Here is a 125108-nt window from a genome sequence, read left to right on the forward strand (position 1 = left end):
ATCTATTCTAGCAATAATTATTCTAACAGCCACTCACAATGCAAGTTTGGGCCCATACAACATAGATAAACTCCTCCGTTTCCTGGATCTACTGTATCTTCATTTGGTCCCAGAAAATGAGAGGGGTCTCGAAGGGCCTAACCTACCCCAGTTTTTAATATATATAATAATATGTATATAGGACAACTTTAATTTCCACCGGGGTCCACACATCCGGGGATGGTTCAACATGCATCCAAGAATGCAGAATGTGTTCTTGCCACCAATTTTTCCAGAACTATTCTGAGTCTTATTGTTAGTAGTACTATCAAGATTTTGATGGCTGGGGCTCAGTATGTATTTTGAGTAATTAAAACCTCGTCACAATTTTCGTAATGTAGGAATTCGATCTTTGACGGCTACTACGCATGTATTAATATTAATATTCCGCGTAGGTACTATTGTGGCGGACACTAGGACCATGTCTCTCACCCAGTAGGCATGTTGCTATGATCCTTTGATGCTTTGAACCTGTTGGCTTTGTCTTTGCTGTTTTGGACTTTGTTGTATCAGTTTTGTGATGGCATGCAAAGAGTAAAGATCTCCACTAGCACAGCAACGTGTGGTTGCTTCGCCTCGCCACATTGGTGACCCCGACGTGATGATGGGTGACCCCGGATGGGTCATCTTGCCATATTATTATCCCAGACGTTAGAAAGTTTCGTCAGGCTGTTGGAGATGTCGCCTCGCCACATTGGTGACCCCGGACGTCAGAATGTGTCAGCGAGGAATCACCGCAGGCGTCCCACTTCGTGGCATCCCTCCACCAGCCTACTATACGTCAGGTAATGCAGCAAGCTGGTACCACGTCAGCCAGCCAGCACCCCGACAAGGGTCCTCTCACCCGTCGCCCAGTCCCTTGGCGCACCAGGGATCGAGCCAGCCAGCAACAAGCTGGTACGGGCGCTGGTGAGAACGGCTGTGCAGTCCAATTTCGGAGTCCCTGGCCGTCGACAGGGATCTTCCGGCCGGGCGGCCTCATCTACTACCGATGTCCGTCCGGCCTCAGCAGTAGGCCTCCAGCCACCATCATTCAGCCGCCCCTCCGATTCACCATGCCCGCAGGTATGGTCCGAGTATACATCGGAGCGGGTCAGCTGGGGTTGGTGCCGCAGCAGGTTCATGCCCAGGCACAGACTGGGACGCAGCCGCGACCGGCCGTCCCTCGGAAGCCACTGTGCCTGCCAGCATGCGGGTCAGCACTGCCACTCCGGCTCCTGCGGAACTTCAGAACATCTCTTTGCCAACACTACCTCATGGTTTTCACGCTGAGCATCTCACCCTTACTCCTGTCGCACCTGGGGCCCTGGTGTCACATACACCGCCCAGGACCGGAATGTGACTCAGGGTGCCAGACTGGTGAATACCCTGTGGGGTTTTCCGTTATGCCTTTCTGGGTGTTCGGGGGGGAGCTGTGTGGCGGACACTAGGACCATGTCTCTCACCCAGTAGGCATGTTGCTATGATCCTTTGATGCTTTGAACCTGTTGGCTTTGCCTTTGCTGTTTTGGACTTTGTTGTGTCAGTTTTGTGATGGCATGCGAAGAGTAAAGATCTCCACTAGCACAGCAACGTGTGGTTTCTTCGCCTCGCCACACTATGTCACTAATCCAAGCACTAAGGAAGCATGGCTACTTTCCTTAACACCACCTCTGCAGAAATCTTATCACTGGGGGATTCAGCATTAGGTATTGAAACAGTGTGTGGATTGCACTGACCTAGACTAAGTCTGCTATGTGTGAAGTACTGTAGCAGTCCAGCCTAGTGCCAGTTAACTCTAGCCTTAACGACTCCTAACCCGTTCTAGCAGGCTCGCTACTCATCTGCGACCGGACATGCCCTAATGTGAGAAGTCATGGAAGGCTCAAACAGTAATCTATGTTTCTAGAAAGAGTGATGGCCATTTCCCAGTTAAGGTGAAGGCCATCCAACTTTAGGTCAGGCCAGAAATCTTATCACTAGGGGATTCAGCATTATTACACTGTCATGTCTAAAACACTTATTGCTCAAGATTTAAAAACAATAATAATAATAATAACAATAACAAACCTGTTGAAAACGGAACAAAAATAGTTGTGATTTGTTTGGCAACATTGTGCGAGTTGAGGTTTCTGGCCGCCTGGTTTAATCGTATGCTTGTCCAGGTTCAAATACAATTTATAAAATAAAACATTCCACAGGTCTATCTTTGATTCAATAAAACAATAAATTTATTGCCATAGTAATTCCAAGGCTTTTCAAATATAAATACTTCAAATAAAAGGCAAACATTACTGTAAAGAAACCGTGTTCTCTAATCTGCAATCAATCTCAACACCTGTCACGCAACCCCCAGGCACTTAAAGGACCAGTATTATAAGGGCAGTAACATAAATGTCCATTGGGCAGTGAGCCAAAACAACCACCAAACAAATAACTTTCTAGCTCTAGGCCATTACAACAAATGAAATTTAAATTAACTCTCTTTTCAGGATCATAACCAATAGTAATTCCAAATGCTGTGAATTGGCTCCTACAAACATGCCAATCATAGATGCATCGATCTCCTGTATTAGTCCTGGACGACGCGTTTCACCTCAGCCATCCCTTCATAAATGACAGGATAAGTACCCAAAAGCACATTACTGGTCCACACATATGCTTAAAAGTTGTTGGACATCGTCATGTTGTGCTGTTCATATGAAATCTTGGGAGTTCCGAGCTGCCTTGCGTCATGAAAGCACAAGGCACGAATGAGCTCACTGGCTTAGTCCAGGGCCGCAGCAAGACCCCTGAATTTAGTCAGAGCCCCATTAATTAAATAAAAGTTTCATTAATTAATTAAAAGTATTATTCGTAAATAAATGTTTAAATAAAACATCTGATTATTTAATCAATGAAACATTTAATTAACTAATGAAACATTTATTTAATGAATGCCATTTTAAAATAATTAATGAAACCCCTTTTAAATGGCATAAGTAAATATGAACATATTTAACTGATTTTAGCTTCACTCCAATGGCTGCCTGTCCATTTTAGGGTTCGTTTTAAAATACTCATTTGCTTTTACAGCCTTGACTGGCCTTGCCCCACCTTATTTAGCTGAGCTGCTGCACCCGTATTCCCCTAGCCGTTCTCTCCTGAGAGTGCCTAAAACTAGGTTAAGCAAGTTCAGAGGCGATTAAGCATTCGCCGTCGCAGTTCCAAAACTTTGGAATGATATTTTTTACGTTTAATGTTGATTAGCGTATTTAAAAAAAAGTCATTCAGAAGAAGAAGAAGAAGAAGTAGAAGAAGAAGCAGAAGAAGAAGAAGAAGTAGCAGAAGTAGAAGAAGAAGCAGAAGAAGAAGCAGCGGCAGCAGCGCAACCCTCAAGCAAAATCAGTAGCATCAGCGCCATCATCAATATCATAAAAGTGAAATAAAGTAGGAGAATGTCCTTATTTCGTGTCAACAGGTAAGAACAACGTTTTGTTCTTTGATTAATACAGTATTAGATGCTCACTCCCATTTAACTCATTCACACCTAGTCATTTTAACTGGAGCAACTCTCTTCGTCGCGGTGTTACAGTTCAACTGGGTCCCAAATTAACCAGCTCCTGATATTAGATATGGGCCGATCGCTGAGATTTGTGTTTGGATGTTTTAGTGGGTTGATTGTTGACATGTTTTTTGTTTTTTTTTTGCCTGAGTTCAGATTCGTCACAAGCCACGTTGAAATTGTTAAACTTCTTATCTATCTTGTTCATCAACAAATTCTCGAAACAAAGCGTCTCCCTTTCATCTCCCGATCGTCTGCAAGAAAGTTTAAGCATCGAAAAAATAAGTGTCACTAGAGAGACTTGAACCCGTCACGCGGAAGAATTAAAAAATCACGCACGTGTAGACGCTGCGGTCAAGCCGTGTTACTCGCGAAGTCAAATGAGCTAGTCGCAATTCACATGTTACATACTAGACATTACGGCAAAGGGCAGTCAACGAGAGGCGCTCGTCACTTTCAAAGTAAAAGATGTCCGCTTTGCCTACATGGGCGTGAAAAGGTCGCGTTAAAAATGACATCCACGAATGTGTCTGTTGTAACGCAATATATCGATTTAGGAAAAAAAAGTCAACATTAAGTTAAATATTAGTACAAAATAAATTAAGTAGTTTCAAATGAGCATATTGCAAATAAATTCAAGTAGACGTTTATTTATATTTTTTTTATTATTATTGCAAAGTATCCCAGTGGTATCACATTAGACGAATCCTGGAGAAGCCTGACTAACTACAGGTCTCCCGGAAATGCTGTCTCCTCACATCTGGTCTTAAAATTAAAGAAAAAAAGAAGTCCCCTGAAACATCAATACTTGACTGTCTTTGGACCTGATTTTATTTTCTTTTGCCATCATAATATCAAACTTGTCCTGGAAGACTCTACACAACCCCAGGGTCCCCCAAACTGGATCCCATCAAAATCTGATTTGGCATTTCAAAATTAGTGACTCCTGAAAATGCCACATTTCATTGTCATTTTGTCACATATTTACATCATCATTAAAAAAATAAATAAAATCTTTAGCTAACACCACACCTATCCTGGGGGAACCACATTCAGCTGTCAATATATCATTTAAATAATATATTTTTAAAATTTAAAATAAAAAAAATCATTTAAATAAATTATTTTGCTATCGTAATGCTAGATGACACGTCCAAAGTGCACCTAAGTTATATAATCTTCTTGTCTAGATTTCTGACAAACTGAAAGTAATGAGCGTATATCCATCTTGTGTACGTATTGCCCAAATTCAACCTGTTGTCTGCTGCCTACTCCATCCACTCTGCTATAGTACATACTGACAAAAGCAAGTTAACATTTTGCCTGTGAATCTCTTCTCCGATCTCAAGGTGTTTTTTGGCAAATTTGGGAAAAGAAAAAAAACCCACCTCCTTCAGACTAAAAATGCACTGCATTACTCTCGTTCGTAACGAGTACAATATTACTATTTTTTGTGTGTAATATATTACACTACCATCATACACACCAGCATGACTCCCAATACTGAGTAATATGGTATTCTCCTTTTCAGAATTCTCCTTTTCAGATAAAGGAAGGAAGGAAGGTTAAAGGGAACCAATTGCAATATTGCTCGGAACGAGCGTATGTCTTTTTAATGTAAAGATCAAAGCTTGGTTAAAATACTGTACATGAGACTGTCCATCAGACACTGTTGAAATAATACTAAAGTACTTAATACTGTACTATGTAGCGCTTGTTAGAATCAAGATTGACTTGACTTTTCTACTGTATAAGCCACTGTTATCGGAGTGGGTCGCGAGTTGCAACACTCAATTCAAACAACACACCATGTGTGTCATTAGTTTGTACAAAAATGGTATAAACACGAAATAAGATAAACATCTCATGATACCTTGTTAGATGGCTCTGTGGAAGATGTCTTGTGTTCCAAAAAGAAATGGTTAACGATCACCATGTTCCAGCTGCAGGGTTTTGCAATGTACCTGTCCTGGAAGAAAGTGTTTGTTTTTTCCCGGTTTATTTATTTATTTTTTTTAGCTTATCTATTTGGGATATAAAGACGCAAGAAAACCAATCAGAAATGTCATTTTATCTTGCCTTGTTTATTTGTAAGCTCCTATACCTTTTTTTTTTTACATTTAATTAAAAAGTGAAATATTTTGTGAGCTACTTGGATTTTTCCAAGCATCCAATGTATTGACAATGGTTTTGTACAACTCTTGTAGGTATCTTGGAACTAATGATAAAAGTTTTTCAAATGAGTCCCAGTCCTTGGGGTTACTTGTTAAACTGCATCAGAAGGCAAAAGAGAAACACAAGCAAGATATGACAAAGGACAGAATAATGTTTTCTGAAACACATGCAGGTAATCTTGCCGTTAAAAAAAAAAGAAAGGCTGAAAATGACTGCATCCAAAAAAGCCAAGGATGTGAAAAGAAATCAAAAAAGGCTCTCCTCATGAATGTTTTTGACAATGTTCATCCAGAGCCTGTTGAGGATGAACAGAACAGATGGAAAGTTGATAATGAGAAGCAAAAGAATGACCATTCAGGTGGGTGCTTGCTTTTCTTAAGTCCACTGTATTTTTAATAGGAAGTGACTAACATACTTCATGTGATGCTTTATTCAGATTCAGGGTGTGTTGTTAGACATTCAGAGACTAATATCACTGGTGGAGATCGAGTGGTTGAAACAACAGAAGATATCAACCCGAAGGAAATATCAAGCATGTCATTCTTTCCATCTGGTTTCACAGTCCTGGGAGGATTTGGAAACAAGACAGTACATAAGGTAGAGTGGATCATTCATGCTCCCCCCAAACTCTTGTAGTAAAAACTGAAGTATGGTCACTTCACTGTCTTTGCTGTCCATGAGTGTATATTCACAATAACTTTTTTGAATGTAAGATAAGCAAGATCTTACATTTCTGTAATGCTAATGAAATAATACCATTTGAAGAATCCATTGTCATACACCAGCTGTGAAGGGGTTTCCATCATGCATGCATGCATAGCCTGCAAAATGTCTTTCTCAAAAATCAAGTAATATTTAATAATTGTGAAGTGGAACAGTCATATCACAGCAGCACTTTGTGTGGGGAGGGGCACATATGTGAAGACTGTATTGACATACTCCATTTCTTGTTGAACCATCTAATGGCTGAATGACTGATGCTATTTGTTCACTTAAAAACACTAGAACTGTGTTGTCTGATAATATAACCTACTACTGTAAACAATCTATAGGGGCTCGTTTCCAGGTATACACATTTTAATTCAATCAAATTCAATCAATCAAATTTTATTTATATTGCCCTAAATCACCGAAGTCTCAAAGGGCTTCACAGAATGAAAAGAGGTCGTACAGAGACATCTTTTCAGTATAAGGTACACAACTGCATCCCCTGTCAAAGCTCCCAGAAGGGGAAGGAAAAACTCAAAAACCCCAATTTGGGGAAAATCAGAAACCTCCAGAAGGGACCACAGGTGGGAGGAGCCCCCTTCCAGGCCCACAGGTTGAAGTGGATGCTGCATGTACCAGACACAGAAACAATATAAATTACAGAAAACATATTGTGCTATATAGTGCAGTGATGTCTTGACAGCAGGCAAAGCCATTGGGCAGGAACCATCCCACATTCCAGCCAGGTCGACCGCAGACTGCCAAACTCCTAACCCGTGATGGTCGACCAGCGCAGGACCCAATGGAGGCGGTCAAGTCAACCCTCACCATCTAGCTAGCCCCCTCTCCCAGCCGGAAGAGGGGGGCAGGAAAAAAGAAAAAAGAGAAGAAGGCTGCAGACAGGCTAAATTAACTAAATGCTTTTGAGTATAGATGTGTTTTTAGTCGGGACTTAAAGATTTCTACTGAGGTGGCTGCGCGAACTTCCATAGGTAGGGCATTCCATAGTACTGGCGCGCGAATAGAAAATGCCCTTGATCCCGCAGACTTTTTTTTAGCCCGTGGGGTCGATAGCAAACCGGCATTTTGTGATCGAAGTTGTCGGGACGGAACATAAGGTGATACTAAGTCGACGAGATAGGAAGGAGCTAAACCGTGTAAAATTTTATAAGTAATTAACAGCACCTTAAAATCACATCTCACATGTATTGGAAGCCAATGCAGGTCAGCTAGAATCGGAGTAATATGATCAAACTTTCTCGTCCTTGTCAATAGTCTCGCTGCTGCATTCTGTACACACTGCAGGCTTTTAATGTAGGACATGGGAAGTCCAGAAAACAAAATGTTGCAATAGTCTAGGCGCGACATAACAAATGCATGAATTAATGTTTCTGCATCGCTAAGAGAAAGAATAGGGTGAATTTTAGCTATATTGTGGAGGTGGAAAAACGCCGTTCTTGTCATGTTATTAATGTGTTCGAAAGGAGAGAGTTGAGTCAAATATCACGCCGAGATTTTTTGCAGAACTACTTTGGGAAATAATACAGTTTTCTAGGTTCAGCGTGGTATTCAGTGCTGATCCCGAGATACCAACACATGATCTAAGACGTTCTATAAGAATATGATGATCAATTGTGTCAAATGCGGCACTAAGATCAAGCAGTAATGATATTGATGAGATGTTGGAATCCAAGGCTAAGAGAAGATCATTCGTCACTTTTACTAGGGCTGTCTCAGTTGAGTGGTTGGCCCTAAAACCTGACTGAAGGAGTTCAAATCTATTGTTGTCTATCATAAAATTGCTAAGCTGTTGTGTTACAACTTTCTCAAGAATTTTGGCGATAAACGGAAGGTGTGACACTGGCCTATAGTTAGCGAGATCTTCAGGATCTAGGTGAGGTTTCTTAAGTAATGGTTGAATGACGGCCGTCTTAAAAGCTTCAGGTACAATGCCAGAGGAGAGTGACAGGTTGTTAATATTCAAGACAGATTACCCTAAGACCGGGAATAAATCTTTTGACTAATTTGCCTGGAAGCGGGTCGAGCATGCAGGACGTCAGCTTTGCTGCATTAACCAGTTGTGTAAGACACTCCAGGGATACTAAATCAAACTGGGACAGGGTAGCCAGACTTTCATGAACCTGATTGTCCGAACTAGCATCAACAATCACAGTCGAGGTGGTGAGCGGCGCTGCCTTTTTTATTTCTTCCCTTATTAGCTGAATCCGCTGAGTAAAGAACTGCATGAAATCGTGTGCTGAATGGAGGGAATTATGATTAACCTGCTGCTGCTGTGTTAGCTGCACTACCGTCTCAAATAAATACTTTGGGTTGTTTTTATTAAGTCTAATCATTTTGGAAAAGTAATTGGTTTTTGCTAACCTAAGAGCCTCTTTATATTTCAGCAAGCTATCGCACCAGGCCTGACGGAAAACCTCGAGTTTAGTTGTTCGCCATTTACGCTCAAGTTGTCTACTTAACAATTTACACGTACGCGTTTCCTCCGTAAACCACGGAGTGTGCCGCTTTGGGCGAGTTTTAAGTTTCAGCGGCGCAATAGAGTTTAGGGAATTTAAAAGAACCGAATTAAAATCATTCGCGAGCTTATCGACTGAGCCAGTGAAAGACGGAAAGGCAGCTGTTGCGGAAGGCAGTAATTCAGAAAGTGCAGCAGTGGTTGAAAAATTAATATCACGGCTCTTAAAGCCTTGGTTGTGGACAACAAGACCACACTGAGCTAGGACTTCAAATGTTATAAGATAATGATCAGACATAACGTTAGTATGCGGCAGAATTATGACGTTTGAGGCAGTTCGGCCATGGGTTAGCACTAAGTCTAAGATATTACCATTCCGGTGTGTTGCTGCTTTTATTATTTGTGTAAAACCAAATGCATCGATTATTGCTTGAAAAGCTACAGTAAGTGGCTCTAATGGGGAGTTCATATGAATATTGAAGTCACCCATAATTAATATATTATCTGTGTGAGTTATTAAGTCAGCCATAAGTTCAGGGAATTCATCTAAGAATTCAGAGTATGGGCCAGGAGGACAGTAAATAACTACCACATAGAATGGTGGTGAGGAGCTCGATCGCATAACGAGAGCCCCAAATGTCTTGAAAGTGTGACTCGTGCTCGTGCTAAGCCTAAAATCAGATTCTGAAATTAGGGCGACACGCCCCTCCTTTTTTTTACAAGGACAGGCAACATGTGAGCCCACAAGGTTTGCGGGTGAGGCCTCATTTAATGGTAAGAATTCATTTGGTTTTAGCCAGGTTTCGCAGAGACCAAGCACGTTAAGATTTTGATCTGTAATAAGATCATTTACAAGAAGGGCTTTTGAAGCGAGTGACCTAATATTTTTGAAGCCGAATTTAAACTGGGACATTTTTCCCGGACTATTCTGAGTCCTCGTGCCCCTCGTGCACTGAATGGTATTTAGTGCTTGTTGACCCTTAATGGTAATCACTAGCACGCAAATGCTATTCTCGATTGCTCACAGTTAACTGACGAATCTATAGGTATAGAAATTAATAGTTGTTATATCCATTCAACTTAAGTTGGTTATTAAAAGCAAAGGTCTTTAAAAACAAAAACAGCAAAACAAATGACAGAGGAATTACTTGATTATTTGATGGGATAATCTGTTATTATCATACATGTTGTGTGTTGTCACGAGGACTTACGAGACTGTGGAGTCTGATGAGTGGGAGTCGAGTAATGGCGGAATAAACGAATCATTAAGAAGACTACGTGTGCAATTTAAAATCCTTTCAATGGTAGCAGAGGATGGTTTCCAGTTATAAAGTACCACCCAAATTCGACGAAAAACAAGCAAGCGCTCTCGGACTCGAAGGAAGAGCCAGAGAAATTTCGTTAGAAATATCCGCAGAAGACCTGAATAAAGATGACGGTATGGAGACATTGCTGACTACATTGGACACAGTGTTCTTACGAGAAGAGAAAGACTGCACGTATGAAGCATACTCTTATTTTGATTCGATATCTAAAGACAGTGCAGTTTCCAAGTCTGACTATATAATCGACTTCGAGCAAAGATACAACCGCATGAAAAAGTACAATATGACTTTGCCTGATGCTGTGTTAGCATTTAAACTCCTCGATACGTCGTGTCTGGAAGAGAAGAGTAGACAGCTTGCACTTACAGCGTGCACGGAATTGACTTTTGTGTCGATGAAATCAGAGTTGAAGTGGATTTTTGGAGGAAAAATCCCCGGAGCGGGCAACGACAGTGAAGTTAAAGATGCATTTTTTTTCACCGATAAAAAGCCTGGAAACGACTGATAAATTTAGAAGAAGCCATATTCCAATGCAGAGCGGACAGCGACTGCTGCAGAGCGGACAGTGACAGCCACAACAAGGCACAAATCCACTAGACCAGTATGTCAAAGCACGTACCACTGGGTAAAAGATTGTCCTCATCGTAGAAATGAAGTCAAGTTAACAGAAGACAACAGTGTGGATGAGTGTAACATCACACTGTTCACTAAAGTTATGAAGGACTCTGAAGTATTCCTAACTGAATCATTGGGTTCAGCCATTATTGACACTGCTTGCACACGTACTGTGTGTGGTGAGAAGTGGCTGGACAGCTACATCACTGAACTGAACCAAAGTCAAATCAGCAAGCTGTTGCAAACAGAATCTCCAAGTTGCAGGCGTTTTAGATTTGGAAATGGACACGTGGTGTGCTCTAATAAAAAAGTAAAAATACCTGCCAAAATTGGCCAAACAAAATGCCACATTGAAACCGAAGTTGTTCCAGCTGATATTCCTTTACTGTTGAGCAAAATGTCTTCAAAGAAAGCAGGAACAGTCCTAGATATGGAGAAAGACAAAGTTGTCACGTTTAATCAGCAGGTGCCTCTTGAATTCACTAGCTCAGGACACTATTATGTGGATATCAGCGATAAAAATACGAATGAAAGCTGCAATAAAGGTGAAGTCCTTGTAGTTACAACAGAGATGTCTTCTGAAGCTTCATAAGCAATTTGGTCACGCCTCTGTAGACCAGCTACAGAGACTTATTCAAAGTTCTGGAAATACAGACAAAGATTGTCTAGCCATTCTGAAGGAGCTCATTCACGATATTGTGAAATTTGTCAGAAACATCGCAGGACAAAGCCCAAGCCTGCTGTTGGATTATCCTTGGCGTCAGAATACAATGAGACAGTGACAATGGATCTACACGAGCTGGAGCCTGGTGTTTGGTACCTCCGTATCATCGACCACTTTACACGATTCAGCGCTGGAAGGACCAAGAAACCTTCGGAGATCGTCAACTCTTTCATTCACTCATGGATAAGTAAACATGGTGCTCCCAAACTGATTTTTATGGACAGTGGTGGCGAGTTCAACAATGAGGAGATTTGAGGCAGAAAAATTCAACATTGAGACAAAGACCACAGCGGGATACTCTGACCCTAACCCTAACCCATGTCCCTGGAACAATGGACTACTAGAAAGACATAACATGTCTTTGACTGAGATCCTTTTAAAGGTAAAAGAAGAAAATGTGTGTGGTTGGGAAACTTCTTTAGCCTGGGCACTTATGGCAAAAAACTCTGATCAATGTGCATGGATATAGTCCACATCAGCTTGTGTTTGGACAAAATCCAAGCCTTCCCTCTGTTCTGGTTGATAAACTACCTGGTCTAGGGAGCATCAATATGGGTACTCGAGTAGGAGAATATCTAGTAGCATTAGATGCTGCTAGAAAAGCTTTTGCAGAGGTGGAATGCTCAGAAAGAATAAAAAGAGCACTTCACAAGCAGCTCAGATGTACAGATAAAAATTATGAAACAGGAGACAGAGTGTATTACAAACGAGCTGATAGTTCAGATTGGAAAGGTCCTGCTGTAGTCATTGGTCAAGACGGAGCAGTAATGTTCATCAGACATGGTGGAATGCTTGTCAGAGAATACCAATCGAGGCTGAATAAAATAAATGCACAAAATGAAAGTCAGCCTCCTCTGCCCTGTCTTCCCGAAAAGTGCAAAGAAAATGAAAGCAAAGTTCAAGATCAGGTGTCAGAGAGTTTAGATGATGAACATAGTGTTAATGGAGAAGAAGAACAAGAAACTGACAAACAAACTGATGAGACAGTCACCAAAAGTGATGTAACTGGTGCTGTTGCTACTACTGATGTCAAATTGAGAGCAGGGCAGGTAGTCACATTTACCAACAAAAATTATGATACCCAACATACTGCTTGAATATTAGGCAGAGCAGGAAAAGCCAAGGGGCCGTACAAAAACTGGTACAATTTACAATATCTTGAACCGAATGGAAGTGAGGGACAAAAAGGAGCGGTGAATATGGCACTAGTTGAAAATCTTCAAAAAGAGTGTGAAAATGCAGATGCTGATGTACTCATTGCAAGAGACATCTCTTTTGATGGATGTTGCTAAACAGCAAGAGACTGAAAACTGGAGAAAAACTGTTTTTGAAGAAATAGGTGACAAAGGACAAAGATGTGTTTCTACTAGATGGGTTGGTACACTGAAAGAAACTTCCAAGGGAATTGTTCCCAAAGCTCGCCTTGTGGCAAGAGGTTTTGAGGAAGTCAATATTCATGAATTGCAAAAAAGATTCTTCCACATGTGCGTCAGTCACTCAGGCTGCTCTTAGCTGTGATATGTCAAAACAAATGGACAATTCATTCTATGGATATTAAATCTGCCTTTTTGCAGGGAATGGAACTCTTGAGAGACATCTATATCCGTCCACCACCAGAAGCTGGTGTGTATGGTGTTGTATGGAAGCTAAAGAAATGTGTGTATGGACTTGCGGACGCCCCTCTCTATTGGTACAACAAAGTAAACTAAGTAAAACACCTCATGCCAAAGACTGGGGGTAAAATGTAAAAAAGTTGACCCTGCAGTGTTCTATTGGCAGAATGAGCAGTCTAAGGTGACAGGACTACTGGCGTGTCATGTGGATGATTGTTTTTGGGCAGGGTCAGAGCACTTCATTTCCACTGTCATCCCTGTACTAAAATCTGTATTTCATGTGGGTCGAGAAGAACATGAGAGTTTTTCATATGTGGGCATGGACATTTTAACGGTTGACGGTGTAGTGCAGTTGCATCAACACACCTACATTGACAACCTACAACCACTTCCTATACTGAATGCACAAGCTATACAAAATGATGCTTCACTGAACGAATTGGAGAGAGACCAGCTGAGGTCAAAAATAGGACAAATTTTGTGGGTAGCAAAACAAACAAGACCTGATGTTATGTTTGATGTATGCAGCCTGGCATCAAAAATTAAAAATGCTGCTGTTCAGTCCATCATTAAAATCAACAAAATAATCCGCAAATTTAAATCAGAGAAGGTCACACTTAAGTTTCAGTATTTAGGCATCAATGATGAGTTGACTTTGGCTGTATTCAGTGATGCCTCGCTGGGTAATCTTCCAGACGGAGGCACGCAGGGAGGTACATTAAATTCTCTCATTGGAAAAAATGGTAGATTCTCCCCACTGTTTTGGCAGTCTAAAAAAAGTCAGGCGTGGGGTAAGGAGCACACTGGCAGGAGAAACACTTGCCATGTCAGATGGGATTGACAATGCACTGTTCTTGGCTACACTCTATTCTGAGATTACTACTTGAAACCCTGACCTCAAACCTCTTCCTCTCATCTGTGTCACAGACAATCATTCCCTGTTTGATGCTCTTAAATCCATAAAACAAGTCACAGAAAAGAGACTCAGGTTAGAAATCAGCAGTATTAAAGAGCTTCTACAAACTAATAAAATCAAAGAGCTACGTTGGTCAAATGCAAAGCTACAACTAGCTGATTGTTTAACTAAAGGCCCTTCAACCCTCATGCTTTTGAAAGCCTTAGAGGAGGGTGTATGCGCACATTGAAGCGAATTGTTTGTGGGTGTTATTAATGATGTTCAAACTTGTTGCCCTGTTATTTGTGATGTTCAATGTTGTTGCTCAGTTATTTTATTCTTTTGTTTTAAAGAAAGGGGAGATTGTTATTATCATACATGTTGTGTGTTGTCGCGAGGACTTACGAGACTGGAGTCTGATGAGTGGGAGTTGAATAATGGCGGAATAAACGAATCGTTAAGAAGACTACGTGTGCAATTTCAAATCCTTTCATAATCAAAAGGGTAATCCGTTTTTAAAAGATTCAGCGTGAAAGACCTAATGTGCACTTTTCACTATGTTACAGCCATGTGTTATCGATTCACAGGTTCACAGAGTCCTGCCTCAATGGTTAGCACAACCTTGTGTCATCCCCCGAGACATTAAAAATTCACTGGTTCCATGCTCTGACATCAGAGGACTTAGTGTGTTGCTGCTGAAGAAGCTACACAATCATGGAATTCACCACTTCTTTCCAGGTAATGGAATTCAAGCTTTATTTTGATTGTCCAGGTGCATCATTTTTTTTCGTTACGCTATTGCTCATTTTATCTTTATGGAAACTGTTGGATCCTCGGGACTCACAAGCTAACAAGCTTTGGGTCCCAACAAATATTTGGAGTCCTCAAAATTGCGCACTATAAAAGACAAAGTAAGTCCAAAGTTCAAAATGCATTTACAAAACCAAAACCAAATGTCATAGTGAAATAATAGAATAAACTATTGCAACCATGGATATAACTTAGATATAAATTGATATAACTAGAAAAGTCTGTTTTTTTTAGTTTGAGTATTAGTTGTTTAGTGTCACCGTATTTGTTTTGATCCTTTTTTCGATCTTCTGAAGTATTTTGTTTTGGGCTTTTTACTTTCTGGCCCGTTGTTACAGAATTGCATATTATTTGACTTGTCGCTGATACTAAAATATTTGCAGAGTTGATGTTGTTTCGGTCTAAAAATAGCACTTTGAGGATTTTTTTTTTTTTTTTTTTATCCCCCCATAACGAGAATCTTCAATCTCACGACCACGAGATCTTGGGTAAATACGAGATTTGACCTGTGAGATCAAAAGAAACATGGCAGACGAAGTTGTAAAAAAATGTTCGTAAGTCATCGAGTTTGCTCGATAAAATAGGAAATGGATGATGATTAATATTTTGATGTCAAAAAAGTAGAGGTGACTGTCACTATTAGATTCTGATTTAGGTGCCTCCGATTCAATTTATAATCGATTTATGATTCAATTCAATCAAAAACGATTTTTGCTTCTATCAATTGATGTGTGAAAACTCACACAGCTTCAGTCTGCTTTGCAAGACAGACAGACACTTTGTCCGGGGTCAGGTCACGGGGGCAGCAGCTTGAGCAGGGAAGCCCAGACTTGCCTCTCCCCGGCCACTTCATCTAGCTCCTCTGGGAGGACACCCTGGTGCTTCTAGGCCAGTCGAGAGACATGGTCTCTTCAGCGTGTCCTAGGTCGACCCCTGGGCCTCCTCCCAGTGGGACATGTCTGGAACACCTTCCGAGGGAGGCATCTAGGGGGCATCCTAACCAGATGTCCGAGCCACCACAACTGAATCCTCTCAACGCGGAGGAGCAGCGGCTCAACACTGAGTCTCTCCCGCATATGTCAGAGCACACAGGTCCTAGGTGAGAGACCAGACTAAGCATGTCTCACATAGCCCTTATGATGAGGAAAACAATTGGAAAAGTAGGAGTATGAACTTGTTTGGCACGTTATAAGCACATTGGGGTGAGTGAACAATAGAAGTCAATGTCATAGAAAATGGCCATTTTTTTACTACATTTGATCAACAGTCTCTGTGAAGTACATAGGAAATGCAAAAATTATGTTATATTATTTTGTGCGACATTATTTTGTGGTGTTAGCACTACGATGAAACATGCGTTTGTAGATGACTTCAGTACAGGACTCCTAACAGATTTGAAATTTAGAGAAGGTGGGATTATGTGGGTTGAGTTACATCAGCTTTTATTGTTACAGTTGTGTGACTTTGCGCTGCCATATAGGCCATGCCCATTTTCGAAACATCATACGAGTTGGTTGAGGGCAATAGGTGTGTCTAATGGCTTGTCAGACAACATTTAAGTGATATCATTTCAGTGGGCTCAGACAAGTACATAAAAACGTTAAGGAATTGCTATAATTTTTGTTGTCACTAGGTGGCGCTCACACGACAGCAGCAAATAGGCTTGTAGGTGTGTTTTGCATTGGACTTCCATGAAAAAAAATGCTATATTTTTGGCTGCCACTAAGTGGCGCTCACACTACAATGGAAATTACGTTAGTCGGTGTGTTCTGCATTGGACACCCATCAAATATATACAATTTTGAAAAGATACGTCCATCTGGGTCCAAATACAGCAACTTTGTTTGTTTTGCGAGACATCTGACTGACATTTTGGTTTTGTCAGTAGGTGGCCCTATAAGCAATGCAAAAAATTATTAAACACATGTTTTAAGGGCAGGAGCCTTCACGTGTCTTTAAAGTTTCAGATTTTTTGATGCCTGAGTTAGCTGAGTTAGCAAGGGTTTTGTCAGATGTAGTGAAGTAAACATTTAACACATTTGGAAGCCCCGCCCCCATCACATTTGTCGGCAGATCTTCACCAAATTTTGATCAATTGTGCCTCTTAGTCTGATAATACACCATAGCAAATTTGTTGATTGGGGCAAGCGTTTAGATCTGCGTGTACATCTGAGTATACGGCTCGCGCTGACTTTTTTGTAGGGCTTGAGGTCCTACATATGCTTAAAAATTGTCGTTGCTCTAGGTTAAACGTGCTGGGACTGAGAGGATTTTTTCCACTCATAAAGCCATTTTGGAGCCAATTACAGCCACTTTTTTCGATTTGGCGAGACGTCTGACTGAGGTGGTGTGCAGGCCCTTTTTACAAAAATCTTGAAATATGAGAACCTTAATGTTCCATGTCTTAATTAATGATATTATAAACAATTTTCAGTTAGGTTATTCAAACATATATAGCACAGTACATGAAAGTGTAAAATTAATTACATTTTTATTAACCTTTAGGTAGCGCTTAGCGATTTCAAAAAAATTTTATTCATAGGTATTAAAGGCATGAGTCATATATCTGCGAAGTTTTAGATTTTTTGAAAATTTTACAATTGAGTTATTATTGTTTTTGTCACTCTTGGCAAAGAAAAAAATTGAACACATTTTAAAGGCCCGCCCCATCATATATGTCAGCGGTTCTTCAAAATTTGCCCAGTTGTGTCGCTAAGTCTGATAATGCACCACAGCAAATTTGAAGTCGATCGGGTCAAGCGTTGAGGAGAAAGAAGGAGCAGTTCGGGACCTGCAAACGTCCAAAAAACGGGCCTAAATTGCACATTTAAAAATTCATATCTCTTTTTCTGTACATCTGAGCATATGGCTGACTTTTTTGTAGGTTTCGACGTCCTACATATGCCAAATCACCAAAACAAACGGCGGTCACAATCTAAATAGCTCCCGATTTTTTATTTTTTATTTTTTTTTCCTTGATCTCTTAATGCTCTCTACTTCTCTTGGCACTGAGATGTACAGTGTAACTACTCGGGTGTTGCTAAAAGTTTTTTAAAAAGCACCCTAGCGCTTTGGGGAACTCTCTTTACCTTTGAACTGAGATGTACAATACTGTATATCCATGCAGTTTCCCCATAAGTTTTTAAAAGTACTGTAGTGCGTGAGTCTAGCCGTGCTTTGGTGTCTTCTTGCTGCCTTGGTTAAACAATTGAAGTTTGCAAATCCAGTGTAGCTCTAAACACCAAATTGATTCTTTGCAGACAAAAGACATTCCCAGCAGAAGTCGGGACAGGTTAGGCAATAGCTACGCTACGCCTCTCATGCAATCAATCAAAGCCAACACCACGTAGCTTGGTTGTTGAGCATTGCACTGCCTTCCTGCAGTGAGCATCCACTCACGTCACGTTCAACGTGAGGCAATCGTATGGCTCGATTGGCTATTGCAGCGGTCTTCTAAGCATTCGAGCCGCTCACATATCCATCTGTGCTTGCACAGAAGCCTGCAACTGTTGAAGCGAATGCCCTAGTGCTTCTGGAAGCAGACAGATTACATACAGCCTGGCAACACAAGTTAACTGAATTCGAAATGGGGTAAAAACTCCCAACTTTAAACTACAACACTAGAAGGAGCATAACCAAATGCATATAATATGACACGAAAAGAACAGAATATGGTGAATAATTTTACTATAAAAAAATATTTAGTAAAATGAATTTAAAAGGAAATTGACTCATAATATTTATTATTATAGTTTATTATCCTAATGATAATGATGTCAGGTTATGTTAGGACAGCAGAAATGGCCTTGCTGGTCCTAACGGTCCACCACTGGTGTGAGCAGTTCGGTGAGGCTATGGAAAACGACTTTCGGAAGGCTTCAAAGACGTTTTGGTCCACCATCCGGCGTCTCAGGAGATCCGCCCGGGGTTTCTAAAGGGTTTGGATGTTGTAGGGCTGTCCTGGCCGACATGCCTCTGCAACATCGCATGGACATTGAGGACAGCACCTTTGGATTGGCAGACTGGGGTGGTGGTGCCCCTCTTTAGGAATTGTGGCCGAAGAGTGTGTTCCAACTACAGAGGGATCACACTCCTCAGCCTCAACGGTAAGGTTTATTTCGAGGTGCTGGAGAGGAGGGTCCAAGTCGAATCTCAGGAGGAGCAGGGTGGTTTTCGTCCTGGCCGTGGAACAGTGGACCAGCTCTACACCCTCAGCAGGATCCTCGAGGGTGCATGGGAGTTCGCCCAACCAGTCTACATGTGCTTTGTGGACTTGGAGAAGGTGTTCGACCGTGTCCCTCGTGAAGCTCTGTGTGGGTTGCTTCGGGAGTATGGTGTACCGCACGCCCTGATACGGGATGTTTGTTCCCTGTATGACTGATGTCAGAGTTTGGTACGCATATCCGGCAGTACGTCGAATTAATGTCCAGCGAGGGTTGGACTCCGCTAACGCTGCCCTTTGTCACCAATTCTGTTCATGAGTTTTATGGACAATATTTCTAGGTGCACTCCACTTCCACTTGCACTCCACGTCCACTGTGATGCGGACGCTGTACCGGTCTGTCGTGAAGAGTTCGAAGTATTTATTTATTTTTTTTCAACTTTTACTGAGTTTTGATTTGCAAGTAACATGCCTTTTTTCCCTCACTACGTGGAGATCTGCTACTCTTTGAAGTCTGCTATAAATTGTATAGCTTTTATTGTTTAAAATAAGATGAAATTAAAATTTTAAAAGGTAGAACAACATACATTGGCATGTCAAAGGAAATTGAAGTACCAAAATACTGTGAAAAGCTGTTGCACAAAAATATGAATATTTCTCAGTAGATATACCTGGACCCCTCCCTGGTGAGGGGAGGGGCGTGTCCCACAGGGAGGAGGCCCCGGGGATGACCCAGGACACGCTGGAGCGACTATGTCTCTTGGCTGGCCTGGAAAAACCTGGGGATCCGCCTGGAGCTGGACGGAGTGGTTGGGGAGAGGGAAGTCAGGGCTCCCTTGCTCAAGCTGCAAGTTGGATGAACGAAAAAGATATATGACAAACGAGATGTGAAAATGAACTTTTTCAAGTGAGCAGTTAAATTGAATATGCATAGCATTAAACTTGTGCCAGTTTGTTAATCTCTGAGCATATTGGGAGCATTATCAGTAACATATGTAACATTACAGTGGGCCCCCGTGTTACGAATTTAATCCGTTCAGCGGCTAGGCTCGTAACTCGAATTTGCCTTATGACGGGCAGTCCAGACCTATGTTAATTAGTGAATGCGTGCAACGCGTGCAAAAATCTTAGGTAAAAACATCATGACTTTATACACATATTAGAAATTAGTAACATAATCTACTGTACAGTTAAATTTAATAACATAAATATACAAAGGAAAAATGACATTTACCTTTGGGGCGACGTAACTTGAGCTGGTGGTGGGTGGAGGCGGAGGGGAGCAGAGACAAACCCGCAGAATTTGATTTTTTTCTTAAACGAGAATTTTTCTTAAACGAGAACATATCACTGGTGATTTCCTTCTCTTTAATCCATAATAGAAGAAGCCTCTCCTTTTTGTTGTTGACCGAGGTCCGTCCCCTGACAAGGAAAGTCTTGCCCTTAGAAGAATTGCTTGCTTTCATAGCTTCCTTGTTCTTGAGCGGTTATGGCCATACTCACTAGCAAGGTTAACAATGCGTGTGCCTCCCTTCGTATTTTTTTATTATCTCCTGCTTCGTTTCTATTGTCATCAACCTCTTACTTCTTCCTTTACCACCACTGGCAATTTTAGAAGCCATGTCTAACAGATAGTTTGCAAAGTCTTCACAGCACACGATGATGAAGGTGTTCGGCCAATAGCATATCGGCATTTCTGTGATTGACGTGAAGCCGGCCAATAGCATATCCGCATCTCCGTGACTGAGACCGTGACTGTGACCTTAATCGACCAATAGCATAACGGCATTTCCGTGACATGCGAGAAAAGTTGTTTTTGTTGATGCAGCAAAGCGAAAAAAATAGTGCAGACACACTGACCCGCATGTTGGATGGTTCGTAAGACGAAAGGTTTGTGCCCGAGCAGCTACCGCTGCGAGAGCCCTCTTGTTTTTCTCCGGATTATTAGGGCCCGAGCAGCTACCGCTGCGAGAGCCCTCTTGTTTTTCTCCGGATTATTATTATTAGGGCCCGAGCAGCTACCGCTGCGAGAGCCCTATTGTTTTTCTCCGGATTATTATTATTATTATTAGGGCCCAAGCAGCTACTGCTGCGAGAGCCCTCTTGTTTTTCTCCGGATTATTAGGGCCCGAGCAGCTACCGCTGCAAGAGCCCTCTTGTTTTTCTCCGGATTATTATTATTATTATGATTATTATTATTATTATGCCCTAATGCCCTTCACCAAATAGTAAGATGTTTCGATAATGGGCGTGGCCTATACCACAGTGTAAAGTCACACAAATGTAACAATAAAGGCTGCAGTAACTCAACCCACATTATCCCACCTCTAAATTTTACAAATTTGATAAGAGACCTGCTCTGAAGTCATCTATAACTAATTTTTCATCGTTCATAGTCCTTGTTCATCCCCCGACCTGTTCATACCCCAACGTGCACAGGTCTGCGAGGGCCCTTTATAGCTGCTTGCAGCTCTAGTTAGGGCCTGAGCAGCTACCGCTGCGAGAGCCCTCTTGTTTTTCTCCGGATTATTAGGGCCCTAGTTATTATTATTTACTGTGCAGCGCTTTTCCATTTTTGAGGGCCTAAACATGCACGAAAAGTCACCAAAATTTGCACATTTGTCGGGCCTGGTGAAAAATTGGATATTTTTGTGTTTGCCAAAACAATGCAAAAAAAATGGCTCTGCACACATTCACACATTGGATAAAAATATTCTCCTGAACATATCGACAAAAATATATTCCAGTTTAAAGCTAGCGCCACCTAGTGGCTGCAAAAAATGTCATTAGTCGAAAGATTACAGTAAATCCTGTTTGGTTTGACCTACAGCTATGAAACTTTGTAGGCAAATGAAGGACTGTAAGACCTACAAAAAAGTCAATAGAAGTGATGTGCTAGGATGTACAGAAAAATTGTTATTAGGGCCCGAGCAGCTACCGCTGCGAGAGCCCTCTTGTTTTTCTCCGGATTATTATTATTATTATTAGGGCCCGAGCAGCTACCGCTGCGAGAGCCCTCTTGTTTTTCTCCACATTATTATTATTATTAGGGCCCGAGCAGCTACCGCTGCGAGAGCCCTCTTGTTTTTCTCCGGATTATTATTATTATTATTATTAGGGCCCGAGCAGCTACCGCTGCGAGAGCCCTCTTGTTTTTCTCCGGATTATTATTATTAGGGCCCGAGCAGCTACCGCTGCGAGAGCCCTCTTGTTTTTCTCCGGATTATTATTATTAGGGCCCGAGCAGCTACCGCTGCGAGAGCCCTCTTGTTTTTCTCCAGATTATTATTCTTATTATTATTAGGGCCCGAGCAGCTACCGCTGCGAGAGCCCTCTTGTTTTTCTCCGGATTATTATTATTATTAGGGCCCGAGCAGCTACCGCTGCGAGAGCCCTCTTGTTTTTCACCGGATTATTAGGGCCCGAGCAGCTACCGCTGCGAGAGCCCTCTTGTTTTTCTCCAGATTATTATTATTATTATTAGGGCCCGAGCAGCTACCGCTGCGAGAGCCCTCTTGTTTTTCTCCGGATTATTATTATTATTATTATTATTTACTGTGCAGCGCTTTTCCATTTTTGAGGGCCTAAACATGCACGAAAACTCACCAAAATTTGCACATTTGTCGGGCCCGGTGAAAAATTGGATAATTTTGTGTTTCCCAAAACAATGCAAAAAAAATGGCTCTGCAGCGCCACCTAAGGTTGAAAAAGTGCACCTGGTCCCGGCCCGTTTGACCTAGAGCTACGAAAATTTTTAGACATATGTAGGACCTAGAGACCTACAAAAAAGTCAGCGCGAGCCATGTGCTCAGATGTACAGAAAAAGAGTTATGAATTTTTGAATGTGCATTTTTGGCCCATTTTTGCACGTTTGCAGGTCCCAAACTGCTCCTTGTTTCTCCTAAACGCTTTACTCAATCACCTTCAAATTTGCTGTGGTCCATATTCACACATAGGGGCACAAGTGGGCAAAATTTGGTGCAGATCCGCTGACATATATGATAGGGGCGTGGCTTCAAATTATGTGTTCAATTTTTCCTTCGCCAAGAGTGACATAAACCTTAATAACTTTGTTGTACTAGCTTAAAAAAATCTAAAACTTCATAGACACATGGAAACTTATGTCTTTAACACCTTTAAAAAAAGTTTTTTAAAATACCTACTAGCGCCGTCTAGTGGTTGATTAAAATGTCATTTTTTACACTTTCATGTATTGTGCTCAGTCTGTTTGAGTAAAACAAATGAAAATTGGTCAGAATATCATTAAGACATGGAATATTAAGGTTTTAAAATTTTACGACATTTCGATAATGGGCGTAGTCTGCACGCCACCTCAAAGTCAGATGACTCGCCAAAATGAAAAAAGTGGCTGTAATTGGCCCCAAAATGGCCTTATGAGTGGAAAATAGCCTCTCACTCCCGGCCCGTTTGACCTAGAGCTCCAAAAATTTGTAGCCTTATGTAGGACCTCGACCTCTACAAAAAAGTCAGCGCGAGCCATGTGCTCAGATGTACAGAAAGAGAGTTATGAATTTTTGAAGGTGCACCTTTAGCCCGTTTTTGCTCATTTGCAGGTCCCGAACTGCTCCTTTTTTCTCCCAAACGCTTGACCCGATCGACTTCAAATTTGCTGTGATGTTTGATCTGACTGTGAGGCACAATTGTTCAAATTTTCGGGATGATCTGCCAACAAATATGTTGGGGGCGGGGCTTCATATTATGCCTTTGATGATTACTTTGCCACATGTGAAACAAACCTTTATAACTCAGCTTTACAAGCTTAGAAAAATCTGAAACTTCACATACACATGAAGACTTAAGCCCTTAACACAAGTGTTTAAAAAAATCTTCAATTGCTTATAAGGCCATCTAGTGGGAAACAAAAATGTCAGTCTGATGTCTCGCCAAAACGAACAAAGTTGCTGTGTTTGGTCCCAGATGGTCTTATCTTTTCTAAACTTCATATATTTGATGGGTTTTCAATGCGGAATACACCTATCAACGTATTTTTTGTTATAGTGCGAGCGCCACCTAGTGGCAGCCAAAAATAGAGCATTTTTTAAACGTTTTTATGTGTTTAGCTGAGCCCTTTGATGTAATATCGCTGAAATTAGGTCTGAAAAGCCTCTAGACAGCCCTGCTGACCTCCACCAAATTTTACGAAGTTTCGATAATGGGCGTGGCCTCTACGACCATTTTCATTCCGAAGCTTTATCTGTCCAGTAAAAGTTGCTCTAATTTGACCCAGATGATCTGATCTTCTCACAATTTCACACATTGGATGAAAATATTCTCCTGAACATATCGACAAAAATATATTCCAGTTTAAAGCTAGCGCCACCTAGTGGCTGCAAAAAATGTCATTAGTCGAAAGATTACAGTCAATCCTGTTTGGTTTGACCTACAGCTATGAAACTTTGTAGGCAAATGAAGAACTGCAAGACCTACAAAAAAGTCAATAGAAGTGATGTGCTAGGATGTACAGAAAAATTGTTAAGAATTTTTTTAATGTGCAGTTTTGTCCCATTCTTAGACATTAGCTGGTCTCAAACGAGTGCCTTTTTCTCTTAAACGATTCACCCCATTACCTTCAACTTTGGCATGAATCATTATCCAACTGAGGGGCACACATAGTCCAAATATCGTGAAGATCTCTTGACAGAAAAGATGGGGGCGGAGCTTCAAATTATGTTTAATACTTCCTTCGCCAAGAGTGACAAAAATCTTAATAACTCAGCTATGACAGCTTCAAACCATCTGAAACTTTCCTGGGACTTTAAAAGTCATGCAATAATACAGCTATGTGATAAACTTTCAAATCATTTACAGCGCCACCCAGTGGCGGACAAAAATCTCATTTTTTATACTTTTATGTACTGTGAAATGCCTGTTTGACTAAATGAACTAAAAAATGGTCAGAAAAGCTATGACACATTGGAACATTAAGGTTCTCAACTTTTATGACTTTTCATTAAAGGGCGTGGCCTCTATGCAAACTCAAAGTCTGATGTCTCCCCAAAACGGTGAAAGTTGCTGTAATTGGACCTAGATGATCTGATGTTTGCAAAACTTCATATATGGGATGGGAGTCCAATGTGAAACACACCTACAAGCCTATTTTTTATCATAGTACGAGCGCCACCTAGTGGCAGCAAAAAATATAGCAAATCCTTAATGTTTTTATGTACTCTGCTGAGCCCCTTGAAGTGATATCCCTTAAATGTTTTCTGAAAAGCCAGTGGCCATGCCTTATGCCCTCCACAAATCAGTGCGATGTTTCGACAGTGGGTGTGGCCTATATGGCATTGAAAGTCACAAAATTGGAACAATAAAAGCTGCAGTAACTCCACCCACATTGTCCCACCTTGTCTAAATTTTACATATTTGGTAAGAGTCCTGCACTGAAGTCATCTACAACTACTATTTCATTGTTCATAGTCCTTGTTCATACCCCGACCTGTTCATACCCCAACGTGCACAGGTCTGCGAGGGCCCTTTATAGCTGCTTGCAGCTCTAGTTATTATTATTATTTACTGTGCAGCGCTTTTCCATTTTTGAGGGTCTAAACATGCACGAAAAGTCACCAAAATTTGCACATTTGTCGGGGCTGGTGAAAAATTGGATATTTTTGTGTTTCCCAAACTAATGCAAAAAAAATGGCTCTGCAGCGCCACCTAAGGTTGAAAAAGTGCACCTGGTCCCGGCCCGTTTGACCTAGAGCTACGAAAATTTTTAGGCATATGAAGGGCCTAGAGACCTACAAAAAAGTCAGCGCGAGCCATGTGCTCAGATGTACAGAAAAAGAGTTATGAATTTTTGAATGTGCAATTTTGGCCCATTTTTGCACGTTTGCAGGTCCCAAACTGCTCCTTGTTTCTCCTAAACGCTTTACTCAATCGCCTTCAAATTTGCTGTGGTCCATATTCACACATAGGGGCACAACTGGGCAAAATTTAGTGCAGATCCGCTGACATATATGATAGGGGCGTGGCTTCAAATTATGTGTTCAATTTTTCCTTCGCCAAGAGGGACAAAAACCTTAATAACTTTGATGTACTAGCTTGAAAAAATCTAAAACTTCATAGACACATGGAAACTTATGTCTTTAACACCTTTAAAGCAAGTTTTTTTAAATACCTACTAGCGCCGCCTAGTGGTTGATTAAAATGTCATTTTTTACACTTTCATGTATTGTGCTCAGTCTGTTTGAGTAAAACAAATGAAAATTGGTCAAAATATCAATAAGACATGGAATATTAAGGTTTTAAAATTTTATGACTTTTCGATAATGGGCAAAGTCTGCACGCCACCTCAAAGTCAGATGACTCGCCAAAACGAAAAAAGTGGCTGTAATTGGCCCCAAAATGGCCTTATGAGTGGAAAATAGCCTCTCACTCCCGGCCCGTTTGACCTAGAGCTACAAAAATTTGTAGCCTTATGTAGGACCTCCAGCCCTACAAAAAAGTCAGCGCGAGCCATGTGCTCAGATGTACAGAAAGAGAGTTATGAATTTTTGAATGTGCACTTTTGGCCCGTTTTTGCTCATTTGCAGGTCCCGAACTGCTCCTTTTTTCTCCCAAACGCTTGACCCGATCGACTTCAAATTTGCTGTGATGTTTTATCTGACTGTGAGGCACAATTGTTCAAATTTTTTTGATGATCCGCCATCAAATATGTTGGGGGCGGGGCTTCATATTATGCCTTTGATGATTACTTTGCCACATGTGAAACAAACCTTTATAACTCAGCTTTACAAGCTTAGAAAAATCTGAAACTTCACATACACATGAAGACTTAAGCCCTTAACACAAGTGTTTAAAAAATTCTTCAATTGCTTATAAGGCCATCTAGTGGCAAACAAAAATGTCAGTCTGATGTCTGGCCAAAACGAACAAAGTTGCTGTGTTTGGTCCCAGATGGTCTTATCTTTTCTAAACTTTATATATTTGATGGGTTTCCAATGCGGAATACACCTATCAACGTATTTTTTGTTATAGTGCGAGCGCCACCTAGTGGCAGCCAAAAATAGAGCATTTTTTAAACGTTTTTATGTGTTTAGCTGAGCCCTTTGATGTAATATCGCTGAAATTAGGTCTGAAAAGCCTCTAGACAGCCCTGCTGACCTCCACCAAATTTTACGAAGTTTCGATAATGGGCGTGGCCTCTACGACCATTTTCATTCCGAAGCTTTATCTGTCCAGTAAAAGTTGCTCTAATTTGACCCAGATGATCTGATCTTCTCACAATTTCACACATTGGATGAAAATATTCTCCTGAACATATCGACAAAAATATATTCCAGTTTAAAGCTAGCGCCACCTAGTGGCTGCAAAAAATGTCATTAGTCGAAAGATTACAGTCAATCCTGTTTGGTTTGACCTACAGCTATGAAACTTTGTAGGCAAATGAAGAACTGCAAGACCTACAAAAAAGTCAATAGAAGTGATGTGCTAGGATGTACAGAAAAATTGTTAAGAATTTTTTTAATGTGCAGTTTTGTCCCATTCTTAGACATTAGCTGGTCTCAAACGAGTGCCTTTTTCTCTTAAACGATTCACCCCATTACCTTCAACTTTGGCATGAATCATTATCCAACTGAGGGGCACACATAGTCCAAATATCGTGAAGATCTCTTGACAGAAAAGATGGGGGCGGAGCTTCAAATTATGTTTAATACTTCCTTCGCCAAGAGTGACAAAAATCTTAATAACTCAGCTATGACAGCTTCAAACCATCTGAAACTTTCCTGGGACTTTAAAAGTCATGCAATAATACAGCTATGTGATAAACTTTCAAATCATTTACAGCGCCACCCAGTGGCGGACAAAAATCTCATTTTTTATACTTTTATGTACTGTGAAATGCCTGTTTGACTAAATGAACTAAAAAATGGTCAGAAAAGCTATGACACATTGGAACATTAAGGTTCTCAACTTTTATGACTTTTCATTAAAGGGCGTGGCCTCTATGCAAACTCAAAGTCTGATGTCTCCCCAAAACGGTGAAAGTTGCTGTAATTGGACCTAGATGATCTGATGTTTGCAAAACTTCATATATGGGATGGGAGTCCAATGTGAAACACACCTACAAGCCTATTTTTTATCATAGTACGAGCGCCACCTAGTGGCAGCAAAAAATATAGCAAATCCTTAATGTTTTTATGTACTCTGCTGAGCCCCTTGAAGTGATATCCCTTAAATGTTTTCTGAAAAGCCAGTGGCCATGCCTTATGCCCTCCACAAATCAGTGCGATGTTTCGACAGTGGGTGTGGCCTATATGGCATTGAAAGTCACAAAATTGGAACAATAAAAGCTGCAGTAACTCCACCCACATTGTCCCACCTTGTCTAAATTTTACATATTTGGTAAGAGTCCTGCACTGAAGTCATCTACAACTACTATTTCATTGTTCATAGTCCTTGTTCATACCCCGACCTGTTCATACCCCAACGTGCACAGGTCTGCGAGGGCCCTTTATAGCTGCTTGCAGCTCTAGTTAGGGCCCGAGCAGCTACCGCTGCGAGAGCCCTCTTGTTTTTCTCCAGATTATTATTATTATTATTATTATTATTATTATTATTATTATTATTATTATTATTTACTGTGCAGCGCTTTTCCAATTTTGAGGGCCTAAACATGCACGAAAAGTCACCAAAATTTGCACATTTGTCGGGCCCGGTGAAAAATTGGATAATTTTGTGTTTCCCAAAACAATGCAAAAAAAATGGCTCTGCAGCGCCACCTAAGGTTGAAAAAGTGCACCTGGTCCCGGCCCGTTTGACCTAGAGCTACGAAAATTTTTAGGCATATGTAGGACCTAGAGACCTACAAAAAAGTCAGCGCGAGCCATGTGCTCAGATGTACAGAAAAAGAGTTATGATTTTTTGAATGTGCATTTTTGGCCCATTTTTGCACGTTTGCAGGTCCCAAACTGCTCTTTGTTTCTCCTAAACGCTTTACTCAATCACCTTCAAATTTGCTGTGGTCAATATTCACACATAGGGGCACAAGTGGGCAAAATTTGGTGCAGATCCGCTGACATATATGATAGGGGCGTGGCTTCAAATTATGTGTTCAATTTTTCCTTCGCCAAGAGTGACATAAACCTTAATAACTTTGATGTACTAGCTTAAAAAAATCTAAAACTTCATAGACACATGGAAACTTATGTCTTTAACACCTTTGAAAAAAGTTTTTTTAAATACCTACTAGCGCCACTTAGTGGTTGATTAAAATGTCATTTTTTACACTTTCATGTATTGTGCTCAGTCTGTTTGAGTAAAACAAATGAAAATTGGTCAGAATATCATTAAGACATGGAATATTAAGGTTTTAAAATTTTACGACTTTTCGATAATGGGCATAGTCTGCACGCCACCTCAAAGTCAGATGACTCGCCAAAACGAAAAAAGTGGCTGAAATTGGCCCCAAAATGGCCTTATGAGTGGAAAATAGCCTCTCACTCCCGGCCCGTTTGACCTAAAGCTACAAAAATTTGTAGCCTTATGTAGGACCTCGAGCCCTACAAAAAAGTCAGCGCGAGCCATATGCTCAGATGTACAGAAAGAGAGTTATGAATTTTTGAATGTGCACTTTTGGCCTGTTTTTGCTCATTTGCAGGTCCCGAACTGCTCCTTTTTTCTCCCAAACGCTTGACCCGATCGACTTTAAATTTGCTGTGATGTTTTATCTGACTGTGAGGCACAATTGTTCAAATTTTTGTGACGATCCGCCAACAAATATGTTGGGGGCGGGCCTTTATATTATGCCTTTGATGATTACTTTGCCACATGTGAAACAAACCTTTATAACTCAGCTTTACAAGCTTAGAAAAATCTGAAACTTCACAGACACATGGAGACTCAAGCCCTTAACACAAGTGGTTAAACAAATCTTCAATTGCTTGTGAGGCCATCTAGTGGCAAACAAAAATGTCAGTCTGATGTCTCGCCAAAACGAACAAAGTTGCTGTGTTTGGTCCCAGATAGTCTTATCTTTTCTAAACATTACATATTTGATGGATTTCCAATGCAGATTACACCTATCAACGTATTTTTTGCTATAGTGCGAGCGCCACCTAGTGGCAGACAAAAAAATAGCATTTTTGAAACATTTTTACGTGTTTAGCTAAGCCCTTTGAAGTAATATCGCTGAAATTAAGTGTGACAAGCCTCTAGACAGCCCTGCTGACCTCCACCAAATTTTACGAATTTTCGATGATGGGCGTGGCCTTTACGTCCATTTTCATTCCGAAAATTTAACGGACCAGTAAAAGCTGCTGTAATTTGACCCAGATGATCTGATCTTCTCACAATTTCACACATTGGATGAAAATCTGTTCCTGAAGATATCGACAAACATATATTCCAGTTTAAAGCTAGCGCCACCTAGTGGCTGCAAAAAATGTCATTAGTCGAAAGATTGGAGTTATTCCTGTTTGGTTTGACCTAACACTATAAAAGTTTTTAGGCATATGTAGGATTGTAAGACCTACAAAAAAGTCAATAGAAGTGATGTGCTAAGATGTACAGAATAATTTTTATGATTTTTTTTTATGTGCAATTTTGCCCCATTCTTAGACATTAGCCGGTCTAAATCTAGTGCCTTTTTCTCTTAAACGGTTTACCCGATTAACTTCTACGTTGGCATGGACTATTAACAGATATAGCGGCACAAATCTCCCAAAAATTGTGAAGATCCCATGACTTGTAAGATGTGGGCGGAGCTTCAAATTGTTTTGAATATTTTCTTCGCCAAGAGTGACAAAAACCTTAATAACTCAGCTGTTTCTGCTTCAAATCATGTGAAACACTTGCAGGGAGTTTAAAAGTCATGCCCTAATACAGCTATGTGATAAACATCCAAATCATTTACAGCGCCACCTAGTGGCGGACAAAAATCTAATTTTTTACACTCTCATGTACTGTGCAATGTCTGTTTGACTACATGAACTCAAAAATGGTCAGAAAAGCTATGACACATTGGAACATTAAGGTTCTCAACTTTTATGACTTTTCATTAAAGTGCGTGGCCTCTATGCCAACTCAAAATCTGATGTCTCGCGAAAACGGTAAAAGTTGCTGTAATTGGACCTAGATGATCTGATGTTTGCAAAACTTCATATATGGGATGGGAGTCCAATGTGAAACACACCTACAAGCCTATTTTTTATCATAGTACGAGCGCCACCTAGTGGCAGCAAAATATATAGCAAATCCTTAATGTTTTTATGTACTCTGCTGAGCCCCTTGAAGTGATATCCCTTAAATGTTTTCTGAAAAGCCAGTGGCCATGCCTTATGCCCCCCACAAATCAGTACAATGTTTCGACAGTGGGTGTGGCCTATATGGCATTGAAAGTCACAAAATTGGAACAATAAAAGCTGCAGTAACTCCACACACATTGTCCCACCTTGTCTAAATTTTACATATTTGGTAATAGTCCTGCACTGAAGTCATCTACAACTACTTTTTCATCGTTCATAGTCCTTGTTCATACCCCGACCTGTTCATACCTCAACGTGCACAGGTCTGCGAGGGCCCTTTATAGCTGCTTGCAGCTCTAGTTATTATTATTATTATTATTATTTACTGTGCAGCGCTTTTCCATTTTTGAGGGCCTAAACATGCACGAAAAGTCACCAAAATTTGCACATTTGTCGGGCCCGGTGAAAAATTTGATATTTTTGTGTTTCCCAAAACAATGCAAAAAAAATGGCTCTGCAGCGCCACCTAAGGTTGAAAAAGTGCACCTGGTCCCGGCCCGTTTGACCTAGAGCTACGAAAATTTTTAGGCATATGTAGGACCTAGAGACCTACAAAAAAGTCAGCGCGAGCCATGTGCTCAGATGTACAGAAAAAGAGTTATGAATTTTTGAATGTGCATTTTTGGCCCATTTTTGCACGTTTGTAGGTCCCAAACTGCTCCTTGTTTCTCCTAAACGCTTTACTCAATCACCTTCAAATTTGCTGTGGTCCATATTCACACATAGGGGCACAAGTGGGCAAAATTTGGTGCAGATCCGCTGGCATATATGATAGGGGCGTGGCTTCAAATTATGTGTTGTATTTTTCCTTCGCCAAGAGGGACATAAACCTTAATAACTTTGATGTACTAGCTTAAAAAAATCTAAAACTTCATAGACACATGGAAACTTATGTCTTTAACACCTTTGAAAAAAGTTTTTTCAAATACCTACTAGCGCCGCCTAGTGGTTGATTAAAATGTCATTTTTTACACTTTCATGTATTGTGCTCAGTCTGTTTGAGTAAAACAAATGAAAATTGGTCAGAATATCATTAAGACATGGAATATTAAGGCTTTAAAATTTTACGACTTTTCGATAATGGGCGTAGTCTGCACGCCACCTCAAAGTCAGATGACTCGCCAAAACGAAAAAAGTGGCTGTAATTGGCCCCAAAATGGCCTTATGATTGGAAAATAGCCTCTCACTCCCGGCCCGTTTGACCTAGAGCTCCAAAAATTTGTAGACTTATGTAGGACCTCGAGCCCTACAAAAAAGTCAGCGCGAGCCATATGCTCAGATGTACAGAAAGAGAGTTATGAATTTTTGAATGTGCACCTTTGGCCCGTTTTTGCTCATTTGCAGGTCCCGAACTGCTCCTTTTTTCTCCCAAACCCTTGACCTGATCGACTTCAAATTTGCTGTGATGTTTTATCTGACTGTGAGGCACAATTGTTCACATTTTTGTGATGATCCGCCATCAAATATGTTGGGGGCGGGGCTTTATATTATGCCTTTGATGATTACTTTGCCACATGTGAAACAAACCTTTATAACTCAGCTTTACAAGCTTGGAAAAATCTGAAAATTCACAGACACATGAAGACTCAAGCCCTTAACACAAGTGTTTAAAAAAATCTTCAATTGCTTATAAAGCCATCTAGTGGCAAACAAAAATGTCAGTCTGATGTCTCGCCAAAACGAACAAAGTTGCTGTGTTTGGTCCCAGATGGGCTTATCTTTTCTAAACTTCATATATTTGATGGGTTTCCAATGCGGAATACACCTATTAACGTATTTTTTGTTATAGTGCGAGCGCCACCTAGTGGCAGCCAAAAATATAGCATTTTTTAAACATTTTTATGTGTTTAGCTGAGCCCTTTGAAGTAATATCGCTGAAATTAAGTCTGAAAAGCCTCTAGACAGCCCTGCTGACCTCCACCAAATTTTACGAAGTTTCGATAATGGGTGTGGCCTCTACGGCCATTTTCATTCCGAATTTTTATCTGTCCAGTAAAAGTTGCTGTAATTTTACCCAGATGATCTGATCTTCTCACAATTTCACACATTGGATGAAAATATTCTCCTGAACATATCGACAAAAATATATTCCAGTTTAAAGCTAGCGCCACTTAGTGGCTGCAAAAAATGTCATTAGTCGAACGATTACAGTCAATCCTGTTTGGTTTGACCTACAGCTATGAAACTTTGTAGGCAAATGAAGGACTGCATGCCCTACAAAAAAGTCAATACAAGTGATGTGCTAGGATGTACAGAAAAATTGTTATGAATTTTTTTAATGTGCAGTTTTGTCCCATTCTTAGACATTAGCTGGTCTCAAACTAGTGCCTTTTTCTCTTAAATGATTCACCCCATTACCTTCAACTTTGGCATGAATCATTATCCAACTGAGGGGCACACATAGTCCAAATATCGTGAAGATCTCTTGACATAAAAGATGGGGGCGGAGCTTCAAATTATGTTTAATACTTCCTTTGCCAAGAGTAACAAAAATCTTAATAACTCAGCTATGACAGCTTCAAACCATCTGAAACTTTCCTGGGCCTTTAAAAGTAATGCAATAATACAGCTATGTGATAAACTTTCAAATCATTTACAGCGCCACCCAGTGGCGGACAAAAATATCATTTTTTATACTTTTATGTACTGTGAAATGCCTGTTTGACTAAATGAACTAAAAAATGGTCAGAAAAGCTATGACACATTGGAACATTAAGGTTCTCAACTTTTATGACTTTTCATTAAAGGGTGTGGCCTCTATGCAAACTCAAAGTCTGATGTCTCCCCAAAACGGTAAAAGTTGCTGTAATTGGACCTAGATGATCTGATGTTTGCAAAACTTCATATATGGGATGGGAGTCCAATGTGAAACACACCTACAAGCCTATTTTTTATCATAGTACGAGCGCCACCTAGTGGCAGCAAAAAATATAGCAAATCCTTAATGTTTTTATGTACTCTGCTGAGCCCCTTGAAGTGATATATCCCTTAAATGTTTTCTGAAAAGCCAGTGGCCATGCCTTATGCCCCCCACAAATCAGTACAATGTTTCGACAGTGGGTGTGGCCTATATGGCATTGAAAGTCACAAAATTTGAACAATAAAAGCTGCAGTAACTCCACACACATTGTCCCACCTTGTCTAAATTTTACATATTTGGTAATAGTCCTGCACTGAAGTGATCTACAACAAATTTTTCATCATTCATAGTCCTTGTTCATACCCCGACCTGTTCATACCCCAACGTGCACAGGTCTGCGAGGGCCCTTTATAGCTGCTTGCAGCTCTAGTTATTATTATTATTTACTGTGCAGCGCTTTTCCATTTTTGAGGGTCTAAACATGCACGAAAAGTCACCAAAATTTGCACATTTGTCGGGGCTGGTGAAAAATTAGATATTTTTGTGTTTCCCAAACTAATGCAAAAAAAATGGCTCTGCAGCGCCACCTAAGGTTGAAAAAGTGCACCTGGTCCCGGCCCGTTTGACCTAGAGCTACGAAAATTTTTAGGCATATGAAGGGCCTAGAGACCTACAAAAAAGTCAGCGCGAGCCATGTGCTCAGATGTACAGAAAAAGAGTTATGAATTTTTGAATGTGCAATTTTGGCCCATTTTTGCACGTTTGCAGGTCCCAAACTGCTCCTTGTTTCTCCTAAACGCTTTACTCAATCGCCTTCAAATTTGCTGTGGTCCATATTCACACATAGGGGCACAACTGGGCAAAATTTAGTGCAGATCCGCTGACATATATGATAGGGGCGTGGCTTCAAATTATGTGTTCAATTTTTCCTTCGCCAAGAGGGACAAAAACCTTAATAACTTTGATGTACTAGCTTGAAAAAATCTAAAACTTCATAGACACATGGAAACTTATGTCTTTAACACCTTTAAAGCAAGTTTTTTTAAATACCTACTAGCGCCGCCTAGTGGTTGATTAAAATGTCATTTTTTACACTTTCATGTATTGTGCTCAGTCTGTTTGAGTAAAACAAATGAAAATTGGTCAAAATATCAATAAGACATGGAATATTAAGGTTTTAAAATTTTATGACTTTTCGATAATGGGCAAAGTCTGCACGCCACCTCAAAGTCAGATGACTCGCCAAAACGAAAAAAGTGGCTGTAATTGGCCCCAAAATGGCCTTATGAGTGGAAAATAGCCTCTCACTCCCGGCCCGTTTGACCTAGAGCTACAAAAATTTGTAGCCTTATGTAGGACCTCCAGCCCTACAAAAAAGTCAGCGCGAGCCATGTGCTCAGATGTACAGAAAGAGAGTTATGAATTTTTGAATGTGCACTTTTGGCCCGTTTTTGCTCATTTGCAGGTCCCGAACTGCTCCTTTTTTCTCCCAAACGCTTGACCCGATCGACTTCAAATTTGCTGTGATGTTTTATCTGACTGTGAGGCACAATTGTTCAAATTTTTTTGATGATCCGCCATCAAATATGTTGGGGGCGGGGCTTCATATTATGCCTTTGATGATTACTTTGCCACATGTGAAACAAACCTTTATAACTCAGCTTTACAAGCTTAGAAAAATCTGAAACTTCACATACACATGAAGACTTAAGCCCTTAACACAAGTGTTTAAAAAATTCTTCAATTGCTTATAAGGCCATCTAGTGGCAAACAAAAATGTCAGTCTGATGTCTGGCCAAAACGAACAAAGTTGCTGTGTTTGGTCCCAGATGGTCTTATCTTTTCTAAACTTTATATATTTGATGGGTTTCCAATGCGGAATACACCTATCAACGTATTTTTTGTTATAGTGCGAGCGCCACCTAGTGGCAGCCAAAAATAGAGCATTTTTTAAACGTTTTTATGTGTTTAGCTGAGCCCTTTGATGTAATATCGCTGAAATTAGGTCTGAAAAGCCTCTAGACAGCCCTGCTGACCTCCACCAAATTTTACGAAGTTTCGATAATGGGCGTGGCCTCTACGACCATTTTCATTCCGAAGCTTTATCTGTCCAGTAAAAGTTGCTCTAATTTGACCCAGATGATCTGATCTTCTCACAATTTCACACATTGGATGAAAATATTCTCCTGAACATATCGACAAAAATATATTCCAGTTTAAAGCTAGCGCCACCTAGTGGCTGCAAAAAATGTCATTAGTCGAAAGATTACAGTCAATCCTGTTTGGTTTGACCTACAGCTATGAAACTTTGTAGGCAAATGAAGAACTGCAAGACCTACAAAAAAGTCAATAGAAGTGATGTGCTAGGATGTACAGAAAAATTGTTAAGAATTTTTTTAATGTGCAGTTTTGTCCCATTCTTAGACATTAGCTGGTCTCAAACGAGTGCCTTTTTCTCTTAAACGATTCACCCCATTACCTTCAACTTTGGCATGAATCATTATCCAACTGAGGGGCACACATAGTCCAAATATCGTGAAGATCTCTTGACAGAAAAGATGGGGGCGGAGCTTCAAATTATGTTTAATACTTCCTTCGCCAAGAGTGACAAAAATCTTAATAACTCAGCTATGACAGCTTCAAACCATCTGAAACTTTCCTGGGACTTTAAAAGTCATGCAATAATACAGCTATGTGATAAACTTTCAAATCATTTACAGCGCCACCCAGTGGCGGACAAAAATCTCATTTTTTATACTTTTATGTACTGTGAAATGCCTGTTTGACTAAATGAACTAAAAAATGGTCAGAAAAGCTATGACACATTGGAACATTAAGGTTCTCAACTTTTATGACTTTTCATTAAAGGGCGTGGCCTCTATGCAAACTCAAAGTCTGATGTCTCCCCAAAACGGTGAAAGTTGCTGTAATTGGACCTAGATGATCTGATGTTTGCAAAACTTCATATATGGGATGGGAGTCCAATGTGAAACACACCTACAAGCCTATTTTTTATCATAGTACGAGCGCCACCTAGTGGCAGCAAAAAATATAGCAAATCCTTAATGTTTTTATGTACTCTGCTGAGCCCCTTGAAGTGATATCCCTTAAATGTTTTCTGAAAAGCCAGTGGCCATGCCTTATGCCCTCCACAAATCAGTGCGATGTTTCGACAGTGGGTGTGGCCTATATGGCATTGAAAGTCACAAAATTGGAACAATAAAAGCTGCAGTAACTCCACCCACATTGTCCCACCTTGTCTAAATTTTACATATTTGGTAAGAGTCCTGCACTGAAGTCATCTACAACTACTATTTCATTGTTCATAGTCCTTGTTCATACCCCGACCTGTTCATACCCCAACGTGCACAGGTCTGCGAGGGCCCTTTATAGCTGCTTGCAGCTCTAGTTATTATTATTATTTACTGTGCAGCGCTTTTCCATTTTTGAGGGTCTAAACATGCACGAAAAGTCACCAAAATTTGCACATTTGTCGGGGCTGGTGAAAAATTGGATATTTTTGTGTTTCCCAAACTAATGCAAAAAAAATGGCTCTGCAGCGCCACCTAAGGTTGAAAAAGTGCACCTGGTCCCGGCCCGTTTGACCTAGAGCTACGAAAATTTTTAGGCATATGAAGGGCCTAGAGACCTACAAAAAAGTCAGCGCGAGCCATGTGCTCAGATGTACAGAAAAAGAGTTATGAATTTTTGAATGTGCAATTTTGGCCCATTTTTGCACGTTTGCAGGTCCCAAACTGCTCCTTGTTTCTCCTAAACGCTTTACTCAATCGCCTTCAAATTTGCTGTGGTCCATATTCACACATAGGGGCACAACTGGGCAAAATTTAGTGCAGATCCGCTGACATATATGATAGGGGCGTGGCTTCAAATTATGTGTTCAATTTTTCCTTCGCCAAGAGGGACAAAAACCTTAATAACTTTGATGTACTAGCTTGAAAAAATCTAAAACTTCATAGACACATGGAAACTTATGTCTTTAACACCTTTAAAGCAAGTTTTTTTAAATACCTACTAGCGCCGCCTAGTGGTTGATTAAAATGTCATTTTTTACACTTTCATGTATTGTGCTCAGTCTGTTTGAGTAAAACAAATGAAAATTGGTCAAAATATCAATAAGACATGGAATATTAAGGTTTTAAAATTTTATGACTTTTCGATAATGGGCAAAGTCTGCACGCCACCTCAAAGTCAGATGACTCGCCAAAACGAAAAAAGTGGCTGTAATTGGCCCCAAAATGGCCTTATGAGTGGAAAATAGCCTCTCACTCCCGGCCCGTTTGACCTAGAGCTACAAAAATTTGTAGCCTTATGTAGGACCTCCAGCCCTACAAAAAAGTCAGCGCGAGCCATGTGCTCAGATGTACAGAAAGAGAGTTATGAATTTTTGAATGTGCACTTTTGGCCCGTTTTTGCTCATTTGCAGGTCCCGAACTGCTCCTTTTTTCTCCCAAACGCTTGACCCGATCGACTTCAAATTTGCTGTGATGTTTTATCTGACTGTGAGGCACAATTGTTCAAATTTTTTTGATGATCCGCCATCAAATATGTTGGGGGCGGGGCTTCATATTATGCCTTTGATGATTACTTTGCCACATGTGAAACAAACCTTTATAACTCAGCTTTACAAGCTTAGAAAAATCTGAAACTTCACATACACATGAAGACTTAAGCCCTTAACACAAGTGTTTAAAAAATTCTTCAATTGCTTATAAGGCCATCTAGTGGCAAACAAAAATGTCAGTCTGATGTCTGGCCAAAACGAACAAAGTTGCTGTGTTTGGTCCCAGATGGTCTTATCTTTTCTAAACTTTATATATTTGATGGGTTTCCAATGCGGAATACACCTATCAACGTATTTTTTGTTATAGTGCGAGCGCCACCTAGTGGCAGCCAAAAATAGAGCATTTTTTAAACGTTTTTATGTGTTTAGCTGAGCCCTTTGATGTAATATCGCTGAAATTAGGTCTGAAAAGCCTCTAGACAGCCCTGCTGACCTCCACCAAATGTTACGAAGTTTCGATAATGGGCGTGGCCTCTACGACCATTTTCATTCCGAAGCTTTATCTGTCCAGTAAAAGTTGCTCTAATTTGACCCAGATGATCTGATCTTCTCACAATTTCACACATTGGATGAAAATATTCTCCTGAACATATCGACAAAAATATATTCCAGTTTAAAGCTAGCGCCACCTAGTGGCTGCAAAAAATGTCATTAGTCGAAAGATTACAGTCAATCCTGTTTGGTTTGACCTACAGCTATGAAACTTTGTAGGCAAATGAAGAACTGCAAGACCTACAAAAAAGTCAATAGAAGTGATGTGCTAGGATGTACAGAAAAATTGTTAAGAATTTTTTTAATGTGCAGTTTTGTCCCATTCTTAGACATTAGCTGGTCTCAAACGAGTGCCTTTTTCTCTTAAACGATTCACCCCATTACCTTCAACTTTGGCATGAATCATTATCCAACTGAGGGGCACACATAGTCCAAATATCGTGAAGATCTCTTGACAGAAAAGATGGGGGCGGAGCTTCAAATTATGTTTAATACTTCCTTCGCCAAGAGTGACAAAAATCTTAATAACTCAGCTATGACAGCTTCAAACCATCTGAAACTTTCCTGGGACTTTAAAAGTCATGCAATAATACAGCTATGTGATAAACTTTCAAATCATTTACAGCGCCACCCAGTGGCGGACAAAAATCTCATTTTTTATACTTTTATGTACTGTGAAATGCCTGTTTGACTAAATGAACTAAAAAATGGTCAGAAAAGCTATGACACATTGGAACATTAAGGTTCTCAACTTTTATGACTTTTCATTAAAGGGCGTGGCCTCTATGCAAACTCAAAGTCTGATGTCTCCCCAAAACGGTGAAAGTTGCTGTAATTGGACCTAGATGATCTGATGTTTGCAAAACTTCATATATGGGATGGGAGTCCAATGTGAAACACACCTACAAGCCTATTTTTTATCATAGTACGAGCGCCACCTAGTGGCAGCAAAAAATATAGCAAATCCTTAATGTTTTTATGTACTCTGCTGAGCCCCTTGAAGTGATATCCCTTAAATGTTTTCTGAAAAGCCAGTGGCCATGCCTTATGCCCTCCACAAATCAGTGCGATGTTTCGACAGTGGGTGTGGCCTATATGGCATTGAAAGTCACAAAATTGGAACAATAAAAGCTGCAGTAACTCCACCCACATTGTCCCACCTTGTCTAAATTTTACATATTTGGTAAGAGTCCTGCACTGAAGTCATCTACAACTACTATTTCATTGTTCATAGTCCTTGTTCATACCCCGACCTGTTCATACCCCAACGTGCACAGGTCTGCGAGGGCCCTTTATAGCTGCTTGCAGCTCTAGTTATTATTATTATTTACTGTGCAGCGCTTTTCCATTTTTGAGGGTCTAAACATGCACGAAAAGTCACCAAAATTTGCACATTTGTCGGGGCTGGTGAAAAATTGGATATTTTTGTGTTTCCCAAACTAATGCAAAAAAAATGGCTCTGCAGCGCCACCTAAGGTTGAAAAAGTGCACCTGGTCCCGGCCCGTTTGACCTAGAGCTACGAAAATTTTTAGGCATATGAAGGGCCTAGAGACCTACAAAAAAGTCAGCGCGAGCCATGTGCTCAGATGTACAGAAAAAGAGTTATGAATTTTTGAATGTGCAATTTTGGCCCATTTTTGCACGTTTGCAGGTCCCAAACTGCTCCTTGTTTCTCCTAAACGCTTTACTCAATCGCCTTCAAATTTGCTGTGGTCCATATTCACACATAGGGGCACAACTGGGCAAAATTTAGTGCAGATCCGCTGACATATATGATAGGGGCGTGGCTTCAAATTATGTGTTCAATTTTTCCTTCGCCAAGAGGGACAAAAACCTTAATAACTTTGATGTACTAGCTTGAAAAAATCTAAAACTTCATAGACACATGGAAACTTATGTCTTTAACACCTTTAAAGCAAGTTTTTTTAAATACCTACTAGCGCCGCCTAGTGGTTGATTAAAATGTCATTTTTTACACTTTCATGTATTGTGCTCAGTCTGTTTGAGTAAAACAAATGAAAATTGGTCAAAATATCAATAAGACATGGAATATTAAGGTTTTAAAATTTTATGACTTTTCGATAATGGGCAAAGTCTGCACGCCACCTCAAAGTCAGATGACTCGCCAAAACGAAAAAAGTGGCTGTAATTGGCCCCAAAATGGCCTTATGAGTGGAAAATAGCCTCTCACTCCCGGCCCGTTTGACCTAGAGCTACAAAAATTTGTAGCCTTATGTAGGACCTCCAGCCCTACAAAAAAGTCAGCGCGAGCCATGTGCTCAGATGTACAGAAAGAGAGTTATGAATTTTTGAATGTGCACTTTTGGCCCGTTTTTGCTCATTTGCAGGTCCCGAACTGCTCCTTTTTTCTCCCAAACGCTTGACCCGATCGACTTCAAATTTGCTGTGATGTTTTATCTGACTGTGAGGCACAATTGTTCAAATTTTTTTGATGATCCGCCATCAAATATGTTGGGGGCGGGGCTTCATATTATGCCTTTGATGATTACTTTGCCACATGTGAAACAAACCTTTATAACTCAGCTTTACAAGCTTAGAAAAATCTGAAACTTCACATACACATGAAGACTTAAGCCCTTAACACAAGTGTTTAAAAAATTCTTCAATTGCTTATAAGGCCATCTAGTGGCAAACAAAAATGTCAGTCTGATGTCTGGCCAAAACGAACAAAGTTGCTGTGTTTGGTCCCAGATGGTCTTATCTTTTCTAAACTTTATATATTTGATGGGTTTCCAATGCGGAATACACCTATCAACGTATTTTTTGTTATAGTGCGAGCGCCACCTAGTGGCAGCCAAAAATAGAGCATTTTTTAAACGTTTTTATGTGTTTAGCTGAGCCCTTTGATGTAATATCGCTGAAATTAGGTCTGAAAAGCCTCTAGACAGCCCTGCTGACCTCCACCAAATTTTACGAAGTTTCGATAATGGGCGTGGCCTCTACGACCATTTTCATTCCGAAGCTTTATCTGTCCAGTAAAAGTTGCTCTAATTTGACCCAGATGATCTGATCTTCTCACAATTTCACACATTGGATGAAAATATTCTCCTGAACATATCGACAAAAATATATTCCAGTTTAAAGCTAGCGCCACCTAGTGGCTGCAAAAAATGTCATTAGTCGAAAGATTACAGTCAATCCTGTTTGGTTTGACCTACAGCTATGAAACTTTGTAGGCAAATGAAGAACTGCAAGACCTACAAAAAAGTCAATAGAAGTGATGTGCTAGGATGTACAGAAAAATTGTTAAGAATTTTTTTAATGTGCAGTTTTGTCCCATTCTTAGACATTAGCTGGTCTCAAACGAGTGCCTTTTTCTCTTAAACGATTCACCCCATTACCTTCAACTTTGGCATGAATCATTATCCAACTGAGGGGCACACATAGTCCAAATATCGTGAAGATCTCTTGACAGAAAAGATGGGGGCGGAGCTTCAAATTATGTTTAATACTTCCTTCGCCAAGAGTGACAAAAATCTTAATAACTCAGCTATGACAGCTTCAAACCATCTGAAACTTTCCTGGGACTTTAAAAGTCATGCAATAATACAGCTATGTGATAAACTTTCAAATCATTTACAGCGCCACCCAGTGGCGGACAAAAATCTCATTTTTTATACTTTTATGTACTGTGAAATGCCTGTTTGACTAAATGAACTAAAAAATGGTCAGAAAAGCTATGACACATTGGAACATTAAGGTTCTCAACTTTTATGACTTTTCATTAAAGGGCGTGGCCTCTATGCAAACTCAAAGTCTGATGTCTCCCCAAAACGGTGAAAGTTGCTGTAATTGGACCTAGATGATCTGATGTTTGCAAAACTTCATATATGGGATGGGAGTCCAATGTGAAACACACCTACAAGCCTATTTTTTATCATAGTACGAGCGCCACCTAGTGGCAGCAAAAAATATAGCAAATCCTTAATGTTTTTATGTACTCTGCTGAGCCCCTTGAAGTGATATCCCTTAAATGTTTTCTGAAAAGCCAGTGGCCATGCCTTATGCCCTCCACAAATCAGTGCGATGTTTCGACAGTGGGTGTGGCCTATATGGCATTGAAAGTCACAAAATTGGAACAATAAAAGCTGCAGTAACTCCACCCACATTGTCCCACCTTGTCTAAATTTTACATATTTGGTAAGAGTCCTGCACTGAAGTCATCTACAACTACTATTTCATTGTTCATAGTCCTTGTTCATACCCCGACCTGTTCATACCCCAACGTGCACAGGTCTGCGAGGGCCCTTTATAGCTGCTTGCAGCTCTAGTTATTATTATTATTTACTGTGCAGCGCTTTTCCATTTTTGAGGGTCTAAACATGCACGAAAAGTCACCAAAATTTGCACATTTGTCGGGGCTGGTGAAAAATTGGATATTTTTGTGTTTCCCAAACTAATGCAAAAAAAATGGCTCTGCAGCGCCACCTAAGGTTGAAAAAGTGCACCTGGTCCCGGCCCGTTTGACCTAGAGCTACGAAAATTTTTAGGCATATGAAGGGCCTAGAGACCTACAAAAAAGTCAGCGCGAGCCATGTGCTCAGATGTACAGAAAAAGAGTTATGAATTTTTGAATGTGCAATTTTGGCCCATTTTTGCACGTTTGCAGGTCCCAAACTGCTCCTTGTTTCTCCTAAACGCTTTACTCAATCGCCTTCAAATTTGCTGTGGTCCATATTCACACATAGGGGCACAACTGGGCAAAATTTAGTGCAGATCCGCTGACATATATGATAGGGGCGTGGCTTCAAATTATGTGTTCAATTTTTCCTTCGCCAAGAGGGACAAAAACCTTAATAACTTTGATGTACTAGCTTAAAAAAATCTAAAACTTCATAGACACATGGAAACTTATGTCTTTAACACCTTTAAAAAAAGTTTTTTTAAATACCTACTAGCGCCGCCTAGTGGTTGATTAAAATGTCATTTTTTACACTTTCATGTATTGTGCTCAGTTTGTTTGAGTAAAACAAATGAAAATTGGTCAGAATATCATTAAGACATGGAATATTAAGGTTTTAAAATTTTACGACATTTCGATAATGGGCGTAGTCTGCACGCCACCTCAAAGTCAGATGACTCGCCAAAACGAAAAAAGTGGCTGTAATTGGCCCCAAAATGGCCTTATGAATGGAAAATAGCCTCTCACTCCCGGCCCGTTTGATCTAGAGCTCCAAAAATTTGTAGCCTTATGTAGGACCTCGAGCCCTACAAAAAAGTCAGCGCGAGCCATATGCTCAGATGTACAGAAAGAGAGTTATGAATATTTGAATGTGCACTTTTGGCCCGTTTTTGCTCATTTGCAGGTCCCGAACTGCTCCTTTTTTCTCCCAAACGCTTTACTCGATTGACTTCAAATTTGCTGTGATGTTTTATCTGACTGTGAGGCACAATTGTTCAAATTTTTGTGATGATCCGCCATCAAATATGTTGGGGGCGGGGCTTTATATTATGCCTTTGATGATTACGTTGCCACATGTGAAACAAACCTTTATAACTCAGCTTTACAAGCTTAGAAAAATCTGAAACTTCACAGACACATGGAGACTCAAGCCCTTAACACAAGTGTTTAAAAAAATCTTCAATTGCTTAGAAGGCCCTCTAGTGGCAAACAAAAATGTCAGTCTGATGTCTGGCCAAAACAAACAAAGTTGCTGTGTTTGGTCCCAGATGGTCTTATCTTGTCTAAACTTAATATATTTGATGGGTTTCCAATGCGGAATACACCTATCAACGTATTTTTTGTTATAGTGCGAGCGCCACCTAGTGGCAGCCAAAAATATAGCATTTTTTAAACGTTTTTATGTGTTTATCTGAGCCCTTTGAAGTAATATCGCTGAAATTAAGTCTGAAAAGCCTCTAGACAGCCTTGCTGACCTCCACCAAATTTTACGAAGTTTCAATAATGGGCGTGGCCTCTACGACCATTTTCATTCCGAAACTTTATCTGTCAAGTAAAAGTTGCTGTAATTTGACCCAGATGATCTGATCTTCTCACAATTTCACACATTGGATGAAAATATTCTCCTGAACATATCGACAACAATATATTCCAGTTTAAAGCTAGCGTCACCTAGTGGCTGCAAAAAATGTCATTAGTCGAAAGATTACAGTCAATCCTGTATGGTTTGACCTACAGCTATGAAACTTTGTAGGCAAATGAAGGACTGTAAGACCTACAAAAAAGTCAATAGAAGTGATGTGCTAGGATGTACAGAAAAATTGTTATGATTTTTTTTAATGTGCAGTTTTGTCCCATTCTTAGACATTAGCTGGTCTCAAACTAGTGCCTTTTTCTCTTAAACGATTCACCCCATTACCTTCAACTTTGGCATGAATCATTATCCAACTGAGGGGCACACATAGTCCAAATATCGTGAAGATCTCTTGACATAACAGATGCGGGCGGAGCTTCAAATTATGTTTAATACTTCCTTTGCCAAGAGTGACAAAAATATTATTAACTCATCTATGACAGCCTCAAACCATCTGAAACTTTCCTGGGCCTTTAAAAGTCATGCAATAATACAGCTATGTGATAAACTTTCAAATCATTTACAGCGCCACCCAGTGGCGGACAAAAATCTCATTTTTTATACTTTTATGTACTGTGAAATGCCTGTTTGACTAAATGAACTAAAAAATGGTCAGAAAAGCTATGACATATTGGAACATTAAGGTTCTCAACTTATATGACTTTTCATTAAAGGGCGTGGCCTCTATGCAAACTCAAAGTCTGATGTCTCGCCAAAACGGTAAAAGTTGCTGTAATTGGACCTAGATGATCTGATGTTTGCAAAACTTCATATATGGGATGGGAGTCCAATGTGAAACACATCTACAAGCCTATTTTTATCATAGTACGAGCGCCACCTAATGGCAGCAAAAAATATAGCAAATCCTTAATGTTTTTATGTACTCTGCTGAGCCCCTTGAAGTGATATCCCTTAAATGTTTTCTGAAAAGCCAGTGGCCATGCCTTATGCCCTCCACAAATCAGTACGATGTTTCGACAGTGGCTGTGGCCTATATGGCATTGAAAGTCACAAAATTGGAACAATAAAAGCTGCAGTAACTCCACCCACATTGTCCCACCTTGTCTAAATTTTACATATTTGGTAAGAGTCCTGCACTGAAGTCATCTACAACTACTTTTTCATCATTCATAGTCCTTGTTCATACCCCGACCTGTTCATACCCCAACGTGCACAGGTCTGCGAGGGCCCTTTATAGCTGCTTGCAGCTCTAGTTATTATTTTTATTATTTACTGTGCAGCGCTTTTCCATTTTTGAGGGTCTAAACATGCACGAAAAGTCACCAAAATTTGCACATTTGTCGGGCCTGGTGAAAAATTGGATATTTTTGTGTTTCTCAAAAGAATGCAAAAAAATTGCTCTGCAGCGCCACCTAAGGTTGAAAAAGTGCACCTGGTCCCGGCCCGTTTGACCTAGAGCTACGAAAAATTTTAGGCATATGTAGGACCTAGAGACCTACAAAAAAGTCAGCGTGAGCCATGTGCTCAGATGTACAGAAAAAGAGTTATGAATTTTTGAATGTGCATTTTTGGCCCATTTTTGCACGTTTGCAGGTCCCAAACTGCTCCTTGTTTCTCCTAAACGCTTTACTCAATCGCCTTCAAATTTGCTGTGGTCCATATTCACACATAGGGGCACAAGTGGGCAAAATTTGGTGCAGATCCGCTGACATATATGATAGGGGCGTGGCTTCAAATTATGTGTTCAATTTTTCCTTCGCCAAGAGTGACATAAACCTTAATAACTTTGTTGTACGAGCTTAAAAAAATCTAAAACTTCATAGAAACATGGAAACTTATGTCTTTAACACCTTTGAAAAAAGTTTTTTTCAATACCTACTAGCGCCGCCTAGTGGTTGATTAAAATGTTATTTTTTACACTTTCATGTATTGTGCTCAGTCTGTTTGAGTAAAACAAATGAAAATTGGTCAGAATATCATTAAGACATGGAATATTAAGGTTTTAAAATTTTACGACATTTCGATAATGGCCGTAGTCTGCACGCCACCTCAAAATCAGATGACTCGCCAAAACGAAAAAAGTGGCTGTAATTGGCCCCAAAATGGCCTTATGAGTGGAAAATAGCCTCTCACTCCCGGCCCGTTTGACCTAGAGCTCTAAAAATTTGTAGCCTTATGTAGGACCTCGAGCCCTACAAAAAAGTCAGCGCGAGCCATATGCTCAGATGTACAGAAAGAGAGTTATGAATTTTTGAATGTGCACCTTTGGCCCGTTTTTGCTCATTTGCAGGTCCCGAACTGCTCCTTTTTTCTCCCAAACGCTTAACCCGATCAACTTCAAATTTGCTGTGATGTTTTATCTGACTGTCAGGCACAATTGTTCAAATTTTCGTTACGATCCGCAATCAAATATGTTGGGGGCGGGGCTTCATATTAAGCCTTTGATGATTACTTTGCCACATGTGAAACAAACCTTTATAACTCAGCTTTCCAAGCTTGGAAAAATCTGAAACTTCACAGACACATGAAGACTCAAGCCCTTAACACATGTGTTTAAAAAAATCTTAAATTGCTTATAAGGCCACCTAGTGGCAAACAAAAATGTCAGTCTGATTTCTCGCAAAAACGAACAAAGTTGCTGTATTTGGACCCAGATGGTCTTATCTTTTCTAAACATTACATATTTAATGGATTTCCAATGCGGAATACACCTATCAACGTATTTTTTGTTATAGTGTCAGCGCCACCTAGTGGCAGCCAAAAATATAGCATTTTTTAAACGTGCACTTTTGGCCCGTTTTTGCTCATTTGCAGGTCCCGAACTGCTCCTTTTTTCTCCCAAACGCTTGACCTGATCGACTTCAAATTTGCTGTGATGTTTTATCTGACTGTGAGGCACAATTGTTCAAATTTTTGTGACGATCCGCCAACAAATATGTTTGGGGCGGGGCTTTATATTATGCCTTTGATGATTACTTTGCCACATGTGAAACAAACCTTTATAACTCAGCTTTACAAGCTTAGAAAAATCTGAAACTTCACAGACACATGGAGACTCAAGCCCTTAACACAAGTGTTTAAACAAATCTTCAATTGCTTGTGAGGCCATCTAGTGGCAAACAAAAATGTCAGTCTGATGTCTCGCCAAAACAAACAAAGTTGCTGTGTTTGGTCCCAGATGGTCTTATCTTGTCTAAACTTCATATATTTGATGGGTTTCCAATGCGGAATACACCTATCAACGTATTTTTTGTTATAGTGCGAGCGCCACCTAGTGGCAGCCAAAAATATAGCATTTTTTAAACGTTTTTATTTGTTTAGCTGAGCCCTTTGAAGTAATATCGCTGAAATTAAGTCTGAAAATTCTCTAGACAGCCCTGCTGACCTCCACCAAATTTTACGAAGTTTCGATAATGGGCGTGGCCTCTACGACCATTTTCATTCGGAAGCTTTATCTGTCCAGTAAAAGTTGCTGTAACTTGACCCAGATGATCTGATCTTCTCACAATTTCACATATTGGATGAAAATATTCTCCTGAACATATCGACAAAAATAAATTCCAGTTTAAAGCTAGCGCCACCTAGTGGCTGCAAAAAATGTCATTAGTCGAATGATTACAGTCAATGCTGTTTGGTTTGACCTACAGCTATGAAACTTTGTAGGCTAATGAAGGACTGTAAGGCCTACAAAAAAGTCAATAGAAGTGATGTGCAAGGATGTACAGAAAAATTGTTATGAATTTTTTTAATGTGCAGTTTTGTCCCATTCTTAGACATTAGCTGGTCTCAAACTAGTGCCTTTTTCTCTTAAATGATTCACCCCATTACCTTCAACTTTGGCATGAATCATTATCCAACTGAGGGGCACACATAGTCCAAATATCGTGAAGATCTTTTGACATAAAAGATGGGGGCGGAGCTTCAAATGATGTTTAATACTTCCTTCGCCAAGAGTGACAAAAATCTTAATAACTCAGCTATGACAGCTTCAAACCATCTGAAACTTTCCTGGGACTTTAAAAGTCATGCAATAATACAGCTATGTGATAAACTTTCAAATTATTTACAGCGCCACCCAGTGGCGGACAAAAATCTCATTTTTTATACTTTTATGTACTGTGAAATGCCTGTTTGACTAAATGAACTCAAAAATGGTCAGAAAAGCTATGACACATTGGAACATTAAGGTTCTCAACTTTTATGACTTTTCATTAAAGGGCGTGGCCTCTATGCAAACTCAAAGTCTGATGTCTCCCCAAAACGGTAAAAGTTGCTGTAATTGGACCTAGATGATCTGATGTTTGCAAAACTTCATATATGGGACCGGAGTCCAATGTGAAACACACCTAGGAGCCTATTTTTTATCATAGTACGAGCGCCACCTAATGGCAGCAAAAAATATAGCAAATCCTTAACGTTTTTATGTACTCTGCTGAGCCCCTTGAAGTGATATCCCTTAAATGTTTTCTGAAAAGCCAGTGGCCATGCCTTATGCCCTCCACAAATTAGTACAATGATTCGACAGTGGGTGTGGCCTATATGGCATTGAAAGTCACAAAATTGGAAAAATAAAAGCTGCAGTAACTCCACTCACATTGTCCCACCTTGTCTAAATTTTACATATTTGATAAGAGTCCTGCACTGAAGTCATCTACAACTAATTTTTCATCGTTCATAGTCCTTGTTCATACCCCGACCTGTTCATACCCCAACGTGCACAGGTCTGCGAGGGCCCTTTATAGCTGCTTGCAGCTCTAGTTATTATTATTATTATTTACTGTGCAGCGCTTTTCCATTTTTGAGGGCCTAAACATGCACGAAAAGTCACCAAAATTTGCACATTTGTCGGGCCCGGTGAAAAATTTGATATTTTTGTGTTTACCAAAACAATGCAAAAAAAATGGCTCTGCAGCGCCACCTAAGGTCGAAAAAGTGCCTCTAGACAGCCTTGCTGACCTCCACCAAATTTTACGAAGTTTCGATAATGGGCGTGGCCTCTACAACCATTTTCATTCCGAAACTTTATCTGTCCAGTAAAAGTTGCTGTAATTTGACCCAGATGATCTGATCTTCTCACAATTTCACACATTGGATGAAAATATTCTCTTGAAGAGACCTACAAAAAAGTCAGCGTGAGCCATGTGCTCAGATGTACAGAAAAAGAGTTATGAATTTTTGAATGTGCATTTTTGGCCCATTTTTGCACGTTTGCAGGTCCCAAACTGCTCCTTCTTTCTCCTAAACGCTTTACTCAATCGCCTTCAAATTTGCTGTGGTCCATATTTACACATAGGGGCACTAGTGGGCAAAATTTGGTGCAGATCCGCTGACATATATGATAGGGGCGTGGCTTCAAATTATGTGTTCAATTTTTTCTTCGCCAAGAGGGACAAAAACCTTAACTTTGATGTACAAGCTTAAAAAAATCTAAAACTTCATAGACACATGGAAACTGATGTCTTTAACACCTTTGAAAAAAATTTTTTTTAATACCTACTAGCGCCGCCTAGTGGTTGATTAAAATGTTATTTTTTACACTTTCATGCATTGTGCTCAGTCTGTTTGAGTAAAACAAATGAAAATTGGTCAGAATATCATTAAGACATGGAATATTAAGGTTTTAAAATTTTACGACATTTCGATAATGGGCGTAGTCTGCACGCCACCTCAAAGTCAGATGACTCGCCAAAACGAAAAAAGTGGCTGTAATTGGCCCCAAAATGGCCTTATGAGTGGAAAATAGCCTCTCACTCCCGGCCCGTTTGACCTAGAGCTCCAAAAATTTGTAGCCTTATGTAGGACCTCGAGCCCTACAAAAAAGTCAGCGCGAGCCATATGCTCAGATGTACAGAAAGAGAGTTATGAATTTTTGAATGTGCACTTTGGGCCCGTTTTTGCTCATTTGCAGGTCCCGAACTGCTCCTTTTTTCTCCCAAACGCTTGACCCGATCGACTTCAAATTTGCTGTGATGTATTTTCTGACTGTGAGGCACAATTGTTCAAATTTTTGTGACGATCCGCCATCAAATATGTTGGGGGCGGGGCTTTATATTATGCCTTTGATGATTACTTTGCCACATGTGAAAAAAACCTTTACAACTCAGCTTTACAAGCTTAGAAAAATCTGAAACTTCACAGACACATGAAGACTTAAGCCCTTAACACAAATAATGAATAATTTCTTCAATTGCTTATAAGGCCACCTTTTGGCAAACAAAAATGTCAGTCTGATGTCTCGCGAAAACGAACAAAGTTGCTGTATTTGGACCCAGATGTTTTTTTCTTTTCTAAACTTCATATATTTGATGGGTTTCCAATGCGGAATACACCTATTAACGTATTTTTTGTCATAGTACGAGCGCCACCTAGTGGCAGCCAAAAATATAGCATTTTTGAAACATTTTTATGTGTTTAGCTGAGCCCTTTGAAGTAATATCGCTGAAATTAAGTCTGAAAAGCCTCTAGACAGCCCTGCTGACCTCCACCAAATTTTACGAAATTTCGATAATGGGCGTGGCCTCTATGTCCATTTTCATTCCGAAGCTTTAACGGACCAGTAAAAGCTGCTGTAATTTGACCCAGATGATCTTATCTTTTCACAATTTCACACATTGGATGAAAATCTATTCCTGAAGACATCGACAAACATATATCCCAGTTTAAAGCTAGTGCCACCTCGTGGCTGCAGAAAATGTCATTAGTCGAAAGATTGGAGTCAATCCTGTTTGGTTTGACCCAGAGTTATAAAAATTTTTTAGGCATATGTAGGAATATAAGACGTACAAAAAAGTCAATAGGAGTGATGTGCTAGGATGTACAGAATAATTGTTATGATTTTTCTTAAAGTGCAATTTTTCCCCATTCTTAGACATTAGCTGGTCTAAAACTAGTTCCTTTTTCTCTTAAACAGTTCACCCCATTAACTTCTACGTTGGCATGGACTATTAGCAGATATAGCGGCACAAATATGCCAAAAACTGTGAAGATTCCATGACTTGTAAGATGTAGGCGGAGCTTCAAATTATTTAGAATATTTCCTTCGCCAGGAGTGACAAAAACCTTAATAGCTCAGCTGTTTCAGCTTCAAACCATGTAAAACTCTTCAGGGACTTTAAAAGTCATGCCCTTATACAGCTATGAGATAAACTTCCAAATCATTCACAGCGCCACCTAGTGGTGGACAAAAATCTCATTTTTTACACTTTCATGTACTGTGCAATGCCTGTTTGACTTAATGAACTCAAAAATGGTCAGAAAAGCTATGACACAGTGGAAAATGAAGGTTCTCAACTTTTATTACTTCAATAAAGGGCGTGGCCTCTATGCCAACTCAAAGTCCAATGTCTTGCCAAAAAGGTAAAAGTTGCTGTAATTGAACCTAGATTATCTGATGTTTGCAAATCTTTGTATATGGGATGGGTGTCCAATGTGAAACACACCTACAAGCCTTATTTTTATTATAGTACGTGCGCCACCTTGTGGCAGCAAAAAATATAGCAATTCCTTAACGTTTTTATGTACTCTGCTGAGCCCCTTGAAGTGATATCCCTTAAATAATGTCTGAAAAGCAATTGGCCACGCCTAATGCCCTCCATCGAATAGTTCAATGTTTCAATAATGGGCTTGGCCTATACGACAGCGTAAAGTCACACAACTGTAACAATAAAAGCTGCAGTAATTCAACCCACATTATCCCACCTTCAAATTTTACAAACTTGATAAGAGTCCTGTACTGAAGTCATCTACAACTAATTTTTCATCGTTCATAGTCCTTGTTCATACCCCGACCTGTTCATACCCCAACGTGCACAGGTCTGCGAGGGCCCTTTATAGCTGCTTGCAGCTCTAGTTTTATTTTAAATCTGAAGTACCCTCTGGAGTTCCTTCAATTACCCACAGTGGTACTCCTACTCCCATTTGAGAACAACTGGTTTAGAAGATAGGTACTGTCGCATTACCACACAGGTTACTATGTGTTAGGTTACTATGTTATTGTTTATCTTATTTGTCACTGTATGCGTAAAATCTAGATTTATTTTTAAGAGTAACTGTTCAACACGGTAGGTATTAAATAGGTCAAATCTAGCTTTGCACTTCACTCGCTGTTTAAATTGTTCAGGATATCTATTTTCAGAATATTATCTATTTTGCCTATTTTTCATATAGGATCATTGTGTTCATGATAGAATCAAACTTCTAATGTTGAGTAAAATATGAATCATCTGTTTGAAACTCTCCTCTTCAACCATTGCTAATGGTCTCATTCGTTTAATGTACACGTTTAGAGCACTGTGTAATTACTGCAGCTATATGCATTTGTTTTGTACTTTCGTCAACAAAAAATAGTCCACTCGTCTTTGCTGCTGCTGTTAAAACAGAGGAAAATAAGATTATGTTCTTTTTTTTTTTTCATTTGGCGCAATGCGTGTTGCAATCATTGATCTGCTCAATGTAATTGAATGGCCACTGATAAAACAAAACTGACCATTGTCTAGTTTTTTTTTTTTTTTTTTAATTGAGGCTTCTGTCGTTTCATGCGGTAAAGTTCTGTCTTTTTCAGTGTCCCCACAATTTGACCGGTCTTTTAATGAGTCTCCAGTGATGCGCTAAAAGCGAGAAGTTCAGTTGTTATTTTTGCTTCTCGCTAGAGTTATTAAACCAGACAAATTGAATACGCTTCTGTGTTCTTTAATTGAAACACATCCATCCACACCTTACCACTTTAAACACTGTCAGCTGTAAACATCGTAACGCTTTTAATCATTGCTAATCCCAACGTTGATTGTATGACTGACAGTGGAAAAAAAATCGAGTATGATAGTATCAAATTAACTGCTCAACAAGTCATATAGCGACAAACGTATGCGTAGCTCAGTAAATCATACAAAATCTATCTACGTATCTTACTTGCTGTAGCATGCGTACAGACAGTAGGGGTTACCTCATAGTTTTGGGAGTGGATATAGTCGAAATGGGTCCGGAGTGCTTTCATTTTAAATGTTCATGCATTGTGGTTGTGATTCCATGGAACACAGGTTTCGTTTTACACAGCCTACATGCCTCTGCAGTCTTGTTGTTGAAATGATTCCATGCTTTAGTGTATTTCTTTCGTGCAGTACATTGCTGCTGTTGCTGCTCCTGCTACTCCTCAGCCATGATTTCAGAACAATGGTTTCATAATCTCAGACAAGCACTGTGGTTTTTCTTCGGGGAGGGGGTTAAGGAAGTGACGCAATGAGGGTTTGAGAGAAAACACTTCCCCATGAAACACTTCCTGTGTAATTTCCTAATGCAGTTAAAAGGCACATTGAAACTGAAGTGATGAGTAAAATAAATTTAAGCCATTAGTCAACGATGGGAAAAAATGGTCAATTAATTTACATCATCGACGTTGTCGACAACGTCAACTATTCGTTACAGCCCAAGTATGCAAATGTGCGAAATGAAGCATGAAACTGTATGCATCTGTGATTGCTGTTACGCATGCGTACCTGCATACTTGTTCTGTGCATCCCTGCTAATGTGTCCTTTTTCTACAGTGCAAGCACAGGTAATCCCAGCCATTCTGGATGGCGCACAAAATGGACTACTGATTGGACAAGATGGCTATAAACCGAGAGATATTTGTGTTTCGGCTCCAACTGGCAGTGGCAAGACTCTGGCTTTTGTCATCCCTGTAATACAGGTGAGCCCACAGGCAAAACTGCATGTTATACACCACAATAGATATAAAAAAAACCTGTAACTTAATTCTTCCTTGTTGCATTGTATTATTAAGAGGGCTCGATCATCAACCACTGCAAGTTAACAATCATTTCCTAAGAAATTATTTTTCTGCGATGTCTCTTGTTTGTTTATGAATTATTAATAGGGCCCAAGAAAGCAACCACTGTGAGGTCCCTAATGTTTCTGTAGAGCTTATTCTTATGAGGGCCCGAGCAGCTATCGCCCTCTTGTTTTTCTCCGGATTATTATTAGGGCCCAAGCAGCTACCGCTGCGAGATGCCTATTGTTTTTCTCCGGATTATTATTATTAGGGCCCGAGCAGCTACGGCTGTGAGAGCCCCCTTGGTTTTCTCCGGATTATTATTAGGACCCGAGCAGCTACCGCTGCGAGAGCCCTCTTGTTTTTCTCCGGGTTATTAGGGCCCAAGCAGCTACCGCTGCGAGAGCCCTCTTGTTTTTCTCCAGATTATTATTATTAGGGCCCGAGCAGGGACCACTGCGAGGTCCCTATTGTTCCTCTCCAGATTATTATTATTGTTATTATTATTATTAGGGCCCGAGCAGCTACCGCTGCGAGAGCCCTCTTGTTTTTCTCCGGATTATTATTATTATTATTATTATTAGGGCCCGAGCAGCTACCGCTGCGAGAGCCCTCTTGTTTTTCTCCGGATTATTATTATTATTATTATTAGGGCCCGAGCAGCTACCGCTGCGAGAGCCCTCTTGTTTTTCTCCGGATTATTATTAGGGCCCGAGCAGCTACCGCTGCGAGAGCCCTCTTGTTTTTCTCCGGATTGAGAGCCCTCTTGTTTTTCTCCGGATTATTATTATTATTAGGGCCCGAGCAGCTACCGCTGCGAGAGCCCTCTTGTTTTTCTCCAGATTATTATTATTAGGGCCCGAGCAGCTACCGCTGCGAGAGCCCTCTTGTTTTTCACCGGATTGTTAGGGCCCGAGCAGCTACCGCTGCGAGAGCCCTCTTGTTTTTCTCCAGATTATTATTCTTATTATTATTATTATTAGGGCCCGAGCAGCTACCGCTGCGAGAGCCCTCTTGTTTTTCTCCAGATTATTATTCTTATTATTATTAGGGCCCGAGCAGCTACCGCTGCGAGAGCCCTCTTGTTTTTCTCCAGATTATTATTATTATTAGGGCCCGAGCAGCTACCGCTGCGAGAGCCCTCTTCTTTTTCTCCAGATTATTAGGGCCCGAGCAGCTACCGCTGCGAGAGCCCTCTTGTTTTTCTCCAGATTATTATTCTTATTATTATTATTATTATTATTATTATTATTTACTGTGCAGCGCTTTTCCATTTTTGAGGGCCTAAACATGCACGAAAAGTCACCAAAATTTGCACATTTGTCGGGCCCGGTGAAAAATTGGATATTTTTGTGTTTCCCAAAACAATGCAAAAAAAATGGCTCTGCAGCGCCACCTAAGGTTGAAAAAGTGCACCTGGTCCCGGCCCGTTTGACCTAGAGCTACGAAAATTTTTAGGCATATGTAGGACCTAGAGACCTACAAAAAAGTCAGCGCGAGCCATGTGCTCAGATGTACAGAAAAAGAGTTATGAATTTTTGAATGTGCATTTTTGGCCCATTTTTGCACGTTTGCAGGTCCCAAACTGCTCCTTGTTTCTCCTAAACGCTATACTCAATCGCCTTCAAATTTGCTGTGGTCCATATTCACACATAGGGGCACAAGTGGGCAAAATTTGGTGTAGATCCGCTGACATATATGATAGGGGCGTGGCTTCAAATTATGTGTTCAATTTTTCCTTCGCCAAGAGTGACATAAACCTTAATAACTTTGTTGTACTAGCTTAAAAAAATCTAAAACTTCATTGACACACGGGAACTTATGTCTTTAACACCTTTGAAAAAAGTTTTTTTCAATACCTACTAGCGCCGCCTAGTGGTTGATTAAAATGTCATTTTTTACAGTTTCATGTATTGTGCTCAGTCTGTTTGAGTAAAACAAACGAAAATTGGTCAGAATATCATTAAGACATGGAATATTAAGATTTTAAAATTTTATGACTTTTCGATAATGGGCGTGGTCTGCACGCCACTTCAAAGTCAGATGACTCGCCAAAACAAAAAAAGTGTCTGTAATTGGCCCCAAAATGGCCTTATGAGTGGAAAATAGCCTCTTACTCCCGGCCCATTTGACCGAGAGCTCCAAAAATTTGTAGCCTTATGTAGGACCTCAAGCCCTACAAAAAAGTCAGCGTGAGCCATATGCTCAGATGTACATAAAGAGAGTTATGAATTTTTGAATGTGCACCTTTGGCCCGTTTTTGCTCATTTGCAGGTCCCGAACTGCTCCTTTTTTCTCCCAAACGCTTGACCCGATCGACTTCAAATTTGCTGTGATGTTTTATCTGACTGTGAGGCCCAATTGTTCAAATTTTCGTGACGATCCGCAATCAAATATGTTGGGGGCGGGGCTTCATATTAAGCCTTTGATGATTACTTTGCCACATGTGAAACAAACCTTTATAACTCAGCTTTCCAAGCTTGGAAAAATCTGAAACTTCACAGACACATGGAGACTCAAGCCCTTAACACATGTGTTTAAAAAAATCTTCAATTGCTTATAAGGCCACCTAGTGGCAAACAAAAATGTCAGTCTGATTTCTCGCGAAAACGAACAAAGTTGCTGTATTTGGACCCAGATGGTCTTATCTTTTCTAAACATTACATATTTGATGGATTTCCAATGCGGAATACACCTATCAACTTATTTTTTGCTATAGTGTGAGCGCCACCTAGTGGCAGGCAAAAATATAACATTTTTTAAACGTTTTTATGTGTTTAGCTGAGCCCTTTGAAGTAATATCGCTGAAATTAAGTCTGAAAAGCCTCTAGACAGCCTTGCTGTCCTCCACCAAATTTTACGAAGTTTCGATAATGGGCGTGGCCTCTATGACCATTTTCATTCCGAAGCTTTATCTGTCCAGTAAAAGTTGCTGTAATTTGACCCAGATGATCTGATCTTCTCACAATTTCACACATTGGATAAAAATATTCTCCTGAATATAGCGACAAAAATTTATTCCAGTTTAAAGCTAGCGCCACCTAGTGGCTGCAAAAAAAGTCATTAGTCGAAAGATTACAGTCAATCCTGTTTGGTTTGACCGACAGCTATGAAACTTTGTAGGCTAATGGAGGACTGTAAGACCTACAAAAAAGTCCATAGAAAAAATGTGCTAGGATGTACAGAAAAATTGTTATGAATTTTTTTAATGTGCAGTTTTGTCCCATTCTTAGACGTTAGCTGGTCTCAAACTAGTGTCTTTTTCTCTTAAAGGATTCACCCCATTACCTTCAACTTTGGCATGAATCATTATCCAACTGAGGGGCACACATAGTCTAAATATCGTGAAGATCTCTCGACATAAAAGATGGGGGCGGAGCTTCAAATTATGTTTAATACTTCCTTTGCCAAGAGTGACAAAAATCTTAATAACTCAGCTATGACAGCTTTAAACCATCTGAAACTCTTCTGGGCCTTTAAAAGTCATGCAATAATACAGCTATGTGATAAACTTTCAAATCATTTACAGCGCCACCCAGTGGCGGACAAAAATCTATTTTTTTTTACTTTTATGTACTGTGAAATGCCTGTTTGACTAAATGAACTCAAAAATGGTCAGAAAAGCTATGACACATTGGAACATTAAGGTTCTCAACTTTTATGACTTTTCATTAAAGGGCGTGGCCTCTATGCCAACTCAAAATCTGATGTCTCGCGCGAAAACGGTAAAAGTTGCTGTAATTGGACCTAGACGATCTGATATTTTTAAAACTTCATATATGGGATGGGAGTCCAATGTGAAACACACCTACAGGCCTATTTTTTTATCATAGTACGAGCGCCACCTAGTGGCAGCAAAAACTATAGCAAATCCTTAACGTTTTATGTGCTGTGCCCCTTGAAGTGATATCCCTTAAATGTTTTCTGAAAAGCCAGTGGCCATGCCTTATGCCCTCCACAAATCAGTATGATGTTTCCACAGTGGGTGTGGCCCATACGGCATTGAAAGTCACAAAACTGTAACAATAAAAGCTGCAGTAACTCAACCCAAATTGTCCCACCTTGTCTAAATTTTACATATTTGGTAAGAGTCCTGCACTGAAGTCATCTACAACTACTTTTTCATCATTCATAGTCCTTGTTCATACCCCTACCTGTTCATACCCCAACGTGCACAGGTCTGCGAGGGCCCTTTATAGCTGCTTGCAGCTCTAGTTAGGGCCCGAGCAGCTACCGCTGCGAGAGCCCTCTTGTTTTTCTCCAGATTATTATTCTTCTTATTATTAGGGCCCGAGCAGCTACCGCTGCGAGAGCCCTCTTGTTTTTCTCCAGATTATTAGGGCCCGAGCAGCTACCGCTGCGAGAGCCCTCTTGTTTTTCACCGGATTATTATTATTATTATTATTATTATTATTATTATTATTATTATTATTATTATTTACTGTGCAGCGCTTTTCCATTTTTGAGGGCCTAAACATGCACGAAAAGTCACCAAAATTTGCACATTTGTCGGGCCCGGTGAAAAATTGGATATTTTTGTGTTTCTCAAAAGAATGCAAAAAAAATTGCTCTGCAGCGCCACCTAAGGTTGAAAAAGTGCACCTGGTCCCGGCCCGTTTGACCTAGAGCTACGAAAATTTTTAGGCATATGAAGGGCCAAGAGACCTACAAAAAAGTCAGCGCGAGCCATGTGCTCAGATGTACAGAAAAAGAGTTATGAATTTTTGAATGTGCATTTTTGGCCCATTTTTGCACGTTTGCAGGTCCCAAACTGCTCCTTCTTTCTCCTAAACGCTCTACTCAATCGCCTTCAAATTTGCTGTGGTTCATATTCACACATAGGGGCACAAGTGGGCAAAATTTGGTGCAGATCCGCTGACATATATGATAGGGGCGCGGCTTCAAATTATGTGTTCAATTTTTCCTTCGCCAAGAGGGACAAAAACCTTAATAACTTTGATGTACTAGCTTAAAAAAATCTAAAACTTCATAGACACATGGAAACTTATGTCTTTAACACCTTTAAAAAAAGTTTTTTTAAATACCTACTAGCGCCGCCTAGTGGTTGATTAAAATGTCATTTTTTACACTTTCATGTATTGTGCTCAGTCTGTTTGAGTAAAATAAGTGAAAATTGGTCAGAATATCATTAAGACATGGAATATTAAGATTTTAAAATTTTATGACTTTTCGATAATGGGCGTGGTCTGCACGCCACTTCAAAGTCAGATGACTCGCCAAAATGAAAAAAGTGGCTGTAATTGGCCCCAAAATGGCCTTATGAGTGGAAAATAGCCTCTCACTCCCGGCTCGTTTGACCTACAGCTACAAAAATTTGTAGCCTTATGTAGGACCTCGAGCCCTACAAAAAAGTCAGCGCGAGCCATATGCTCAGATGTACAGAAAGAGAGTTATGAATTTTTGAATGTGCACTTTTGGCCCGTTTTTGTTCATTTGCAGGTCCCGAGCTGCTCCTTTTTTCTCCCAAACGCTTGACCCGATCGACTTCAAATTTGCTGTGATGTTTTATCTGACTGTGAGGCAAAATTGTTCAAATTTTCGTGACAATCCGCAATCAAATATGTTAAGGGCGGGGCTTCATATTATGCCTTTGACGTTTACTTTGCCACATGTGAAACAAACCTTTATAACTCAGCTTTCTAAGCTTGGAAAAATCTGAAACTTCACAGACACATGAATACTCAAGCCCTTAACACATGTTTTAAAAAAAATCTTCAATTGCTTATAAAGCCACCTAGTGGCAAACAAAAATGTCAGTCTGATGTCTCGCGAAAACGAACAAAGTTGCTGTATTTGGACCCAGATGGTCTTATCTTTTCTAAACTTCATATATTTAATGGGTTTCCAATGCGGAATACACCTATCAACGTATTTTTTGTTATAGTGCGAGCGCCACCTAGTGGCAGCCAAAAATATAGCATTTTTTAAACGTTTTTAAGTGTTTAGCTGAGCCCTTTGAAATAATATCGCTGAAATTAAGTCTGAAATGCCTCTAGACAGCCTTGCTGACCTCCACAAAATTTTACGAAGTTTCGATAATGGCCGTGGCCTCTATGACCATTTTCATTCCGAAGCTTTATCTGTCCAGTAAAAGTTGCTGTAATTTGACCCAGATGCTCTGATCTTCTCACAATTTCACACATTGGATGAAAATATTCTCCTGAACATATCGACAAAAATATATTCCAGTTTAAAGCTAGCGCCACCTAGTGGCTGCAAAAAATGTCATTAGTCGAAATATTACAGTCAATCCTGTTTGGTTTGACCTACAGCTATGAAACTTTGTAGGCAAATGAAGGACTGCAAGGCCTACAAAAATGTCAATAAAAGTGATTTGCTAGGATGTACAGAAAAATTGTTATGAATTTTTTTAATGTGCAGTTTTGTCCCATTCTTAGACATTAGCTGGTCTCAAACTAGTGCCTTTTTCTCTTGAACGATTCACCCCATTACCTTCAACTTTGGCATGAATCATTATCCAACTGAGGGGCACACATAGTCTAAATATCGTGAAGATCTCTCGACATAAAAGATGGGGGCGGAGCTTCAAATTATGTTTAATACTTCCTTTGCCAAGAGTGACAAAAAACTTAATAACTCCGCTATGACAGCTTTAAACCACCTGAAACTTTCCTGGGACTTTAAAAGTCATGCAATAATACAGCTATGTGATACACTTTCAAATCATTTACAGCGCCACCCAGTGGCGGACAAAAATCTATTTTTTTTTACTTTTATGTACTGTGAAATGCCTGTTTGACTAAATGAACTCAAAAATGGTCAGAAAAGCTATGACACATTGGAACATTAAGGTTCTCAACTTTTATGACTTTTCATTAAAGGGCGTGGCCTCTATGCCAACTCAAAATCTGATGTCTCGCGCGAAAACGGTAAAAGTTGCTGTAATTGGACCTAGACGATCTGATATTTTTAAAACTTCATATATGGGATGGGAGTCCAATGTGAAACACACCTACAGGCCTATTTTTTTATCATAGTACGAGCGCCACCTAGTGGCAGCAAAAACTATAGCAAATCCTTAACGTTTTATGTGCTGAGCCCCTTGAAGTGATATCCCTTAAATGTTTTCTGAAAAGCCAGTGGCCATGCCTTATGCCCTCCACAAATCAGTACGATGTTTCCACAGTGGGTGTGGCCTATATGGCATTGAAAGTCACAAAATTGGAACAATAAAAGCTGCAGTAACTCCACACACATTGTCCCACCTTGTCTAAATTTTACATATTTGGTAATAGTCCTGCACTGAAGTCATCTACAACTACTTTTTCATCGTTCATAGTCCTTGTTCATACCCCGACCTGTTCATACCTCAACGTGCACAGGTCTGCGAGGGCCCTTTATAGCTGCTTGCAGCTCTAGTTATTATTATTATTATTATTATTATTATTTACTGTGCAGCGCTTTTCCATTTTTGAGGGCCTAAACATGCACGAAAAGTCACCAAAATTTGCACATTTGTCGGGCCCGGTGAAAAATTGGATATTTTTGTGTTTCCCAAAATAATGCAAAAAAAATGGCTCTGCAGCGCCACCTAAGGTTGAAAAAGTGCACCTGGTCCCGGCCCGTTTGACCTAGAGCTACGAAAATTTTTAGGCATATGTAGGACCTAGAGACCTACAAAAAAGTCAGCGCGAGCCATGTGCTCAGATGTACAGAAAAAGAGTTATGAATTTTTGAATGTGCATTTTTGGCCCATTTTTGCACGTTTGCAGGTCCCAAACTGCTCCTTGTTTCTCCTAAACGCTTTACTCAATCACCTTCAAATTTGCTGTGGTCCATATTCACACATAGGGGCACAAGTGGGCAAAATTTGGTGCAGATCCGCTGACATATATGATAGGGGCGTGGCTTCAAATTATGTGTTCAATTTTTCCTTCGCCAAGAAGGACAAAAACCTTAATAACTTTGATGTACAAGCTTAAAAAAATCTAAAACTTCACAGACACATGAAAACTTATGTCTTTAACACGTTTAAAAAAAGTTTTTTTAAATACCTACTAGCGCCGCCTAGTGGTTGATTAAAATGTCATTTTTTACACTTTCATGTATTGTGCTCAGTCTGTTTGAGTAAAACAAATGAAAATTGGTCAGAATATCATTAAGACATGGAATATTAAGGTTTTAAAATTTTACGACATTTCGATAATGGGCGTAGTCTGCACGCCACCTCAAAGTCAGATGACTCGCCAAAACGAAAAAAGTGGCTGTAATTGGCCCCAAAATGGCCTTATGAGTGGAAAATAGCCTCTCACTCCCGGCCCGTTTGACCTAGAGCTCCAAAAATTTGTAGCCTTATGTAGGACCTCGAGCCCTACAAAAAAGTCAGCGCGAGCCATATGCTCAGATGTACAGAAAGAGAGTTATGAATTTTTGAATGTGCACTTTTGGCCCGTTTTTGCTCATTTGCAGGTCCCGAACTGCTCCTTTTTTCTCCCAAACGCTTGACCCGATCGCCTTCAAATTTGCTGTGATGTTTTTTCTGACTGTGAGGCACAATTGTTCAAATTTTTGTGACGATCCGCCAACAAATATGTTGGGGGCGGGGCTTTATATTATGCCTTTGATGATTACTTTGCCACATGTGAAACAAACCTTTATAACTCAGCTTTACAAGCTTGGAAAAATCAGAAACTTCACAGACACATGGAAACTTAAGCCCTTAACACAAGTGTTTAAACAAATCTTCAATTGCTTATAAGGCCATCTAGTGGCAAACCAAAATGTCAGTCTGATGTCTCGCCAAAACGAACAAAGTTGCTGTGTTTGGTCCCAGATAGTCTTATCTTTTCTAAACTTCATATATTTAATGAGTTTCCAATGCGGAATACACCTATCAACGTATTTTTTGTTATAGTGCGAGTGCCACCTAGTGGCAGCCAAAAATACAGCATTTTTTAAACGTTTTTATGTGTTTACCTGAGCCCTTTGAAGTCATATCGCTGACATTAAGTCTGAAAAGACTCTAGACAGCCCTGCTGACCTCCACCAAATTTTACGAAGTTTCGATAATGGGCGTGGCCTCTACGACCATTTACATTCCAAAGCTTTATCTGTCCAGTAAAATTTGCTGTAATTTGACCCAGATGATCTGATCTTCTCACAATTTCACACATTGCATGAAAATATTCTCCTGAACATATCGACAAAAATATATTCCAGTTTAAAGCTAGCGCCACCTAGTGGCTGCAAAAAATGTCATTAGTCGAAAGATTACAAACAATCCTGTTTGGTTTGACCTACAGCTATGAAACTTTGTAGGCAAATGAAGGACTGTAAGACCTACAAAAAAGTCAATAGAAAACATGTGCTAGGATGTACAGAAAAATTGTTATGAATTTTTTTAATGTGCAGTTTTGTCCCATTCTTAGACATTAGCTGGTCTCAAACTAGTGCCTTTTTCTCTTGAACGATTCACCCCATTACCTTCAACTTTGGCATGAATCATTATCCAACTGAGGGGCACACATAGTCCAAATATCGTGAAGATGTCTTGACATAAAAGATGCGGGCGGAGCTTCAAATTATGTTTAATACTTCCTTTGCCAAGAGTGACAACAATCTTAATAACTCAGCTATGACAGCTTCAAACCATCTGAAACTCTCCTGGGCCTTTAAAAGTAATGCAATAATACAGCTATGTGATAAACTTTCAAATCATTTACAGCGCCACCCAGTGGCGGACAAAAATCTCATTTTTTATACTTTTATGTACTGTGAAATGCCTGTTTGACTAAATGAACTAAAAAATGGTCAGAAAAGCTATGACCCATTGGAACATTAAGGTTCTCAACTTTTATGACTTTTCATTAAAGGGCATGGCCTCTATGCAAACTCAAAGTCTGATGTCTCCCCAAAACGGTAAAAGTTGCTGTAATTGGACCTAGATAATCTGATGTTTGAAAAACTTCATATATGGGACGGGAGTCAATGTGAAACACACCTAGGAGCCTATTTTTTATCATAGTACGAGCGCCACCTAATGGCAGCAAAAAATATAGCAAATCCTTAACATTTTTATGTACTCTGCTGAGCCCCTTGAAGTCATATCCCTTAAATGTTTTCTGAAAAGCCAGTGGCCATGCCTTATGCCCTCCACAAATCAGTACGATGTTTCGACAGTGGCTGTGGCGTATATGGCATTGAAAGTCACAAAATTGGAACAATAAAAGCTGCAGTAACTCCACCCACATTGTCCCACCTTGTCTAAATTTTACATATTTGGTAATAGTCCTGCACTGAAGGGATCTACAACTAATTTTTCATCGTTCGTAGTCCTTGTTCATACCCCGACCTGTTCATACCCCAACGTACACAGGTCTGCGAGGGCCCTTTATAGCTGCTTGCAGCTCTAGTTATTATTATTATTATTATTTACTGTGCAGCGCTTTTCCATTTTTGAGGGCCTAAACATGCACGAAAAGTCACCAAAATTTGCACATTTGTCGGGCCCGGTGAAAAATTGGATATTTTTGTGTTACCCAAAACAATGCTAAAAAAATGGCTCTGCAGCGCCACCTAAGGTTGAAAAAGTGCACCTGGTCCCGGCCCGTTTGACCTAGAGCTACGAAAATTTTTAGGCATATGTAGGACCTAGAGACCTACAAAAAAGTCAGCGCGAGCCATGTGCTCAGATGTACAGAAAAAGAGTTATGAATTTTTGAATGTGCATTTTTGGCCCATTTTTGCATGTTTGCAGGTCCCAAACTGCTCCTTGTTTCTCCTAAACGCTTTACTCAATCGCCTTCAAATTTGCTGTGGTCCATATTCACACATAGGGGCACAAGTGGGCAAAATTTGGTGCAGATCCGCTGACATATATGATAGGGGCGTGGCTTCAAATTATGTGTTCAATTTTTCCTTCGCCAAGAGTGACATAAACCTTAATAACTTTGTTGTACTAGCTTAAAAAAATCTAAAACTTTATAGACACATGGAAACTTATGTCTTTAACACCTTTGAAAAAAATTTTTTTAAATACCTACTAGCACCGCCTAGTGGTTGATTAAATTGTTATTTTTTACACTTTCATGTATTGTGCACAGTCTGTTTGAGTAAAACAAATGAAAATTGGTCAGAATATCATTAAGACATGGAATATTAAGGTTTTAAAATTTTACGACATTTCGATAATGGCCGTAGTCTGCACGCCACCTCAAAGTCAGATGACTCGCCAAAACGAAAACAGTGGCTGTAATTGGCCCCAAAATGGCCTTATGAGTGGAAAATAGCCTCTCACTCCCGGCCCGTTTCACCTAGAGCTCCAAAAATTTGTAGCCTTATGTAGGGCCTCGAGCCCTACAAAAAAGTCAGCGCGAGCCATATGCTCAGATTTACAGAAAGAGAGTTATGAATTTTTGCATGTTCACTATTGGCCCGTTTTTGCTCATTTGCAGGTCCCGAACTGCTCCTTTTTTCTCCCAAACGCTTGACCCGATCGCCTTCAAATTTGCTGTGATGTTTTTTCTGACTGTGAGGCACAATTGTTCAAATTTTTGTGACGATCCGCCAACAAATATGTTGGGGGCGGGGCTTTATATTATGCCTTTGATGATTACTTTGCCACATGTGAAACAAACCTTTATAACTCAGCTTTACAAGCTTGGAAAAATCTGAAACTTCACAGACACATGGAAACTTAAGCCCTTAACACAAGTGTTTAAAAAAATCTTCAATTGCTTATAAGGCCATCTAGTGGCAAACAAATGTCAGTCTGATGTCTCGCCAAAACGAACAAAGTTGCTGTGTTTGGTCCCAGATAGTCTTATCTTTTCTAAACTTCATATATTTAATGAGTTTCCAATGCGGAATACACCTATCAATGTATTTTTTGTTATAGTGCGAGTGCCACCTAGTGGCAGCCAAAAATATAGCATTTTTTAAACTTTTTTATGTGTTTAGCTGAGCCCTTTGAAGTAATATCGCTGAAATTAAGTCTGAAAAGCCTCTAGACAGCCCTGCTGACCTCCACCAAACTTTACGAAGTTTCGATAATGGGCGTGGCCTCTACGACCATTTTCATTCCAAAGCTTTATCTGTCCAGTAAAATTTGCTGTAATTTGACCCAGATGATCTGATCTTCTCACAATTTCACACATTGCATGAAAATATTCTCCTGAACATATCGACAAAAATATATTCCAGTTTAAAGCTAGCGCCACCTAGTGGCTGCAAAAAATGTCATTAGTCGAAAGATTACAAACAATCCTGTTTGGTTTGACCTACAGCTATGAAACTTTGTAGGCAAATGAAGGACTGTAAGACCTACAAAAAAGTCCATAGAAAAAATGTGCTAGGATGTACAGAAAAATTGTTATGAATTTTTTTAATGTGCAGTTTTGTCCCATTCTTAGACGTTAGCTGGTCTCAAACTAGTGTCTTTTTCTCTTAAAGGATTCACCCCATTACCTTCAACTTTGGCATGAATCATTATCCAACTGAGGGGCACACATAGTCCAAATATCGTGAAGATCTCTTGACATAAAAGATGCGGCCGGAGCTTCAAATTATGTTTAATACTTCCTTCGCCAAGAGTGACAAAAATGTTAATAACTCAGCTATGACAGCTTCAAACCATCTGAAACTCTTCTGGGCCTTTAAAAGTAATGCAATAATACAGCTATGTGATAAACTTTCTAATCATTTACAGCGCCACCCAGTGGCGGACAAAAATCTCATTTTTTATACTTTTATGTACTGTGAAATGCCTGTTTGACTAAATGAACTAAAAAATGGTCAGAAAAGCTATGACACATTGGAACATTAAGGTTCTCAACTTTTATGACTTTTCATTAAAGGGCGTGGCCTCTATGCAAACTCAAAGTCTGATGTCTCCCCAAAACGGTAAAAGTTGCTGTAATTGGACCTAGATGATCTGATGTTTGCAAAACTTCATATATGGGACCGGAGTCCAATGTGAAACACACCTAGGAGCCTATTTTTTATCATAGTACGAGCGCCACCTAATGGCAGCAAAAAATATAGCAAATCCTTAACGTTTTTATGTACTCTGCTGAGCCCCTTGAAGTGATATCCCTTAAATGTTTTCTGAAAAGCCAGTGGCCATGCCTTATGCCCCCCACAAATCAGTACAATGTTTCGACAGTGGGTGTGGCCTATATGGCATTGAAAGTCACAAAATTGGAACAATAAAAGCTGCAGTAACTCCACACACATTGTCCCACCTTGTCTAAATTTCACATATTTGGTAATAGTCCTGCACTGAAGTGATTTACAACTACTTTTTCATCATTCATAGTCCTTGTTCATACCCCGACCTGTTCATACCCCAACGTGCACAGGTCTGCGAGGGCCCTTTATAGCTGCTTGCAGCTCTAGTTATTATTATTATTATTAGGGCCCGAGCAGCTACCGCTGCGAGAGCCCTCTTGTTTTTCTCCAGATTATTATTATTAGGGCCCGAGCAGCTACCGCTGCGAGAGCCCTCTTGTTTTTCTCCAGATTATTATTCTTATTATTATTATTATTATTATTATTATTATTATTTATTGTGCAGCGCTTTTCCATTTTTGAGGGCCTAAACATGCACGAAAAGTCACCAAAATTTGCACATTTGTCGGGCCCGGTGAAAAATTGGATATTTTTGTGTTTCCCAAAACAATGCAAAAAAAATGGCTCTGCAGCGCCACCTAAGGTCGAAAAAATTCACCTGGTCCCGGCCCGTTTGACCTAGAGCTACGAAATTTTTTAGGCATATGTAGGTCCTAGAGACCTACAAAAAAGTCAGCGCGAGCCATGTGCTCAGATGTACAGAAAAAGAGTTATGAATTTTTGAATGTGCATTTTTGGCCCATTTTTGCACGTTTGCAGGTCCCAAACTGCTCCTTGTTTCTCCTAAACGCTTGACCCAATCACCTTTAAATTTGCTGTGGTCCATAATCAGACATAGAGGCAAACCTGGGCAAAATTTGGTGCAGATCAGCTGACATATATGAAAGGGGCGTGGCTTTAAATTATGTGTTCAATTTTTCCGTCGCCAAGAGTGACAAAAACCTTAATAACTCTTATGTACAAGCTTAAAAAAATCAGAAACTTCATAAACAGATGGAGACTAAGACTTTGAACACCTTTAAAAAAAAATTTTTGGAATAGCTACTAGCGCCGCCTAGTGGTTGATAAAAATGTCATTTTTTACACTTTCATGTATTGTGCTCGGTCTGTTTGAGTAAAATACCTGAAAATTGGTCAGAAGACCATTTAGACATGGAATATTAAGGTTTTAAAATTTTATGACTTTTCGATAATGGGCGTGATCTGCACGCCACTTCAAAGTCAGATGACTCGCCAAAACGAAAAAAGTGGCTGTAATTGGCCCCAAAATGGCCTTATGAGTGGAAAATAGCCTCTCACTCCCGGCTTGTTTGAGCTAGAGCTCCAAAAATTTGTAGCCTTATGTAGGACCCCGAACCCTCCAAAAAAGTCAGCGTCAGCCATATGCTCAGATGTACAGAAAGAGAGTTATGAATTTTTTAATGTGCACTTTTGGCCCGAATTTGCTCATTTGCAGGTCCCGAACTGCTCCTTTTTTCTCCTAAACGCTTGACCCAATTGACTTCAAATTTGCTGTGGTGTTTTATCTGAATTAGATGCACAATTGTTCAAATTTTTGTGAAGATCCGCCAACAAATATGTTGGGGGCGGGGCTTCATATTATGCCTTTGATGTGTACTTTGCCACATGTGAAACAAACCTTTATAACTCAGCTTTACAAGCTTGGAAAAATCTGAAACTTCACAGACACATTAAGACTTAAGCCCTTAACACATGTGTTTAAAAAGATCTTCAATTGCTTATAAGGCCACCTAGTGGCAAACAAAGATGTCAGTCTGATGTCTCGCGAAAACGAACAAAGTTGCTGTATTTGGACCCAGATGGTCTTATCATTTTTAAACTTTACATATTTGATGGGATCCTAATGCGGAATACACCTATCAACGTATTTTTTTGTCGTAGTGCGAGCGCCACCTAGTGGCAGGCAAAAATATAGCATTTTTTAAACGTTTTTATGTGTTTAGCTGAGCCCTTTGAAGTAATATCGCTGAAATTAAGTCTGACAAGCCTCTGGACAGCCTTGCTGACCTCCACCAAATTTTGATAATGGGCGTGGCCTATACGTCCATTTTCATTCTGAAGTTTTATTGGACCAGTAAAAGCTGCTGTAGTTTGACCCAGATGATCTGATCTTCTCACAATTTCACACATTGGATAAAAGTTTTTTCCTTCAGACATCGACAAACATATATTCCAGTTTAAAGCTAGCGCCACCTAGTGGCTGCAAAAAATGTCATTATTTGAAAGATTACAGTCAATCCTGTTTGGTTTGACCTACAGCTATGAAACTTTTTAGGCAAATGAAGGACTGTAAGACCTACAAAAAAGTCAATAGAAGTTATATGCTAGAATGTACAGAAAAATTGTTCTGAATTTTTTTTATGTGCAATTTTACCACATTCTTAGACATTAGCTGGTCTAAAACTAGTGCCCTTTTCTTTAAATGGTTCACCCGATTAACTTCTACTTGGGCACAAACTATAAGCAGATATAGCGGCACAAATATGCCAAAAATTGTGAAGATCCCATGACTTGTAAGGTGTGTGCGGAGCTTCAAATTATTTTGAATATTTCCCTCGCCAAGAGTGACAAAAACCTTAATAATGCAGCTGTTTCAGCTTCAAACCATGTGAAACTCTGCAGGGACTTTAAAAGTCATGCAATAATACAGCTATGTGATAAACTTCCAAATCATTTACAGCGCCACCTAGTGGCGGACAAAAATCTCATTTTTTTACACTGTCATGCACTGTGCAATTCCTGTTTGACTAAATGAACTCAAAAGTGGTCAGAAAAGCTATGACACAGTGGACAATGAAGGTTAACTTTTATGACTTTTCCATCGAGGGCGTGCCCTCTATGCCAACTCAAAGTCCGATGTCTTGCCAAAACAGTAAAAGTTGCTGTAATTTACCCTAGATAATCTGATATTTGCAAAACTTCGTATATGGGCATGTGTCCAATGTGAAACACAGCTTCAAGCCTATTATTTATCATAGTACGAGCACCACCTAGTGGCAGCAAAAAATATAGCAAATCCTTAACGTTTTTATGTACTCTGCTGAGCCCCTTGAAGTGATATCCCTTAAATGTTTTCTGAAAAGCCAGTGGCCATGCCTTATGCCCTCCACAAATGAGTACGATGTTTCCACAGTGGGTGTGGCCTATACGGCATTGAAAGTCACAAAACTGTAACAATAAAAGCTGCAGTAACTCAACCCAAATTGTCCCACCTTGTCTAAATTTTACATATTTGGTAAGAGTCCTGCACTGAAGTAATCTACAACTAAGTTTTCATCGTTCATACTCCTTGTTCATACCCCGACCTGTTCATACCCCAACGTGCACAGGTCTGCGAGGGCCCTTTATAGCTGCTTGCAGCTCTAGTTATTATTATTATTTACTGTGCAGCGCTTTTCCATTTTTGAGGGCCTAAACATGCACGAAAAATCACCACAATTTGCACATTTGTCGGGCCCGGTGAAAAATTTGATATTTTTATGTTTGCCAAAACAATGCAAAAAAAATGGCTCTGCAGCGCCACCTAAGATCGAAAAAGTGCACCTGGTCCCGGGACGTTTGACCTAGAGCTACGAAAATTTTTAGGCATATATAGGACCTAGAGACCTACAAAAAAGTCAGCGCGAGCCATGTGCTCAGATGTACAGAAAAAGAGTTATGAATTTTTGAATGTGCATTTTTGGCCCATTTTTGCACGTTTACAGGTCCCAAACTGCTCCTTCTTTCTCCTAAACGCTTTACTCAATCGCCTTCAAATTTGCTGTGGTCTATAAGTAGACATAGGGGCACCACTGGGCAAAATTTGGTGCCGATCCGCTGACATATATGATGGGGGCGTGGCTTCAAATTATGTGTTCAAAAAGTGGCTGTAATTGGCCCCCCCAATTTTTTTTTTTTCTCCAACGCTTTACTTAATCTACTTCAAATTTGCTGTGTTGTTTTATCTGACTGAGAGGCACAATTGTTCAAATTTTTGTGAAGATCCGCCATCAAATATGTTTGGGGTGGGGCTTCATATTATGCCTTTGATGTTAACTTCGCCACGTGTGACACAAACCTTTATAACTCAGCTTTACAAGCTTGGAAAAATCTGAAACTTCACAAGACTCAAGCCCTTAACACGTGTTTAAAAAAAATCTTCAATTGTTTATAAGGCCACCTAGTAGCAAACAAAAATGTCAGTCTGATATCTCGCCAAAATAAACAAAGTTGTCGTATTTGGACCCAGATGGTCTTCCAAATCATTTTAAGCGCCACCTAGTGGCGGACAAAAAAATCTCATTTTTTACACTTTCTTATTCTGTGCAATGCCTGTTTGACTAAATGAACTCAAAAACCGATGGAAAGGTTTTGAGACATTAGAACATGAAGGTTCTGAACTTTTATGACTTTTCATTAGAGGGCGTTGCCTCTATGCCAACTCAAAGTCCGATGTCTTGCCAAAACGGTAAAAGTTGCTGTAATTGGACCTAGATGATCTGAAATTTTCAAAACGTCATACATGGGATGGGAGTCCAATGTGAAACACACCAACAAGCCTATTTTTTATCGTAGTGCGAGAGCCAGCTAGTGGCAGCAAAAAATAGATCACCTCCTTAACGTTTTTATGTACTCTGCTGAGCCACTTCGATCTGATATTTTTAAAACTTCATATATTGGATGGGAGTCCAATGTGAAACACACCTACAAGTCAATTTTTTATCATAATACGAGCGTCACCTAGTGGCAGCAAAAAATACAGCAAATCCTTAATGTTTTTATGTACTCTGCTGAGCCCCTTGAAGTGATATCCCTTAAATGTTGTCTGATGCCTAATGCCCTCCACCAAATCGTACGATGTTTTGACAATGGGCGTGGCCTATACGGCAGCACAAAGTCACACAACTGTAACAATATAAGCTGCAGTAACTCAACCCACATTATCCCACCTTTTCTAAATTTTACATATTTGATAAGAGTCCTGCGCTGAAGTCATCTACAACTAAATGTTCATCGTTCATTCTCCTTGTTCATACCCTGACCTGTTCATACCCCAATGTGCACAGGTCTGCGAGGGCCCGTTGTAGCTGCTTGCAGCTCTACTTTTATTTGAACCTGGGCAAGCATACGAGTAAGCCAGGCGACCAGAAGATTGCACATTGATGCTTAACAAATCACAACTATTTCTGTTCGTTTTCAGCAAGTTTGTTATTTTTTTTTTATCTTGAGCAATAAATGTTTTAGACATGACAGTGTGATTTATATTGCACTTGTCACCATGGCAATAAACGAGCCTCAAGTTGCGAAAAAGAAAAAAAAAAAATCTCACTCACTTTCACCCCTTGTTCTTCTATTTGAATATGCTCCGACAGCCATTCCATCTTATAGGAAGCGCATTTCTTTTTTACTTTGGCGTGTTGAGTGGATGTGTCTCTGCTCGTTCGTTTCGTGAGGAAAAGGGGTTAGCATTTGACTTCTCTTAACTCCGCACTGTTGCTAGGTAGCTAACCAGCACGGTGTGTAGATGCAGGGAACGTTTCTGTCCTTACGTTTGATTGGATGAATAGTATGTGAAACATTCATAGGCTGGAAAATTATCACTCGCTGTCACAATACAAAATGGTACCGAAAACTATTATTCATCTGATTAACCAGATAAGATGAGGACTAATAGGAAATATTATTCAATATGTTTGTATTGCGTTGTGTTTTATGCGCAGCATCGACATTCTAGTGCGCTGAGATCGTGCTTAGAGGGAACACTGGTTGTGCCTGCAAATCAAGTTAATTAATCGCGCTGGTCCGAGTCGGCGTTAACACCCTCAGGTCAGGTCGGTTTGAACTGGAGTTTTTTAGGCATAAACTATAGTTTATGCAGTCAGCACATTATATGATCCATATATAAGGCGCACCAGACTATATGGCGCACCGTCAGCTTTTTAAAAACAATCAGGCTTTTGGGTGCGCCTTATAGTGCGGAAAATACGATGATTAAAATCTGATTTTACACGGGCACCAAAGAGGAGTGGATTTCAACTTCTGAGCGGGAGTGTGTTTCATCTCCTGCCCTCATTGGTCGATTGTCACGCCGAGAACCAATCACATGTCTTGTAGGTTGCCCCCGTCTTCTCTGACTTGATCTTATTGACAGATCGCCTGAGCAGTCAGGTGACAACAACACTAAATAATGTTTTTGGGTCATTGCGGAGGAAGTTTTCTGAGTCGGTCACACATGAGCAGCTGAAGGAGATGAGAGAAGAGGAAAGAAAGCTTTTGCATTTTTTAAATAAATTTAAATTTCAAGTGTAAACTGCTTTTTAATCATGTTTGGTCAGCTACTTGTTTCACACAAGCAGTCAAATTCAATATTCTTCACACATTCTTCATACAATCGCATAAGCTACACACGGCACAGGCTTCTACGGCACGAGTGAACCACAATTTAAATAGTTTTCTGGTTTAGCCGGGAGAACCTTATGTGGCAGTCCCTTCCGTTTGGGTCATGTCACTGCCATCTGTCACCAGACGTGACCGGTTATCTGGCGTCACTTTTGTACATTACATTCAAGAGCTGAAAATGACCAGTCAAAGACACTCAGTTATAAGCAAAAATTAGTCATTTAACTCTAGGGTTATCAAACTACAGGGTTTATTGATTTTTTTTTTTTTTTTTTTTTTTTTTTTTTTTTTTTTTTTACTAATATTGTCAACTACTCAAGCCCAGTAGTGGTGGGCAGACACCTAATTTGGAAAGAAGGTTCACCCGTTTTAAGCACTGCACATGCACAAAATCATATAATCACAAAATTAGATCAACATAAAAAAAATACAACATCAGAACAAAGCAATTTTTCTCAACTGTTTCAACTTAAAAAAAAATCATTGAACCAATGACAGCTGTTTGATTTTTCACTGTGAGCATGGGTAAACAGATGTTCTTTTCCATCAGGTACTGATGAAAAGGGTTGTGTGCGAAGTCCGTGCCTTGGCAGTGTTGCCGACGAAAGAGCTTGCTCAACAGGTCTTCGTTTTGTTTTTTTTTGTTTTTTTCTGTGTGACACTTAATGTGGCTAAAACCTTTCATGCTTTTAGATACTATAATTTATTTTCATCAGTTGCATATATTCAAAACTGAAGTAAATAAAATATATGCCAAGGTTTGCAAGGTTTTTTCATCATACGCTGAGGGAACCACCCTGAGAGTCGTCATGCTAGCAGGCCAGAAGTCATTTGCAGCAGAGCTGGCTTCACTTTCCGAACAGAGGTGGTTGTAAAAGTCATCTAAAGAAAAGAGCTGCTGAACATGTCCCATACTTGATAAATACATTTTATTTTTCTATAGAAGGGGGATGCGATGCTGTTTCGCTGACATTGTTGTGGCCACTCCAGGTCGACTAGTTGATCATATCAACAACAACTCTGGCTTATGTCTGGAGCACCTTCGGTTCCTTGTAAGTTTCCAAAAATCAAAAATGTCTTTTCAAAATGTTTGTTCTGATTTGTTATATCATTTGGCATAGATTATTGATGAGGCAGACAAAATGATGGACAGCATGCGTCAGGCTTGGCTCAGTCAGGTTGTGAAGGCAGTGTATGGAAAGGTAGATCAGAGACCAGAGAGCACATCCATCTTCAAGCGAAAGTCCTCTTTGGATGTGACAGCAGCTTGGTGAGTTCCTCATTAATGCACCCATTGTGCAGTGGACATAACACTTACTTTTTACTCTTTCAAGATTTATATACAGTATGCTGTACATGTGTGTGTGTGTATATAAATATAATATAAACATAAATAAACATAAATATTATATATATATATATATATATATATATATATATAATACACACACACAGTGGGGCAAATAAGTATTTAATCAACCACTAATTGTGCAAGTTCTCCAACTTGGAAATATTAGAGAGGCCTGAAATTTTCAACATGGGTAAACCTCAACCATGAGAGACAGAATGTGGGAAAAAAACCCAGAAAGTCACATTGTTTGTTTTTTGAAGAATTTATTTGCAAATTGTGGTGGAAAATAAGTATTTGGCCAATACCAAAAGTCCATCTCAATACTTTGTTATGTACCCTTTGTTGACAATAATGGAGGCCAAACGTTTTCTGTAACTCTTCACAAGTTTTTCACATACTGTTGCTGGTATTTTGGCCCATTCCTCCATGCAGATCTGCTCAAGAGCAGTGATGTTTTGGGGCTGTCGTTGGGCAACACAGACTTTGAACTCCCTCCACAGATTTTCTATAGGGTTGAAATCTGGAGACTGGCTAGGCCACTCCAGGACCTTGAAATGCTTCTTACGAAGCCACTCCTTTGTTGCCCTGGCTGTGTGTTTGGGATCATTGTCATGCTGAAAGACCCAGCCACTTCTTCAATGCCCTCGCTGATGGAAGGAGATTTTCATGCAAAATCTCTCGATACATGGCCCCATTCATTCTACCCTTTACACAGATAAACCGTCCTGGTCCCTTTGCAGAAAAACAGCCCCAAAGCATGATGTTTCCACCCCCATGCTTCACAGTGGGTATGGTGTTCTTGGGATGCAATTCCGTATTCTTTCTCCTCCAAACACTAGAACCTGCATTTCTACCAAAAAGTTCTATTTTGGGTTCATCTGACCATAACATATTCTCCCAGTCCTCTTCTGAATTATCCAAATGCTCTCTAGCGAACCGCAGAAGGGCCTGGACTGGCTTCAGCAGGGGGACACTTCTGGCAGTGCAGGATTTGAATCCCTGGCGGCGCATTGTGTTACTGATAGAAGCCTTTGTTACTGTGGTCTCAGCGCTACGTAAGTCACTCATTAGATCCCCGTGTGGCTCTGGGATTTTTGCTCACCGTTCTTGTTATCATTTTGACGCCACAGGGTGAGATCTTGCATGGAGCCCAGATCAAGGGAGATTATCAGTGGTCCAGTATGTCTTCCATTTTCTAATAATTGCTCCCACAGTTGATTTTTTTACACCAAGCATTTTACCTATTGCAGATTCAGTCTTCCCAGGCTGGTGCAGGTCTAGAATTTTGTCTCTGGTGTCCTTCAACAGCTCTTTGGTCTTGGCCGTCGTGGAGTTTGGAGTGTGACTGACTTAGGTTGTGGACAGGTGTCTTTTATACCGATAATGAGTTAAAACAGGTGCCATTAATACAGGTAATGAGTGAAGCATCATTAGACCTTGTTAGACCTCATTAAAAGAAGTTAGACCTCTGACAGCCAAAAATCTAGCGTGTTTGTTGGTGACGAAGTACTTATTTTCCACCACAACTTGCAAATAAATTCTTTAAAAATCAAACAGTGTGACTTTACCCATGTTAACATTTACCCATGTTGACAATTTCAGGCCTCTCTCTCTCTCTCTCTCTCTCTCTCTCTCTCTCTCTCTCTCTCTCTCTCTCTCTCTCTCTCTCTCTCTCTCTCTCTTTCTCTCTCTATCTATATATATATATATATATATATATATATCTATATAGACCTCTGACAGCCATAAATCTAGCTTGTTTGTTGGTGACGAAATACTTATTTTTATAAAATCAAACAGTGTGACTTTACCCATGTTGACATTTACCCATGTTGACAATTTCAGGCCCATATATATATATATATATATATATATATATATATATATATATATATGTATATATATATGTATATGTACGAGCAAGGTTAATTATGCGTGTGCCTCCCTCTTTTTTTTTTATTATCTCCTGCTTCGTTTCTATTGTCACCATCCTCTTACTTCTTCCTTTACCGCTACTAGCAATTTTAGAAGCTATGTCTAACAGATAAAAGTTTGCAAAGTCTTCACAACATTCCTTCCTTCCGTTTTTCACTCATTTTCTCTCCTTCCTTCCATCCAGACCAGCTGTGCCATCAAGCTAGATAAAGGCGTTCGGCCAATAGCATATCGGCATTTCTGTGATTGACGTGACGCCGGCCAATACCATCTCCATGAGTGAGACCGGGTGACCTTAATCGACCAATAGCATATTGGCATCTCCGTGACTGACTCCGTGACTGAGACAGTGACTGTGACGTTGTAAGAGCAATAGCGTTCACGTTACTGTCACAAGCGTCAACTGCTGATTTTGTTGACACAACTAATCGAAAATATATTTGCATACGTAATGGCCGGCATGTCGAATTGTTCGTAAGACGAAAGGTTTGCTCGTAAGTGGGGGACAAAAATCTCTGTGGTCCACGCTCGTAAGTCGAATTGTTCGTAAAACAGGGTGTTTGTAAACCGGGGGCCGACTGTATATGTATATGTGTATATATATATATATATATATATATGGCACGGCATATATATATATATATATATATATATATATATATATATATATATAATATGCCGTGCCATCAAGCTAGATGAGGGCGTTCAGCCAATAGCATATCAGCATTTCTGTGATTGACGTGACGCCGGCCAATAGCATATTGGCATCTTCGTGACTGCCTACACTGACCGGAATATTGGATTGTTTGTAAGACGAAAGGTTTGTGCGTAAGAGGGGGACAAAAAAACGCCGCGGTCCACGTTCGTAAGATGAAAAATACATAAAACAGGGAGTTCGTAAACCGGGGGCCCACTGTATGTATATATGTGTGTGTGTATATATATATATATATATATATATATATATATATATATATAAACCTTTTTCAATAAATGTTAAATTGATTTATATTATATAAGGTAATTTGTCATCATAAAAATTGACAATTGACTTACCTTTTCCATTACAGCCAGTCATCTCAAATTCCACTTCAGAAGCTGCTTTTCTCTGCCACTCTCACCCAAAATCCAGAGAAATTGCAACAGCTGGGCCTCCATCACCCAAGACTTTTCAGCTCTGCCAACATTGCCAGTTGCTCTAACTCTCCTCAACCACTGCTTGACTCCCAAAAGCCTGTGCAGTTTGAGTTACCCCAAAGTCTGACGGTTCGTTATTGTGGTTGTATTGTGTGGGGAATGGATTCTCATATTCTGTATTACTGACTTGTTGATTGCTTGGATGTTTTGTAGGAATTTTATGTGCCTTGTACGCTGAGTAAAAAACCTCTCATTATTCTCCACTTCATCCTGCACATGAAGCTGAGACCGATTGTTTGTTTTGTCAACTCCAGAAGGACAGCTCACAGGTTAAAGAGAAACTCTATTTTAAGTATTAGTGTTACTGTTGAGTGTCACTCCTAGTTTGTGTTTCAAAGCATGTTTCTTTTGCTGTACTCAGACTTTACCTGCTAATACAACTCTTCGGTGGTGTTCAAGTAGCAGAGTTCTCCTCTCGGCTGTCTCCAAGAGAAAGAAAGATGAAGCTAAAGGAATTTGAACAGGGAAAGCTCCACCTGTAAGAATGCACAATCATTCTTGTTGCAATCAGTGTGAGTTGAATCACGTAAGCTCGGTTCACACTGCAGCCTGAAGTGACCCATTTCCAATTTGTTTGACCCTACCCAACCTGTATCTGTTCTTTTGATAGCATTGTGAACGACACAGAAAATACGGTATCTGATACAAAATTATATACATATCTGATTTTGACATGTGTCTTCTGTTTGAACAGCCAGGTCGCATTCATCCGACTCGCACGTAATGAGCGAGCGACAAACGTCATTATTCTGCTCTCAAAAAGGCAAAAGCAGATCGGAAAATTCAAAATAACCATAATTCAATAAAGGGAGGGCGAAGTATATTTTGTCGTTGTTTTGTCTGTTGCTGGGACGCCACAACACACCATGTTAAAAAACCTTACCCTACACATCCTTAGTTTACTCCTTAATTTTAACAGATCGAAAATATTCTGACTCCACTATGACAGCCATTTCAACATTGCCAGGTACTTCCATAAAAACTTTAAGCATGCCCACTGTCTATGACGTCACAGTGTCCTTAATGCGCAAACAGAGCACAGTTTGGGGCTGTTTACTACTCAAACACGGGTCAAATTCATCTGGAATTGAACAATCTCACCAAAAAAAAAAAAAATTTATTTCACAAAAAAATCCGGTTTGAGCTTTAAGCCCTGCAGTATGAACCTAGCCATAGTGACTAGGTTGTCTTGACTCGTCAATTCACCTTCAGAATTCATACAGTTGCTAAAATGATGCATCCAAAGCAGCCACATTCAGCTGTAAAGACACAAGCCACCATTTGCTCCGCTAAGGCTCAAATGAGTGTCGGCTGTTTGATCCATATTTATTGTCTTGGGGTGCTACAGTTGTGTTCAAAATAATAGCAGTCTGTTTAAAAGATTGAGTAAAGCCCAAAAGCTTTATAGTTTTTATTTCCATGCATTGGGAACACTGCACATTATATTCTAAAGCAAAACATGAAGAATAAGAAGTATAGAATAAGAATAAGAAATTATTTAATTACAAAAAAACGAAGAAAATTGAGCATTGGGCTGTTCAAAAAAATAACAGTGTCTGCATTTTACTGCACAACCTCAAATATTTACTGTATAAACTGAAAAATATCCAGGATTCAGCATTCCTATGAATCACTAAACTAATATTGAGTTGTATAACCACTGTTTCTGAGAACCGTTTCACATCTGTGTTGCATGGAGTCGACCAACTTCTGCCATTGTGAACAGGTATTCCATGATTTGACAACGTTCCATAATTCCTCTGCATTTCTTGATTTTGCTTCAGAAACAGCATTTTTAATGTCACCCCACAAGTTTTCTATCAGATTCAGGATCAGGGATTGGGCGGGTAACTCCATAACTTTAATTTTATTGGTCTGGAATCAAGAAGCTACTAACTTACTGGTGTGTTTGGGGTCATTGTCTTGTTGAAACACCCATTTCAAGGGCATTTCCTCTTCAGCATAAGGAGACATGACCTCTTTAAGTATGTTGATGTATCCAAACTGATCTATGATCCTTGGTATGTCATAAAGAGGCCCGACACCATAGTAAGAGAAACACACCCTTATCATGATTCTTGCACTGCCATGCTTCACTTTCTTCCGGGTGTACTGTGGCTTGAGTTCAGTGTTAGGGGATCCCCTGACAAACTCTCTGCTACCCTTAGACCCAAAGAGAACAATCTTACTCTCATCCTTCCACACAATGTTTCTCCGTTTCTCTCTTGGCCAGCCAATGTGTTCTTTTGCAAATTCCATATTTTCAGCACATGTCTTTTTTTTAACAGTGAGACTTTGCATGGGCTTCTTGCCAATAGATTAGCTTCACACAGGCATCTTCTAAATGTCACAGTACAGGCACAGGTAACTTCAGACTGTCATTGATCATCCTGGAGCTGATCATTGGCTGAGTTTGCACCATTCTGGCTATCCTTCGATCCATTTGAATAGTAGTTTTACGTTTTCTTCCACGTCTCTCTGGTTTTCCTTTACATTTTAAAGCATTGGAGATCATTTTAGCCGAGCAGCTCATCATTTTCTGCACTTCTTTATACATTTTCCCTTCTTTAATCAACATTGTAATCAAAGTATGTTTTTCTTCTGAACAATGTCTGGAATGACCCATTTTTCTCAAGTTTTCAGAGAGAAATGGATAGACAACATGTGCTGGCTTTATCCTTAAATAAGGGTCCCCCTGATTCACACTTGTTTATTCATAGAATGAATGACTTCATCTATTGAACTCCACCCTGCTATTTTTGTTAACACTAAATTCATTATTCAGTTACACAGACTCAGTAGCATGCATTTCATGAATGTTGGCTCTGTTGGTTTTCTGTAGGAAGCGGACCATCTGGACTGTTATCAACGCAAAGTTCAAAAGTCACCATCTGTGATGGTATGGGGATGAATTAGTTCCCATGGCAGGAGTAATTTACATTTCTGTGAAGGCAACATAAATGCTAAAAAGTACATACAGATTTTGAAGCAACATGTGCTGCCATCCAAGCAACGTCTATTTCATGGTCGCCACTTATTTCAGCAAAATAATGCCCAGCCACATTCTGCACGTATCACAACAGCGTGGCTACGAAGTAAAAGTGTCCAGGTTCTCCCCTGGCCTCCTTACAGTCCAGACCTGTCTCCCATCGAAAATGTCCATTATTGAAGCATAAAATATGTCAGAGAAGATCCGGGACTTTTGAACAGCTGAAGCGGTATATCAAGCAAGAATCTGAAAGAATTACACTGAGAAGCTAAGAGAATTAGTCTCCTCTCTTCTAAAACGTTTATTGAGTGTTATTAAAAGGAAAGATGGTGTAATAAAGTGGTAAACATGCCCTTTCCCACTGGACTTGTTACAGCCATGAAATTCTAAGTTAATTATTATTTGGCAAAAAACAAGTTTATCAGTTTGAACATTAAATATGTTGTTTTTGTAATGTATTCAATTGAATATGGGTTGAGAAGGATTTTCAAATTGTTGTATTTTGTTTATATTTACATTTTACACAATTTCCCAACTTTAACCGAATTGGGTTTGTACATACATTATAATTTTGACATCTTCGTATGGTGTTCCTTGCATATTGTGTCTGATCTGAGACAGCTACATTGTCTTTGGTGAACATTCTCATGGATTGCTCTCAGGAAAACCACCCTGGCATATTAATACCTTAAAGAGTTTATAGAATATGTGCAAATTGTGATTTTTTTTTTTTTTTTTTTTTTTTTTAAGAATAGACTGCTTTTATTTTCATTGCACCCGAATAGTTTGTCTTAATAATGGCATTGTAAATGCTGACAGTCACAATACTTGTCATGAGTTGTTAACAGATTTCGCGTAAAAAAATGCACTGTTTTTATATCTTATTTAACTTTTAATATTTCTGTCAATCCAGCCACATCGTGAGTACATGATGGGTAGATGCTTGTCTCTTTTGTCCAGCTGCAAAATCAGGTATGTGGGGACCTGTCAAGCCCCACTCGCCTTTATGATACTGTATATGGTACCTATACAGCCATCTCGTCTATGTTGTATAAGTCCGTCTGCTCCTGTGTAAGACAGACATGTAAAGCAATGGCAATTGGTGTGACATACAAATCGTATTACTACAGCATCCAACTATGTTCTTCAATCTAAACAAGATGATCACTATAGAGTACAGTAGAGCATGCATACGGACATAGTATATTGTACAATATAATCGATCAATTGGTGGAGTGTAAAGATGGAGGTTATTAAAGTATACATTCCAGAGCTCGCAAGGAACAATATATAGTATATGGTTCATCAGGACAAATGGCATCGAATTAATTTTTGTTTATACTGGCTTTATTAGCGCTAGCTTATAAGACTCTACAAAACTTTCTGTCAGAGATGTCATGGCCACAGCCATATCTACTCCTGGGGGCCTAGCTGTGACGTTGAGTTTTTGATAGGAAAGTTGGATGGATGATATTAGGTGTAGCAGGCAGCACAACCTTGCACAGGATTCTAGTCTATGAACGCTATAAAATGCAAAGTGTGTGAGTGCCCCAATATTAAGAGGAAAAACAAGTACAAGAATTACTTTTGTGGGCCCAAATCTACTAATTTAGAAGTTAAATTCATCACAGAAAGGTGGCTGCATAGTATATGGGTATATGACACTGTGAAAACTAAAGTACCTAATAGGGATGGGAGGTGATCTATTATTGTGTTTTGTTTTCTTTATTATTTATCTTTTAATCTTTTTGGGCCAGAAGTGCAATGAATGCATGGAGATAATGTGCTGCCTATCATTAACATTGTGAGAAGATTAGTCACTGCTTCAAAATAAATTGCCTTTTAACTAGTAGTATATGATACAAACAACCTTGGTAAGGTTTTATTTTGGACTTCGCAAGCTTTTTCTCCTGATCATGGGGTACTTGATCATCTTAATCAGCTCCAAGGTAAACAACAGAGATTTTTCCTTTTTTATTTGAGTTTTCGATTCACGTTCTTTTATTTGGCTGAACTTTGACTTGACTTGCGATGTCATACCTTCTCCTCGCTGTTTGTATTAATAATGTATGTTATGCACCTAAATAATACAAAGTGAAAAGCAAAACTGCAGAGGGTTGATGGGAAAAAATTATGTTTACAATTTTAAGAATCTAAGTAGTGCATTAATAAAGGGTGACTCGGGTGTCTGGCTGGAACTGCATTAAAGTTGAGAATATCCAGCTTTGAACAGCAAAATAGTAGGGTGATGCCTGGAACACATTGCAACACGACACCTTTAAACAAGACAAAATCTTGTCCGCCATGGTGAAGTCCACAGTTCAGAAAGCATCAAACAGAAAAAAGAATGTGATCTACATCCAAATCCAAAGAACTTAGAAGAAAGACTTTGTTCTCCCATGGCAGTAATGTGTGTGAAAATATATACATATTATGTATATGTGTAAAAATATATATGTATTAGTGTTTGAGTCATGATTCAATCAATTCACTTAAAAGTTCAAACGAACGCTGTATATACTCTTCCATTATAAATCAAGCATGTGTAATATATTTAGTATGTATTGTGTTTTTATTTGTTCACATTTGTTTTCTGTTTTGAATGAATATGTTAGAAGTTAGCGTGTTTGATTATTGTGCGCGCAAGAAAGGGAGCGAGAGTCGCACTGAAACAAAAAAAAAGCAGATTTGACTATGTGCTGCTCTGTCGTTAAGTGCTGTTGTAGCACGGCTTCAATGGGTGAATGGGTCCGTATTACAGTCACCTTTGGAGACCCCGAGAAGACCTTTTTAAAGCTTACACCTGCAATGACGTGATATCCAAGCAAACTTTCCACAAACAGAGCTTGGTTTGTTTCTGAAGGTCAAGAATTATTATTTTTTTTAATTGCACGCATTGATAATCTCCGCCCACGCATGCGCGGTTTGACTTTCAAAGGAATGTGTGACGCGACACGGCACAGCGCAGCGAACCAAAGACGTACGCAGTGGGCGCCGGTGTGTGGAGTCCCTGCGTAGCGGAGCCGCACCGCAGTAGGTGGAATCCCCGGGTTAGACAGATGATAGGGAGTGGCACGCACGTAATTGTTGACCAAGCCAGTGATGTTTGTGGGCAACATATGCGGGTAAATCGGCCTTCGAAGTTAAGCATTTCAGTCCATTTTCTTTGTTATCTACTGCAAGTTGGCGTTGATAGCGACAAAACTATTCAATGTCAGTCAGCCTCTTATTAAAGGAACAGCCTCCATCTCAGCCCTGCTCCATCTCTCCAATGCAATGTAGAATTTTCTTCGTCAGACAAATCAAATAAATATCCAAGATCGCCCATTTCCTCTAGACTTTTGTCAGAATCCTCTATTTTAGCAATGACAAGAACAAGCTGGCATATCACTCAGTGTGGTCAGGATTGGCACTGCCAACGACTTGACGTCATAACTGTTCCCAAAATGTCCGTCCTTTAAAACTAAGTAGGGTGATTTGGGGTGAACTGTTTTTGCAAATACAAGACGAGAGACAAATTTGGAACACTAGCTATTTATCAAACATTACAATATTACTCCTTTTACCCATCAGGACCTCAATTTGGGATATCTGGAGGTACATGTTAAGACCAGAGCTGGTGGAGGTTGCACAAACCACATGAGTAAAGAAACTGAGAGCTGGCCAGTAAATGTGCATATTAATTGTATTCTGGTACTGAGGGAATAGGAAACATGATATGAAGGTACAATCAAGTGCTAGCGCGGAACTTGTTGCGAGCATGTTGCCTTCCATCAGGTTCCCTGCGCATTGGAAGCATAGAAGCAGTGAACAGCAGTGAGGCTTGTCAACGGCAGAGCTTCTGGGACAACTTAGAAGCCACCTATAATTGCGTTCTTGTTTCTTATAGGAATACGTGGATGGTAGAGTAAAGAGTATAGATGGCGTTTGGAGGAATGCAAAATTGAAGTCTCGACAGCTGCGATTGTTGCAGTGGTGGCGCATAGTGTCAACAACAACAAAGGCTGACCATTCTCATGACTGATCAGCTTCACACTCAGCGCCCCCAGCCCACAATAGCAGCATCACCCCTCCAACTGCACAGTGTCACTCCACCCTTAACCTTCTCACCACATGTCTCATTCCAGATTGGAAATACTAGGCCTCATAATCCCTGTTGACTGGACCAGGGTGAGCAGTAGGCGTTAAGCATCTGCTGAACCAGTGATTGTCTTGCTTGATGTAAAAGATCTCTCTTTTCTCATCTCACCTTTTCATTGTATTTAAACAAATAGTCCAAAACCAAACCTTGTCATGTATAGTTAAAACTCAGCTTGAAACTTGAACTCCCTTTCGGAGAAGGAAGCTAATTGTTGAGACATGTACAATCGGTTATAGGTGCCCCCCTTTCCTTCACCCTTCTCCCATCTGGCAAAGCTGCTGCTCTTTTATACATTCTACAAATTTCTGGTCTAATTTAAAATTATCTTAATCAAATTTTACAAATTTCTGGTCTAATTTAAAATTAGCGTAAACAATTTTTACTTTTAATCAACTGGTGACACAAAATTACCAGATTTGAGCTTCACCATTTGTGCTGGATTCTTTCATAAGGCATAGTTGACTGTTTTTGAAAACTCTGTTGATCTCATCCCAAAAGACCTTATGGTTGGTGTCTTTTTGGGATTCTTTCATCTGTCTTGTGTTTCTTCGGCTGTCACCAGTTTTGCCATCCAGGCAAAAGGGCACATACATCAGAAGGCGAGTTAGATTTATCACATTTTTCTCCACCACTCCTGTTCATGGAGTAAAAATCTCACAAACACACAGCATAATTTTACAATCAAAAGCCTATTTTTAGCCCTTTATAACAGACTGTACATCTCCTTAAAGGTTTTTTTTCCTCCATGCAATTTTATGCCCCGACAACCAAGTATTTTGCTTATTTTCCGAGCAGGGCCATATTCCTGTTTTTAAGAAGTGTATTAGAGTGGAGGAGCCAAAACCTCGGGGCTTCTCCACTCGCGGGTGCAAGTCAGAGGTCTCGGATTGCTCCCCTCCGTGCCCATGTTATGTCTCACTATCTGCATTTATCACAAGCAGCCTTTGTTTGGCGTCGGCTTGGCCTTTTCATTTTTTATTTATTTTTCTTCTAATGGTCGTTTAATGTTATGTATTTATGATATTCTGTGTTGTGCTATTATCTATTTTTATCTGAAATATTTCTTATATCGGTACTTTATTTAGCTTTATAATATCTATTTGTAATTTCTCTTCACCTTTGAAAATCCTTTGAGACAATGGTGATTCTTCTATTTTGTTATTGTAACTTTTCCTTTTTTTTTTTTTACATTTTACTGCTCATTTTAAACTTTTCTTTGACTTATTTATCTGGCATTTCCAATTTCCCATTACAATCAAATTTTCTTTTGCCACCTGAGCAAAAGAAGACTCATTCAGGGTCTCGTTCTTTTATAGCCTATCTTTTCATGTACTTTACAGCTTTTGAGCTCCTGTAAACTCTACATACTGTGAGCCTGATTCTTAAAACGTTTTGCAATTCTTGCCCTGCACTGATTCAATGAAGTCCGGACAAATTGATCAGCTACAGAAATTTGAACAATTTTAAACAAATCCACATTTCACTCTGTTGTTTTCCCTTAAACTCTGCATTTTTTCTTTCAACAACACATAGTAGCAACATCTTCACAAAAGGTAATTGATTCAATTGTATACTGACTAAATTACCACTACTGTATTTTGCCTATTCATATTTTTCATAGACCGATGTGGTTTCAGATTGTCCCAAGTTGGCCTCCTTTTGCCACCATTGACACTAAATTTACCCATTAAAACATCACTAATTAAACATAAAGGTCACAACTCAGACTACACTATCACATTGTTCAAGCCAATTCAGGAGTTTGAAGAATCAAGTTTCTCCTTTACCTTTCAAAGAGACGCCTCAGGTATTGTGGTGCTGAAATGTGATCAACAGACCTGTCGACTCAGATCCTTTCCCTGTCAACATCAGGGGTTACCAAAATTAAAATTGCCTATGAAATTTGCTCATTAACATACTTATTGGAGAATGAAAACCGTTACTTTACTTTAAAAACAAAAAACATGCAAATAGTGTGCAAACGTCCTTCTCTTACTTATATTTTGAGAATCAGCATACAATAAAAAAATAAAAAGTTTGCTGGTTTCTACAGCGTTCACGAGTGGGAGAATGGCCCTTTAGTCCACATCTGGCCGCAAACACAATCACTCAAGTTGACGAGAAATAATGCACACTCACGTCAATAACTTTTCTTTATCGTTTTTATGTGGAAAGTCAAAAACTATCATTTACATCAACTATATGACATTTGGAAATACACGTCTAATCACAGTTTTTACTACTGTATGTTATTGTTTAACTTTGACCAATGTGACTCCTCTTACACACTCCCTTAAACTGCAAGAAAGAATAGACAAGAAATGAAAGTGAATGGGATGGAGGAAACAACCAACATACTCTTGACCACTGTTGGTTTTCTTATTACCAGAGGGTGACCATCATTTTTGTCCATGTGTGTAATTGCCTGCCATTTACATTCCCTAACCAACGCATGAGGTACAGTACATATACACATCCTAATTTGGAACTATCCATTTTATATGGGCATTTATAGGTTAATCAGTACCGACGCAGCTGCCAGAGGCATTGACATTTCTGGGGTCAAATGTGTTGTGAACTATGATGCGCCACAGTTCATCAGGACATACATTCACAGGTGAGCTCTTTTGAATAATTTGATGAATAAGAAGCTTGGATTGCCTAGAAATAATCCTCCATATGTTTGCAAGATGTAGTTTCTCTCGTAATTAGTGGTTTAAACTTTTTCATGATTCTTTTCTCAGAATTGGAAGGACTGCAAGAGCTGGAAAAACTGGTCTGGCCTTCACGTTTCTGCTTGGAGTACAGGTCTAACATCCATCCATCCGTTTTCTATAACAGACAGGTCTACCAAGATCACATTAATACATGCATTACTCATGCAAAGTTAAGGATATATGTCTTCTCGGCAAATCAGTTTTGAATGCACATCTTTTTGTTCTCCAACAAAGAGTTGAACAACAAAATTCATACTAACTGTTGACTTGCTCAATCAACCAATACATTTCCTGATTACCGTAATTCCCCAAATGTAAGACACACTTTTCCAAAATGAAGGTTAATAGCCCTATACGGTCACTTTATTATTATTATTTTTTAACACCATTCGAGGAAGATTGGTCTGTCAGCCACATTAGCCGAGTTTTGACGCACAGATGTGCATTTTCATATTGGTCACATATGCTTACTTTAAATAATTACCATTATAACGGTTATAACGACCAGAGGGCAGTTGCCGGTTGGCTGTTAGCAGTCTTTTGGTATAACACACACACAATCATAAACATGGTGGAACACAGATGCTGCACAACTTCAGGTATTTATGGCAAAATGAATTGACTTATGTTGCGAGAAAAAGGAAAAACAACTTCTTTGAGCGCATTCACCTTTACACTGGTACAGCATTCATTGACTTCTCTCAGTGTGGAAAATCTGGAACACGCTAAACTCAACCCCCAACAAATATATAATTTAGGGATATGAATACAAGAAAATATGAAGGGTTAAGAAAGATGGGATTTATTCTGTTTTTCTATAGATTTTGCATTGTTGCGAAGGTGTTGGTGTGTCTTAAACACCAGTGGTTCTCAACTTTTTTTCAGTGATGCACCTCTTGTGAAATACGTTTTCAGCCAAGTACCACTTAACCAGTGCAAAGCATTTTGTTTAAAAAAAAAGAAAACAAAAAAAGAAGTCTTGTAGCATGTTTCCAGTGCCGGTACCAGTTAATTTTAAATAAATATTTGTCCACAGAAAAATATTCACCTTAAAGTGTCCTCTTTTTGGATCATACTAGAGATCTGTTCACAAAAATAAATCATTTACTTGAGAGGGGGCACGTAACAAGTTGAGTTGAACCATTCTAGTATGGGGGAGAATCTTGGTTTTAAAAATAACGAAATTGAATAACATACTGAACATAACAAATTTGATGAACTTCTATTTTCCTGAAACATTTCATTAACTCAATAATTATAAACAATAATATACACCGCTTTGTCTTATATTTGGGGAATCAAGTAGGCATTGTCTGAAAATAGTTCTCTTCATCATGCTGTTCACATTTTGACACGAGACCATGAGATGAAAACGTACCAAAACAATTGCGGAGCTCTCTGAGGGACGTTAGCCATTAATTATGAAGTGTCACTAAATGCTATCAGCATGTCGTGAAAAATTTGAAAAAACATTGTTACATTGACCAATTAGTTACCTTTTTAAATAAGAATCGGCAAGAAGGATTCTAAAGACTCCTTGCTCAGCAAGTAGCAGATACTTTTTTCAAAATCACAACCCCTTTACTCTTCCACTGCCATTGATGGCTATTGGCATCAAAGATTCAATTTTACTGGCCTGACAGTGAATTATTTATTCAACTTGTCAAAATATGTTGTTAGCATATGTTGTATGATAAATTTGGAATTTCTTTTAGTAAATAAAAATGACTACCACGACTTAGGGCCACATTATTATGGCCAAAATAATAATAATAATTATTATTATTATTTTGGTTAATATTGAAATCAGGATTATCCATCTTGTTTGGTCAGACATGTCTATTTATTGCCCTTTTTTTAAACAAGCAGTAAATAAACAAGGCTTCTAGGTTTGATACTTACAAAAAACAATAAACATCACCCAAGATCTTGCAAAAACTTGGGAGACAGGGCAACACAGCTAACTTACTTGCTGAGTGCAAACCAATGAAAAAATGAAGCCTACTTCAAACCAAGCACATTATTTACTTTTAAGCACATTTTAATCAATTAGCAGCCAATGATACTAAATTAGCAGTCATTTTTGTTCTTTTCAAACCGAATTTATTCCAAATTTTTGCCAGTCAGATTTTTCAAAATGGGTCTCAGTTGACAGCTAGCACTGTATATATTTTATATATATATATATATATTGGGGAACTCAATGCCATCTCACACTCGTAAATAATAGTATACAGTGGACCCAAGGGTTACAGCGTCCCTCGCTTAGGTTTCTTTCAGGTTATGATCTGGAATACTGAGTTTTTTCGTCCCCTCTTTGCAGTATTTTTCCCGCTTTACGACAAAAACAACTGTCATGGCCCTAGGGGTTGGCGGTATTTCTGTTGTTTTGTCTCCATCTTCAGGCGTTTTTTGGTAATTGCCCTTATTTTCTGTTGGTGTCAAACTGCCTCCGCTGCAATGCGTCACTACAATGCTGGTCTGCTATTGGTCTGCGTCTCGACTCCCTAAGATACTGGTCTTCTATTGGTCGGTGTCCCAGAAACACGAAGATGCTGTTCTGCTATTGGTCAACTTCACTCATTTGAAAATGGCGGAATGGTTAAGCTTTGTTCTATTGTGAGTGGTCACAAAACCGTATTTATAGTGCATGTTAGTGCTTAATTCAAACTTGAATTGGTTACCCAAGAGTCCCATGATTGCTAGTGATGTTAAAGAGATGTTAAAGAGAGATGTTAAAGAAGATGATTTATATGGAAACGAAGCTGGAGATAATCAAGAAAAGAAATAAAAAAAAGCTAAGCTAGCCTACCCTAGGCTACCCTTACTAGGGAATATGGCCATAACAAGCGTCACTCAAAGGTAAATGAATCCTTTATATGTTTGTTATTTATGATGTTATTTAATTGTATACATGTATACAGTGGGCCCCCGTGTTACGAACTTAATCCGTTCAGCGGCAAGGCTCGTAACTCGAATTGTTTGTATGACAGGCAATCCAAACCTATGTTAATTAGTGAATGCGTGCAACGTGTGCAAAAACCTTAGGTGAAAACACCATGACTTTATACACATTAAAAATTAGTAACATAATCTACTGTATAGTTAAATTTAATAACATAAATATACAAAGGAAAAATGACATTTACCTTTGGGGCAACGTGACTTGAGCTGGTGGTGGGTGGAGACGGAGGGGAGCAGAGACGAACCGGCAGAATTTATTTTTTTTCTTAAACGAGAACATATCACTGGCGATTTCCTTCTCTTTAATCCATAATAGAGGAAGCCTCTCCATTTTGTTGTTGACCGAGGTCCGTCCCCTGACAAGGAAAGTCTTGCCCTTAGAAGACTTGCTTGCTTTCATAGCTTTCCATGTTATTGAGAATTGTACCAATTGCCAAGCGGTTACGGCCATACTCACTAGCAAGGTTAACTAAGTGTGCGCCCCCTTTGTATTTTTCATTATCTCCTGCTTCGTTTCCATTGTCATCATCCTCTTACTTCTTCCTTTACCGCCACTTGCAATTTTAGAAGCTATGTCGAACAGATAAAGTTTGCAAAGTCTTCACAACACACCGACCAGCTCGTGCCATCAAGCTAGATGAAGGCGTTCGGCCTATAGCATATCGGCATTTCTGTGATTGACGTGACGCCGGCCAATATCATATCCGCATCTCCGTGACTGTGATCCTAATCGACCAATAGCATATCGGCATCTCCGTGACTGAGACCGTGACTGTGATCTTAACAGACCAATAGCATATCGGCGTTTCTGTGACATGCGAGAAAAGTTGTTTTTGTTGATGCAGCAAAGCGGAAAAAATATTGCGAACACACTGACCGGCTTGTTGGATGGTTCGTAAGACGAAAGGTTTGTGCGTAAGAGGGGGACAAAAAAACGCTGCGGCCCACATCGTAAGATGAAAAATACGTAAAAAGGGGTTCATAAACCCCTCGTAATTATATAAGTAGCACTTACTATGGATTTGGATTGCCCGCCATACGGCGAATTCGCTTTGCGAGCCCAATCGTGGAACGGATTAATCTCGTAAACCGGGGGCCCATTGTATTATGGTGAGAAAGCAGTCATGCAAGCATGTTCGAAAATATTGCCCCCTGGTGGTTGGAAGATAAAGTGCTTGATTTGACATAACATATGGTAGCCGGCTTTCTGAATGTTAAAATCGCATATGATCCGCTTAATTAATCGTGGCAGACAATAACACGAAAGTTCGGTTAATTGTGCAGCCGTACCATACCTTAATCTGCCATTTCACTGAATGACGACTTTATTTGTTAATTTTGTGGCAACTCGCCAGACTGCCAAGCTCCCCACTCTTAGGCCTCATCCTTGGAACCTTTCCTAGGAATTATTCCTGTTCCTTACTTGTTTGAGCTGTGCCTCTACAGGCCCTGTCAATGCAGGCTTGTCCCCTAGGTCTTTGCCATCAAGTCCCCTCTTCAGGCATTGTCAGAACAGTTAGCTGAAACTAAAGTTTCTTTTTTCTTCAAGGCTGTTCTGAAACTAAAGTTTCTTTTTTCTTTTTAGGAGAAGAACTTCCTTCAGATGGTTACTGAGGCAGGGAGTTTCAATATCCAAAGGCAGATCATTAAACCTGAAAACCTGAAGAGTATGGAATGCCGATATGAACACACGCTACAGGAGCTGGCCGCCATCATTAAGGTAGTATCACTGAATGTTAATGGATTAATTTCAAATTGTGAATGCAGAGTACCTTGGATGTAAAAAGACCACAAGAAAAAAAAAATTACATCAAGACACACTATTTAGGAAGTACTGTACTATAAATTAGATCGATCAAAAGATGAGCAAAAAGATGGGGTAAGCCTAATGTCGCCGGTCAAGATAGCTGCCACGGTCAGGGTGAGCCAAATGTCTGTCTAAGATGGCCGCCATAATTGGAATGCACAGGAGGGAGAATCTGGAGTGTACTAAATAAATTGACCAAGATGGTGGGAGCAATTTTGGATTTTTTGGTGTACTTAATACATCATCCACGAGAGCCACCACTGTGGGTGCAAGGAAGTTTTTGTTTTGTTAATCAGATAATAAAAGTATGACTGAACTAGAGCAGGTTGAAATTGAAGTGAATCAAGAAAAACGAGAGAGAAAAAAATCTTATCAATGGAGCTCTTTTGTGAAATTGCCTAGCTTCAAGTCAAATAAGATACAAAAAAAAAAAGATTCCCCACAAAAGTATGCTTGTCCAAAAGAAGAGGCTCGTGAGTACCAAATTCCAAAAGTCGAGTTCCAAAAATTGTCAATTGAAAAAAAATTGCGTACGCAATGTTCTGATTTTCCTAGGAGCTTCCACTGTAATTTAACAAACTGCATTCAGCCTAAAACAATACACCCATCCTAAGTTTTTTTTTCCTTTCTTTTCTTTTCTTGAAAATAGAAGAACACATGGTGAAAGTGACTGAGATTGTATTTTTATTTTTCACAACTTGTGCCTTGTTTGTTAACATGGTGACAAGTGCAATATACATTACATTGTCATGTCTAAAACACTTATTGCTCAAGATATTAAAAAAATAATAAAGTTGAGGAACAAAAATAGCTGTGATTTGTTTGGCAACATGTCAATAATAGATGCATACCTCCAGTTTTGGTGCTTGATGACCCTTGTCACCTCATAAATGACAGGATAAGTACCCAGAAGCACATTACCAGGCCACGTATACTGCACTTTGTTATTGTACATGTAAAATGCAGAGGACAGTGAGAAACGCAATTTCGATTCCTTTGTATGTTAAGCACATGTGAAGAAATTGACAATAAAATTGACTTTGACTTGACTTTGAAAGTTGCTTACCATGGTCCAAAGCCTTCTGAGGGAGTTTGTGTGAATGCACAGACGCATTGAAAATTAGAGGGAACATTGGGCACCAGGTAGCCCCCAAGGATCACATGAGTAGACTGCAGGCTTTTTCTGCAAATAGCTTCCAAGTGATAGAACTTTTTGATTTTCTAGGAACTTTACAGTCATTCATACTGATCACATTTACATTACAAATGATTTACAAATTTACTACAGCTGTGTAGTAATAAAATCCATAATTATTGTAAAAATCATGACCAAATCTGCAAATGAATTGGTAGTCCTTTGTATTAATCAGAACCAAAGATGTAACTCTGTTTCAATAGGTGATCGCAGTGCAAGAGCAACGTGTTAACTGTTGAAAAATATTCAGCCCATGAATTATGTAAGGAAAGCAGACAAAACTTTTGCTCAATATAGATTGTGTTTGGGACTTTCCTTGCTCATAAATATGCTGGCTTTTCTATTTTTGCAGGAGTAACCCGTCAACCAGCAATGAGGCCATCTCTTGTGATCTGAAAGAATCAGTTCAACATCTTTTAATTTTACAATAATTAGACAACGTACAACATTCAGAAAATAAATAAATCATTGTTTAAGTGGCAGTCATTTTCTCATCAAAATTTCTACAAACTTGAATATCAATTTATGGTGTGCAGCCCGCTGTTAAGTGGTACATTTTAGCATGTCGGTAAGCTTTTGAGTCATTACTGTAAATAGCTCTCTTCACAGGGTACATTTTTAACTCCTTGGTTTTTGTACAAAAACATCACTCAGTCACAAACCTTTGTCATTGATGACAAACTACACAAAACCCATAACCAGGGCTGTCCCGTGCCTATTTAGTGCCCTTGGCAAGACTTTATTTGGCGCTCCCCTCCTGCGACAACTTACTGTACATACGCTTACATGACAAGTCAAAAGTTTCAAAATTGTATTGTTTAGGATGTCACAATTTCAAATACAAAACACTATCGTAATTATATATATATATGTATAAAGAGATTGCAAAAGACACAAATCCCGTAATACGAGATGTCTCACGAGATCGTGTTCATAGGAATGAGACAAGATTGTCAAAATTAATCGAATATATAAAAGATATATATATAGGAACAAACAGGGTCGCACAACAGGCCGGCTGGCAGGAGGAATTGCTGGAAAACTGGGCGTGGCGCATCGAGACAGTCTGGCAGGTTGTGAAGGGAAGTGACCGGGCTTTATACTAGACGGGTGAGTGGGTGCAGCTGTTAGTGTTTGGGGCTGATTAGCAGGAGGGCTGAGCAGGTGAGGCTGGAAGTGAGGTGGTTGAACTGGCCAACTGTTACAATAAAAGCTTTGAATGAAGCAATAACTCAAAAGAATTCCTTGCATGCCATAGGGGTGGCAATGGCAGTAAAAAACTGAAAAACTCCCCCTAGTGTTTTCTTTTACACATTGTTCCTTGCTTTTGAGGATTAAGTAATTTATATTATCTCACTCAAAATACTCAGTGGCATCAGATCTTTCCATTTATATGTCTTTTTTTTTTTTTATTGTCCCTAAATTTCGGTGTAGCATTGGCGTCAAGTTATGCATGCTGAATGAAACCAAATAAAATTAAAACTTACTAATATAGTATTTACCAATACAGTGGTACCTCGGTACTCGACCGCCTCTATACTCGACCAAATCGGTGCTCGACCAAAAAATTCAAGTAGATAATGCATCGGACCTCGAACAGATTTTCGGTTCTCGACTAGCCGAGCCGAGCCGACCCGAACGCGCTCCTCGGCCCTTCTCGGCCAGCGGGTAAGCGCCAGTTCAACTCAGACCGCCAGCGGAGTAAGACGTTTGTTCGAGTATTTCTTCCCGGATATAAACTTTTTCGTGTTGCTCTAGCCCTTAATAATGGGTCCAAAGAAAGACAGTGATAAGGGGAAGGCAAGGAGGAAAACAATGAGGACCACTATTGAACTGAAGACGGAAATTATAGCAAAATATGAACGTGGTGTACGAGTGTACCTCGCGTCGCAGTTAGCTAGCGTCATCATGGAAGGAGTAACTCCCTCCCGTCCTCTCCACATCCATTCCTGTATGCCATCAACCACTCTCCAAAACGTAAGTAAATTATACAAAATGGTTTATGATGCTTTATTTATCTTTATCATGTACTGCTTGTGCACATTTACTTGTGCACACATACTTTCCATTATTTCTTATGGGAAAAATGGTTTCGGTGTTCGAACAAATCGGTGCTCGACCACCACCTCAGAACGGATTATGGTCGAGTACCGAGGTACCACTGTAAATGCAACTCGAGGCACTGTGCAGATGACACACTTCCAATCCATGTAGACATGTTAGTGAACGCTCGTTTATCACGGTAGATGCGTTCCGGTACCGGCCACGATAGCTGAAAATATGCAAAGTAGTGTCCCCATTTTTCACATAAAAAAAATAAAAATTGGGGAACTTTTTCTAACGTGAAAAGTGTTCATGCTATACATACTATTTAAGATATATTACTGCACTGCAGTACACATATTTACTTAAATCTTAAATTACTAAACCTTAATACACTGTACAGTAACTTTTCCCTCAACATTGCCAAATGTATTGATTTATTTATTTGAATTTTTTTCTTTATGTTTTTCTCCACGCCCTACCCTTCAATATTCTCTTTCTGGTAAACGTCACCTCCATCATACCGGACCTTGTCAAAAAGATATGTGTCATCCAGAAATGCGCAGCGTGAGTGTGTTGTCACTTGGGGAACCCTGAAAGCAAGTTGAAATAAATTTCGACTAGAATGACACAATACAACTGGAAATAAAATACCGGTAATATAATCAGATTCAAACGCCCTCAAACTTCCTTACATTGAGACAATCACTGAGGCAATCTATCTAAAATGTAATTGTGCAGAAATAAAAGAATGTATCCAGACGTGCGTGATTTCAAAACTTTCAAAAATAATAAACGCAAGCGATTGCCCCAAAAAAAAATACGGGCAAATAGTTTTCAAACGAAAAGTAACAGTAAGAAATGTGTGTACTACATTATCTTCTAAGAACATGTCAGAGCGTCTTAGACATAAACACAAATTACACACAAATTTGCTAAACCTATGGAGGAGCACTGGGTCACAGTAAAGCTTCGTCTTCCGCTGACCACAGTTTTTTTCCGTGAGGCATTCAAGGTGCACTGGAAAATCTCACTCCAACCTCTGTCGATCAATTTCAGGCGTTGAACAATGTCGAAATGCCCCTTCCAGAATTCTCGGAGGGTGAGTTGAGTATGCTCGGTCACTTCAAAGCATCTTCTGAAAAGATGCTTCGTGTAAAGTTTGTTGAAGTTGGTGATCACTTGCTGGTCCATAGGCTGGATGAGAGGGGTGGTGTTCAGTGGCAGAAAAAGAACCTTGATGAAGCCGTATTCACTAGCAAGGTTAACTATGTGTGCACCTTCGTATTTTTTTTTTTTTTATCTCCTGCTTCGTTTCTATTGTCATCATCCTCTTACTTCTCCCTTTACCGCCGCTTGCAATTTTAGGAGCCAGGGCTAACAGATAAAGTCTTCACAACACATGGGGGAGGATTTGAACGGTGAGCTCACGCCATCAGGCATATCGGCATCTCCGTGACTGCCTTGACTGATCAATAGCATATCGGCATTTCCGTGCCATGCGAGCAAAGTTGTTTTTGTTGATGCAGCAAAGCGGTCCACGTCGTAAGATGAAAAAAGTGTCACACAGGGAGTTCGTAAACCGGGGGTCCACCATATGTGATAAAATGACAGAGAAATGTGGCATTTTCAGGAGTCACTCATTTTGAAATGCCACATCAGATTTTGATGGGATCCAATTTGGGGAACCCCTGGGGTTGTGTGGTGTCTTCCAGGACTACTTTTGTATTTTGATATCTTAAGAAAATAAATAAATAAAATCAGGTCCCATGACAGTGAAGTTGTGTCGGAGGACCTTATTTTTTTTACTTTTAAGACCAGATTGTGAGGAGACAGGAGACCTGTAGTTAGTACGGCTTCTCCAGAATTTGTCTGATGTTGTGCAATAATAAAAAACGAACAAAAATAAACGTCTACTTGAATTTATTTGTAATATGCTTATTTAAAACTCTTTCATTTATTTTGTCTCAAGATTATTCCAGCCTCTGTGGCGACGTTGAACATTCACAAAGCTGATTGATTGTCGAGACGCAACGAGTGACCAAAGTGTTTTCGAACAAAGTGTTTTTTTTTAATTCTGTCCGCTCATAAAAACGTGAATGGATGGTCGCGCTCTTTTGTTTGCAGTTGCACAATATTTGAAAGCACTTTGGAAACATTACAGTGTGGCAGGACGAAGAAACCACACGTTGCTGTGCTAGTGTACATCTTTTCTCGTGCCATCACAAAACTCATACAACACATTCCAAATCAGCAAAGACAAAGCCAACAGGTTCAAAGCATCAAAGGTTCTTTGCAGCATGTCTACTGGATGAGAGAAATGGTCCTAGTGCCTGCCACAACAGAAAGAATTTTGGCCCTGCTCATGAAGTTCAAAATGTTTGTAAATAGTTTTGTATTTGTTTGTAAATTTCTGCACTACTGAAGTTATTATATACTGTTTGTGCTGAATGATTTTTGAAAATACTCCAAATAAATATTTGTGTGGCATGAGGTGCTAGAGCTGCCTCCCGGTGGCAGGGGTTGCACCCTGCACCTCACAGCGGTGGCCAATTTACAATCAAGGCCCCGCTATAAAACACAGTCATACTCTTGCCCTTCGCTGATCCATTTGCTTTGAGGTTGGTGTCTATCCAGTTAAGATAATGTCTGTTGGCTGCCGCCTTGTATTATCCCATAGCCAATTTGATATCGTGGATTTAGATTCTAGGTTGTTTTTAGTATATGAGTAATTGACTGTATGAGCCCCTAACTTTCTAAAATGGCGACGATCAACAAAAGGATGAAAGTTGACTGCGAGGGCCGACGGTTCAAGGATGAGTGGAAATTGGACTATTTCTTCACTGAAATACGGAACACCTGTGTCTGCTTCATTTGTAAAGAGACAGTGGCTGTTTTTAAAGAGTTCAATGTGAAGCGACATTACCAAACAAAAAATGCTGACATATATGGCAAGATCACATGTAATGAACGCAGCTAGAAACTGAAACATCTTGAAGCTAGTTCACTCTCACAGCAGCAATATTTTACAACTTTTACCGACAGCTGGATGAGGACAAGTTCCAAGAGATTCGAGCATTTGGTAAGAAAATGCTAAGCTTGTTTGGGTCGACGTATTTGTGTGAGAAGACATTCTCGGTTATGAACTTAAATAAGAGCCGTGTGAGGACACGGCTATCGGACTCTCAATCACAAGACATCTTCCACATCCATACTATTGCCATAGAGCCAGACCTGGCCTTTGTCCTGCACTCCAGATCTCAGTTTCACCCATCACACTAATTCGGACAAGTCATTTTTCATTTACGATGAGTCTGAAAACGTTTTTTTTTTTTTTTTTTTTAAGTTTTCACTCCAGAATAATAACCATCTAAAAATCCAATCAACATTTATAGTTAATAATGTCATATTTTAAATGAGCCCTGCACTTGATGATATGACTATTACTTGTTAATTTCTCTGTTATTGTCTTTAAATTTTTTATAAATATTAAACTGCCATGGTGAGATTTTTTTTTTTACGTTTCAAATGTAATTTGCACCCAGGAGTACAATTACTTTTGTTCAACTGGCACAAAAAAGGTAAAGTGTTAAAAAAAAGTGAATTGAATATTCAATTTCAATATTTAATGTCAATTCAGTTTTGATATGCACGTTTCAAATTAACCAAAACACATGCTTAAGATAGCTGAAATTAAAATAAAAAAGCAAATGTGAAACACAGAACGGCTCGCTGAAATGTATTTAAATTAATTGTTGTTATATGTAAAGAACGCCCGCTAAGGTTGGCCCTCCTACATTTTTAACACACCCAATATGGCCCCCTTTGCAAAAAGTTTGGACACCTCTGCACTAGGTGGTGGTTTTAATTGATGGGAAGTGCCTCGCTTCTCCAGTGTACCAGACAAGGACGTTCCAGCCTTATTTAAGTACTCACACTATTTTTAAATATTGTTTTAAGAAGATAACAATAAAAATATTGGAACCACACCTCCGCCTCGGACTCGTTGCCAAATTTGGACTTTATTTGTTGTTTGGTTTTGATATATAAAATCTGGTATTGGAATAACAAGTTTTATGACTTGATACATTTGAAGTTAAAATAATCATAAAAATCTACTTATTTAATTGATAACACTAAATGTTTAAATAGTAGATTTCATTTTCGAATAGATTATATACCTGCTAAAAAAATGATTGGTTCTACTCCATTTATTTGAGTAGAATTTACCTGAACGTAAGAAAATATTTACTTGATATTTTCATAAACCTCAAGATAAAGGTTAAGTAATATTTACTTGATTGTTGCAAGCAAGTTGCACTTGACATTGCAACAGGAAAATTTACTTAAAGAGCAAGTGCAAATTGTTAAGAGAATTTTTTTAAGTAAATCACACCAGTTTTTTTTTTCATTGTACTGTCCAAAAAAGTCACTTTCAAAAAAGTATAGGGTGATGAAGTCAAGCAGCTTCGAATCAGTAGGCACTTGCTTTTCTTTTTCTTCACGACGTCACATTCATTCGCACGTGAAATCAAAACAGGAAATGCAATAACCAAAACATCCCCAGGGAAACGAATAATATACACCGAAACAACGCGCAAACAATATCAATTACAAAAATAAAAATTGAATAACAATTGTAAATGCATTATCATTTTAGGAAAATAAACTGGACAAATAACATTACAACAAATTAACTGACAAATTATATTTGGCAGTTAAATTTAAGAGTGCAGTCCACCGTTATGCTTTTTTTTTTTTTTCAAATGTTGTGTAAAACATGATCTGGAAATAACAAAACTTATTGAATGAAATGCATTTACATCATTGATCGCAGCATTGACATGCTTGATCGTGTTCGTTTGTGATAGCAGAACTCAAAGGGCTTTCACGCGACAATTCCCCTAACTCATGTAATCCCAGTGACGTATGAGACGCCTTTTCATAGTCCAGACTGTCAGTACCAAAGACATAATTATGCATATTTCTGCAGTCCAGGTACTAATTATTTATTTAAGTACAAATAAATAAATATTGTTCAAATACTGTAATAGGTATAGAAGGTTCTGAAAATAACTGGCACTGAATCTCAGTCTTAAAAGCAAAATCCCAAAGATATACAGTATTTGTGTGTGTTTAACTACTCCAGACATTCAATTCCAAGCAGCCTTATTTACAGCATGTATTTAATTTTTTTTTTACCAAATAATATTGTAAAGGTTCTGAAAAAAAACTGCACCGAACGAATTCGTAAAACTGGCGTTCTGCTGCTCTGGCCTTGCCTCAGAAGGGTTTGGCTTGTTCTTTAGAAGAAAATTCAATAGCTCCGTTCGAAGCGCAATTGTTTAAGGATGGTTCGCCTTCCTTTAGGGGGCAGTGTGTCCTCAGATATTTTTTTGCTGAACGAGTAGAAAACAGCTATGCCCTTTGTGTCGGTGTCACATGTCACAGCCATTCATGTACAGTACTGTATCGTGTTTGGATGCTGTTCGCTTGATTATTGTCTCGTATTAATGCTAATTGAAACCACCGTGTTACTTATTGTGTGAAGGTTTCACCTTCACACATACAGTATGTTATTCCTTGACTTTATTATTGTGTGAAGGTGGAACCTTCACACATGTTATTCCTGTCGGCCATTTTCTTTATTATTGTGTGAAGGTGTAACCTTCACACATATGTTATCGTGTTCGGCCATTTTCTTTATTATTATTATTATTGCGCGAAGGTGTAACCTTCACACATATGTTATTCCTGTCGGCCATTTTCTTTATTATTGTGAGAAGGTGGAACCTTCACACATATGTTATTCCTGGCGGCCATTTTCTTTATTGTGTGAAGGTGAATCCTTCATTGTGTGAAGGTGACACCTTCACGCTTATGTTTTTCTCCACCTTTATTATTGTGTGAAGGTGAAACCTTCACACTTATGTTTTTCTCCACCTTTATTGTGTGAAGGTGAAACCTTCACACATATGTTATTCCTTGACTTTATTGTGTGAAGGTGAAACCTTCACACTTATGTTTTTCTCCACCTTTATTGTGTGAAGGTGAAACCTTCACACATATGTTATTCCTTGACTTTATTGTGTGAAGGTGAAACCTTCACACACATGTTATTCCTTGACTTTATTATTATTATTGTGTGAAGGTGAAACCTTCACACTTATGTTTTTCTCCACCTTTATTGTGTGAAGGTGAAACCTTCACACTTATGTTTTTCTCCACCTTTATTGTGTGAAGGTGAAACCTTCACACTTATGTTTTTCTCCACCTTTATTGTGTGAAGGTGAAACCTTCACACTTATGTTTTTCTCCACCTTTATTATTATTATTGTGTGAAGGTGAAACCTTCACACTTATGTTTTTCTCCACCTTTATTATTGTGTGAAGGTGAAACCTTCACACTTATGTTTTTCTCCACCTTTATTATTGTGTGAAGGTGAAACCTTCACACTTATGTTTTTCTCCACCTTTATTATTATTATTTTTATTTTTTTTATTCCGACCGTTTTTTAGGTACGTTTCAACTCCTTCCCAGTTCATCCAATTCATGCCGTTCAAACTTCATATCATTCTACATATTCATGTTTAGTGCGGGTCTATTTTTCAAGTTTCAACTTTTCATCGTTTTCCTACATGGGATTTGTGTATCGCATTCGCACTTCATGTTCGTGGGTTCAATCCCAGGCTGCGTCATTTTTTAGTTGTGTGAGTCTTTTTTAGTTAGTGCGGGTCTATTTTTCAAGTTTCAACTTTTCATCGTTTTCCTACAATTTAAGTTTTTGTACCGTAAAAACGGCCTAATGGTAAGTGATTGGAGCGTTCTTCCTACTTCCTTTTAAAGCGTTCACGGTTTCGTCATTTCCCGTGGCTCAGACGTTCTGATGACGTATATCTACTACATGTTCGTGCGTTCGATCCCCGCTGTGTCTTTTCACACATTCAGTGTTTTTTTTCAGTTAATTCAGTAATTTTTTTTTTGGTTTCAATTCCTTCCCAGTTCATCCAATTCATGCCGTTCGAACTTCATATCATTCCACATATTCACGTGAAGTGCTTTTTTATTTTTCAAGGTTCAACTATTCATCGTTTTCCTACAATTTACGTTTTTTATACTATTCATATTTAAAGAATTTAGCCTTTTCAAACTGTTCTTACTTTCATTTAATCTTTTCATTCCACAGTTGAACTTTTTTCAGTTTTTTAACTTTGTATTATTCGTAGTTCTTCATAGATTCACGTTCAAAAATACAGTCAGCCCCCTGCTTACGAGCATCCTGATTTGCGAACATTCCGCCTTACGAGCGTGGATCAGGGAGAATTTTGTCCTCCGCTTACGAGCAAACCTCTCGTCTTGCGAGCATTCCGTCAAACCAGCCATTGAGTATGTAGAAATGTTCTCGCCTAACTGCGTCAATATATTCAGCAGTTGCGTCATCTACAATCTTAATAGATACTTATGGCGGTAACGTGAACGCTATTGGTCTTACAATCTCACACTGACTGTCTCACTCACGGTGTCTAAATATATTACCATTTAAGTGTAGTGTTTGTACAGCTAAAGGGAAAAACAGCTGACATGAAATTAAATGTGCCGATTGCAGGACAAAGAATTGTCATTGGTTTAAATGTGTGTTTTTTTTTTTAATTAATTGTCAATACATTCCAACCGTTTAAAAAAAAGTGTGAATAATTATCAGTCAGTCAAGGAGACGCCAATATGCTATTGGTCGATTAAGGTCACCCGGTCTCACTCACGGAGATGCTATTGGCCGGCGTCACACGTCAATCACAGAAATGCCGATATGCTATTGGCCGAACGCCTTTATCTAGCTTGATGGGACAGGATGGAAGGAAGTAGACAAAATGAGTGAAAAACGGAATGTTTTGAAGACTTTGCAAACTTTATCTGTTAGACATAGCTTCTAAAATTACTAGCAGCGGTAAAGGAAGAAATAAGAGGATGATGTTTTAGTATCTCCGTGATTTGCACCATGACTGAAAGAGTTACTGTAACACTGTAAGAGCAATAGCCTATATGCGTTGCTGTATTAACTCAAGAGGTTAATCTCTGCACCCTATTACGGGTGATGATACAGCGCCATATAATGGTTGCTAGACAAGATTGCATGACAGGTTAGTCGGCGATCTCCCGATATGCATTGGGACAGCGTCATTGTTGCAATTTTGTGAGTTGTAACCAAAGGTGAACTGACGCTCGAACAAGCCATAAGTGTGCTGCCTAGTAAATGCAACACACACAACCACCTCTCCGCTTCCACCGTGCTCAATTCACGTCGGGAAAAACAGTTGACATGAAATTAAGTGTGCCGATTGCAGGACAAAAAATCGTCACAGATTTAAATGTGTTTTAATCAATAAGATGTCAATACATTCCAACCGTTTAAAAAAAAAGTGCAAATAATTATCAGTCAGTCAAGGAGACGCCAATATGCTATTGGTCGATTAAGGTCACCCGGTCTCACTCACGGAGATGCTATTGGCCGGTGTCACACGTCAATCACAGAAGTGCCGATATGCTATTGGCCGAACGCCTTTATCTAGCTTGATGGCACAGCTGGTTGGGATGGAAGGAAGTAGAGAAAACCCTGACTGAAAAAGTTACTTTGACACTGTAAGACCAATAGCATATCTGATTTACCGTATTGACTTAGAGCATTCATCTCTGCTCATCTCTGCTTATCTCAGCACAAGTCACGTCTTTCCAAAGGTAAAAGTCATTTATCCTTTGTATTTGTTATTTAATGCAACTGTACAGTAGACTATGTCACTTAATATTAATTTATGTATACAGCGTGATGATTTTACCTAAGGCTTCTGCGCGCGTTGCACGCACTCACGAATTAACATGGGTTTGGATTGCCCGCTATACGAGCAATTCGAGATACGAGCGTAGCCGCTGAACGGATTAAGTTCGTAACCCGGGGGCCCACTGTACTTCATTCCCTATATTTCAAGCTTTCCCAGTGTGGTCTTACACTGCCCCCCAGTGGCCCAGTGGTAGAGTTGTCATCTTCAACATGTCCGTGTCCCGGTTCGGGCAAATCGCGTTTCACGTTTACAGTTCAACTTTCAGCTACAATTCAAGTTTTTGTACCGTAAAAATTGTCTAAAGTTACGTGAATGGTGTTGTTAAGAAGTTTCTGATTATACTTAACGATTTCGTGTTTGAATCGTTCTGTTATTACTATTTACGTCTGGACATGTTTCTCCTGTGGTCATGTGATCTTCCTAGCAACCGCCTAGCAACTAATCACAAGTTGTGTTTCATTCCTGCACTACCAATCAGGACTCTGTTTACACTATCATAGGTTGTTTTGCTCTTTCACCGGTAGTCGGCAGGTATCGTTGTAACGGACAGTCATTTTTTCTGCTTTCAATCATTCTGTGGATTATCTCATTCCTTTCATTATTATTCCGTGCGTCCATGAGAATGTAAGTACAGTTTGAATATGTTGTCCGTTCGTGGTTTTGGATACATGTTTACGTTTGCACTGCTTCACTTTGTCCATTAATGTCTAAGTTGTTATTGCACCTAAGTTTGGTATAATTGCTAAAGGCAAATATACCGTACTTTTCATACTTCACTTTTAGTATTCACGTTAAAGTTTCATCCACAAAATGTGCATGTTTGTCGCATGTTTGCCGTGTGTGCCAATGTGATCCTTACGCCGTAGTGACGTCACCGCCCACTCAAATCTATTCGGCTCCATTAACCCTTTCCTACCTAACGCACATTTTGGAACGATTGGGTTGAATTCATTCTTCCTATCATTGTACGGTATGTTTGCCTGTGTTGTTTATGTTATTCTAAGCTAATATAGAGTCATGTGAGCATATGATGTAACATATTGTACAATGTTAGTTATGTTAGTTATCAATGTTTAGTGAATGTTCTCTGCTCTCCTTTGCAGAGACCACACATCCACAATCAAACATAGAACACACACAGAACACACAAACACAGAAACACACACACACCAACCCAGATAAATAAATAGAACATTATATACAAATAAAGAGTGGCATGAGAGTGTGCATCGTCTTTATGTTCTGGCCGGACAACCTGATAAGATTGAGGATCCTCTGAATCAGTCAAGTACAGTCCTTTCAAGGAGGTCACAAGTTTGGACGCTACTCCGACACCTCCATTACAGGTGTGATTCAAAAACATGCAGGATACAAGCCCTCGAGGACTGGAGTTTGACACCTATAGTTTAGTTACACAAAGTAATCCATTTCCCATGTTGCCATCGGGCGGCCATCTTAGACCACTGAAGACTCCAACTCCAATCTGCCCTCATGGGCGGCCATCTTGGACATTTTATTAGACGTCTCATTACCTCTCACTAGTGCTTCCACCTAGTACAGCATCTGGCTTGGTTAACTCAGCTTGATTCATACGTTTTAGTTTTTTTCAGTTTTTCAACTCTGTATTATTCACATTTCTTCACTGTTTCACATCAATCCACAATCCACCTCATTCAATCCACCTCATTCAAATGATAAGCTCATTAACAGGAGTTTAAAACTCCAGTCCTCGAGGGCTGATATCCTGCATGTTTTTGAATCACATCATTCACTTAACATTAGGCCTAATGTCACAGATTCACACTATTCCAGTTCAACTTTTCTCAGTTTTTCAACTTTGTAGGATTCATAATTTTTCACAGATTCACATCATTCTCCAGTTCAACTTTTTCAGTTTTTCATTCATCTTCAAATTCCACAGTTCAACTTTTTTACAGTTTTTCAACTTTGTATTCATATTTCTACAAAGATACACACCATTCAATCGTTCCACATCATTCCACTTTTCACCTCCCAAACCTTCAACGGTTTCACCTTCACACGCAATTTCTTCAGAAATTGCACTTTTTCTAGTTATTGTGTGAAGGTGAAACCTTCACACTTATGTTTTTCTCCACCTTTATTGTGTGAAGGTGAAACCTTCACACTTATGTTTTTCTCCACCTTTATTATTATTATTATTTTTATTATTCCGACCGTTTTTTAAGTTCGTTTCAACTTTTTTCCAGTTCATCCAATTCATGCCGTTCAAACTTCATATCATTCCACATATTCATGTTTAGTGCGGGTCTATTTTTCAAGTTTCAACTTTTCATCGTTTTCCTACAATTTAAGTTTTTGTACCGTAAAAATGGCCTAATGTTAAGTGAATGGGCTGGTCTTCGTACTTTATTTTTAAACTTTAACGGTTTCGGCATTTCCTATGTCTCTGTGGCTCATGGGAATTGTGTGCCGTATTCGCACTTCATGTTCGTGGGTTCAATCCCAGGCTGCGTCTTTTCGCACATTCAGTGTTTTTTTTTTTTCAGTTAATTCCGTATTTTCTTTTGCTTTCAACTCCTTCCCAGTTCATCCAATTCATGCCGTTCAAACTTCATATCATTCCACATATTCATGTGAAGTGCTTTGTATTTTTCAAGGTTCAACCATTCATCGTTTTCCTACAATTTACGTTTTTTTATACTAGTCACATTTAAAGTATTTAGCCTTTTCAAACTGTTCTTACTTTCATTTCATCTTACTTTTCATTCCACAGTTCAACTTTTTTCAGTTTTTTAACTGTATTATTCGTAGTTCTACATAGATTCACGTTCAAACATGCTTCATTCTTTTTATATAAAGCTTTCACAGTGTGAATTGACATCGCTCCGCCGTGGCCCAGCGGTAGAGTTGTCGTTTTCAACATGTCCGTACTCTGGTTCGAGTCCCGGTTCGGCCAAATCAAGTGTCACGTTGATAGTTGTTTTTCTTCTCTTCTGCTTTTACTTCGGATCATCCACACTTTTTTATGATTCAAACATTGGTTTTTTTCAGTTTCTCAGTCTTTCAACTTTGTAAGATTCATAATTTTTCACAGATTCACATCATTCTACAGTTCAACTTTTTTCAGTTTTTCATTCATCTTCAAATTCCACAGTTCAACTTTTTTTCAGTTTTTCAACTTTGTATTCATATTTCTTCACAGATTCACACCATTCAATCGTTCCACATAATTCCACTTTTCAACTCCCAAACCTTCAACGGTTTCACCTTCACACGCAATTTCTTCAGAAATTGCACTTTTTCTAGTTGTGTGAAGGTGAAACCTTCACACTTATGTTTTTCTCCACCTTTATTGTGTGAAGGTGAAACCTTCACACTTATGTTTTTCTCCACCTTTATTGTGTGAAGGTGAAACCTTCACACTTATGTTTTTCTCCACCTTTATTATTGTGTGAAGGTGAAACCTTCACACTTATGTTTTTCTCCACCTTTATTATTATTGTGTGAAGGTGAAACCTTCACACTTATGTTTTTCTCCACCTTTATTATTGTGTGAAGGTGAAACCTTCACACTTATGTTTTTCTCCACCTTTATTGTGTGAAGGTGAAACCTTCACACTTATGTTTTTCTCCACCTTTATTATTATTATTATTTTTTTTATTCCGACCGTTTTTTAGGTACGTTTCAACTCATTCCCAGTTCATCCAATTCATGCCGTTCAAACTTCATATCATTCCACATATTCATGTTTAGTGCGGGTCTATTTTTCAAGTTTCAACTTTTCATCGTTTTCCTACAATTTAAGTTTTTGTACCGTAAAAATGGCCTAATGTTAAGTGAATGGGCTGGTCTTCGTGCTTTATTTTTAAACTTTAACGTTTTCGATATTTCCCATGTCTCCGTAGCTCATGGGATTTGTGTATCGCATTCGCACTTCATGTTCGTGGGTTCAATCCCAGGCTGCGTCATTTTTTAGTTGTGTGAGTCTTTTTTAGTTAGTGCGGGTCTATTTTTCAAGTTTCAACTTTTCATCGTTTTCCTACAATTTAAGTTTTTGTACCGTAAAAACGGCCTAATGTTAAGTGATTGGAGCGTTCTTCCTACTTCCTTTTAAAGCGTTCATGGTTTCGTCATTTCCCGTGGCTCAGAAGTTCTGATGACGTATATCTACTACATGTTCGTGCGTTCGATCCCCGCTGTGTCTTTTCACACATTCAGTGTTTTTTTCAGTTAATTCAGTATTTTTTTTTTGGTTTCAATTCCTTCCCAGTTCATCCAATTCATGCCGTTCGAACTTCATATCATTCCACATATTCACGTGAAGTGCTTTTTTATTTTTCAAGGTTCAACTATTCATCGTTTTCCTACAATTTACGTTTTTTATACTATTCATATTTAAAGAATTTAGCCTTTTCAAACTGTTCTTACTTTCATTTCATCTTTTCATTCCACAGTTGAACTTTTTTCAGTTTTTTAACTTTGTATTATTCGTAGTTCTTCATAGATTCACGTTCAAAAATACTTCATTCCCTAGTGTGGTCTTACACTGCCCCCCAGTGGCCCAATGGTAGAGTTGTCATCTTCAACATGTCCGTGTCCCGGTTCGGGCAAATCGCGTTTCACGTTTACAGTTCAACTTTCAGCTACAATTCAAGTTTTTGTACCGTAAAAATTGTCTAATGTTAAGTGAATGGTGTTGTTAAGAAGTTTCTGATTATACTTAACGATTTCGTGTTTGAATCGTTCTGTTATTACTATTTACGTCTGGACATGTTTCTCCTGTGGTCATGTGATCTTCCTAGCAACCGCCTAGCAACTAATCACAAGTTGTGTTTCATTCCTCCACTACCAATCAGGACTCTGTTTACACTATCATAGGTTGTTTTGCTCTTTCACCGGTAGTCGGCAGGTATCGTTGTAACGGACAGTCATTTTTTCTGCTTTCAATCATTCTGTGGATTATCTCATTCCTTTCATTATTATTCCGTGCGTCCATGAGAATGTAAGTACAGTTTGAATATGTTGTCCGTTCGTGGTTTTGGATACATGTTTACGTTTGCACTGCTTCACTTTGTCCATTAATGTCTTAAGTTGTTATTGCACCTAAGTTTGGTATAATTGCTAAAGGCAAATATACCGTACTTTTCATACTTCACTTTTAGTATTCACGTTAAAGTTTCATCCACAAAATGTGCGTATTTTTTCGCATGTTTGCCGTGTGTGCCAATGTGATCCTTACGCCGTAAGGGAGTGACGTCACCGCCCACTCAAATCTATTCGGCTCCATTAACCCTTTCCTACCTAACGCACATTTTGGAACGATTGGGTTGAATTCATTCTTCCTATCATTGTACGGTATGTTTGCCTGTGTTGTTTATGTTATTCTAAGCTAATATAGAGTCATGTGAGCATATGATGTAACATATTGTACAATGTTAGTTATGTTAGTTATCATGTTTAGTGAATGTTCTCTGCTCTCCTTTGCAGAGACCACACACCCACAATCAAACATAGAACACACACAGAACACACAAACACAGAAACACACACACACGAACCCAGATAAATAAATAGAACATTATATACAAATAAAGAGTGGCATGAGAGTGTGCATCGTCTTTATGTTCTGGCCGGACAACCTGATAAGATTGAGGATCCTCTGAATCAGTCAAGTACAGTCCTTTCAAGGAGGTCACAAGTTTGGACGCTACTCCGACACCTCCATTACAGGTGTGATTCAAAAACATGCAGGATACAAGCCCTCGAGGACTGGAGTTTGACACCTATAGTTTAGTTACACAAAGTAATCCATTTCCCATGTTGCCATGGGGCGGCCATCTTAGACCACTGAAGACTCCAACTCCAATCTGCCCTCATGGGCGGCCATCTTGGACATTTTATTAGACGTCTCATTACCTCTCACTAGTGCTTCCACCTAGTACAGCATCTGGCTTGGTTAACTCAGCTTGATTCATACGTTTTAGTTTTTTTCAGTTTTTCAACTCTGTATTATTCACATTTCTTCACTGTTTCACATCAATCCACAATCCACCTCATTCAATCCACCTCATTCAAATGATAAGCTCATTAACAGGAGTTTAAAACTCCAGTCCTCGAGGGCTGATATCCTGCATGTTTTTGAATCACATCATTCACTTAACATTAGGCCTAATGTCACAGATTCACATTATTCCAGTTCAACTTTTCTCAGTTTGTTAACTATGTAGGATTCATAATTTTTCACAGATTCAAATCATTCTACAGTTCAACTTTTTTTCAGTTTTTCTTTCATCTTCAAATTCCACGGTTCAACTTTTTTTCAGTTTTTCAACTTTGTATTCATATTTCTTCACAGATTCACACCATTCAATCGTTCCACATCATTCCACTTTTCAACTCCCAAACCTTCAACAGTTTCACCTTCACACGCAATTTCTTCAGAAATTGCACTTTTTCTAGTTATTATTATTATTTTTTTTATTCCGACCGTTTTTTAGGTACGTTTCAACTCATTCCCAGTTCATCCAATTCATGCCGTTCAAACTTCATATCATTCTACATATTCATGTTTAGTGCGGGTCTATTTTTCAAGTTTCAACTTTTCATCGTTTTCCTACAATTTAAGTTTTTGTACCGTAAAAACGGCCTAATGTTAAGTGAATGGGCTGGTCTTCGTGCTTTATTTTTAAACCTTAACGTTTTCGATAGTTCCTATGTCTCGGTGGCTCATGGGATTTGTGTACGGCATTCGCACTTCATGTTCGTGGGTTCAATCCCAGGCTGCGTCATTTTTTAGTTGTGTGAGTCTTTTTTAGTTAGTGCGGGTCTATTTTTCAAGTTTCAACTTTTCATCGTTTTCCTACAATTTAAGTTTTTGTACCGTAAAAACGGCCTAATGTTACGTGATTGGAGCGTACTTCCTACTTCCTTTTAAAGCGTTCACGGTTTCGTCATTTCCCGTGGCTCAGACGTTCTGTTGACGTATATCTACTACATGTTCGTGCGTTCGATCCCCGCTGTGCCTTTTCACACATTCAGTGTTGTTTTTTCAGTTAATTCAGTATTTTTTTTTGGTTTCAATTCCTTCCCAGTTCATCCAATTCATGCCGTTCGAACTTCATATCATTCCACATATTCACGTGAAGTGCTTTTTTTTATTTTTCAAGGTTCAACTATTCATCGTTTTCCTACAATTTACGTTTTTTATACTATTCATATTTAAAGAATTTAGCCTTTTCAAACTGTTCTTACTTTCATTTCATCTTTTCATTCCACAGTTGAACTTTTTTCAGTTTTTGAACTTTGTATTATTCGTAGTTCTTCATAGATTCACGTTCAAAAATACTTCATTCCCTATATTTCAAGCTTTCACAATGTGGTCTTACACTGCCCCCCAGTGGCCCAGTGGTAGAGTTGTCATCTTCAACATGTCCGTGTCCCGGTTCGGGCAAATCGCGTTTCACGTTTACAGTTCAACTTTCAGCTACAATTCAAGTTTTTGTACCGTAAAAAATTGTCTAGTGTTAAGTGAATGGTGTTGTTAAGAAGTTTCTGATTATACTTAACGATTTCGTGTTTGAATCGTTCTGTTATTACTATTTACGTCTGGACATGTTTCTCCTGTGGTCATGTGATCTTCCTAGCAACCGCCTAGCAACTAATCACAAGTTGTGTTTCATTCCTGCACTACCAATCAGGACTCTGTTCACACTATCATAGGTTGTTTTGCTCTTTCACCGGTAGTCGGCAGGTATCGTTGTAACGGACAGTCATTTTTTCTGCTTTCAATCATTCTGTGGATTATCTCATTCCTTTCATTATTATTCCGTGCGTCCATGAGAATGTAAGTACAGTTTGAATATGTTGTCCGTTCGTGGTTTTGGATACATGTTTACGTTTGCACTGCTTCACTTTGTCCATTAATGTCTTAAGTTGTTATTGCACCTAAGTTTGGTATAATTGCTAAAGGCAAATATACCGTACTTTTCATACTTCACTTTTAGTATTCACGTTAAAGTTTCATCCACAAAATGTGCGTATTTTTTCGCATGTTTGCCGTGTGTGCCAATGTGATCCTTACGCCGTAAGGGAGTGACGTCACCGCCCACTCAAATCTATTCGGCTCCATTAACCCTTTCCTACCTAACGCACATTTTGGAACGATTGGGTTGAATTCATTCTTCCTATCATTGTACGGTATGTTTGCCTGTGTTGTTTATGTTATTCTAAGCTAATATAGAGTCATATGAGCATATGATGTAACATATTGTACAATGTTAGTTATGTTAGTTATCAATGTTTAGTGAATGTTCTCTGCTCTCCTTTGCAGAGACCACACACCCACAATCAAACATAGAACACACACAGAACACACAAACACAGAAACACACACACACCAACCCAGATAAATAAATAGAACATTATATACAAATAAAGAGTGGCATGAGAGTGTGCATCGTCTTTATGTTCTGCCGGACAACCTGATAAGATTGAGGATCCTCTGAATCAGTCAAGTACAGTCCTTTCAAGGAGGTCACAAGTTTGGACGCTACTCCGACACCTCCATTACAGGTGTGATTCAAAAACATGCAGGATACAAGCCCTCGAGGACTGGAGTTTGACACCTATAGTTTAGTTACACAAAGTAATCCATTTCCCATGTTGCCATCGGGCGGCCATCTTAGACCACTGAAGACTCCAACTCCAATCTGCCCTCATGGGCGGCCATCTTGGATATTTTATTAGACGTCTCATTACCTCTCACTACTGCTTCCACCTAGTACGGCATCTGGCTTGGTTAACTCAGCTTGATTCATACGTTTTAGTTTTTTTCAGTTTTTCAACTCTGTATTATTCACATTTCTTCACTGTTTCACATCAATCCACCTCATTCAATCCACCTCATTCAAATGATAAGCTCATTAGCAGGAGTTTAAAACTCCAGTCCTCGAGGGCTGATATCCTGCATGTTTTTGAATCACATCATTCACTTAACATTAGGCCTAATGTCACAGATTCACATTATTCCAGTTCAACTTTTCTCAGTTTGTTAACTATGTAGGATTCATAATTTTTCACAGATTCAAATCATTCTACAGTTCAACTTTTTTTCAGTTTTTCATTCATCTTCAAATTCCACGGTTCAACTTTTTTTCAGTTTTTCAACTTTGTATTCATATTTCTTCACAGATTCACACCATTCAATCGTTCCACATCATTCCACTTTTCAACTCCCAAACCTTCAACGGTTTCACCTTCACACGCAATTTCTTCAGAAATTGCACATTTTCTAGTTATTATTATTTTTTTTTTTTTTATTCCGACCGTTTTTTAGGTACGTTTCAACTCATTCCCAGTTCATCCAATTCATGCCGTTCAAACTTCATATCATTCCACATATTCATGTTTAGTGCGGGTCTATTTTTCAAGTTTCAACTTTTCATCGTTTTCCTACAATTTAAGTTTTTGTACCGTAAAAATGGCCTAATGTTAAGTGAATGGGCTGGTCTTCGTGCTTTATTTTTAAACTTTAACGTTTTCGATATTTCCCATGTCTCCGTAGCTCATGGGATTTGTGTATCGCGTTCGCACTTCATGTTCGTGGGTTCAATCCCAGGCTGCGTCATTTTTTAGTTGTGTGAGTCTTTTTTAGTTAGTGCGGGTCTATTTTTCAAGTTTCAACTTTTCATCGTTTTCCTACAATTTAAGTTTTTGTACCGTAAAAACGGCCTAATGTTAAGTGATTGGAGCGTTCATCCTACTTCCTTTTAAAGCGTTCACGGTTTCGTCATTTCCCGTGGCTCAGACGTTCTGATGACGTATATCTACTACATGTTCGTGCGTTCGATCCCCGCTGTGTCTTTTCACACATGCAGTGTTTTTTTTCAGTTAATTCAGTATTTTTTTTTTTGTTTCAATTCCTTCCCAGTTCATCCAATTCATGCCGTTCGAACTTCATATCATTCCACATATTCACGTGAAGTGCTTTTTTATTTTTCAAGGTTCAACTATTCATCGTTTTCCTACAATTTACGTTTTTTATACTATTCATATTTAAAGAATTTAGCCTTTTCAAACTGTTCTTACTTTCATTTCATCTTTTCATTCCACAGTTGAACTTTTTTCAGTTTTTTAACTTTGTATTATTCGTAGTTCTTCATAGATTCACGTTCAAAAATACTTCATTCCCTAGTGTGGTCTTACACTGCCCCCCAGTGGCCCAATGGTAGAGTGGTCATCTTCAACATGTCCGTGTCCCGGTTCGGGCAAATCGCGTTTCACGTTTACAGTTCAACTTTCAGCTACAATTCAAGTTTTTGTACCGTAAAAATTGTCTAATGTTAAGTGAATGGTGTTGTTAAGAAGTTTCTGATTATACTTAACGATTTCGTGTTTGAATCGTTCTGTTATTACTATTTACGTATGGACATGTTTCTCCTGTGGTCATGTGATCTTCCTAGCAACCGCCTAGCAACTAATCACAAGTTATGTTTCATTCCTCCACTACCAATCAGGACTCTGTTTACACTATCATAGGTTGTTTTGCTCTTTCACGGGTCAGTCGGCAGGTATCGTTGTAACGGACAGTCATTTTTTCTGCTTTCTATCATTCTGTGGATTATCTAATTCCTTTCATTATTATTCCGTGCGTCCATGAGAATGTAAGTACAGTTTGAATATGTTGTCCGTTCGTGGTTTTGGATACATGTTTACGTTTGCACTGCTTCACTTTGTCCATTAATGTCTAAGTTGTTATTGCACCTAAGTTTGGTATAATTGCTAAAGGCAGATATACTGTACTTTTCATACTTCACTTTTAGTATTCACGTTAAAGTTTCATCCACAAAATGTGCGTGTTTGTCGCAGGTTTGCCGTGTGTGCCAATGTGATCCTTACGCCGTAAGGGAGTGACGTCACCGCCCACTCAAATCTATTCGGCTCCATTAACCCTTTCCTACCTAACGCACATTTTGGAACGATTGGGTTGAATTCATTCTTCCTATCATTGTACGGTATGTTTGCCTGTGTTGTTTATGTTATTCTAAGCTAATATAGAGTCATGTGAGCATATGATGTAACATATTGTACAATGTTAGTTATGTTAGTTATCAATGTTTAGTGAATGTTCTCTGCTCTCCTTTGCAGAGACCACACACCCACAATCAAACATAGAACACACACAGAACACACAAACACAGAAACACACACACACCAACCCAGATAAATAAATAGAACATTATATACAAATAAAGAGTGGCATGAGCGTGTGCATCGTCTTTATGTTCTGGCCGGACAACCTGATAAGATTGAGGATCCTCTGAATCAGTCAAGTACAGTCCTTTCAAGGAGGTCACAAGTTTGGACGCTACTCCGACACCTCCATTACAGGTGTGATTCAAAAACATGCAGGATACAAGCCCTCGAGGACTGGAGTTTGACACCTATAGTTTAGTTACACAAAGTAATCCATTTCCCATGTTGCCATCGGGCGGCCATCTTAGACCACTGAAGACTCCAACTCCGATCTGCCCTCATGGGCGGCCATCTTGGATATTTTATTAGACGTCTCATTACCTCTCACTACTGCTTCCACCTAGTACGGCATCTGGCTTGGTTAACTCAGCTTGATTCATACGTTTTAGTTTTTTTCAGTTTTTCAACTCTGTATTATTCACATTTCTTCACTGTTTCACATCAATCCACCTCATTCAATCCACCTCATTCAAATGATAAGCTCATTAGCAGGAGTTTAAAACTCCAGTCCTCGAGGGCTGATATCCTGCATGTTTTTGAATCACATCATTCACTTAACATTAGGCCTAATGTCACAGATTCACATTATTCCAGTTCAACTTTTCTCAGTTTGTTAACTATGTAGGATTCATAATTTTTCACAGATTCAAATCATTCTACAGTTCAACTTTTTTTCAGTTTTTCATTCATCTTCAAATTCCACGGTTCAACTTTTTTTCAGTTTTTCAACTTTGTATTCATATTTCTTCACAGATTCACACCATTCAATCGTTCCACATCATTCCACTTTTCAACTCCCAAACCTTCAACGGTTTCACCTTCACACGCAATTTCTTCAGAAATTGCACATTTTCTAGTTGTGTGAAGGTGAAACCTTCACACTTATGTTTTTCTCCACCTTTATTATTATTATTATTTTTTTTATTCCGACCGTTTTTTAGGTACGTTTCAACTCATTCCCAGTTCATCCAATTCATGCCGTTCAAACTTCATATCATTCTACATATTCATGTTTAGTGCGGGTCTATTTTTCAAGTTTCAACTTTTCATCGTTTTCCTACAATTTAAGTTTTTGTACCGTAAAAATGGCCTAATGTTAAGTGAATGGGCTGGTCTTCGTGCTTTATTTTTAAACTTTAACGTTTTCGATATTTCCTATGTCTCGGTGGCGCATGGGATTTGTGTGCGGCATTCGCACTTCATGTTCGTGGGTTCAATCCCAGGCTGCGTCATTTTTTAGTTGTGTGAGTCTTTTTTAGTTAGTGCGGGTCTATTTTTCAAGTTTCAACTTTTAATCGTTTTCCTACAATTTAAGTTTTTGTACCGTAAAAACGGCCTAATGTTAAGTGATTGGAGCGTTCTTCCTACTTCCTTTTAAAGCGTTCACGGTTTCGTCATTTCCCGTGGCTCAGACGTTCTGTTGACGTATATCTACTACATGTTCGTGTGTTCGATCCCCGCTGTGTCTTTTCACACATTCAGTGTTTTTTTTCAGTTCATTCAGTATTTTTTTTTGGTTTCAATTCCTTCCCAGTTCATCCAATTCATGCCGTTCGAACTTCATATCATTCCACATATTCACGTGAAGTGCTTTTTTATTTTTCAAGGTTCAACTATTCATCGTTTTCCTACAATTGACGTTTTTTATACTATTCATATTTAAAGAATTTAGCCTTTTCAAACTGTTCTTACTTTCATTTCATCTTTTCATTCCACAGTTGAACTTTTTTCAGTTTTTGAACTTTGTATTATTCGTAGTTCTTCATAGATTCACGTTCAAAAATACTTCATTCCCTATATTTCAAGCTTTCCAGTGTGGTCTTACACTGCCCCCCAGTGGCCCAGTGGTAGAGTTGTCATCTTCAACATGTCCGTGTCCTGGTTCGGGCAAATCGCGTTTCACGTTTACAGTTCAACTTTCAGCTACAATTCAAGTTTTTGTACCGTAAAAATTGTCTAATGTTAAGTGAATGGTGTTGTTAAGAAGTTTCTGATTATACTTAACGATTTCGTGTTTGAATCGTTCTGTTATTACTATTTACGTCTGGACATGTTTCTCCTGTGGTCATGTGGTCTTCCTAGCAACCGCCTAGCAACTAATCACAAGTTGTGTTTCATTCCTGCACTACCAATCAGGACTCTGTTTACACTATCATAGGTTGTTTTGCTCTTTCACGGGTCAGTCGGCAGGTATCGTTGTAACGGACAGTCATTTTTTCTGCTTTCTATCATTCTGTGGATTATCTAATTCCTTTCATTATTATTCCGTGCGTCCATGAGAATGTAAGTACAGTTTGAATATGTTGTCCGTTCGTGGTTTTGGATACATGTTTACGTTTGCACTGCTTCACTTTGTCCATTAATGTCTAAGTTGTTATTGCACCTAAGTTTGGTATAATTGCTAAAGGCAGATATACTGTACTTTTCATACTTCACTTTTAGTATTCACGTTAAAGTTTCATCCACAAAAAGTGCGTGTTTGTCTCAGGTTTGCCGTGTGTGCCAATGTGATCCTTACGCCGTAAGGGAGTGACGTCACCGCCCACTCAAATCTATTCGGCTCCATTAACCCTTTCCTACCTAACGCACATTTTGGAACGATTGGGTTGAATTCATTCTTCCTATCATTGTACGGTATGTTTGCCTGTGTTGTTTATGTTATTCTAAGCTAATATAGAGTCATGTGAGCATATGATGTAACATATTGTACAATGTTAGTTATGTTAGTTATCAATGTTTAGTGAATGTTCTCTGCTCTCCTTTGCAGAGACCACACACCCACAATCAAACATAGAACACACACAGAACACACAAACACAGAAACACACACACACCAACCCAGATAAATAAATAGAACATTATATACAAATAAAGAGTGGCATGAGCGTGTGCATCGTCTTTATGTTCTGGCCGGACAACCTGATAAGATTGAGGATCCTCTGAATCAGTCAAGTACTGTCCTTTCAAGGAGGTCACAAGTTTGGACGCTACTCCGACACCTCCATTACAGGTGTGATTCAAAAACATGCAGGATACAAGCCCTCGAGGACTGGAGTTTGACACCTATAGTTTAGTTACACAAAGTAATCCATTTCCCATGTTGCCATCGGGCGGCCATCTTAGACCACTGAAGACTCCAACTCCAATCTGCCCTCATGGGCGGCCATCTTGGATATTTTATTAGACGTCTCATTACCTCTCACTACTGCTTCCACCTAGTACGGCATCTGGCTTGGTTAACTCAGCTTGATTCATACGTTTTAGTTTTTTTCAGTTTTTCAACTCTGTATTATTCACATTTCTTCACTGTTTCACATCAATCCACCTCATTCAATCCACCTCATTCAAATGATAAGCTCATTAGCAGGAGTTTAAAACTCCAGTCCTCGAGGGCTGATATCCTGCATGTTTTTGAATCACATCATTCACTTAACATTAGGCCTAATGTCACAGATTCACATTATTCCAGTTCAACTTTTCTCAGTTTGTTAACTATGTAGGATTCATAATTTTTCACAGATTCAAATCATTCTACAGTTCAACTTTTTTTCAGTTTTTCATTCATCTTCAAATTCCACGGTTCAACTTTTTTTCAGTTTTTCAACTTTGTATTCATATTTCTTCACAGATTCACACCATTCAATCGTTCCACATCATTCCACTTTTCAACTCCCAAACCTTCAACGGTTTCACCTTCACACGCAATTTCTTCAGAAATTGCACATTTTCTAGTTGTGTGAAGGTGAAACCTTCACACTTATGTTTTTCTCCACCTTTATTATTATTATTATTTTTTTTATTCCGACCGTTTTTTAGGTACGTTTCAACTCATTCCCAGTTCATCCAATTCATGCCGTTCAAACTTCATATCATTCCACATATTCATGTTTAGTGCGGGTCTATTTTTCAAGTTTCAACTTTTCATCGTTTTCCTACAATTTAAGTTTTTGTACCGTAAAAATGGCCTAATGTTAAGTGAATGGGCTGCTCTTCGTGCTTTATTTTTAAACTTTAACGTTTTCGATATTTCCCATGTCTCCGTAGCTCATGGGATTTGTGTATCGCATTCGCACTTCATGTTCGTGGGTTCAATCCCAGGCTGCGTCATTTTTTAGTTGTGTGAGTCTTTTTTAGTTAGTGCGGGTCTATTTTTCAAGTTTCAACTTTTCATCGTTTTCCTACAATTTAAGTTTTTGTACCGTAAAAACGGCCTAATGTTAAGTGATTGGAGCGTTCTTCCTACTTCCTTTTAAAGCGTTCATGGTTTCGTCATTTCCCGTGGCTCAGAAGTTCTGATGACGTATATCTACTACATGTTCGTGCGTTCGATCCCCGCTGTGTCTTTTCACACATTCAGTGTTTTTTTCAGTTAATTCAGTATTTTTTTTTTGGTTTCAATTCCTTCCCAGTTCATCCAATTCATGCCGTTCGAACTTCATATCATTCCACATATTCACGTGAAGTGCTTTTTTATTTTTCAAGGTTCAACTATTCATCGTTTTCCTACAATTTACGTTTTTTATACTATTCATATTTAAAGAATTTAGCCTTTTCAAACTGTTCTTACTTTCATTTCATCTTTTCATTCCACAGTTGAACTTTTTTCAGTTTTTGAACTTTGTATTATTCGTAGTTCTTCATAGATTCACGTTCAAAAATACTTCATTCCCTATATTTCAAGCTTTCACAGTGTGGTCTTACACTGCCCCACAGTGGCCCAGTGGTAGAGTTGTCATCTTCAACATGTCCGTGTCCCGGTTCGGGCAAATCGCGTTTCACGTTTACAGTTCAACTTTCAGCTACAATTCAAGTTTTTGTACCGTAAAAATTGTCTCATGTTAAGTGAATGGTGTTGTTAAGAAGTTTCTGATTATACTTAACGATTTCGTGTTTGAATCGTTCTGTTATTACTATTTACGTCTGGACATGTTTCTCCTGTGGTCATGTGATCTTCCTAGCAACCGCCTAGCAACTAATCACAAGTTGTGTTTCATTCCTGCACTACCAATCAGGACTCTGTTTACACTATCATAGGTTGTTTTGCTCTTTCACCGGTAGTCGGCAGGTATCGTTGTAACGGACAGTCATTTTTTCTGCTTTCAATCATTCTGTGGATTATCTCATTCCTTTCATTATTATTCCGTGCGTCCATGAGAATGTAAGTACAGTTTGAATATGTTGTCCGTTCGTGGTTTTGGATACATGTTTACGTTTGCACTGCTTCACTTTGTCCATTAATGTCTAAGTTGTTATTGCACCTAAGTTTGGTATAATTGCTAAAAGCAAATATACCGTACTTTTCATACTTCACTTTTAGTATTCACGTTAAAGTTTCATCCACAAAATGTGCATATTTGTCGCTTGTTTGCCGTGTGTGCCAATGTGATCTTTCCGCCGTAAGGGAGTGACGTCACCGCCCACTCAAATCTATTCGGCTCCATTAACCCTTTCCTACCTAACGCACATTTTGGAACGATTGGGTTGAATTCATTCTTCCTATCATTGTACGGTATGTTTGCCTGTGTTGTTTATGTTATTCTAAGCTAATATAGAGTCATGTGAGCATATGATGTAACATATTGTACAATGTTAGTTATGTTAGTTATCAATGTTTAGTGAATGTTCTCTGCTCTCCTTTGCAGAGACCACACACCCACAATCAAACATAGAACACACACAGAACACACAAACACAGAAACACACACACACCAACCCAGATAAATAAATAGAACATTATATACAAATAAAGAGTGGCATGAGAGTGTGCATCGTCTTTATGTTCTGGCCGGACAACCTGATAAGATTGAGGATCCTCTGAATCAGTCAAGTACAGTCCTTTCAAGGAGGTCACAAGTTTGGACGCTACTCCGACACCTCCATTACAGGTGTGATTCAAAAACATGCAGGATACAAGCCCTCGAGGACTGGAGTTTGACACCTATAGTTTAGTTACACAAAGTAATCCATTTCCCATGTTGCCATCGGGCGGCCATCTTAGACCACTGAAGACTCCAACTCCAATCTGCCCTCATGGGCGGCCATCTTGGACATTTTATTAGACGTCTCATTACCTCTCACTAGTGCTTCCACCTAGTACAGCATCTGGCTTGGTTAACTCAGCTTGATTCATACGTTTTAGTTTTTTTCAGTTTTTCAACTCTGTATTATTCACATTTCTTCACTGTTTCACATCAATCCACAATCCACCTCATTCAATCCACCTCATTCAAATGATAAGCTCATTAACAGGAGTTTAAAACTCCAGTCCTCGAGGGCTGATATCCTGCATGTTTTTGAATCACATCATTCACTTAACATTAGGCCTAATGTCACAGATTCACACTATTCCAGTTCAACTTTTCTCAGTTTTTCAACTTTGTAGGATTCATAATTTTTCACAGATTCACATCATTCTCCAGTTCAACTTTTTCAGTTTTTCATTCATCTTCAAATTCCACAGTTCAACTTTTTTACAGTTTTTCAACTTTGTATTCATATTTCTTCACAGATTCACACCATTCAATCGTTCCACATCATTCCACTTTTCAACTCCCAAACCTTCAACGGTTTCACCTTCACACGCAATTTCTTCAGAAATTGCACTTTTTCTAGTTTTATTATTATTTTTTTTATTCCGACCGTTTTTTAGGTACGTTTCAACTCATTCCCAGTTCATCCAATTCATGCCGTTCAAACTTCATATCATTCTACATATTCATGTTTAGTGCGGGTCTATTTTTCAAGTTTCAACTTTTCATCGTTTTCCTACAATTTAAGTTTTTGTACCGTAAAAATGGCCTAATGTTAAGTGAATGGGCTGGTCTTCGTGCTTTATTTTTAAACTTTAACGTTTTCGATATTTCCTATGTCTCGGTGGCGCATGGGATTTGTGTGCGGCATTCGCACTTCATGTTCGTGGGTTCAATCCCAGGCTGCGTCATTTTTTAGTTGTGTGAGTCTTTTTTAGTTAGTGCGGGTCTATTTTTCAAGTTTCAACTTTTAATCGTTTTCCTACAATTTAAGTTTTTGTACCGTAAAAACGGCCTAATGTTAAGTGATTGGAGCGTTCTTCCTACTTCCTTTTAAAGCGTTCACGGTTTCGTCATTTCCCGTGGCTCAGACGTTCTGTTGACGTATATCTACTACATGTTCGTGTGTTCGATCCCCGCTGTGTCTTTTCACACATTCAGTGTTTTTTTTCAGTTCATTCAGTATTTTTTTTTGGTTTCAATTCCTTCCCAGTTCATCCAATTCATGCCGTTCGAACTTCATATCATTCCACATATTCACGTGAAGTGCTTTTTTATTTTTCAAGGTTCAACTATTCATCGTTTTCCTACAATTGACGTTTTTTATACTATTCATATTTAAAGAATTTAGCCTTTTCAAACTGTTCTTACTTTCATTTCATCTTTTCATTCCACAGTTGAACTTTTTTCAGTTTTTGAACTTTGTATTATTCGTAGTTCTTCATAGATTCACGTTCAAAAATACTTCATTCCCTATATTTCAAGCTTTCCAGTGTGGTCTTACACTGCCCCCCAGTGGCCCAGTGGTAGAGTTGTCATCTTCAACATGTCCGTGTCCTGGTTCGGGCAAATCGCGTTTCACGTTTACAGTTCAACTTTCAGCTACAATTCAAGTTTTTGTACCGTAAAAATTGTCTAATGTTAAGTGAATGGTGTTGTTAAGAAGTTTCTGATTATACTTAACGATTTCGTGTTTGAATCGTTCTGTTATTACTATTTACGTCTGGACATGTTTCTCCTGTGGTCATGTGGTCTTCCTAGCAACCGCCTAGCAACTAATCACAAGTTGTGTTTCATTCCTGCACTACCAATCAGGACTCTGTTTACACTATCATAGGTTGTTTTGCTCTTTCACGGGTCAGTCGGCAGGTATCGTTGTAACGGACAGTCATTTTTTCTGCTTTCTATCATTCTGTGGATTATCTAATTCCTTTCATTATTATTCCGTGCGTCCATGAGAATGTAAGTACAGTTTGAATATGTTGTCCGTTCGTGGTTTTGGATACATGTTTACGTTTGCACTGCTTCACTTTGTCCATTAATGTCTAAGTTGTTATTGCACCTAAGTTTGGTATAATTGCTAAAGGCAGATATACTGTACTTTTCATACT

General features: G+C 39.2%; 1 protein-coding gene across 5 annotated transcripts; it reads left to right on the forward strand.

The window, feature by feature from the left end:
• The first annotated feature begins 3313 nt into the window (after window positions 1-3313).
• On the forward strand, window positions 3314-95336 carry ddx51 (DEAD (Asp-Glu-Ala-Asp) box polypeptide 51). 5 transcript variants are annotated; one of them, XM_088420694.1, is made up of 17 exons: window positions 3314-3478; window positions 5770-6095; window positions 6174-6334; window positions 14681-14831; window positions 54823-54968; window positions 75109-75180; window positions 75317-75423; window positions 75502-75610; window positions 75680-75828; window positions 78915-79110; window positions 79195-79310; window positions 79403-79519; window positions 88687-88788; window positions 88916-88979; window positions 93438-93572; window positions 95058-95116; window positions 95207-95336. In XM_088420694.1, the coding sequence occupies exons 1-16, from the start codon at window positions 3456-3458 to the stop codon at window positions 95091-95093; spliced, it is 2010 nt and encodes a 669-aa protein (XP_088276820.1). In that variant the 5' UTR covers window positions 3314-3455; the 3' UTR covers window positions 95094-95116; window positions 95207-95336. The 5 variants fall into 5 exon arrangements, with proteins under 5 accessions (XP_088276820.1, XP_088276821.1, XP_088276822.1 ...); XM_088420695.1 differs by lacking the exon at window positions 95058-95116; XM_088420696.1 differs by lacking the exons at window positions 95058-95116; window positions 95207-95336 and having other exon boundaries at window positions 5770-5909; window positions 6030-6095; window positions 93438-95037.
• Window positions 95337-125108: the final 29772 nt, after the last annotated feature.

The sequence above is a fragment of the Hippichthys cyanospilos genome, chromosome 8 (assembly GCF_059441005.1).
Source record: "Hippichthys cyanospilos isolate Australia breed blue-spotted pipefish chromosome 8, RoL_Hcya_1.0, whole genome shotgun sequence".
NCBI classification, from domain to species: Eukaryota; Metazoa; Chordata; class Actinopteri; order Syngnathiformes; family Syngnathidae; genus Hippichthys; species Hippichthys cyanospilos.

Coding starts and splice junctions, on each gene's coding strand:
- ddx51 (XM_088420693.1), top strand. CDS start 3,456: ATGTCCTTATTTCGTGTCAACAG. Junction 75,181..75,316: donor CGAAAGAGCTTGCTCAACAG/GTCTTCGTTTTG, acceptor ATATATGCCAAG/GTTTGCAAGGTTTTTTCATC. Junction 79,111..79,194: donor AGTTACCCCAAAGTCTGACG/GTTCGTTATTGT, acceptor GATGTTTTGTAG/GAATTTTATGTGCCTTGTAC.